Source organism: Eriocheir sinensis, chromosome 63 (assembly GCF_024679095.1).
Source record: "Eriocheir sinensis breed Jianghai 21 chromosome 63, ASM2467909v1, whole genome shotgun sequence".
NCBI classification, from domain to species: Eukaryota; Metazoa; Arthropoda; class Malacostraca; order Decapoda; family Varunidae; genus Eriocheir; species Eriocheir sinensis.
In genome coordinates, this window is record NC_066571.1 from 486,578 (window position 1) to 630,756 (window position 144,179).

General features: G+C 42.5%; 1 protein-coding gene and 1 long non-coding RNA gene across 3 annotated transcripts; one reads left to right on the forward strand and one right to left on the reverse strand.

Annotated features, from left to right (window-relative positions):
- Positions 1-2,755: 2,755 nt before the first annotated feature.
- LOC126986805 (glutamate receptor ionotropic, delta-1-like) lies at positions 2,756-95,255 on the forward strand. Of its 2 annotated transcripts, none has more exons than XM_050843169.1 (8): positions 2,756-4,066; positions 15,143-15,313; positions 15,760-15,892; positions 16,350-16,507; positions 17,088-17,230; positions 26,141-26,368; positions 87,163-87,321; positions 95,131-95,255. In XM_050843169.1, exons 1-7 carry the CDS (start codon positions 4,016-4,018, stop codon positions 87,317-87,319), a joined length of 1,041 nt encoding a protein of 346 aa, XP_050699126.1. In that variant the 5' UTR covers positions 2,756-4,015; the 3' UTR covers positions 87,320-87,321; positions 95,131-95,255. The 2 variants fall into 2 exon arrangements, with proteins under 2 accessions (XP_050699126.1, XP_050699127.1); XM_050843170.1 differs by having other exon boundaries at positions 95,111-95,238.
- A 23,307-nt stretch (positions 95,256-118,562) lies between these two features.
- LOC126986763 (uncharacterized) lies at positions 118,563-122,559 on the reverse strand. Its single transcript, XR_007739934.1, has 4 exons — positions 122,333-122,559; positions 120,912-121,093; positions 119,793-119,852; positions 118,563-118,778 (listed from the first exon to the last, which is right to left on the reverse strand). It is a non-coding gene; the product is annotated as an uncharacterized LOC126986763 (long non-coding RNA).
- Between the last annotated feature and the right edge of the window lie 21,620 nt (positions 122,560-144,179).

Here is a 144,179-nt window from a genome sequence, read left to right on the forward strand (position 1 = left end):
AAAAATCCGGATAGGCTACTCTTTAGCTCACTACCGTCGCTCAAGGCACAAAAACAGTCCCTCCACTAAGTCTGTACCCCACATTTGGTGATTATTATAATAATAATAGGTGCGCCTATTAACTGAAAAATAAAGGCCGGCATTTTTAAACAGTCTCTTAATGAAAGCTATAATATGAAAAACAAACTAATATGATTTCATTAGAATACAATAAACCTTTTGACTCTGTAGACAGAGCAAGCTTGAGTAAGGCGGATGGCAAAGAATGTAAACCCAGAAATAATAAATATTATTGCAAAGTTATACGCCGATAACTAGACATACATTTGTAATCGGAGACAAAGTCATCTACTGGCATTACAAATGGACCAACAAGGATGAAATGGCTCAACAATTTCATTTCTATAGTTATGATATCATAAAAAAGATTTCAGATTGATAATTATGGCTTTAAAGGTGATAAATTTCTTTACCCATCTTATATTAACCAGACGATGGCTTGCTCCTGGCACATGCAGAGACAGAAGTCAAGAGAGCCACAGGGAGATACAAAGGGTGTCAAGGGACTATGGTTTAGTTATTAGAAAAATAATAATCATGTTTACTGAAAAGAATCAAACATAAACTATTAAAAGTATGCAAGCAAGTAATAATTATGGATATTTAGGAGTAAACAATAACCAACGAAAATAATTATTATAGCCAATAGATTATAAAAAATTAAAAGCATAAGTAAGGCAATATAAGCGGTGGCTGTGGATAGCGTGACAGCGCCGCGTTCAGGACGATACTGGTTCGCGCCCCGCCCGGACACACAAGCCAGGATCTTTCAGTCACCGCCGAGTGGCCTAAGACTACCCACATGCTATCCAGAAGACCATCTATCAACCCGGATACTAGGCTAGCTCTCTGAGAGAGGGTCAACGATAAGCTCCAGGAGGGCAGCATGAACCAAAGAAAACGGTGCCACTATAAATACTTGCTTGCGCCACAACGTGCTGGGGCCGACCATCGAGCTCCTTCAAGAAAGCCTATCGGTGCCATAGGCGGTAACGTAAAATAAAAATAGGAGCGTTACAGCGAGATGTTGCAACAGGCTAATAATTGGGAAAAGTCACTGAAAAGGATTGGGATTAGCAACAACGCTCTACGCTGCAGACATTTTGGAATTGTATTACGAGTAAGTTACCAAGAATTGAAAACACGGTATATCAACAATTTTATTAGCAGACACATACACAGCAAGCAATCTTCAAGGGGAGTAGTTGGAACCACATTAAGCAAAGCCAGAGATATTGAAATCAGAACATTATTTGGAAAATTTTAGTTGTAATAATAATACAAACATTTAATTATTTTTCAAGTAATAGTTATAGGGGACCGAGTTCAGACATGCTATTCCCGAACGAGAATAAAACATTTTTTTGTGTGTTGTCGCGAGCACGTTCGTTACGCTTACATTTGTACATTTATACTACTACGGAATAGTCGACGCAAATGGATGGAGTTTAGGCAGTAAACCGCTGATTCAATTGTTCATCCCGCAACGAGAAGCCAGCGAAGATGGGATAAGAGAGGACAGGACTTGGCACAACAAAGCGTGCGTACAACATTAATCATGTAGGTGGAAGGAATGTACTTGGTAAAGAAATATTAAAATATAAAATAAAAAGAATATTAAAAGAAAAAAAAAAGGAAATGTATAAAAAAATAAGTAAACATATGACAGAGCTCAGCATAAACATTACATACAAAGGTCATGGAAAATAATATCATTGATCGATAAAAATCGAAGGGACACTTTGAATTGGGCAACATAATCACAGTAAAAGAACAAACACACTGACTTTAAATTGAAGAAATAGATATCAAGGGAAAAATTACGAGTGCCCATGTTGTGGATTTGAGGCCGATATGTTAGCATTAGAAATGTGCTGATATTAACAGTGAAGATAAACATATCGGTATCGGCAGAATCGGACTTAATTTGTAGGATTGGTATTGGTAAGGTGAAATATGGCTGATACCCCGATACTTTTCTGGGTTATTTTTTTATGCGTGATTGAAGACAAAGCTATTTCCATATTCTTACCGATATGGAACCATAATAGAAAAGTATCGGTATCGGAAAAATATTGGCCCTTCGTTAGTACTGGAGTATCGGTATAGGCTGAGAAGTGAGTATCGGTATCGGTATCGGTCAACATCGCAGCATCGGCACATCGCTAGTTAGAACCCTTTCTGTTAGGCACGTACCTACACATAGCTATACATGAAGATTCGTAAGTAATGAATCAGTCTTATTAAGAAATAGTGTTACGAATCGTAATAAATTCTGAATTCAGTTTCGCCACTCACTTATTCACTCGTCAATTCACTCATTGAAAATTCTCGTAACAGTTTTCAAAAAGTCTCATTAACCTATTAGATTTTTATTTATTTATCTGGTCCAGGTAAAGCAAAAATGCCACACTCGGTAACTAAATAAATAATCTTAGGTAACGGAGCTTTGTCTGACAGTTTAGCAAGTGCGTAAAAATATTCAAATACTCTCTCTCTCTCTCTCTCTCTCTCTCTCTCTCTCTCTCTCTCTCTCTCTCTCTCTCTCATGATAACTTTTCTAAAAACTCATAATGACCTTTTTGTAAATTCTCTCTCTCTCTCTCTCTCTCTCTCTCTCTCTCTCTCTCTCTCTCTCTCTCTCTCTCTCTCTCTCTCTCTCTCTCTCTCTCTCTCTCTCTCTCTCTCTCTCTCTCTCTCTCTCTCATAAAACAACCAACCGTAGACTATGCTCACAGTCAGATAACTTACATTCCACTGCGCGCACATACACATAAACACACTGACAGACGCCACACCATCCCATTCTCTTTATAAACCTTTTCATGTAACACGTATAGTCTAGAGTCCAGAATGGCACCAGAAAGGCCCAGCAAGAACTCTTACCTTTTTCTAATAATTTTCCTGACCTGGTTAACCCATCATCCCCTGTCTAAGTCTGCTACTGATGCTGAAGCTATATGGGAAGAGGTTCATAGGGGAAGATTTTTTCGCATCCAGTCAATGATGAATACTGAGGGGGATGGCCTGGAAAGGTTCCTGCGGTCTGTCCTGGCTGGAGAGCTGAGTGAATGTTCTCTTGGTGTGATATGGTGTGAAAAAGAGGAAGGAAAGGCTGAGGATGGGGTGCAAGAAGGAAAAAAAAAGGAGAGAGGGATAAGAGAGGAGGGAAAGAAAGAAGAGGAGAAGGAGGTGAGGGAAGAGAGGAAAGGAAACGAGATAAGAGTACAGAAAAACGAAGAAAAGAAGGAAGAGGAGGAAAAAGAGCTAATAGAAGATGAGGAAATGGACGAAAAGATAAAAAATGAAAAGGAGGAAGGAAATGAAAGAAAGTCGAGAGAAGAGAAAAAAAAGGAGAATGGTGGATATGATTTGCCAGTTTTTAACGTTATTCTCGCTTCTCCTAATCCTCGGCAAGTAAGTTGAAAGTTCTTAAGAAATGTTGTTTATTGTTAATGTGTTTGGGACTGTTATAGAGTGACAAAGATGTTTTTTTTGTGTGTGTAATTTAGTTTTGTTCTCTTCATTTACTATTTTTATCACATATTTTCTTTCATGATTTTTTTTTTCTGTATTAGTATCATTATTATTTTCTTGTTTCTTTTTTATCTTTGTTTTCTTATATTATATTTTATTATCGTCATTTTTTTTCCTGTCTCTTTTTTACTTCTTCCCAACTTCTACATCTCCCATACTTTTTCTCCTTCTTCTTCCACCTTATCAGCCTCCTTAAACTCTTCCGTCACAGATATGGACCGTAAGGAAGCCACAAGATTACCAAAGGGTGGACTGGGGATTAGGTGGAAGTGTGAACTGCCGCGCACACTTTCTTCTCCACCCCAACAACCACACACACACGCACCTACTGGCTTATCTATCTCGCCCACGGCCACCCTGGGACACCCGTGGAAGGTACCTGGTGGTTGGGCTTACGGTAGGAGAAGTGAGGACATTGATGCGAAGTACGGCGGCCAAGAAGACGGTACACCTGGTGGGGATTGCTAAGGTAAGGTGGTGGTGGTGGTGGTGGGGATGGTGGTGTTCGTGGGGGTGGTGGTGGTGGCGATGGTGGTGTTCGTGGGGGTGGTGGTAGTGTTTATTCCCCTCCCAGATGTTATCCGTATACAAGGGCCTTGTCAGCCCCCTCTTTTTTGTACGTTCACCCTATAGCGCCAGCAGACTTTCTTGATGGGGACTGATGGTCGTTATTGGCGCAGGCAAGTGTTTTATAGTGGAGCCATCTTGCTTGGTTCATGCTATTCCCTGCATCCCCACCTGATCCTCTTTGAAGGGTTTCGCTAGAGTCCGGGTTGATAGGTAGTCATCAGGACAGCATATGGGTAGTCTTATGCCACTCGGCGACTGAAAATTGTCAGCATGTAACAGCGGGAGGGACTTGAACCCTGATCCGGCACGACACCACGCCCGCATGTTGACCACTTAGCCACCGCCTCTCATACGTGGGGGGACTACACATACACAGCCCTTTTGGACAGAGTTTACTCAAAAGCTCTTCGCATCAACTCCCTTAGTCATTTTACTCAGTTTTCTACCTCTTAAGTACTAGTTTAGTGTTTGCTCTTTCTATCGATATTTTCTTTCAACCTGCTCTTGTGAACTTACTAACTGCATGCCTCCACCCATTCTGCAGGCATCACTGCACTCGAATTTCTACTCCAGCTTTTCCTTATTTTATCCAAACCCATTATACAAGAATTAATCAGCATCTTCATTCTTTCATCCCTTTCGCTGGTAAACTCTTGAACAATCTTCCTCTCTCTGCATTTCTCCTGCCTTTGACTTGCATTTTTTCAAGGGGGAGTTTCAAGGCACTCTTATCCGAAACTGACCTCTCTTTTGGCCACTCTTTCTCTTTTCTTTTGCGGGAGCAGCGCTTAACGGGCCTTTTTCGTTTGTATGTTTGTTTTTGCCCTTGAGGTGATTCCTTTGATGTGAAAGAACACTAGCTCACTCTTATTCGGCGGGTATTAGCTACGTCTTGGAGGGTCAGCCCACACCAGGACTACTGCTTCGTGTTGTGATATATTGCTGCCTTAGAAAAGCACACTAGTTGTTTTCATCTTAGTGCCATGACGGTAAAATATATAAAAGTGGTATCCCGCGGTAAAAGTAAAGCTTAACAGAGCACTGGCAGCCACGTTGCGATAGGCGGAAGGCGGGTAGGCGCGACCAGACCTGACCACACCGAGCCCTTCCCTGCCTTTCCGCGCGGTTGTCAGTCGGCTAAAGGCCTAGTCACACTGACTTTACGACCTACTGACGACCTCCCGCGGCTTGCAGGTCGCGGTAGGTCTCACATGGACGTGCGTGCGATCGTCATGTGTCTCCGTCCGCCATGCGATCGAAAAGGTCGGCTGGAATTTTTGGGTGCTGCACCAAAACCTCCAACCGACTTCTCAGGTCGCTGCGCGGTCGTATAAAAGTTACCGTTCGGTGGCCGAATGGACTGTATCTGGACGGGAAGCGGACTGCCACCGGTGGCCGACAGGTGACGGTTAACTGGTGAACGGCGACCGGATGGCGAGAGGAAGCCGTCTGGTTGCCGTTTAGTAGTAGGGGTCGCTGATATTCGCCGTCCTTTTTGCATCCGTCATTGGCCGTGGTCGACATCCGGCTTTCTATCACACGGCGAGTTGTGAGGCGACCGGTGGTAGGTCAAACCACCCTTGACCGGGAATGAGGTACATTCCTGAGCAGTGACGTCCCACGCCCCGTCAGTCCGTCCAAACTCCGTCCCGACTCAACCTGCTCCACAGGTCAAGCACACGGCCAAATGTGTGTGGATCACCTCTGTCTAACGAAAATAAAGTACTGCAGGACATTATGCATACAGCAAAAAACATTAGAGTCTGTGGAGCTAATGATTTTTATCCATTTCAAAGAGGATTTAAATTTCATTTTCTGCTCTGCCCAGGTTGATGGAAATGCTTTAGAACGAATATAATGGAACATACATACTAACATGCAGGTTAAACCAAGATTGCTTAGAGCATTTTTTGCATGTCTGCGGCACATGGGGGGGTGGGGAGGGGGGGGTCACAACCATCCGTCTTTTCATGCAGTGAAGCACAGAATACTTTCATTACCTCTCTAAATAATTATTTTTTCACAAATAATTTACAGAAATAAGAAAGAGAAATGTGCAATAAAACTGGATGGTAATATTACTGTAACAACTGATAATAACGTATGAACGGCAATTTTCCCCAGTGTATGACAGTGCAGAGCACGTCAGCAGCAGGTCGTTAAGGGAGGTCGCCGTCCTCATTGCGACAGGACGCGTACTGGTCCTTGCCTGTCGGTCACCGGTCGGCGTATGGGGGGCGTCTTGGCCTGACTCCAGGTGTGAGGTCGTGTGGATCTTACCATGGTCGCCGTCCGGCCATCCACTGGACGAACACTGGACGGACACTAAACGACCACCGGTATCCGTTCGGTCGCACGACTACTCTGCCACCTATGCGGTTAGTCCAGGCAAATTAGACGAAAAAAGGCCATTTTGGAGAAAAAAATCATAAGTTTTTTATATTTGGCAGGAAGACTCTTCAAGGGTCATAGAACAAAGATCTAAAGAGTTCCCCTCCATCAAGTGTGTGCTTCCCCCTTTTTTTGGGGGAAAACCCCCCTTTGGAGGGTACTTCTCATATTTACTCTTTTTTCTCAAAAACGGTGCATCGGACGGGTAAAAGGTATATGGAGCAAAAAAATAGAAAATTAAATTCTCCACAACTTCATTTCTATGTCTTTTTGCCCTAATTATTACGGTTTTTGCGGAAATGAGGTCGAAAGTAGTAGACTCATTTTTGCCGATATTAAAAAAAATGCATTCGGTCCTTACACTTTGCTTAATAACTTTGAAATTCATAATTTATCCTCAAAATACCATATAGATGACATTGTAGAGTAGAGATTCAGGTTTCATTTGGTATCCTTGTTTTGGTCTAAATATTAGAAGAAGGGGAAAGAGAATAACAAATATAAAACTGTAAATCCTGAGATGTCCACGGCTATGTTGCTTTTACATCAAAAGCTTTTTTTGTAAATTGATACTGAACAAGCTTGAAAATAACATTATACCATGCCCATTTCTCTCTTCATTTGTGGTAAACAGGTTTGTGATTTCTTTCTTTTCAGAATAGAATGAAATTATTTTCAGAAATAATGGTAATGATATATTATAGACTTAAGTGAACACAACAAAATATTTACCATGGCTTCAAGTAATGAGATGTGTTTTTGTTGCCAAAAGACATTAAGTGAAGGTGAAACAGTGAAAGTGAAAGATGGTATACATAATTTGAGACGTGTCAGTAAAATTAGAAATGACGGAAATTTTAAAATGCTAAAGGAAGTGAACACTATTCAAGTGCATAAAATATGTAGGCGTGAGTACATAAAAGAGAAAAATATTGCCAGAGATGAAAAAAAGAAAAGAGAAAGGTTGCAAGAAACAAAGCAAACCATGAGATCAGAAGAAAAATTTGATTTCAAAAACAAGTGCTTATTCTGTAGTGATATATGTGATACTGCAATTGAAAAGAAAAAGAATGTGAGCAGACGCAGAAAAATTTGGGAAGTTAGAGTTCTGCATCTGAAAAAGAAAATTTCAGACTTTGCTAAAGAAAGAAAAGATGAACTAGGTGACAAAGTATTCAAACGAGTTAACAGTGTCCTGTGTCTTGTTGCTGAAGAAGCCCGTTATCATGAAGTTTGCTATTCAAACTTTTTTACCAACACATCATCATCTTTAAAAAGATTACGTCCAAAAGATGAGCATATTGACTGTGCTTTTGAAAAACTATGTAGGTACATTGAGGAATCAGAAGAATGCCAATTCACTTTACATGACTTAATGAAAAATCTTGAAGAAAATATGCCAGAAAGTTCATCCGTAACTGAGAAAACATTGAAAAATAAGTTAATGGACACATATGAAGATAGAGTAATGTTCTTTCAAATGAAGAAAAGATCAACATTAGTTTGTTTCCGTGGCTCTGGACTAAAACTGACCAATACCTGGTACACAGAGAGAGAGAAAAGTGAGAAAGATGAAAGATTAAGAATCGTAAAAGCTGCAGCAACTATAATTCGTGAGGATATCAGAACAAATCCTTACAATACCACAGATTATCCAGATATCACTGAATTTATGAAAAATGCAGATGATGTTGTGCCTGAAACATTACATGCCTTCTTAGAACTAGTTGTTCAAAAAGACAAAAAGAGTGATAAGGGAAAATTAGAAAAGAAGTGTACACTGTACAGCAATTGCACATGCAATAATTTCTGCAACACGTCCCCGATCATTTTTGTCCTGCCTATTGCTTGGTTTGGCAGGATATTTATTTCGGAAAACTGGCTCTAGAACCATTGTTAACACAGTATCAAACTTTGGATTTTGTTCTGCCTATAATGATGTCTCACTGTTTGAGTCATCGGCTGCAATTTCTTGGAAACCAGATGTGGAAGGAGATTCATTTTGTCAGTATGTTTTTGATAACGCAGACTTCAACATTCAAACCTTGTCTGGCAAAGGAACATTTCATTCAATGGGTGGAATAAAGTGCATAACTCCATCAAGAACTGTAAGAACTCAGGAAATAAATAAATTGAGAAGTATCCCATCCTCAAATGAGATTGCTGCAGCTGGAAACATTAAAATAAGAAAGTTTGAGGGCAAACAAAAACAAGGTTTGAATGCCTTAGAACTGAAAAATGTGTGTAACAGGGAAGATGTACATTATGTTTCAACCCCAGCACCAAAGGATGTTTTGTGGATGTATGGAAAATTTCTCCAAACCCCTTCCTTCCCATCATGGCAAGGTTTCATGGAGGGTATAACCTATGCTCATTCTTATGAGCAGTCAAAAATTCTTGCACTGCCTTTCATAAGCCTACCACCAACTGAGTACAATACGGTGCTAAGTGCTTTAAACTATGCTGCTGAGGAAACAAAAAAATCAAAGCAAGTGATATGCTTTGTAACTTTTGACCAGCCACTCTACATCAAAGCCAAGGATATAGTTTCCTCCAATCCAAATGGTGAACTTAGCAATATAATTGTAAGGCTGGGAGGATTTCATCTCCTTATGTCGTATCTTGGGTCCATTGGATACATCATGGATGGCAGTGGGATTTCAGAACTATGGTCCACTGTTTATGGTTCTTCATCAGTACCACACATGCTGTACTCAGTTGGTGGTAGGCTTATGAAAGGCAGTGCAAGAATTTTTGACTGCTCATAAGAATGAGCATAGGTTATACCCTCCATGAAACCTTGCCATGATGGGAAGGAAGGGGTTTGGAGAAATGATGTGTTGGTAAAAAAGTTTGAATAGCAAACTTCATGATAACGGGCTTCTTCAGCAACAAGACACAGGACACTGTTAACTCGTTTGAATACTTTGTCACCTAGTTCATCTTTTCTTTCTTTAGCAAAGTCTGAAATTTTCTTTTTCAGATGCAGAACTCTAACTTCCCAAATTTTTCTGCGTCTGCTCACATTCTTTTTCTTTTCAATTGCAGTATCACATATATCACTACAGAATAAGCACTTGTTTTTGAAATCAAATTTTTCTTCTGATCTCATGGTTTGCTTTGTTTCTTGCAACCTTTCTCTTTTCTTTTTTTCATCTCTGGCAATATTTTTCTCTTTTATGTACTCACGCCTACATATTTTATGCACTTGAATAGTGTTCACTTCCTTTAGCATTTTAAAATTTCCGTCATTTCTAATTTTACTGACACGTCTCAAATTATGTATACCATCTTTCACTTTCACTGTTTCACCTTCACTTAATGTCTTTTGGCAACAAAAACACATCTCATTACTTGAAGCCATGGTAAATATTTTGTTGTGTTCACTTAAGTCTATAATATATCATTACCATTATTTCTGAAAATAATTTCATTCTATTCTGAAAAGAAAGAAATCACAAACCTGTTTACCACAAATGAAGAGAGAAATGGGCATGGTATAATGTTATTTTCAAGCTTGTTCAGTATCAATTTACAAAAAAAGCTTTTGATGTAAAAGCAACATAGCCGTGGACATCTCAGGATTTACAGTTTTATATTTGTTATTCTCTTTCCCCTTCTTCTAATATTTAGACCAAAACAAGGATACCAAATGAAACCTGAATCTCTACTCTACAATGTCATCTATATGGTATTTTGAGGATAAATTATGAATTTCAAAGTTATTAAGCAAAGTGTAAGGACCGAATGCATTTTTTTTAATATCGGCAAAAATGAGTCTACTACTTTCGACCTCATTTCCGCAAAAACCGTAATAATTAGGGCAAAAAGACATAGAAATGAAGTTGTGGAGAATTTAATTTTCTATTTTTTTGCTCCATATACCTTTTACCCGTCCGATGCACCGTTTTTGAGAAAAAAGAGTAAATATGAGGAGAAGTACCCTCCAAAGGGGGGTTTTCCCCCAAAAAAAGGGGGAAGCACACACTTGATGGAGGGGAACTCTTTAGATCTTTGTTCTATGACCCTTGAAGAGTCTTCCTGCCAAATATAAAAAACTTATGATTTTTTTCCCCTAAAACTGCTAATTTGCCTGGACTAGGTCGGAAAGCGGTGGGTGTGAATCGCAGCATTTTGGGGTCACGGGTGGTCGCTAGCAGGTCGTAAAGTCAGTGTGACTCTAGCTAAAGTTAACTGCCTAAAGGTGGATATTCTTTTCTGTGTGAACAAAAATTCTAATCCCGTAATGTGAACATTTTTACACACAAAATACCAGCCTTACGTAGCATACGATAAACACTATATTTGGTAACTGGTAACAGTCGTAGAAACAAATAATGCTGCTGAATAGTATATAAATTTAGTATATAGACGTTACTGAGCCATTGAGGATAACGAGCATGTGTATGTTCCCAATAATTTCCACCTGTCAAAACGTTACAACAACAGTGCTGCATATTGGAGGGTTTGTTGTTTTTAAGAAAGACAAAAAATTACACTGCCAGGCCTGAATTGATACTTTGACCTTGACACATGCCAAAGTTCGTCCCTCTCTCATCAAACTAAAAGCAAATGGAAATCTAGCATATTCATCAGATTATGTCAAATGAATTACAAATGTCGCACAACAAAATTATAACTCCAACTTCCTTCCTCCATTTGCTCTTCCTCCTCCTCCTCCTCTTTCATCTCCTCTTCCATCTTCCTCCTCCTCCTCCTCCTACTACTACTACTACTACTACTACCTTTACTACTAGTACTCCATCAATTATTTAGTCAGATCTGACAACAATACAGTAACAACAGCAACAACAAAACTATTAAACCACAGACAACAACAATAACAACAACAACATAAGTAGTGTATAGCGGTGTTCTGTCCCTGGAGAACAGTTCCTCTTCCTGCGGGGTGTCAAAATTCACCAATGTTCTTGTCTATAGTTCCATTTACAAATGAGACAGCTAGAAATGAAGGTGATAGTACATTATGCCCATCGTAAATAGATCCTCTTAAATGCCGACCATTGCCGACATCCGACGATCGTAGCTTATTGCCGACGGGTGACAGATGTCTGGAGTGGTTTAAAAAACAGTGGTTTAAACCAACTAATAATACCATTTTTTTATTATTTTGTGTGTATCTTTGTTAGTTTCATCAGTATTGTGGTTTTAACTATATGTAAGATTTTAATTATGTACAACAGGGTTGGCAGTTTAAACCAGGGGTGTCAAACTCAAAATCCTTCGAGGGCCAATTCATACTCTGAAGTGCCGTCATGGGGGCCAACAAGGGTAGAAAATACATTGACAAGATTGAAGTTACCGTGATACCGCGGGCCATTTATGACTATCCCGCGGGCCATGAGTTTGACACCCCTGGTTTAAACCAAAAACCCATCAATAAAACCAGTGTTTTTTGTGGATATGTTAGTTTCATCAGGTATTGTGGTTTTAATTATATGTGGTTTTATTATTTTTTTTATTATGCACAGTCATTTTACTAACACCAGGATGAAAACGTCAGTTGGTAAACTCAAATCTCTATTCAAATGCTGTAACCTCAAAGTAACTGAAAACATAATTTTGGCACATTATATATATATATATATATATATATATATATATATATATATATATATATATATATATATATATATATATATATATATATATATATATATATATATATATATATATATATATATATATATATATATATATATATATATATATATATATATATATATATATATATATATATATATATATATATATATATATTTGCCACTTCACTAAACAGCAGATAAATTGTTTTAAAAAAAATCCTTTCCAACCATGCATACAGAAAAATACTGGTAGCTAAATTATGTGTGCTGTTTATCTCTCACCTAACTCTACTAACTATGTAAAACTCTTTGACTATTTGAACTCTAAAGTGGAGCACATCTTGACCCACTCTCCCTTCGCTGAAATCTCCATCTTGGGAGATTTCAATGTTCACCACCAGTTTTGGCTTTCATCCTCTTTCACTGACCAGCCTGGTGAACAAGCCTACAACTTTGCTCTTCTCAACGACCTAGAGCAGTTGGTTCAGCACCCTACTCGTATTCCCGACCGTCTTGGAGACAGGCCCAACATTCTAGACCTCTTCCTTACCTCTAATCCTTCTGCTTACTCTGTCAAACTGTTCTCTCCGTTGGGCTCCTCCGATCATAAACTTATTTCTGTATCCTGTCCTATCGCTTCTGTACATCCTCTGGACCCACCGAAGAGGCGATGCTTCTGGCATTTTGCTTCATCTCGGTGGGACGACCTGAGGATGTACTTTCCCGATTTCCCGTGGAATGATTACTGCTTCCAGGAGGGAGACCCCTCTGTGTGTGCTCAGCGCATCACAGAGGTGATTGTCTCTGGAATGGAGGCATACATTCCACGTACTTTCTCTACTCCTCATGCTAAAAAGCCTTGGTTTAATCATGCTTGTTCTCGTGCTATTAAAGATAGAGAGGCAGCTCATAAAAGGTTCCAGAGCCTTCGAACTCCCACTAACTTTGATCTATACATTTCAGCCCGGAATCGTGCCAAATCTATTCTCCGACTTACCAAAACCTATTTTATAAATAGAAAATGTCAACACCTTGCTTCTTCTAATTCTTCCCGTGACTTCTGGCATCTAGCCAAAAATATCTCCTCCAATTTCACTTCTTCCTCTTTCCTTCCTCTCCTTAACCCTGACGGCAGCACCGCCGTCTCATCTGTCTCTAAGGCTGAACACTTCGCTCAAACTTTCTGTAAGAACTCCACCTTGGACGATTCTGGGCATATTCCTCCTACTCATCCTCCCTCTGACTCCTTTATGCCTGTTATTAAGATTCTTCCTAATGATGTTTTCTATGCCCTCTCTGGCCTCAACTCTCAGAAGGCTTTTGGACCTGATGGATTGCCTCCTATTGTCCTTAAAAACTGTGCTTCTGTGCTGACACCCTGCCTGGTCAAACTCTTTCGTCTCTGCCTATCAACATCTATCTTTCCTTCCTGCTGGAAGTATGCTATTGTACAGCCTGTGCCTAAGAAGGGTGACCGTTCCAATCCCTCAAACTACCGCCCTATAGCTTTACTTTCCTGTCTATCTAAAGCTTTTGAATCAATCCTTAACCGGAAGATTCAAAAGCACCTTTCCACTTCTAACCTTCTATCTGATCGCCAGTATGGATTCCGCAAGGGGCGTTCTACTGGCAATCTTCTTGCCCTCTTAACTGACTTTTGGTCATCCTCTTTTAGCCGTTTCGGTGAAACTTTCTCTGTTGCGCTAGACATATCGAAAGCCTTCGATATGCGAGGTGAAAGCGTGGATGCGGATTGTAATGCGGATAATATTTTCACTGCGGAGGCTCCTCGAGGCGGAGGCGGAGGCGGATATCCGCTACATCACTACGCCACATGATTAAGGACTGACACCTATCCGTTTTCTATCATGATATAGTGCTATAATAATTCTCCTAGATAGCCTACATATCCTGATAAATGAGGCTATGACTTATATGGACAAAAAAATCAGTCTAGTTCATTAATATTTATAATAATGTCTAATATGGATCAGTGAATTAGTCCAGCTCTATAATAAGTCAAAAATTTGTCTAGATCTTTTAACGAATCAACTAGACTAACTTTTTAGGGTGTCAGACTACGTAATTTTAACTTCTCTTTGACGAACACGCAGTTACTCACTTTCCAAGATTAGTCTAGCCTGTTGAAAGTTAGTCGGCAATTAGTCCACGGGGCAAGACAAACTGAAATTAGTCACTCAGACTGATATTTAAGGCGGCTTGATTGATTTTCTTTCCCGACACCGTCACTGTGCCACGAGCTAGCGGTATTCTGGCAACCAGTGGAAACACAAACAGTCACTACTAGGGTCACAGCATGTTCTTAGTTTTGCTATAAATAGGGCACTGGCTGGAAATCCCCTTTTAGCTACGACTGATGCTGGTGGTGCAGAGCGGAGGGCCTGAAATATTTTATCGAAATTATGCGTTGTCTCTCCTCTTGCCTCAAACACATTGAACTCTTTTGTAAAATGTTGACATCCATACACCTTTGTACTTTTACTTAGAACCTTCTCTTTTGTTGCCTGGGATTTGTCTATGAAAGTGTGTTCATCTACAGATTCTTCCACATTGTCATTAGTAGGTGGCTGCCGATCTGGTCATTTCTCCTCATCCCCTACTTGAAACATTCTCGACATCTGTTTAAGCAGCTGCCTCCACGAGGGAAGACTTTGCTGCCATGCCCACAGTTCTCCCTCACAATAATGATATTGCTTCCCGCATTGAAGATATTTCATAAGAACTAAGAACTTTACTCCTCCTTTCATTTATTCTTCTGTAAAGGGATTTTTTTCAGCTTCACCGAAAATGGAAAATTTTATTCCCTCAGTTCATATATTATAAATAAAAATATTAATAAATGAGATTTTTTATAATAATTGTAATAAGAAAATATTAAAATAACATTGATAAAATAATAATAATAATAATAATAATAATAATAATAATAATAATAATGGTGATGACGATGGTAACAGGTCAAGGGTGGTTGGGAAGTGTACACGAACCAACTATTTCGAGAACCTCCCATGAGGAGGATAACCAGCTGGAGACATAACGGTGGAGGAGGAGGCGGGGGAGAAAAGAGGTGGAAGGCAACAAGACTCTTCTCCCCCAAGATTACGAACCTGCAGGGAGCGAAGTTGAAGGTTTGTGTGACTGGAAATCTTTCAAGCAATTTTGATCCTGCTAACACGAGCCGAAATACCTGAGTCCTTTCTTACATTTCTTATCCCATGGCTCTCTTCCCTCCTCTCAATTCCTCTCTTCCATCACATACTGTAAATCTCTTATCGTCCTATTCCTCACTTCACATTTGTCTTACTTCCTCTATCCCCTCACTTCCTTCCATATTTTTTTTCCTTTTTGACTTTCTTATCATCTATTTCTCCCTCACTACTGCGTTCTTTTTTCTCCATCACTGCACTACGAGTATTTTTGTAAATGGCACTTTCTCCACAGACTAATGTACATTTCTTACCCCTTTCATTTTCCTCTTTCCCTTTATTTCTTGTTTCACTTTCCCGTACATCCCACCGTCCCTAAACCCCTATCACAAAATCTTCCTGCCTCTCTTATCCTCTCTTCCGCGCAGGTGGGTTGGTTCCAATTCTCACCGCACTCCATGATAGACAGGCGCGGGCAAAAGTATGGAAGGGATTATCACGTCGCTATGGCCTTGTCCACCGCCCTCAACTTTACCCCAGTCTTCAAGCAGCCCGTGGACGGTGAGAGAAAGCGGAGGTGACGGATTGGTAAAGTGACTGACTGATTCCGTATCTTGTTTTCTTGCTCCCGTTTTCGTCCTTCTTGCTCTTGCTTTTTTTTTTTTTTTTCCTTTCTTGTTCGTGTTTTCGTTTGTCTATTCTTCCTCTCCTCTATCGACTTCTACCTATGCTACTTGTTCTATTTTGATATCCTCTAGGTCAGTGGTTCTCAACCGGGGGGGGGGGGGGGGGGGCAGGCCCACGCTCAGACGGCAGGGGAAAAAAAAAATCACGGAAAATCACGGACTCAATAGCTATTAGTACAAAGGAGATACAGCTACCACTACTACTACTACTACTATTACTACTACTACTCTCTCACCATCTACCATATATGTTTTTCTGCTAACACTCCATATCATTGCATCTTCTTTCTTCCTCCACCGCATCACGACCACTCTATGTTTGCTTCCTAAAGGTAAACTGTGGGGGTCGCTGTTGGAGAATGGATCGTTTTCTGGTTTGGTTGGGGATGTTGGGCGCGGGGATGTTGACTTCGCTCTGGCTAACATCTTCATAACAGACGCTGACACAAGATGCAGAGTGATGGACTTTTCTAACTTCTATGATTCAGATGTAAGTAGTGACCTCTGCGTGTGTGTGTGTGTGTGTGTGTGTGTGTGTGTGTGTGATCCTGATATGCGTGGTTCTGTGTTTATGGGTGTGTGGATGTGATTTTTCATTTTTTTGTGAGTTTTGATGTTTTTTTCATTCCAAGATTATGATGTTAGTAGATTGTGTGTTTGTGAGCGTTCGTGTAAATGTGATTATCTGTTAATTTGTGTGTCTGTGAGTGTCTGCTTACTCGTGGTTTCTTTTTAGGGACTAGTGCGGGAAGTGGTTAGAACGTATTCCACAAACTTTTCCTTTACCTTTTGTTGATAATTATACGCTTGTTGCAATTTGATAGTCTTTCTAGTCTTTCCTTTTGCCGCTGTGTTTGTGTCTGTCCAATATTTTGTCTGTCTGTCTGTCTGCCTGTCTGTTTACTTATTTGGCTATCAATCAGCCAATCTATTCATCGATCTGTCTTATTTTATTTATCTATCCATCTAACTGTGGTTGTCTATCAACCTATAATAATTCTCTCTCTCTCTCTCTCTCTCTCTCTCTCTCTCTCTCTCTCTCTCTCTCTCTCTCTCTCTCTCTGCCCCAGGTGGCTTGCTTCATGGGTCCTGCGGTCGGTCCTCTCCCACGCTGGCAAAGTCTGGCTCTGCCCTTCACCGTGCACACATGGCTGGCCATCTTGGCTGCCCTCGTCTTCGGCTGTGTCTCTCTCTATGCTTTGGCGTCTGTGAGGTTAGTCTCTCTCTCTCTCTCTCTCTCTCTCTCTCTCTCTCTCTCTCTCTCTCTCTCTCTCGCTTGGGAGGCATTGTGAATGTTACAAGCAAAATAAATGGAAATACAAGGGGGAAATGGGCGCGAAAGCTCAGCGCACCATCACTCCCGACTGTTCTCCGGTCACTGAGAATAGTCTGAATACCGTGACGACGGTGACGTCCACTCTTAAGGCCGCGTCCACACAGGGAGCGAGAAAGCGAGCGAGGGCGAGAAACTTTAATACATATTAACCAATGGAGGTGGCCACACTGGCAGCAAACAGGTAATGGCGAGAAAGCTAGTTGATAAGAGAAAAAGAGAGGAGAGTTGACGATTAACTTTTCTCGCGCGAGATAGCTCAGTCAGAAGGTGTGACATTACAGACATGCTTCTATATTATTTGCCGTAACTCAACTCATACATTATATAGGACATTTTGCTTAACACCGTTAGACGCACCAGTGATTGGAGAACTCGAATATGTTTGTGAAAACTCAATAAAACAGGAACTAAATAAATAGTCATCATCATCATCATTTCATCGACGCCTGCTCCTAGGAGCTCCCACCAGGGGATGGCCACGGCAGAAAAGCTTCCATCTTTCTCTAGCCAGACACTCCCTCCTTGCCTGCTCAAAGTTTCTCAAAGATCTTTCCCCCCTTTCCCCAACGTACTCTTGCACCATATCCCTCCATTTCACTGGAGGTCGTCCTCTAGCATTCCCTTGTAGCGGCAGCCTAGGCCGCTACAGCGAAAACCAAACATTTCTGTTTGTATGTTTTCGAGGCAGCAAACGTTGTAGCTGGTACAACGCCGTTTGGATCCGCTAAGGCCGCCTTGTAGGTTAAAAGACACAACTAATAACCAGTGGTGACTCCATTGAGGAAGACATTTATTTTGAGGCTATACATGTATTTGAATATTATGAATGAATATTTATAATGGTTGATATACAGTAGCGTTTATAATATTAGCTCTTTGGTGATGTTAGTTGCACATAATGTCGCTTATAATAATAAGAATGATTATATACATTTATAATATGTAGTGACTCGTAAGAAAAGAAATTAATGTGTGATGAATATGTGTAATAGATGAAATGGAATAGTGTGTGTTGAAAGTGAGAGAAAAGAAAGAGAGCGTGATGAGTTAAGGGTAGACTGAAGAAATGGAAGATGGAGAGAACGGGATGAGCAATAGAAAATGGAGAGACTTAGAGGGTCACTACACCCTCCCTCTATCTCACTCACATACACCCTTCTGGTCATCTTACTCTCCTCCATTCGCTTCATGTGGCCAAACCACTTTAAGGTCTGTCGCTTCACTTTTTCCACCACTCCACACTTCTTCCCTTCACCCCTGTGACACATTCCAAAATGCTTGTACACACTTTCATTACTCATTTCATCCATTCTACTCACACCACAAGCACTCTTCAAGTAACTCATTTCCACTGCCTGCACTCTAGACCTCTGACTTTCATTCCAGGCCCGCGTTTCACTTGCATATGTGAGGGTTGGTACAATTATTGTATTTCTCAAATCCCTCTTTACCTCCATGCTCACACTTCTGCCATTCACGATTCGTCCCAAAGACCCTACCACCCTTTTCCTTGCAATGCCCTTTCTCTTATCTCTCCCTCCATACCACCATGCTTACACATAATTGATCCAAGGTACTTAAACTCATTGCCCTCCTCCATTTCTTCACCATTCAAAATTATTTTGCATTCTTTTTCACATTCAATTCCCACTCTATATGGGCATACAAAATCTACAACCTCACTTCTACTTCGCTCACAAATCATCACTTTACTTTTGTTGACATTTACTTTCAGCTTTCTCCTATTACAAACACTATCAAAAACACTGACCAAATTTTGTAGGTCACTTTCATTTTCTGCAATGAGCACCGTGTCATCAGCAAACAGTATCGAATTCAGTACCCACTTCCTTCCCTCATCGAACAGTCTTACTCCAACTTCTCCAACTTTGCCCTTCATTTCTCTAATGACATCATCCATATAAATATTGAATAACCATGGTGACATGACGCACCCTTGTCTTAAGCCCACTTTTATCTCAAAATGTTCACTTGTTTCTCCAGTAATTTTGACACATGCAGATGCATCCTCATAAAAAAGACTTTATTGCACTAAGCAGTTTTCCTCCCACACCATAAATCCTTAAAACATCTCACAATGCAATCCAATCGACTTTGTCATAAGCTTTTTTTCCAAATCCATGAAGGCAGCGTATAGTTTCTTTCCTTTTGCTAATATTTTTTCTACTACCATCCTGAAGGCAAATATCTGATCCACACATCCCCTTCCCTTCCTGAAGCCTCCTTGTTCTTCACTGATTTTCTCTTCTGTAAGTCTTTGCACCCTCTCTATTATGACTTTTCCATATACCTTTCCGGGTATACTCAGGAGACTTATACCTCTATAGCTCCCACATTCCCCTCTCCTGCCCTTACCCTTGTAAACTGGGACAATGATGGCTTCCGTCCAGTCTGATGGCATCCCCCCCCCCCCCCCTTCCCATGCTACTTTACATATCTTGACCATCCATTTCACGATTTCATCTCCTCCACACTTCAACATTTCTGCTGTGATTCCATCAATTCCTGCTACCTTTCCATTTTTTTAATATTTTTATTGCCTGATTTACTTCTTCATATGTTAAACTTCTTTCTTTATATACTCCTCCTCTACCTCTACTCAAAACTGCTGCTGTTACAGCTGCTGGACGTCCACCCTCAAAATTCATTAAGTTTTTGAAATATTCTCTCCATCTCTCTTTCATAGCTTCCCTGTCTTTCAACATCTTTCCATTCTCATCCATAATTTCATTTATTTTACTTGAGGAGATATTTTCTGCATTTCTTTCGTTTTTTACTTCTTTCCAATATGATTTCCTGTTCCCTTTATATTTTTCACTTAGTCTTTTTCCAAAGTCTTCATCAACTCTCTTCTTAATTCCTTTTATGGCTTGTTTTAATTAAATTTTGCATTCTCTATATTTCTTTTTCCTTTCCCTTTTTACTTCTTCGGACACATTTCTTTCTTGAGTTTTCTTAAAAAGTTCCCTTTTCTCTTTTACTATCCTCCTTATCTCTTCTGTCCACCATGAATTTCCTTTTCTTTTTCCATCTCTCACCACTTTCATCCCTAACACTTCTTTTGTTGCAGTTACCATTATTTCTTTAAATGTTCCAAGAGCTTTTTCAATATTTGTATTATCTTTTACACTTTCCCATTTTTCACTTAAGGCCTCTGCCATTTCACGGTTATACTCATCTTTTATTTCTTTTTCCTGTAACTTTTCTATCTTCAGTATTTCCTTTTTTACTTCACCTTTCTTTTCAAACACCCAATTTTCTTTCATCTTTAACTCTGCCAGCACTGCAAGATGGTCAGATCCATCGAACATTCCTCTTACTACCTTTGCGTCACAAATTTCTTTTCTAAGCCTTTCATCTACTGCTACATAATCAATCAATCCTTTTTGCTCATTTCCTTCTCCCCTCCTCCATGTGTATCGGTGGATATTCTTGTGCAGAGGAACATTCCCCTCTCAGGACAGACATCCACCAGGCACTCTCCATTTTCATTCTTCCCAGGTATCCCCCATTTTCCCACCACATCCATCACACATTCATCACCCACTTTAGTATTCATATCTCCCATCATAATAAGTTTCCTTTCTTTCTCAAAACTCTTCAAACATGCATTCACTTCATCCCAAAATGCTTCCCTTTCTCTCAGTCCTTTTTTTTTACTTTTTCACATTTACTGGTGGATAAATACACACCCATGCATAATTTTCTAAACCTACTTTTCCTTTCACCCACACAATTCTTGATCCCTTCCAACCAGTCACACCACTCCACACTCTTTCAGACATCATAATAGCACATCCTTCCTTACTTTTGCCTCTATACTTCTCATCTATCCCCGTCCATATAACCCCCCCAGGCACACCCTCCCACGTACCCTCTCTACCATCACTCACACCAGTTCCTCGAATATGTGTTTCACTCACTCCCAACACATCCACTTTACCATTTACAAAATTATCAATCATCACTCTCCTCTTTTCCTCACCACCTAAACCATTCACATTAATAGACACCAGTCTCATACATTCCTTTCTCTTCTGCCGCCCTCTGGCCATCGCTCCTGCCTCTAAGAACTCGATAAAAATATTAGAGGCCACCAATGGGTGGCCAGTCCAATGTTGTGTTATGGAGACTTGCTCCTTGTCAAGGCTAAAAGGATTAAAACAAAGCAGCTGATGGCCACTGCCCCCTTCCCCGTTGGTTCTACCCCGCAGGGTATACTAACGAGTTGAAGTTAAATAATCACTCTGTAATGTTTATAACATTTTACATAAAGCTACCATTTGCAGGGGCTATGAAATGAGTACTAAAATGAACAAATCCATCTTATAGAGAAAATCCCCCTGAACACAATGGTGTATACAGATTTTTCATAAAACGGAAAATAAGTGAAGCACGGAACTATTTATAAAAAAAAAAAAAAACATTTCACCTCATCCTTTGTTTGCGCCGACGCGCCGACGGGGATGGGTGAGACACTGGGTGAGAAGCTATACTATAGTCTGTTCAGAGCATGAAGTCGGTTCAAGGTGTGGCAGATTCCTGAATTCCCATGAGTGCGGTGCTGCCAGTTCGACCGCCAATTATCAGATTAGCACCTACCTACCTACCCACCCACAACCCACCTGTTTATCTCTCTCTCTCTCTCTCTCTCCCTCTCAACCCGGGGAAGGGATCTAAGGGGACACGCCGACCACCACCACCACCACCACTACCACCACCACCACCACCACCAAAACGCGGCAACATGGGGAAAAAATCGCTGCCACATGTCATAGAATTTATACAAATCGTTGTTATAATCCTAAACATCGACACTCATTGTACTATGTAACTTCCTTTACTATATACAGAATATAAAAAAAAATATCGCTTTCAAATAGCACATGGATGGGAAATAAGAGAGAGACGCATGTACGAAGGTTGATTTGGCAGCATAGCTAGAGGTAAACGACGATATCAGCTCCACCCTGAACCGACTTCATGCTCTGAACAGACTATAGTTTGCGGCAGTTTGAGGACCTCGTTCCCATGACAACCCTCGCCCCGCCTTGATTTTCGTGTGGCCATGGAAACTCGCCTTGTCGCTCTCGCTAGCTTTCTCACTCCCTGTGTGGCCGCGGCCTTATTACAATGCCCAGCGCGGCCTGAAGAAAGTATCGTAAAGCAAAAAAAAAAAAAAAAAAAAAAAATCGGTCAAATAAAGCAATTCATAGCAGAGATATGAAGGTAAACAGTAGATTATTCAAACCTCAGCTGACTGAGCGTTTGACGGCGTGGTATTTAACTGCGTAAGACCACCATTTAAATGCCTCACATGTCTGGCAGGCGCGCAAGGCCTTGAGGTTGGACGAAGTGATGCGTGACCTTACATAAAATGCAGTCTTGCATTTTTCGATATTTTGACCACTACCCTCCCACCCCCCCTTACTACCCTTAAAGAAACAAGGAGCGAAATACTCTCCTCCCTCACAACCGTATTCGATACGTCGTTCCGACAAGGCGTCCCTTTGGATTGGAAAAAGGGTAACATGACACCGAATTTTTAAAGAAAGGAGACAAAAAATGCCAGGTAATTTGAGGCCCATTAATCTACCTTCATTTGTAGGTAAGCTACTCGACAGAATTATTAGGGACAAAATTGTGAGTTACCTTGAAAGCCACTCATTAATTAGAGGATTTCTGGCCCCCCAAAATTGCCAGTGATCGCTAGCTACTTTAACTAAAACTGAGTCAACTCCTGTTGAAGCTATGAGGACTCGCACACTTTAAAATCTCTCACGTGATAAATCATGATGCACTGTGCCTATAGTCTACAAGACATTGATCCAAAGTGTTTATGCTAACATTTTTCAGGTGAAGTGGTGAGAAACACTCTACCATTCAGTTGTTACAAACTAAATACTCACATCTAAGCTTACATCATTCTCGCATTTTTTTTCTAATCTCCAGCAGCATGTGTAGCTTGAACCATTTTTCTAATAGATTCCACGAAGACTAATGCTTAATCCGGAAAGTATATATATATATATATATATATATATATATATATATATATATATATATATATATATATATATATATATATATATATATATATATATATTTCAGTAAAGCGTTCGACAAAGTTCCTCATCACCGGCTATTACTAAAATTACAAGCTCACGGCGTAGATGGGAAAGTTTTGAACTGGATCAGGGCGTGGCTTAATGGTAGGAAGCAGAGAGTGCAAATCAATGGTAAAAAAGCGGAATGGGGCAGTGTTACGAGTGGAGTCCCACAAGGGTCGATGCTGGGTCCTCTGCTTTTTATTATTTACATCAATGACTTGGACACAGGAATTAGTAGTGATGTCAGTAAGTTCGCAGATGATACCAAGATCGGTAGAGTAATCCAATCAGACAGGGACGCTAGCGTTCTCCAGGATGAGCTTGACAGACTATATGATTAGGCGGGGAAGTGGCAGATGGAATTCAATGTCGGGAAGTGTAGCATTCTGAGTGTAGGTAGGGATAATCCCTCACACAATTACTTCTTAAATGACACTAACTGTAAGCAGGTCTGGGCGTGAGAGAGACTTAGGAGTACTAGTGAGCGCTGACCTCCGTCCTAGTGCTCAATGCATTCAGATGCATTCAGGCTATAAATCGGACAAATATATATATATATATATATATATATATATATATATATATATATATATATATATATATATATATATATATATATATATATATATATATATATATATATATATGTGTGTGTGTTTGTGTGTGTGTGTGTGTGTGTGTGTGTGTGTGTGTGTGTCTAGTTAAACGTGAGTCAGTTCATTGTAGACCATTTTCTTAAGAAAGTTCTTTCTCTCGGATAATAGTCCTATTCTCTTTTGTCAATTTGGTGATGACTTCACCGTAGGTGCTCATCTTTGTTGCCAGATCGCGATTTCGGGTTTCTTAACCCTTCTTCAGTGGCTTGTGGTGTTCAGTGGAGGAGTTGTTTCCTGCTCGCTGGTGCAGAGAGAATGTACGCCGGGTGCCCGGTATTTAAGGCGTGTCGTCTCCCTCTCCGTGCTGCGCACTGGTTGCTGATTGGTCTGGTTGGTGCGCAGCACTCCTACGCATACTTGGGAGAGCCTGTAGATCTAGGGCCTGCTCGTTTAAGTTGGGCTCCATTTCTTTTATGTTGAGGGCTTCTAGAATAGGGAGGCGTCGTTCGTCGGGGCATCTTGCGATTATGTCTGTGTTTTCTTCTAAAATTTCCTTGTTAGCACTGTATTGTGTTTCCGTAGTAGGTGTTGGCGCGGGGCTCCGGATGTCAGGTGGTAGCTCATTCGCCTGCTCAGCTTCATCGTTGTCATGCCGAAAGCATACTCGAAGCCTATTTTCCTTATCCCTTGAACAAAAATACTTGTCAATGAACCTGACTTGAGAGTCCCCAACCAAGTCTTCTCTTAAAAACTGTGTCAGTAGACGGAAGGGAAGCCGCTACAGGTGGAGATGGAGCGGCGGCAACAGGGGGGTAGGAGGAGGAGGAGGAGGAGGAGGAGGAGGAGGGGAAGAAGGAAACATCGAAACATGGAAATGCAGGCAACAGAAAGCCTATGCAGGCAACAGAAAGCCTAGAAGGCAACAGAAAGCCTAAAAGGAGGAGGAGGAGGAGGAGGGGAAGAAGGGGGAGGAGTAGGAGGAGGAGGAGGAGGACCTTGAAGGGAAAGATGGAGAGAAGGAGGTGGCGGAGGTGGCGGGGGAGGAGGAGGAGGAGGAGGAGGAGGAGGAGGAGGAGGAGGGGAAGAAGGAGGGGGAGGAGGATGTCGTTGTCGCTGAAGGGGAAGGTGGAGAGAAAGAGGTGGCTGAGGTGGTGGCGGAGGTGGAGGAGGAGGTGGTGGAGGAGGAGGTGTGGGAGGAAGAAGAGGAGGGGAGGAGGAGGGGACTGGGGGGGAGGCGGGGGTGGTAGCGGCTGTGGGGGGGCGGGGAGGAGAGGCGAGGGTGGAGGAGAGAGGAGAGGGAGAGCAGGGTGAGACGGATGAGGGGGAAGAAAAGGAGGGAAGGGGGGAGGAACGGGTGGGAGAGGGCGGCAGGGGCGAGGAGGAACTCCCGCGAGTGGAACACTTGCTACACTTTGTCGTCAGGAGACCTTCCCTCAAAATTCCAATGTCCCGTGTCAGCGCATGAATGGCTTCCTCGAGTCGTCTGATGTTCCGTTCATCCTTCTTCGCCTTCATGCAAAACCGACATGAATCGATCGCCCCTTTGCTCGTTTTAAAATACTGGGGTGCTTGCCGGCATCCGCAGTCGACACAGCGTTTTAAGGAGGGCATTGTGCCTTTGTCTTTTCCCTGAGATTAGTGACAAAACAAAGGGTCTCTAGGGAATTTCGCCCACCGCGAGGCTGGGTAGACGCTGCGTTAGGAATTTCCGGACCGTAACAAAAAAGAAAATCAGCCTGAGAACAAGGACCTCCTAGTACACTTCCTGGAAAATAATATGTAAATTATGTGTAGTTAAGTTAAGAAGGAGTACAGTTAGGAAGTTCTATGTGCACTACAGTGTTGTGAAGAGGTGTAGGGGAGGTGTAGGGTGTGGGCAGAGGGGAAGAGCAAGTGTGTAAGGGAGAATGTGTTTAAGTGAATATAACACATAGCGTCTGTGTGATCTGAATATCCATGTAAATTTCTCTCTCTCTCTCTCTCTCTCTCTCTCTCTCTCTCTCTCTCTCTCTCTCTCTCTCTCTCTCTCTCTCTCTCTCTCTCTCTCTCTCTCTCTTCAGCCAGAGGAGCTACGCCCACTATGCACACATCCGCCTCTCATCTGTCATTCTCTATACATGGGGAATACACACGCGCGTTCCCCAGATGGGTGAGGTGAAGATCGCGAGCGTTAGAGTGGCTGTTCTGGCTCTCTGGCTGTACGCAGTGGTCCTAACAGTCGCCTACAGCACTAACTTGACAGCCTCCCTCACCGTGGCCAAGACGGCGCCGGCAATTAACACTTTCAGGTGAGTTTGTGTTTTTATATGTATAGCGGGACTTGGTCGTCGTATTGTTATAGTGCTTAGGATGCTTATTATGATGCTCAGTGATTTAACAGAAGTTTAATTGTTTCTGGTGCTTTTGATGATGATAGCGATAATAATAATGATAATAATAATAATAATAATAATAATAATAATAATAATAATAATAATTATGATGCGACTACTAATAATATAGTAAAACCATTTTAATGAGTCTTTTTTCGTGTTGGCCAGTGCGTGTCAACGGCGACCCGCCGCTCTGCCACACACTCCCAACACCTTTCACTTCCTCTAATGTGTCAGCAATTTACTACTTCTAAGTGAATATAATTAATGATTTGATAATCCAATAAGGCTATAGGGTGTAGAGATCGTTTCGTTTTTTAGGATAATAACAATGATTTTGTACAAATAACACACCATTTGGCACCGCTATTTCCCGGCGCTGTCAGTGTGCTGAGTGACTGATCCAGGGGTGGCCGGAGATAGGGAGGCATGGCCATGGTCGAAGGGAAGGAAAAAAGACTAACTTGACTTCCTGGCTCTTTTCTGTAAGGGCTGCCTCCGACACAAAATTGGGGGGTACAGGGTTTGACGATACTCAAAGGACCATCCAGGAAGGCAATAGGTGCACCCTCACCTAAAGCCGCAAGTACATATACAGCCAGATTTGAAGGGACTCACCATGACTCACCTCTCTCTCATCGTTAACTATAACATAAGTATTTTTCATTATTATAATTGTTATCTATGACTTTTTTGGTATCATTAATATTTTGTTCATATTTTAGAGATGAATATATATATATATATATATATATATATATATATATCTATATATATATATATATATATATATATATATATATATATATATTTTTCTTACAGCTACGGAGACAGTTCAAGGGCGTAAAAAAAAAAAAAAAAAAAAAAAAAAAGGACCGCTACTTACTGCTCCCGAACAGGTTAAAGGAGTGTTCAAAATCAGAGGTCAATTTCGGGAGGAGAGGTGTCCTGATACCCTCCTCTTGAAAGATTTCAAGTCATAGGCAGGAGGAAATACCGATGAAGGAAGATTGTTCCAGAGTTTACCAGCGTGAGGGATGAAAGAGTGAAGATGCTGGTTAACTCTTGCATAAGGGGTTTGGACAGTATAGGGATGGGCATGAGTAGAAAGTCTTGTGCAGCGGGGCCGCGGGAGGAGGGGAGGCATGCAGTTAACAAGTTCAGAAGAGCAGTGAGCATGAAAATATCGATAGAAGATAGAAAGAGAGGCAACATGGCGGCGGAATTCGAGAGGTAGAACACTATCAGTGTGAGGAGGAGAGCTGATGAGACGAAGAGCATTTGATTCCACTCTGTCAAGGAGAGCTGTGTGAGTGGACCCCCCCCCCCCCCACACACACACACACACACATGAGAAGCATACTCCATACGAGGGCGGACAAGGCCCCTGTAAATGGACAGCAACTGTGCAGGGAAGAAGAACTGGCCAGTCTCGAGGAAGCTGATTTAGTAAGAGATGAGATATGAAGTTTCCAGTTGAGATTTTGAGTTAGGATAGACCGAGGATGTTTAGTGTTGAGGAAGGTGATAGCTGGGTCTTGTCAAAGAATAGGGGATAGTTATTTGGAAGATTGTGTCGAGTGGATAAGTGGAGAAACTGTGTTTTTGAGGCGTTGAAGGACACCAGGTTCCTCTTGCCCCAATCGGAAATAATAGTAAGGCCTGAGGCTAAGCGTTCTGCAGCCTCCAGCCCTGAGTCGTTAAGTTCCTGTAGGGTGGGTCTTCTATTAAAGGAAGTTGAGTAATGCAGTGGTATGCCTATGTGAATGAGCTATGTAGGAAATAATGACGGAAAGTGTACATTACTTTATAGGTAGCCTACTATCATCGCCTTCAGTGCTCGTTTTGCAGGGCCCGTTCTCCCTTGAAAACTTGCAGTATTATGATTGTACTTTGTTTCTTAGGTGATGTCATTGATTGTTTAAGTAGAGTGTCGTTATTCAATTAAGTTTCGAATATTTTTTAATCATTAAAGAAGCTAGATTATCTCAATCATATATATTTGGTACGTGTCTTTGACACAATCTATGATGTCATCAACAGCCAATCAGGTGGAAAGGGGCGGAGCTTAGCCAGAATGGGGGAGTGGCTTCTCGGTACAAATTTGCCGTTAATTTGGACCGACTATAGTTTCTTGCATCCTACACTTCAAATATTGTGTTATAAGTTATTAGGGGATAATGAAACAATTCTGCAAAAAAATATTTATTTGAAAACGTAAAAAAAAAATAAGTCGTCTGTAATAACTTGTTTTGCGCAGATGCTGCGTCAAAATAGTGAACCATAAGACCTCAACAGGGTTAATTAATATTAAGTTGAAAGAAGTGTCGGTCGAGCTTGTTTTTAAAGGAGTCAATCGTGTTACGTTGGTGAAGAAAATTTTGGAGTAGTCTGAATTTACTTGTTTACATTTAAGTTTTGTGCCATTATTCCTCGTTCGCAAAGGATCATCGATCATAAACAATTTTGATTTGTCCACGTTCATAAATCCATTAAGTATTTTAAAACATTCGATCAGTTTTCCTCGGAGGCAACGTTTCTCAGGAGAGAACATGTTAAGGGTGGAAAGTCTCTCTTCGTAGGGTTTGTTGCGCAAGGAAGGGATCATTTTTGATGGCCGACGTTGAACACCTAATTTAGCAATGTCCTTTGCATGGTGGGGAGACCAAAACTGTATCGCATATTCCAAGTGAGGCCTGACTCCTATTGTCAAGCGGAAATACTACTTCTTTATTCTTGAATTATTAATGAATTATTAATGAAGCTCAACATTCTGTTTGGTTTATTTGATGCATCGATGCATTGCTGTGTGAATTTGAGGTTTGACGAAATTTTGACACCTAGGTCCTTGACGCATTAAACGCTTTTGAGTTTGACGCCAAGCATTGCGTATTGGAACCTCTTATTTCTTGTTCCAACTTGAAGGACTTGGCACTTGTCTACATTAAAAGGCATCTCATATCTATCAGACCAAGCCTAAATTCTAAGCAAATCTTCTTGGGGACAGTCTGTCTTCGTCTGTGAGAACCGAGTCACCAATCTTTGTGTCGACTGCAAATTTACTTATGAGATTATTGATTCCAACGTCCATGTCGTTGATGTAAATAATGAAGAGCACTGGGCCAAGATCCGAGCCCTGAGGGACGCCACTAGTGACAGGCGCCCATTCTGAGTTAAACCCGTCGATCACCACTCTTTGTTGTCTGTTGCTCAACCAATTCGCGATCTGTTTGTTTACTTGACCGTCAATACCTAGTGTTTTAATTGAGGAAGTAATTTATGGTGTGGAAATTTATCAAACGCTTTCTGGAGATCAAGATAGACAAAGTCCTGATTTGGTTACGTCATAAACTGAGAAGAGGTCGTTATAAAAGGCCAATAGGTTTGTTAGGCAGAATCTTTTCTTGCGGAAGCCATGTTGTGAATATTTAATTAATGAGTGGCTTTCAAGGTAACTCACAATTGTGTCTCTAATTATGCTCTCGAGGAGCTTACCTACAACTGAAGTTAGACTAATGGGCCTGTAATTACCCGGTATTTTTTTATCTCCTTTCGTAAAGATCGGTGTTACGTTAGCCTTTTTTCCAATCAGAAGGGACGATGCCTTATAAAGGACATATTGAATACGGTTGCGAGAGAGGAGAGTATTTCGCTCTTTGTTTCTTTAAGGGGAGGTTTCCACTTGGGCGTTTCCCATGTTAAATGGCTTGTCTTCTTTTCAATTCTCCTCCCTTATTTCTTAACCGATGTGCTCCATTCAAAAAGCATTTTATTTAGGAAGGATGAGGGAAGAAGGTAGAGTCCTTTATTATTGATAAAAAAAAAAAGGAAAAAAAAATGTTCGATGAAAAAAAAAAATCTAAAAATCAAAATGAACTTCAAAGAAAATCTAGCAGACTCTCAGTTGTTCCTTTTGTATTGTTTCATAATCCTGAAGCATTGAAACTAGTATAACAGTAAAGGCCTAGAGGAGATATTTTTTAGCAGACTCTCAGTTGTTCCTTTTGTATTGTTTCATAACCCTGAAGCATTGAAACTAGTATAACAGTAAAGGCCTAGAGGAGATATTTTTTAAAGTGCAAAATCATGATTTTGAGATATCAAATGATGAAGTTTAAATATTTGTTTTATTTTACCTATTCCACCTAGGGACCTGAAATCCACAGGATATATACATCAGGATATGAAGAAAAAGCAGACGTGGTTTCCTTTACTTAAATTCATTGATTGTGTAAACAGGCTGCTTTGTTTACTCAAAGTTACGTCTTTTTTACGGGGTCATAAATCCATGTACTCGAAGTTTACCATATTTCGCCGTATTTCAAAGTAAAAACCAGTGTCCTACTGTGTAATATCAATAAGATATAATTAAAAAAGGCATTTGAAGCGGATACATAGAGTATTTATTAGATTTATGAAAAAAATATTATATAAATCTATTTGTCAGATAAATATGAAAAATATTAGCGACTGCTAATATTTCCCATTTTCTTAGCCAGTGATGAGAGAACCTAAGAGTTTCATGACAGACCAAGAAAAAAGATTCCTAAAATTAAAAAGTGAAAACATGGAATGCAGCACGTAGCGCCGCGCGGAAGCTCATTCCAGCACGTTGCGATGCATGTTGCATACCTCTATATTACTTTTTCATCAGATTTATTCATATATCAAAAGAATGATAAAAACTCACAGAATATTATGGGCCAAAAAATTAAAAATAAAAGGATTTTATTTTTTTTCAGGAGCCCAAGTGGAAACCTCTCCTTAAGTAGTATAGGATATAGTTTGTCAGGTTCAGGACTTTTATTTGTTTTAAGGGATTGGAGAGAAAATTTAGGACTTCATCGGTACTTATTACAAAGTTTGGCATTGCATTAGCGGGACTTATGTTAGTACTGTTGTCGTCGCTGGTGTTGGTGGTATTGGTGGGAAGACTGCTATTATTAAATACCGAGGAAAAATAGTTGTTGAGGTTCGCTACGTGTTGGCTGTCAGTCACTAATTCCCTGTCACTGTTAGTTAGAATTCCAAGTTCACTTCTGATCGCCTTCCTGTTGTTTATATAACTGAAGAAGGATTTCGGATTATTTTTACAGTTGGCTGCAATGTTTTCTTCATATCTACGCTTTGCCTGACATACTAATCTTTTTACTCGCCGCCTGGCTTCATGATAACGTCTAATGTTTTCGGGCGTGTTTTGCTCTTTCTTTAGCCTGTAAGATAATTTTCTCGAATGCTTGATTTCGCTATTAACCAAGGTAGACTTTTATTAGTGTTCCTTCGCTTTTTGCAAAATGGGACAAATATGTTCTGGTGAATGAGTAAATGATTTTTAAAGTTAAGCCAGGCTTTCTCTACGTTGCAATCATCTGATAGTTTTATTTCTGTTAGTTTTTGTCGAATTTCTACGAAATTTGCTCTTTTGAAATTGGGCACCTTTACTTTATTTTCAGTCACTGTTGTTTGAGTTCTAATGTCGACGCGCATTAATTTATGATCGCAAGAACCGAGGTGTTCTCCTACCATTACATTAATGACTAGGTTGTCTTGGATCGCTATAACAAGGTCTAATATGTTATTTTGTCGAGTTGGTTCAGCAACCATTTGGCTTAGATAATTTTCTTCTAAGAATTCGATCATTCTATGTGACTCGCCTTCTGTACCTGACAGTGCCGCCCACTCGATATGGGGGAGGTTAAAGTCTCTTAATATCAGTGAGTCGCTGTTTTTATGTAACTGCCTTAAAACATTGTACATCAACATTATCTTTGAGTGATTGCCCCGGAGACGGATGTATTTAGCTTATTTTTACAATATTTACTTGCACGCACAAGAATTCAACGTTACTGTCTCGTGGTATTCTGTCATTGGGTTGAAAATAGCTTTTGAAGTAAAGGGCGATGCCACCATCTCTACGGTTAACACAATTTTTGTTAACGAGTCTGTAGCCATCAATGTTGTATTCTGAACTTAAATCAATATTTGTGGTATCGGTTATAGGAATTACGTCAAAATTTTCTATTGCAACATGACAATTCATCAACCTTGTTTCTTTGGCAACGCGCATTGAAACTTTGGATTTTTATGTTATCATGAGGTTTAGTACTGGAGGTGGTGTTACTTGCGGGTTCATGGTTTGGCGTTTGTTGTGCTGCATGCCATCTATTTACACGGGCGCGGTGAAGAGGCGCGGCCGAGAGCATTTTTTTGTCCGGGTGTCACGCACTGCATCGTTAAGGAGCCTTCCGAATCTGGCTGCTCCGACGGGGGACAGGTGGAGTCCGTCCCTTTGGAAGAGCTCACCCTGGTCGGAGAAATTACCCCAGTCTTTAATTAAAGAAATCGACGTCAAGCTCCCTGCAAAGAGTCTGTAAGTGGTTGTTAAGGCTGAAAAGAGAGAGAGAGAGAGAGAGAGAGAGAGAATGTTGCGACTCTACTACTTTTTGTGTTTCTTACATTTTTTTTTTCATGATTCCCTTCTTGCTTTCAGTTATTCTTTTCCTGTTTTTATCTCACACTGTTTTGTTTCATTTGTTGTATCTGTTTTTTTATTTATCTCTCCATCTTCACCTTCTCCCTACTTTTTCTTTTAATCTCTCTCTCTCTCTCTCTCTCTCTCTCTCTCTCTCTCTCTCTCTCTCTCTCTCTCTCTCTCTCTCTCCTTTTTTATACTATTTTGAATATTTATAGGTAGCGACTTTGCATACAGCTTATTTATTCTTAGTTGGGTTCTGATTCTTTTGCAATCCAATGTTTTCGCTCCACAATACTACTCGTGAAAACTTGTTGTTAATCACCTTCTGCCTTTTCTGTTTTTAAAACTGTTTAACATTACAGTTAAGCCTCCAACCGTATTTCTATCAACTGAGCAACTCTTAAATTCATCTCATTCATCCGGGTGAGGTGAGGAAGGTTAGGGAGGAAGGGTGAGGTGTGTATTTATTTTAAATGCATTTTTGTTTTTCGGTATAAAAATAACTATATTAAAACATAATATGACTGACAAATTAATCAACATCTATTTCTACTAGAAAGTAGATATACGGTCTCTGAAAGTGAAGATCAACACCAAGATTGCCCAGTGCCCATTAAATGTACCATCCCCGTGTGATTAGTGCATGTCATGTTCCCTCAGCAAAAAGTTGGAAAGTTTCGTTTAGTCGGCGCAACATGTGGTCATATGCCGGAGAGAGACAGAAAGGGAAGGAATTATAGAAGGGAACAGATCCCAGGAGACGGGACACAACCCCCGATTAATACCTGATACCCACTCACTGCTGGGTGGACAGGGGCGTAGGGTATCGGAAAAGCCGCCCAAATTTTTCCACTCCGCCCGGGAATCGAACCCGGGCTCTCTCGGTTGTGAGCCGAGTGTCTTCCCTCAGCAGCTCAGCAGAAGTTACCGCTCAAAGGTCTGGGTCTCGAGCAAAATCGTTCCCGTGATATACCGGCTTTACACTCGTATATTTACGCTCCCCAATCACGGCAGCGGCGGGCAGCCACCAACCTAAATCGTCGGCAATATTAATATACCTGGGCGCCCAAGGTTAGCAAGCGTGAGCATGAAAACCAAAACAAAGTCACGTGATTTCTCGGCGTGTACATGAACTGCAGCGGCAACAGCTGTTTTCTCTCGAGATAGATCATATTTTCAGGATTACCTTGTCTCCAGGTATAGTTGTTGCCATACCTCAAAGGTGCGTGTGGCCTCTGGGTTTGTCCGCCTCACTTGACCTCGAGTCTGTGGTGGGTAATAATAATAATGACGGCCAGTGTGACATTTCTGCTACCCACAGTTTAACTTGTAATTTTGGAGAATCACTCCTCCCCGCCATAATACGATATTACGCCTCCATATTATGGTTAAGGGACTAAATACATGCCCTTCAATCATAATATGGAGGCGCAAGTACTTAAAAGTAAAGAAAAAGGCCGAATTAAGCCCCTTCCCCCAACGATCTTGGGGGACCCGCGGAAGTCGTTTTTTGGGGGGGTAGGGGAGCATATTTAAACTACTCCAACCGAACTTTACGGCCTGCTAACGGGGGGAGGGCTTTGCCCCCCCGACCTCCCTGCTAACCAAGGGGGGCTGTGCCCCCCTGGACCCCCCCTTACCTATACTAGACGGAATATATGTCTGCAGCGTGGATAAGGAAATGGTGGAAGCGGTCGCCAACATCCGGGAACGTTCTCCTGAACACTGACTCGGCTAGATAGTTGGCGAAATGGTGAGTTCGCCTTCCGAACCTTGGAATGCTGCTCCTCACTTCCCTCCACTCCCACTCTATGTTTTGGGTGTGGGCACCACTCTGCGGATCCACAAAGTTCAAAGAGTGGTTGACTGTGGAGTGGGTGCAGCCTTCGCCACTTAAGTTATTAAAGCTGCGCCAGCAGTCTGTAACTATGTGAGTGCCCGGGAGAATGTTGTCTTTCATAACTCGCACGAGTGTCCTTGTGCCAGGTCACGACAAGCACTAGCTACCCACGTGCCTTCTATGACACGTCCACGATTGTATTTCCTCTTGACAAACTTGGCTCCATCCACCTCCACAGTCTTGCCTTGGCCACCAAGTTTGACTGAGTTGTTGACGCATTAGTCCACAGCCACTTCCCGGCAAAAGGAAAACAAGTCAATGACTATCTTGGCGTCAATACGCACTTCCCGCGCACAGTTTAACACTTTTTGTTGCTAGTTCCACAAATCGGTTCCATAGATTATCTGGCTAATACTCAAGTTTGACCCGCCGAACCACGAATTCTTATGTGCCGACAGGAAGAAGCGACAGCGCTGAACCGCACCTTTTTTTTTTTGTTCTTTTCAATACGACGCTGCCGATCGCACCTGAACACAAAATTTTCCTTAATTTCTAGTTCACTGTCACATTTTGGGCATTTACAGTACAACGTGTCAAATTGTGCTCTCGCAAGAACTCCAAAGTTTTCTCCTTGTTCTCAAACAGCCTACCCATCTCCACTAAGTTCCAGTCACATTCAGAACATCTGTCCTCCATTTCTTCAGTAAAACAGGTGGGGCCCAGGTGAGCCAAGCAGGTGCAAGCCAAGAAACACCTTACCTCGAACCTTCGATAGACTCGACCATAGACTCCGTATCCTTGACGCTGTCGGCGGAACCGCCTATATATTAGGCGGGCAAACTCTCAAAATAAAAACAAAGGCGATCTGACTTTATTGTTTTACCTAGCCTTACCAAATTTTGCATGTAGCCCCCCACTAGTAATACGCATGGACCCATGAAGTCACATTTTCATTTCAGTTCGTTTTAGTATCAATAACATATACAAAAATATCTTAAGCACCAATAAAACACAACACTAACATCTCTTCTGCCTTCTCAGTTTCTGCTTTTTAAAGCCACTCAGGTATAGGCTACATAAAAAAGTGACATACGACTCGGCAAGTGTCTAAACATAAGGAATTTTGACGTGTTGCATGTAAATAACTTGGGTAGCTTAATATTCGAAATAGCCTAGCATCGCATTCAACAGTTACACTCTTTCATGTTATGTTATTAATCATTATTTTTACATGCAGTAAATCATTAAGATACCCTTTATATGCGCTTGCAGAGCCAGGTGTCTTTTAATGTACATGAAATGAGCTATCAATCAAAGAATTTGAAAAACCACAGATCGTTCGAGCATGATGTGACTATGTTATTTGATACAATCTTGTCTTTTCGCGTGCTTGTGTGTTAGATTATCGATGCAAACGACTGAGTTGTTTTATGTATACATAGATATTCAAATATGTTGAAAAATAAGCTTGAATGGTTATCACAACAGTTGATTTTCATGCATACACGAACTAGAAATGCCCAGGTGACACATCCATCAAAATTTCCGCTTTGTTGGTGGACAGACGGATTGAAACAGACTATAGACAGAACTACTGTATAATATAAGTAACAGGGAGCCTGAAATGAGATAGGAGGTAAGAATAATAAGTAAATAATAAAAATCATATATATAAATGCCCTCACCGCAAAAGAAATCGATGTCCGGAGATGCATTAGGCTAGTATTTTATTTTAGTCTCTCTCTCTCTCTCTCTCTCTCTCTCTCTCTCTCTCTCTCTCTCTCTCTCTCTCTCTCCACTTCAGGAATTCCACCTGCAACACTTGTTTCCTCACAATTTTAGAAAAATACCACCATCTCTTTTATCAATTCTTCGTGGACTTATGAGTGAATAATGTATTACAGATAGCTATTCAAAATTGGTGTCTAATATAAGTAACAGGGAGCATGAAATGGGATAAGAGGTAAGGATAATAAGTGAATAATAAAAAGTATATATATATATATATATATATATATATATATATATATATATATATATATATATATATATATATATATATATATATATGCAATCACCGCAAAAGACAGTGGAACGCCAGCACTCGTCGAGCGAGCAACTCTCCAGGCCTCTAGGCAACTCTCCAGGCCTCTGGGCCACCTATAGACTGTTGAGTTGCTCGCTCTTCGTCTCATCAGCTCTCCTCCTCATACAGATAGTCTTTTATCTCTTAAATTCCGTCGCGATGTTGCCTCTCTTTCTATCTTCTATCGCTATTTTCACGCTGACTTCCCTTCTGAGCTTGCTAACTGGATGCCTCCCCCACTCCCGCGACCCCGCTGCACACGACTTCCTACTCATGCTCATCCCAATACTGTCCAAACCCCTTATGCAAGAGTTAACCAGCATCTTCACTCTTTCATCCCTCACGCTGGTAAACTCTGGAACAATCTTCCTTCATCTGTATTTCCTCCTGCCTACGACTTGAACTCTTTCAAGAGGAGGGTATCAGGACACCTCTCCTCCAGAAATTGACCTCTCTTTCGGCCACCTCTTGATTCTTTTTTAGGAGCAGCGAGTAGAGGGCTTCTCTTTTATTACTGTTTCCTTTTTTTGTGTGCCCTTGAGCTGTCCATTGTTGTAAAAAAAAAAAAAAAAAAAAATAGACTCCGGATACTTGACGGGTGTTGGGAAGGCTTTTCCGCAACAGCTGGAAAGATAGGCAACATTTCGCGCTCTCTCTACCCTCCACCCCCCCACACACCACATATTATATATATATATATTTATATATTTATATATATATATATATTTATATATATATATATATATATATATATATATATATATATATATATATATATATATATATATATATATATATATATATATATATATATATATATATATATATATATATATATATATATATATATATATATATATATATATATATATATATATATATATATATATATATATATATATATATATATATATAATATATATATATATATATATATATATATATATATATATATACACAACACACACTCACACACACACACACACACACACACACACACACACACTAACCAGAAATCAATTTTGGCACCCTGCATATCCCGACGCTCTAAAGCTAAGGTTATTATTTCGGCTGATCAACCTTACATTATGATTTTCAATATGGTAAAATAATCCCCATCTGGCAACGGCAGTTCCTTGTGTGAGATTAATTTGTCGGACGTCAGTAACGGCAAAGTATAATCATAACAAGTATGTTCACGCGCAGGAGAGGCGTGGCAAAGAGGTGGCGTCATATATTCTCGGTGAGTCCGAGGCATGGTGGAGTCGGCACTGCCCGCTAATCCCCTTCATTGAGGTGAAGCAGCCGAACTGTCATTTTTAGGGCCGCAAGATGAGGGATTCCCGGGTGAGAGCTCACGTCTACTACCTTAGTTGTTAACTCCAGACGCCATATCATTCATTATGATGGTGGTGTTTTTGAGAACTGTACATTTATTGTTGCGGTAGATCTATTTCGTAAATACTTAACCTGACAACACCAGGCAGCCTGGCCGAGCCCATTAAGGGGCGGCCTGACCTGACAACACCTGACATCTGGCAGGTGGCCAAAACCTTGCGGCCCTAAAAAGTGACAGTTCGGCGGAGTAAGGCCCCTGCATATGGATAGCAACTGTGCGGGGGAGAAAAACTGGCGGAGACGATACAAAACGCCCAACCTCTAGGAAGCTGATTTAGCGAGAGAGGAGATATGAAGTTTCCAGTTGAGATTTTGAGTTAAGGAAAGACCGAGGATATCTAGTGTTGAAGAAGGTGACAGCTGAGTGTTGTCGAAGAATAGGGGATAGGTGTTTGAAAGATTGTGTCAAGTTGATAGGTGGAGAAATTGAGTTTTTGAGTGACAAACAGTATTTAATTTTGAACAATAACTGAAGTCAGAATGATTGAATCACTGGTTCTGATGACTGATACCGATTGACTGATTGAGTCTGATTCACTAAAAAAAAAAAAAAGACTTTTCTGTGAGCATGCCGCGCTGCAAATATGTTCGATAATTTTCTAAGTACCGCAAAAAGTACTGCTGGATATTTTAGTGCGGTCCGCGGTAGTGCGGTATTTTCAGAAAATTTGCGGACGTGCGGTAGTGCGGTACTTTTTTAGTGATGCGGTACTACCCCACTACAGCACTACCGCACTAAGTACCGCACTTGCCCACCTCAGGCTTTTACCCCACAATTTCCCTGGTCTTCATAGCCCTCCCTACTACCAGGTGTTTTAATTTTGTTGAAGGGGAGAAAAATATTGACTGATATTTCTTATCATTAGTTTTAGACGCAGTACATATTTGAGGCGCCGGTAAAATTAGAGTAATACAACAGTATGTGATAACTTTGAAAGGCTAGTAATGCCGTGGGAGCAATATTGGAGGCGCGTTGTGATCCTCCATATTTACCGTTTATCTTCCCAAAGTTTTCTTGGTACCCATTAGTTAGTCAGCCCAAAAGGGTGAATGAACAGTTGGGTGAGCTGCGTGTCGACTGATCAAGCTGAGATTCATACACGGATACACGGATTTTCTGCTGAACATGCTAACCAATGCACTAATGTTTCTTTTTAATCGTCTCCTGGGCATTTTTGACGTGCAGCCCTCCCAGCTGTTCATTCTCCTTTTCAGTGTGCTAAAAAAGGGGAAGTAAAGGATAAAACACCCCAAGGACAAATATTTACAAAGTCTTAGGTAAATAGTTTAGCTCTGCCACCTCAAAATATCATGTATGTATTCTTCCAAGCTATGGGTAAAGGGCAAAAATACATGTTGTTTTTAATATGAAGGTGTACATTGGAAGTAACTAACCTAAGCAGACGTAACGTAACCAAACCTAACCACTGCAGGTACCGTCCCACCTGGCCACTGCACTGACAGTGGTGGCAGGGTAATGTTAGGTTTTCTTAGATTAGTTACTCTTCTTTATCACTTCTATTGAATTACTTATTTGTATATTTTCATCAAATTATAATGGTACTGAGTATTATTAATATGAAAACAGTAAGAAATAAAGCAGGGGGAATTGTTTCTTGACTCAAAGAAATGGATTTGCTTACAGCAAATGGTCTTTTATGATATCTGTAACTTGACTGCTCTCTGATACTATAAATGGACACATTCACCACAATACAGCCCCATGGCTTTGTCCTGGAGCAGAAATAGTGGATAATCCTGTGTCCATTCTCCATCCGTTCCATTTGGCCTGTACAGTACTCTTTTCTTCTCTTCTATAGCACACGTTCCATTGTTTTGGACTGTTAAGCCCTAGTATTTGAACTTATCTACCTTTGCCAGCTCCACTCCCTGAAACCTCATTGTACCATCTCCATAGGGCTCACTCACATGTACTCAGTCTTGTTCCTAATGATTTTCATACCTCTTCTCTAGAGCATACCTGCACCTCTCTAGTTCAGTTTCAGTTTCTTCCATGCTTTCACTACATATCACAATGTCATCCACAAATATCATGGTCCAGTTCTGCCTGACCTCATCCGCCAGCCTGTACATAACTACTAAGAATGAGCGGGCTGATCCTTGGTGTAGTCCAACCTCGACCCTGAAACTCTCCGTAACTCCTGCCATACCAGCAACATCATAAACCTCTTCGGACACATGCTGTGCTTCCTCTGATAAGAGGAAATTATACGTAGGAAGGGCACCAGATATATCAGTTGACAACTTCTCCAATAGCCCTGCTATCTGATGACTAAAATTTATATGCAGTCAGCTATGGTGAAGAGGAAATTGCTTGTGGCCAGGTATTTCACTGTGACAAGCATCTGAAGATTCAGAAGAGTTCCACATCCTGTGGGAGAGACATGCAAAAAGTATTAGTATAAAAAAAAACTGCTGTCATGTTGAAATTAGGATAAAATAAATAAAAGATGGGTGTGCTGAAAACAAGTGACCTGAGAAAGAGACAAGCTGGAAAATTTAAACAGAAGTACAATATAACAGTGACTGAGGGACAGAGTAATGAATGGAAGAACATAATTTAATGCTAATGCAGCTATAGCGTATGCCCTCAACTTTAACTTTTTTTAACTGAAAGATAAGAAAGGGGCCGAGCTGAACCTAACCTGCACAATCCTACATGACCTACCAGAAGATTGTGGCCTGACCTGAGTGGTATATTTCAGAGACACTGACTTAATTTTTTGGTAAACTATGATGCTTTATCGTATGGAAATAATTGTCGTACCAGAAAACAACGACCAGAACAGTGGAGTTAAATATTTACAGAACAACAACACAGCTATTTCAAGAAAATATAAAAGAAAATCTCCTTAGCTGCCATTCTCATAAATTACTCAGAAATGAATACTGTAGTCAGTGTTTTAAATAAGTGAGAAAATCATTTTATTGCTGTGGAAACTTGTGGTGTGAAGTAGCTGTCAGGGCAAATGACACTATCTTAGAGCTGCAGCCCAACATTAGGACAGTAACGTATCACTGCTAAGCATAATAACCTATTGCTGCTAAAATAAACTATGGCGACTTAATAGATTGAGAACTATATATTAATCCACGGAACTAAGCAAACCTAATAATTAGCAACCTAATGCCCTTTAACTAATAAATCTATTAGAGATGAAATAGTTAGCTTTCACTGTAAGACAGTAGCCTATCACCTCTTATCTAGTTATTCATAACACAAACAGTCGTACTGATTAGTACATAAAAAATATACCAGAACTAAAATGGTGGCCACCCGTGATGGGTGTAATTCTATCGTTTTCGTTTTCTCTCCCCCTCCCCTTCTGCCTGGGACCAGTTATTATGAATAGTTCCATTATACCTTGAATGCTTTTTGGGTGGCTGTCTTACATATTCATATTTCATAATAGATTTCATGTTGATTGAGTGCCACAAAATCCACAGGTATATGCAATGGTTTAACTCTGTCAGCATACCCATATGAGCCACGAAGACAACTACATACAATTTTTCAAAAATAAATGTCAATAGATATAAAACACTAAATATACTTACCAAAAATATCCATTACGTTGCCAGAGACGACAGACTCTGTTGTGCTGGCGGTGTACGATACGCTGCCCGATAAAACGCTTGTACAACAAATATAAAGGTGTTTTGAATAATTATTTCAATTATATACACTTTCTGCATGCTAGGTATGTCATATCATTGCAGATTTACCCATTTAATTTGGATTTATTGGTTACAAATTTCGTTTTCGTCACTTCAACCGCTCCCAAAAATCACCTTACCAAAACGCCGATTTTTCGTTAGCGAGCGACCGAAAAGCAGCGGTCAGGAGCGACCGTAAGGCGCGGTTCCCACTATTCCGTTTTCACGTTTCCGTCGACATTGATGACATCAAAATGACGTCATCAAAACAGGGGCCACTCGGCACGGATGGCCCACTCAGCCACTGTTTCGCTGACGTCATTAACGTCGACGGATCCGTCAAAACGGAATAGTGGGAACCCCGCCTAAGTTCCCACTATCCTGTTTTGACGGTCCCGTCGACGTTAATAACGTCAAAATGGCGTCACAAAAATGGTGGGCGCTTGGTGCTGAGGAGATGGGATCCGTCACGCCGCTTGCTGATAAACAAAGCATGGACCACATGGACGACAGCGACTTCTTGATTGCTGCCTTTGTATACTTGCTACTGGGTCAGAAGGCAGACCAGCAAGGAGGAGGCGAAGGTTCTGACCACGCCAACAATTATTTCAAGCCTTGAAATTATTATTAAATGCTACAGATCATTACATGTGGAATGGCAGGACAACCACACTCGCAGACAACTCAACATCCACTCTATAAGGGAGCTGTGGTAAAACCCAGTTCAAGGCAGGCTCTGAGGTCTGCTGATGAACAAGTAAAACAACAACAGACTGAATTCTCAACCATCTGTCTGATCTGTCGCTCCCTGTTCACAATATCATTTTGGTATGAGAGGAGCTGAAATAGTTCGCAAATGACCCCCGGGTGTTCTCTGCAGCAGAAGAATACATATATTTGCCACCAATCTCCCCGCCACACCTGTGGGTTTATTAACACATGGGTGGTGCGGCGGTGTGCGTTGTAGCCACACTTCCAGTTTTCAACAAAATATATTTATTGCCAAACGAAATAGATGTACATAATGCAAATGTATCAATATTATTATTTTATTGAAATGTATGTGTATGTTATTTTGTATTTAAGTACTTCCATTTCATATTTTCATATGTAGAATATTCACCATCACTGGACGGGCCACCACCGCCGCTGACCTGGACCCAAAAGTTAACTTAGACTCTGGACGGGCCGACGGGGCTCCGCGCGCGGAACCCGGTTCCCATTATCGTTGCCGTCGATGACGTCATTGACGGTCGACGGGACCGTCAAAACGGGATAGTGGGAACCCGGCCTTAGATCCGATCGTGCGCAGAAGGGTTTCGTTCGCTGGCTAGCCAACGAAAACGAGTGACTGTAAAACCGGCCCTGAGAACGGGTACACTTCCCTTTCTAAGCTTGAGTTCTTACAACTACTTTGACATGAGAAATATGAAGAGTATAGAAAGCAATTCCCTGATTACTTACTAGTGAAATTAAAAGACTTCTATGGCTCCCTCTGTGACTACATTCGATGAAAAAAGAGCTTGTTGTACTATATGGATGTCCAGAGTTTACAGACAAGAATGTGCATGAATTAGTGGAGTTCGTGGTAGAAAACAGTCTCACATCAGGTTTTAAGGAAGTTTTTAGATTAGGGGAATTAATCGTGACCATTCTAAGCAACCCAGATTCAGCAGAGCGCTCATTTTTTGCCCGGAAGCGAATCAGTACGTACTTCCGTGGGGCACAAAGTCAGGAAAGGCTAAGTGACCTCAGTCTTCTATCTATTGAGAAACATCTGCTAATACAAATGAGACGAAGGGCATCCTTTTATGATGAGATCATAGGTAAATTTACATCTCAAAAAAGAAGAGAGCTAATTTACAAGTATATAAATTTTAATCTGACGTTTACAAGGTAAGCAAATCTATCATAATATATATTCTTTATTTTTGTACATATGCATAACTAACAATTAGGTTTTATATAAAATAGTATGTATTATTGCTTTATAAGTATATGAATATACAATTTTATTTTATTTTTATGCTTTATATATTTATTTTTAGTAATAATTATGACCAAGCTCCTAAGGTGCAACACACCCAATCAAAAGAGCAACCGTGCGCCACTGTATAATATATATATATATATATATATATATATATATATATATATATATATATATATATATATAGATATATATATATATATATATATATATATATATATATATATATACAGTGGAACCTCGGTTTACGAGTGACTTGGTTTACGAGTAAAAAAATCACAAAAAAATGCCTTGGTTTACGAGCGGTGACTTAGTGTACGAGCATCATGTTTGTACAAAGAAGTTTTTTTTTTTTTAATTTTGCCTCCTCAAGGGTAGGGACACGGGCTATATGGAGGCCGTCAGGGTCAAGGGCTTACGCCCCTCCGAGGAGGAACCACAGACCCTTGCCGGGTGACGGCTCATGAAGGGGAGGGGAGGATGCCGACAGACCGACTCTATCGGCTGACGTCAGCCTAGCCGACCAAGTCGGTTTTTCGACGAGGAGTGGCGTGTCTCTTTGTACATGTGGAAGACGTGAGAGTGGATTCCCTTTGTTCGTCGCAAGACGAGAGTGCTCAAAGCGGAAATAATGGGAATAGAGTCTCAGTTAGGGTTGCCACCTTGAGATAAAAAAAAATAAGGAACGTAACATCCCATTTTCAAATACAGAACGAATCCATATTTTAATTTAGGACGGGTGTCAAACCTAAAATTTCTCTATTCTGCCGCTGCCCGCTCCTGGTTGAAGGCAGGAGGAAGGGGGGAAGGATGTTATGACCCGCACTTAACACGTATCTCAGGATGACCCTTGACAAACATTATTTTATGGACTGGTTTTGTGGTTCACCGAAATATGCGCTCACTACAGTTTTAAAATACTGAATTTTATCTGCTTAACCATTCAGACAGTCAAACACAGAACAAAGGGCGTTCTGTATTTTGAGGAGAGGGTGGCAACCATACTAGTCTCAGTCCGCGTTCCATCCGTGTAGAGAAAGCACCCACACGCTCGTTCCGATTCTTCCTGTGTTTTCAGCAATACAGTGTGTATTCTTTGTGATTTAACGATGTTTCGGAGAAAGATTGTTAAAGGGGACGATGCTGATAAGAAGAAAAAGGAGACGATTACTACTGAAACAAAAAAGGAAATTATACAGAAGCATGATCGCTGCGTACGCGTGGTCGACCTGGCTAGGATGTACAAGTCGACGTCGACCATTTGTACCATTTTGAAGAAGATGGAAGAATTTAAGAATTTAAATGTGGCAAAAGGGGTAACAAGGGTTACGAAGCAACGGCCACGAATCCTGGCTGACGTTGAGAAGTTGCTGCTGGTATGGATAAATGAGAAACAATTAGCTGGCGATACCGTGACCGAGGCTATCATATGCGAGATGGCAAAGGCCTATTACACAGATCTGTTAAAGAAAACTCCTGACACGTCATCTAAGTATGAGGAGGCATTCAAGGCGAGCCCGGGATGGTTTGAGAACTTTAAAAAGTGAATTGGAATCCACAGTGTTGTGAGGCACGGAGAGACTGCGAGTGCAGACGCAAAGGCGGCAGAGGCATTTGTTACAGATTTCAAAAGGCTTGTGGAGAGTGAAGGGTACCTGTCACTGTAGTTTGTGTGTATGACTTGAGGGATGACGGAAACACACAAGTCTTAAGTAGGTTATATTCTAGTGAAAACGAGTACAGGCAGTTACGGGTGCGTGTAGAGCATCTTGACAGAGTGGAGGGACGAGCCTAAGTGACTCAGTTGCCTCTGGGTACAGGGCTCCTAGACGACGCCTGCTAGCTGACTAAACTACCCGCTAGCTAACTAGATTACCCACTAGCTATCTAAACTACCTGATAGCTAACTAAGCTAACCCACACCTCCCTTCCCCCTCCACCCTCATAGCAATGTCTTGAGCGGCCTGCTTCAGCTCGATACATAAGAACATAAGAACATAAGAACATAAGAACGCAGGAGTCTGCAAGAGGCCGGTAGGCCTGTACGAGGCAGCTCCTTTGACCCTAAGCTCCCGTGTATCTAACCCCACCTAACATCGCTGTCCATGAATTTATCTAGTCTATTTTTGAATGTGACAATTGTATTGGCACTCACCACATGACTGCTAAGCCTATTCCACTCATCCACCACCCTGTTAGTAAACCAATTTTTGCCTATGTCCCTGTTGAATCTGAATTTATCCAGTTTAAACCCGTTACTTCGTGTCCTACCCGGTTCTCTTACCAACAAAACCTTATGAATGTCTCCCTTATTAAAGCCCTTCATCCATTTATAAACCTCGATCATGTCTCCACGCACCCTTCGCCTTTCTAGAGAATGCAAGTTTAACTGTTTGAGTCTTTCCTCGTATGGCAAGTTTCTCAACCCCTGAATCATCTTAGTCATCCTCCTCTGCACCGATTCTAACATTTTGATATCCATTCTATAGTAGGGTGACCAGAACTGAACCGCATAGTCAAGATGCGGTCTAACTAATGCTAAATATAGTTTGAGGAAGACTTCGGGGCTTCTGTTGCTTACGCTCCTTGAAATAAATCCCAGTACCCTATTAGCTCGATTTCTAGCTTGAGTGCATTGTGCCCTTGGACGGAGATCAGAGCTCACTAAGACCCCAAATCCTCTCGCACCCAGACCTACTTATGAGAGTGTCATTTAAGCAATAGTTATGTGAGGGGTTGTTCTACCTACACTCAGAATACTGCACTTCCCTACATTGAACTCCATCTGCCATTTATCCGCCCAGTCATATAATCTGTTGAGTTCACCTTGGAGAATACTAGCGTCCTGATCCGACTCAATTACTCTACCGATCTTGGTATCATCTGCAAATTTACTAACATCACTACTAATTCCTGTGTCTAAGTCATTGATATAAATAATAAACAAAAGTGGACCTAATACCGAACCTTGTGGGCCCCCACTCGTAACACATCCCCAGTCAGATCTTTTACCATTGATTTGCACTCTTTGCTTCCTATTGCTAAGCCACGCCTTGACCCAGTTCAAAACTTTACCCTCTACTCCGTGAGCCTGTAATTTAAGCAACAGTCGTTGGTGAGGAACTTTGTCAAACGCTTTACTAAAATCAAGATAGATTACATCATAATTTTCATCTCTGTCAACCGCCTCAAATACTTTATTGTAGAAGGACAAGAGATTGGTGAGGCATGACCTACCTTTTGTGAACCCATGCTGCGAGTCGTGAATTAAGCTATGCATAGACTTCACAACTAGTTGACGGGAAATCTCTTCAGTCTTGGCGCGCTGGCTTCGCGTAAGGGGCCGATTGTTATGGCGACTTTCACTGCGACAACTCAAACACACTCTGCGTTCTTACTCCGAATTTAAGTGGAAACAGGACGAAATCTTCAAGTTTTAGTGCATACAAGCAGGCAGGAGTGTCTCTAGAGTGATTTGGTCGAGGATTCAAGGTAACTTATATAAAATAGCACCATGCGTGCACTTTGAAAAAGTTGTGTAAAAAATGGCAAATTTGCGTAACTTTAGGTTGAAATCTTTACGTAAAATGAATGATAACTGTAGGATAGTGAAGTCCACAGTTTTACGTATTAGGAAACAAGAAATGTACGTTTAGTTAGTGCCTACATGGCAACTCAGCTCAGTTCCCGCGTCGCCTAACTCGCCTTAGGCACGCAGTCAGCTGGGCACTTCCCCTCTGTAAAGGATTATCGCTGTCCTGCCTCTGTTTACTCTTCAAGTAAAGGACCTACAGTTATTCATCGTCTCTGTACCCTTCCCCACAACTGCAAGGATCCAGAGGACGATACAAGAAGACACAGAAGGCAGTGGATCGAGTGGAAGTGACGGAGGAGACACAAGATATGAGGACGCCGCGACCCCGTGGAGTAAACTGTGGAGGAGCCGTACTACGCCATCAGTGCAGTGACTCAGTGGTGTGTTCAGTGCAGTGTGGTAGTGAGGGGGCTGTTCACTACGTCCTACGGGGTCGAGTATGTGTGCATGGGGAAGGCCAACTCTGACCCGACTGAGCACTCTTTCGGCAAGCGCCGCACCATGTGCGGCGCCAACTACTGGACGAGCGTGCAGAACTTCATGGTGAGCAACAGGTTGGCCCAGCGCCTGCATTTGCTGAAGCTCGTCGGGTTCTTCCCCGGGGACGTGCAGGCCGACCTGGACCGGGCCAAGGCAGAGGAGAAGGAGGACGACGAGGTGATCTTGGCCCAGCTTGCCAGGGAGCTGGCCGACGACCAGCCGGACCCGCCGACGGACGAGTTGCTCCTCGCCGCGGTCGGCAACTACGCCGGCTACCTGGCCAGGAAGGTCCAGGCCAACTCCTCTGTGGCCGAGTGCTGCAAGCAGGAGCTTGCCCAGCAGGAGGAGATGAAGATTACCGTGGAGCTCGAGAGGGGCGACCCGCCCTCTGTGATGTTCGACGCCCTGGTCGAGCTGGTCGACAGGGGAGAGCTGGAGACGGGCCGGGCGGTCCTGAAGCGGCCATCTCTCCCAATGGCCCACATGGCGTCCTTCGGGATGTCGCTGTGGGACTCCCTGATGTGCAGGGAGGACAAGAAGGAGCGCAGGTTGAGGTTCCTCTCCCTTGCCATGCGCCACAGGGACGGGTTCAGGCACCTCCTGGAGTTCCTGGCGGCCTCAGACCCGACCTTGCAGGGGTACAGGTGCCAGGAGGGGCACAACCTGGCCAACACCATCTTGCCGCACATCAGCAGGTCCCTCTTCAACTGTTTCGGTGCTAATTTCTCCAAGGACGTGACCTCAGAAGCGAGGAAGAACAAGGCCTTGAAGCAGCCGACCGGCAGGAAGAGGAGCAGTATCGAGGAGGGCAGGAAGGAGACGGCGGGGAACAGGGACGTGTACAAGTCCAGGAAACTGACCGGGGCCCACAAGTCATAGGCCAAAAGGCTAAAGTGATTGTTCAGGGACGAGGGCCAGATAGCCGGCAAGACGTGCTGCGGCAATAGTGACATCGGAATTCAACCAAAATAAGTTGTGATAGTATATAGAAAAATGAATATTTTGCTTTTGTTGAGTAAAATTAAGATGTTTCTGCATGCTTTCCTCAAGTATTAAGTTTCTAATGTGAAAATTAAGTGATTTATTAGATGTTAAAAACTTACGTAAAAAATTGCACTAAATAAAAAAATAATAAGTAGCTATTTCGGGCAAAAACTTATAAGATATGCTAAATATTGCTATTGATTCTGAAAATATAAGTGATTATCTCTGCATTTGGTGATGTTTGTGCATCTAGCGTAAAATCTGAGGATTTTATAGCCTTTTTAAGTTTTGTTATACTTATATAAAAAACAATTAATCGGGATTTTATTAGGGAACGACTTTGAATTTTTTGATACTGCTGCTCATGGAGACTCATATATGCCTAAGGGAGGTGCCTGTTTTAGTTTCAGGTCGCTAGCTGCTTTGGTTTTGAAAATATTTAAATTTTAAATTTTTGAAAATCGGCCCCCTGCGAATCGGCCCCGCGCCCCGTTTCCCGTCAAGAGATTGTGAAGTCTATGAGCTACGTTTCTCTAAATGCTCCCGAATGTTCCTGGCTATTATGGACTCCAGCATCTTCCCTATAACCGATGTTAAGCTAATTGGGCGATAGTTTGAAGCAACTGACCTGTCCCCGTTTTTAAAAATCGGCGTCACATTAGCTACTTTCCATAGGCTCGGCACATAGCCAGTATTTACCGACATCTTAAAGATGTCGGTTAGTGGGTCACTGATTATATCACCTAACTCCTTTAATACCCTCGGAAATATCCCGTCAGGACCTGGCGACTTGTTCTTCTTAAGCTTATCTATCTCATCCTGAACTACTTGCCTGGTAATGATTATATCCCTCAATTTATCGCCATCCCCGCCCTCGTACACCTGAACTCTTTCCGGTATAGTCGTTCGATCCTCCTGTGTGAATACTGAAAGGAAGTAGTCGTTCAACAATGTGCTCATATTTTCGTAATTTTCTACTACTATGGGTTTCACTGGCCGTGTTACACTGTTTTTCGCAAATAATTCCTAAACAAATTGTCGGATCAGTATGGTATTTCAACACCAAGCCTTTTACACCCCTACATAATTTATGGCCCACATATCATATTGCTATATGCGTTTACGAAGGAGTTTACTCTTGTATATTAAGCCGAAGCCAGGAGGTCACGTCTACACTTTCAGAGGACGCGTCCCCACCCCCCAAACACCCCCACCACCCTCCCATATTTCCCCCCTCCATCCTCCTTTCGTATCCCTCCCCGTCTCCTCCTTACCCTCCCCTCCCCTCATTGCTCAATTTCCTGCCTCTTCCATTATGTTATACCGTTTACTTTATGTACTGTACTTATAGCTACATATGTCATATAGGTATGCATCTAAGTAATGCAGTGTGTGCAGCTTTCAATATTACTTAACATGTAACGTGGGAGTACTGCAAGCTTTCATGGAGGCAAAACGTATATCACGTTGTTCATTACTGTATAACATCATGTTTACGCAAATGTAGTAGGAGGCAAATGTGCTGTACGTAGGTCCTATGGCCAGCCGAATGAACACGCTCTATTTGTATTACCTGTGGCCTTGACTTTCTTGTAATAACTTGTTCTTCTTTAGAACATAGTGTATTTATCACACAACATGGTCAAGTTGACATTATATTATTTTGTTGACTTGTGTCGTTCATAACCACAGGGTTCCATATAAATTGCACAATTGTTCTTCTCTGCATCACTGCATCTTTGTTTATTGATGCCTAATGGTAATAATGGCGTTGTAGCTTTATCAAGTACATTTGAGGCAATAAATATACAAAATATGCTGTGGGATATTATGAAGTTACTGTATGTTATACATTGTATTATTTTTATGAAATGAAAGTATTATGATCGATATACGAGTATGCATTGTAGGAATAAAAATAGGCAAACATGATAGTACACGATTTAATCGCAGTCACTGTCCAGGAACACATCATCATCCTCCTCGCTTTCATCATCGCTGACATCGTTGATGGTTGTTGTGCTTGTGCCTCGGTCCTCAATGCAGGACGTTAAGTCACTTCGTTCACGCCACCCCGGTCGTGGCGTGACATGACGTATCACTCACTGATTTCATGCTATCAGAGTAGGCGGAGCCCACTACTTTTTTAGTAGAGCATCTTAGTAACTACTATCACCGCCCCAGACGCCAAACAAGGTAGCAAAACCATTCTAATATTTACTCCGAATGTATTCCGTACCAATGTACGTGATGGTATGTAGTACCATACCTCCCTATCACGTACACGTGTGCGGGACGGTGATAAAGGGGTTAAGGGAGACGGGGAGGGGGTGGGTGAGGTATAAGGGTAGGGAGGGAATAGTCTGGGGGTTGGTAGGGGTGTAGGCGGGGCTAGACGAGTACCCCACATTCGTTCGAATGTGCATACGACCTTAGTGACCATGCCTGGCTTCGGCTTAATATACAGGAGTAAACTCCTTCGTAAACACATATAGCAATATGCTATGTGGGCCATAAATTATGTAGGGGTGTAAAAGGCTTGGTGTTGAAATACCATACTGATCCGACAATTTGTTTAGGAATTATTTGCGAAAAACAGTGTAACACGGCCAGTGAAACCCATAGTAGCTCCCCTGTGTTTGTTTTCAGCGGTCCAATTTTCTCCCGTGTTTTTGTTCTATACATCTGAAAGAAGCCCTTAGGATTACTTTTCGCCTCATTTGCTACTTTGATCTCATAGTTCTTTTTTGCTATCCTGGTGTTTTTCTTAACTAATGTAGATAGTTCGACGTACCGGCCCCTGAGATGTGTTTCCCCATTCTTTATTTTCTGATAAATTCCCTTCTTTAACCCAATCTCGTGTTTTAGTCCACGAGTCATCCACTTAGGATCATTGTTTTGTTTTCTAAGTGTTCGCTGTGGTATATGCTGTTCTTGCCCCTCTACTATTACTCTAACTAAATTATTGTAAGACATTTCTACCTGGTTCTCCTGGCTCTCCAATCCGCAGTTCTGGCCCTCATGAATCCCTAAATTATCCCAGTTTACCCCTTCAAGATGTCTTCGAAGCCCCTCGTAGTTTGCTCTTCTAAAATCTGGCACTAACACTGGGTTTGGTTCGGGTTACCGCCCAGTCTAAGCTAAAACGAACCGTTCTGTGATCACTATTTCCTAACTCTCCGCCCACCTCCAACTCACGTAGCAAGTTCCCATTATTGGTTAGGACTAAGTCTAATATGTTATCTCCTCTGGTAGGCTCAGTAACTACCTGCTTAAGGAAATTATCTTGTATAACTTCAAGAAAGTCCTCGGCTTCCAGGTCACCCACTAGATCTTCCCAGTCTATATTCCTATAATTAAAGTCCCCATTACGCAGACATTTCTACTCATACTGCCCTGCCAATCTCCTGTAGTAATATACTCGTGTCCTGCCTGTTAAGGTTGGGTGGCCTGTATATAACTCCTAGAGTTAGTTTTTCTTTCCCTTTGTAAACGTCCACCCAAACTGATTCTGAATCCATGTTAGTTTTGACTGAGTTGTTAACTAAACATTTAAGTGAGTCTTTAACATATAGCGCAACTCCACCTCCCTTTCTGCCCCTTCTGTCTTTGTGAAACATCTGATAACCCGTTATTTCAAATTCTGATCTAAAATTTCTATTAGCAGTGTCTATCCATGTCTCAGTGATCGCTATTATGTCAAAATTTTCTGAACAAGCTTCACCCCTTAGTAAGTCTATCTTGTTTCTGAGGCTCCTGCTGTTAGTATAGAAGATTCTTAGCCCGTCCTCTGTTACTCCTCTAGAATTACTTCTAAGCTGCCTGGTTATATTATGAGCTAGATGTCCCCTCCCATTACTCCTCCCATTGCTCCCATTACTCCTCCCCCCCTCGCCTATACTAAAAAATCCCTCAGGGTACCAAGTGCTCGCTCAAGGGAGTCTGAGAGAGCCTCAACACCCTTGAACGTCAAGTGTATCCCGTCACGGGCGTAGAGGGCGTCGTTGCCAAAGAAGAGGTCCCAATTGTCGACGAACAGCCACCCATTGCGCTCGCAGTGCTCAGCAAGTCTGCTGTTCACTGCTATCGCCCTGGACAGCCATCCATCGCCAACGCCCCTCCTTGGCAGGACGCCACACACTACTGGCGACCCACCAGCGTCACGTATCCTGCCTAACAATTCTCTAAAACGCCTGAGAAGGTCCTCGCTTGGCACACGAGAAACGTCGTTTCCGCCACAGCTGAGAAAGACAATGGGGTTCGATCCCTCGTTCTGAGCGGCCTCCTCATTCGGACTCGTTAGGGCTGGCTGTGTGCGGGAACTGCACAGGATAGAGGAAACGTCGGTTACGCCACCAGACGCGGCCGCTCGGTAGCCGGATATGGTAGGCTGCCGACTTCCCCAGTCCCATGATGGTGCCGACTTTGTCCCAACGCAGAAATGTTGGATCTTGAATCCGAACTTGGTCGTTGATCTTCAGTTTAGGAAGGGGATGGGCACTGACTTGACCGCAGCCTCGGCGTGACCGTTGGATTTTGGGTAGTTCGGCGAGTCTGACTTTCCAGCGGTCAAGAAAGGCTGCGAAGTGTCGGCTCGTAAACTGGGGTCCTCCGTCGGTCCGAAGACGCACTGGGACGTCCATGTCCCTGAAGTAGTGCCGAAACTTACAGATGGTGGCGGCGGACGTTGTGTCATTACCTCATGGTATCACGATGGGCCAACCTGAGAGGCGGTCAGTGATGACGATGAACGATTTCCCAGCTACAGCGAAGAAATCCGCCGAAACAGATTCAAACGGTCTGGATTACATCCCCGCCTATGGCGCCGGTTGGCTTTTCTTCAGGGCCAGATGGTCGGCGGCCCAAGCCTGTCATGGCGCAGGCAATTTTTTTTTTATAGTGGCGCCAATTTCGATTGGCTCATGGTGCCCCCCGGAACTCATTCTTGATTCACTGGACGATTTCTTCTAGAGTCCGGGTTGATGGGTGGTTTTCAGGACAGCATGTGAGTAGTCTTAGGCCACTCGGCATTGTCCATGGTGTGGTGAATGTGAGCCCAGCAAGCTAACTACTCAGCCACCGCAGAGCAATGGTTTCTGCGGCTGGCTGGGCTGCATGGCTTGACAGGGCTCGCATGCTCGGACGGAGTTGACGATATCAGAGTTGATACCCTGACAGCCTGCCTTGCACGTCTCTTGGTGGCCTCTGCTCCTCGGTGGCTGCCTTGAAGGCGAGCTAAGACGTTGCGGCGTAGGGCTGCAGGCTTGACAACACGTGGTACATAGAGAACAAGGTCGCCATCACAATAAAGGTCCTCACGTAGCTTCCAATATGGGAGGAGTGTCGAGTGAAGGTCATAGCGGTTTCGAGGAAAACCGTTCTTCCCGTGGTACAGAAGCCTGGCGTATGAGGGGTCGCTTCGAGCTACAGCTTGTAGGTCCTCTAGTGCCATATCGTCGGGGTACGAATTCTCCGAACATTGTGGGATGGCAAGGGATTGGATGGCCTGCACGGTGGAGAGCGGTTGAGATGCTGTGGTGGATGAGGTGGCGGGAGAGTCGATCTCTGAAGAGTTACCGGGAGGGTGTTGATTCCTTTCGCTGCTCGAGCTGCGTAACCTTTTGGTATGCTCCATTTCGAGGATGGGGTTCGGGAATGCCTCCGGGATAGTTCCTTCAACTGTTCAATGGAAAGCAGAGGTGTCGGAACTCCGTCGTGCACATCACTCCACGTTGAACATGACTTGTTGCCGAAAGTGATGACGGCCTCGAAGGAACCAACTGCAGGGGCCATCTCGGAACCATCGGCTGTGAGCCGCTTAGCCTTATGGAGCGGTTCGAGGTCGTGCTCTGCCAGTCCTAGGGGTCGTAGGTGTTGCGGGCCTATAAATGTGACGTCAGCACCAGTGTCAGGAATCATCTGCAAGCATGCTGACACATTCTTGTGGGTGACGGTGACGTTGATAGGCTGCAGGCACTTCGCACTGGGGCGAGGGGTCGATCCCATACGTCGGACGTGGCTCGAACACTGTCCCTGGTCTCGTGGTTGACTGCCAGGTGAGGGAGGACGCGATGTGTTGTTGCTGATGCGTGGAGTACGTCGCTGGTATTGAGCCTTGGGTTTCGACTGGTTTCAGCACTTGTCGTAGTGGCCGAGACGACCGCATAAACGGCACTGAGCGTTCCTGGCGGGGCATCGTAGTGTGTGTGACCAATGTCCCTTAAGGCCACAACATCTGCAAATGGCCTCAGCGGCTGGACACGTACGCTGAGTGTGCTGCTTCCCACAGCAATTGCACTGTGCACTTGACAGGGGTGCCTCAGTCTGAGAAACAGCTTTCCCCTTTAGAGCCTTCTTTTTCGCCTTCTGGTACTGTGACGTGGTCCTTACAGCAACAGTGGGGCGCGCAGAGCAGACGTTGTCTGGCGGGCAGCTTCGAAGGCCCGACATTCCATCACTACGTCTTGAAGAATAAAAGAAGCGTCAAGAGAGATAAGGCGTCGCACGAGTTCTTCGTCTCTGGCACCCATTAAGAACATTTGCTTGATTTGAGTCTCTTTGAATTCTCTATGGCGGCCTTTATACAGACGTCGACTTCCTCAGATGCTCTCATCAAGCGTACGTAGAAGTCACCGAACTGTTCGCCTTCCATCTGTTTAATGATAAAGATCTCCCGTCGACGTAATACCACGCTCCTTCGGCTCTTGCTGTGTTCCTGAAGGACATTCAGAACAGCTTGCACGGGAGAAACGGCATTTGGAGGAACTTCTAGAGTGTGCTCTAATACACGCTGCGTCTCGAGAGATAAGCCCATCCTCAGTTGGATGAGCTGTTTCTCTTGAGAAAGGCTTACGAGATCCACTATCGTAGCATAGTCTGTCCATTTCCTCCTCCATTCCTTGAAGTTTTGGAAGATAACATCGGCATGGAGTGCGGGTGGATTTTGAGTGGCTGCTTTGGGTGGACTTAGCGTGGAAGCGTTACTTTGATGGGTCCCAGATGGTGCTACTAGCGGCTGTGGTGTGGGGGACGTCGTAACGGGTTGAATGTGCGGCACCAAATTCGCGATGAGAGCTTCATATCGCGCTGTGTCTTCCTCACGTCACTGTCTCTCCTCCTCACGTCGCTGCCGCTCATCTTCACGTCGTTGAGTTTTCATTCACTGCAGTAGGGCCGTGAGGTCCATGGTGGGGGTGGCTGGTGTGCTGACGTGAGACGAGGCGAGGGAAGGTGGGGCGGTAGTAGCCTCGAGGGGTAGCGCGGCGGCGTCCTAAAGGGCAGGGGAACTTGGTAGGGAAGCGATTTGTGACTTCTTCAGTTTCTTGTCCGTCATAGCGCTGCTGGATAAGTTGTGCACTGAAATCTCTACGTACAATTCCAACGCCTCAACAGCTCGAATTGGATGTAAAAAAGAAAAGCAGTGATAGAGGGTTCACTTCTGTCCTGTACTGTCCACTAGGTACTTCACTGCGCCATGTAGGTTGTGTGTATGACTTGAGGGATGACGGAAGCCCACACGTCTCTCAAGTAGATTCTATTTTAGTGAAAACGAGTACCAGCAGTTACGGGTGCGTGTACAACACCTTGACAGAGTGGAGAAACGCGCCTAACTGACTCAGTTGCCTCTTGGTACAGGGCTCCCAGACGTCGCCCGCTAGCTAACTAAACTACCCGCTAGCTATCTAAACTACCTGATAGCTAACTAAGCCTACCCACAAGAAGTGTTTAATTGTGATGAGACGGGCCTTTTTGGAAGAAGATGCCCAAGAGAATCTACATTACTTCAGAGGAGAAGGCATTGCCTGGCCACAAGCCAATGAAAGATAGGCTTACCCTCTTTCTTTGTGGTAATGCGAGTGGGGATTTCAAGATGAAGCCCTTGCTCGTATACCAATCCGATAATCAACGAGCTTTTAAGCAATGTAAAGTCCAAAAGAACCAGCTGAATGTGATGTAGAGGGCAAACATGAGGGGATGGGTCACACGAATATTTTTCGTAGAGTGGATCAACGAAGTCTTCGGCCCTTCCGTGAAGAAATATCTTCTGGAAAGAACTCTGCCCCTCAAGGTTTCGCTCGTCCTGGATAATGCCCCTGCCCATCCTTCTGGGCTTGAAGACGATTTGCTGGAGGAATTCAAGTTCATCAAGGTTAAGTTCCTTCCTTCCAACTCCACTCCACTCCTTCTGCCCATGGACCAGCAGGTCATCTCTAATTTCAAGAAAATTTACACTAAGGCACTGTTCCAGAGATGGTTCGAGTTGACCGAAGGAACAAACCTGACACTTAGAGAATTTTGGAGGGACCATTTTCACATCGTAAACTGACTCAAAATTATTGATAAGTCCTGGAAAGGAGTCACAATGAGAGCCCTCAACACAGCTTGAAGAAAACTGAGGCCTGATTCTTTCTCTGAGCGTGATTTTGAGTGTCTTGTTCCGGCGCAGGAGGAGACTGTAGTGGATGACATTGTGTCTCTGGGCAAGGCCTTGGGTCTGGAGGTGGAGGCCGATGGTGTTCAGGAGTTAGTGGAGGAGCATGACTAGGAACTTACGACCGACGAACTCCTTGAGCTACAGACGGAGCAACAGAAAGTTGTCGAAGAGATACCCTCTGGGGAGGAGGAACAAAAGGAGAAATCCCTCACTTCCAGTGAGATAAAGGAGATTTGTAAAAAGTAGGAAACTGTGCAAAGTTTTGTGGATAAACATCACCCCAATAAACCAATGACTGAGCGGCACATGAATCTTTTTAATGATAACATTATGCCCGCCGTGCAAACATTGTTGCCATATCATACTATGCAGCGGGATGACGTCATAAGCACAGAAACGAAGGAAACAGATCTGGCAACAAACAGTGCTACCAGATGTTGCTGTGTGCCACAGTCTCTACTCCATTCACAGGGCAAAGACTGGCGGGCAAACTTGTGTCCACACTAGGGGTAGTTGCCCGCCGGGCACTGCCCGTTGATCGTATATTCCTCGCTTGTTTAGCAGGGTTACCAGGTCGAACAGTTGGTGGAGGGTTTTTGCCACTACCAGGCGCACATAACAGACCGGGCACTCCAGGGCAGGCAGCTGCCGATAGCACAACCGGATTGAGAGTAGCACAACATGGGCTACAGCAAGGATGTTGTCTATATAGGTCAATTAATTGCACGGTGGCTTCCCTTGACCACACCTCTGTTCTTTGCCACATGGGGCAGACATGTTCTCCCGTCAAGTGTATAGTGGAAATCTGAAACCGACTGCAAGGGAGTTCCGCAAGTTAACTTCGTGTGTCTGGCAACATGCTCTCATTTATACCAGCCATCAAACCAGCAGGCATTCCCTCGCCCACGGGCAGGGGCACTTGATGATTTGCCCGTAGTTTTCCCGCTTCTGACGTCATCATTTCTTCGCTCCCACCATCAAAACAGTTGAAGCAGTAGGATATTTGGTAACAGTGTTTGCACGGCGGGCAACTGCCCTTCGTCTGGACGGGGCCTTAGAGAAATCCTGAAACGTAGGCAGAAGGAAGTGACGTTAGATAGGTTCTTTGAGAAACTTACACCCAAGAAATCGAGTGAGTCAAAGTTAAGTGTTCCGGCTCACGTGAGGGCAAACGGCCTAGAAGAAAGGCAAAGCCCGAGATTCAGTTGCCCGTTATTCTCAAGGAAGGGGTTTCTCCTTCCAAGCAGTAAAGCCCCATTTACACTGTGCCGACTCTGGGCCAAGACAACCCAGCGACTACTGCATTTGACAAGTCGGCTCCCACGCTCCAAGAATTTTTTTGGCGTCTTGGTGTCGGCTACCATGATTGCCGACTGTCTGGGACATTCGGCCAACTAGTTGGCAGAATGTCTGCGGCATGCTGCCAACTAGTCTCAAGACGAGTCTCAACGGTCAATTTTTGAAATGGTGCCATGTCTATGACAACCACGAATCTGCCGACCGATTGGCCGACAGTCTTGACGGTCTTGACGACAGTCTTCCAGATTGTCTGTCAACTGGTTGGCCGACTAGCTGGCCGACAGTTGCCAAGGATTTGGCCGACGGTCTTCCTGACGGTCTTCGCGACTGTCTTGGCGGCAGCCTTGCCGTTCTTTAAAATACGGAATCGCTCTGTATTCGAGAATGAAATGTGTCGTTCCGTTTTGAAGCAATATGGAACGGCATTTGTTCCGTACGGTATTTTGTTATCTGAATGGTCAAGCAGATAAAATGCAGTATCTTAATATTGTAGTGAGCGCATTTTTCGGTTAATCACAAAACCAGCCTGTAAAATTTGTCAATGGTTCGTTCTAAAATACGTGTAAAATACGCGACGTAACGTCCCTCCCCCCTCCCTCTTGCCTCCACCAGCAGCTTGGTGCGGCTGTCACTCATTGCATGCTCGAGAAATTTTAGGGTTGCCACCTGTTCGTTTAAATATGGATCCATTCCGTATTGGAGAGTGAGATGTTGCATTCCACATTTTTCTGACCTTAGGGTGGCAACCCAAGTTCTGTCATTCAACACAAGAGAGATCGAGGCAAAAGTAGTGCGTGAATGCGTACTGTGCGGCTCCCAAGTTTGTGCCGGCTAAACGTAACCATGCCCAATTGTTATTGTGCTTGTGATTGCAAAATAAATATATAAATTTCTTAATGGCGGCAGTGTTAGCCAATATTTCTGAGCCGACAGTCGTCACGAACGTCCTTCATTAGGCGAAGACCGTCGTCACGACAGTCCCTCATCATTCTTAAGTAGTCGGCACAGACGACTGTGCCGACAGGAAACTGTAAAAATTTGAAAAATGTCAGTCGTCACGACTGTCTCAAGACAAGCCAAGACTGTTGACGACAGTCGTCACGACTGCCCCAGACCTCCCTCAGACCTCAACCGGAAGTGATGGTTGGTCCAGACTATTGCCGACTCTTGTGAAAATTTAGCATTGAATAATTTAGCCCCGTTCACACTGTGCCGACTCTGGGCCAAGACAACCACCGACTCTAGGGTACACGAGGTCTTGAGTGTTGATGTGAAAGGGTCGGGTATGTCTTGAAAGAGGTCTTGAGACTGTTGCCGAATGCTGTGCCAATGTCGTGATGGGAGTCTGGAGTCGTGAGTGTTAGCACGACATGCTGGCAACTAGTTGGCCGAATGTCATAGACAGTCGGCAAGACACCAAGACCCCAAGACTCCAGACTCCCATCACGACGTCGGCACAGCAGTCTTAAGACCTCTTTCAAAACATGCCCGACCCTTTCACATCAACACCCCAAGACCTCGTGTACCCTAGAGTCGTGGGTTGTCTTGGCCCAGAGTCGGCACAATGTGAACGGGGCTTAACCCTCCTCCTCCACATCGTCTCCCAGCCATGACTTCTCAAAGATAAAGTGCAGGATAATTTATCTTCATTGTTTAGTTTATTTCAATGTGTTGTGTTCTTGGCCGAGAGAAACAAGCAGGATCACTCCTTGACATTTTATTGGCATGACAGTAACACCCTGGAACTATGTACAGAGTAGTCAGTATGTACAAAGGTATTCAACGGGAGACTGTGCTCGCAACAGGAACAGCGGAGTGCGAGCCTCGGCGGCGTGTATGCCCTCCTCGACGTGACTGACTCCCGTTCACCCTTCATCTCTGACGATACGTCGGGTTAGCTTCACGTTGGTGGTCGAACGTAATTCCGGTACCTCGAGAAGAGGGAAAATGCGACTGCTAAACTCCGGTGCGAAGCCTACACCTCGAGTGTAGTTTGCGGTTGCTATTTGTTAGTAAAATTAATTTTATTCTGTACAAAATAACGTGTAAAATGATTTTTATATTAATATTTTGGGGGGATATGGAACGCATTAATGGGATTCTCATTGATTACAATGGATGAACTCGAGGTTGAATATATATATATATATATATATATATATATATATATATATATATATATATATATATATATATATATATATATATATATGTATATATATATATATATATATATATATATATATATATATATATATATATATATATATATATATATATATATATATATATATATATATATATATATATATATATGCAGTAGCTTCACTTCACTACGAAGACATAATGTGTAGACTTATCACTGGTGAAAGAAAAGATAAATATAGTGAGTACTTTCGTAAATTACCTCTTCAGACAAGTGATACAATTGACAGAGTGAGTCTTTATATACAAGGACAACGGAAAAGGCGAGGTCGGACAAACCCTCGGCAGAGAGGAATGGGTAATAATTAATTATAATTAGTGGGAGAGAGTTTTGACCTTTCTTCACTCACCAGTGTTTGGTTTGGGGTGAGTCAAGAAATTTCCCTTCAGGTATTCATGAGGAATTCCGGAAATGATTGAGATGACGCTCCCCTTAGTATGTACATGTGTGTGTGTGTGTGTGTGTGTGTGTGTGTGTGTGTGTGTGCAATACACCACGCCCTGATCAAGAGTTGGACTTGCAATCGCCAGCAAGTACCCTTCTGACATGAACAAGCTCATGCTCATTATAGTTGATCTATCTTCCCCATATGACTGGATGAACCAACACTATATCTCTTTTTTTTTTACTCATCAAGGACAACACGCGTTAATTTAGTCACAATTACGAGATTTTCAGTTCATTAGGAACATTTCCCTAGCTGCTTAGCGTCACTGCATGCGACGGAATTTCTTAAAACGTCCTTTTTCTTTACAAATTTTGACAAATAGCATCCTTTCAGTTTCTGGTTTCTAATGATGACGATGATGTTTTCATATCGGAAAGTTCTTACTTATTCTATGGCGATGACCATTTCCTGAGCTTCGTATGGGTAACCCTGCCAGGTGGGAGTGGATATAGAGTTTACGAGGTTACTGTTGTGCGTGTTACTGCTGCACCACAGCCAATTGTAAAGCATCATTGTAGGATGAGTAAGAACTTCCCTGTATGAAAGTATTATCGACATCATTAGCAACAAGAAAATGAAACGATGCCATTTGTCAACATTTTGTAGAGAAAAAAGATGTTTTAAGAATCTCCGTCTCGTCTGAATCTGGATCTGGACAATAATGCGCAGGGTACCAAAGAAGGTGCATAACACGCATATTTGTTGGCTGTTGGGGTGACGGCGGAGCCGAGTGTGCAGGGGAGGGAAGTGAATCAAGCGTAATTGTTAGTGTTAGTGTGTTGTGGTAACAAGTGGGTATGTATTTGTTTTTTGAATGAGTCTATTGTACCGCAGTCTAAAATCTGTTGAGGGAGGCTGTTCCAGTCACGTATGGTGCTTGGAAAGTATGAGTGCTTGTATGCGTCAGTGTTAGTGTGATGTGTTTGGTATTTATGGATGTGTGTGTTACGAGTAAGTTGACTGTTTGCCTTGTGTAGGTATGTTTGTGGGTCAATGTCAATTTGAGTGTTTGTGATCTTGTACATAAGTGTAAGTCTGTGTGCTTGTCTGCGTATGTGAAGAGGGTCCATGTTTATCTGTTGTTTGATCCGTGTTGTGATTCCAGGCGTTCGAGTGTAATTGTTTGTAATGAACCTTGCCGCCTTGGTGTTGATTTGTTCTAACTTATCAATGTTTCTGTGTGTGTGAGGATCCCACACCGTGGTGCAATATTCCAGTGTTGGTCTCACAAGTGTGTCATAAGCTATGTGTTTAATGTCAGGTGTGCAGTTATGTAAATTCCTCCTCAGGAACCCCAGTGTTCTATTGGCCGTGGCACTGATATGGTCTATGTGAGTGTTGAATTTCAAGTTAGTTGAGAGATGGATACCAAGGTACTTGTGTGTGTGATCTGATTCTAAATTTGAATTGTGGAGAGTGTAAGTGTGATGGATGGGGTTGTGCGCTTTGGTGAATCTTAAAAGTTTGCATATGTCTGGTCGGAAGTGCATCTGCCAGGTGCGCTCCCACCGTTCGAGGACGTTGAAGTCGTTCTGTAGTAGTCTGCAGTCGTCAGTAGTATTTACTGCTCTAAACAGTAAACTATCGTCGGCAAATAGTCTGGTGGAAGAGTTAGGCGTTGACAGTGGAAGATCGTTAATGTACAGAAGGAAAAGAAGGGGGCCTAGAACGGTGCCTTGTGGGACACCTGAAGAAACAGGGACAGTGTCAGATGAAGATCCGTCAAGAAGAACACGTTGAGTCTTGTCAGTAAGAAAGGCAGTGATTCAGTGAAGAATAGGTCCTGAAATACCGTAGTATTTCAATTTTAATGTCAGTTTTTGTGCGGGACTTTGTCGAAGGCTTTGGCAAAATCTAAAACAATAGTGTCAACTTGTTTAATGTCACGTCGGTCAAGTAGCCTCGTAATGTCGTGATATGTAGTAATGAGTTGCGATTCACATGAGCGTTTGGGTCGAAAGCCGTGTTGTGAGTCAGTAAGGATGTTGTTTGCGTCAAGGTGATTCATTACGTGTTTGCGTATCATGTGTTCGAAAATTTTACATGGAATCGATGTTAGTGAGATGGGGCGATAATTGGCTGGATCAGTCCGGTCACCTGTCTTGAATAAAGGATTATGATTTGCCAAAAGTCAGTCAGAGGGTAATGAGGTGGATGACAGTGACTGGGTGAATATGGCCTGAAGGATGGGGGCAAGGATGGGGGCAAAGGATTTAAGGATGAAGTCGGGAATGTTGTCGGAGCCAGTGGGGGCAGTGACGCTAAGCAGCCAGGGAAATGCTCCTAATGAACTGTAGGTCTCGTAACTGTGACTAAATTAACGCGTGTTGTTCTTGATGGGTGAAAAAACGAGAAACAGTGTTGGCTCATCCAGTCATATGGACAAAAACGAGATCTCTGGCGGATCACGGGAGGAAGGTGAATGTGGGTTATTCAAGAACGCTAGATATCGCCAGATGACGCCTTAAGGGTACTGTCATAACCCCATACACCACACACTCCATCCCCCTTTCTCAAGGGGGTATAGTAACCCCTCCTAGTTAACGGAAAAATCCGGCCTGAGCGGGGATCCAACCGCCGCTTGTCAGGCCGTGAAGCCTTGCAGCGCAGCGCTCTAACCAATGGAGCTACCGGAGCGGTTTATGTGTATTTACCACGGCCTGATCATGAGTTGGACTCGTAATCGCCATGAGAAAGTGCTCCTTTATAGTCGATCTATGGGTACTGCCAGGACCTCACACACCACACACCCCATCCCCGTTGCTAAAGGGGGGCCAGTAACCACTCCTAGTCAACGGAAAGAATCCTGCCTGAGCGGGCTCGAACCGCCGCCCTGTCAGGCTGTGAATCCTGGCAGCGCAGCGCTCTAACCAGTTAGTTACGCCACGGGGGGGGGGGGGGGGGGTAACTAACCAGGGAAGTATTTTTTAACAATCTGATCACTTATAAATTTACCACATTCAAAGTGGCCGTAGCTTATATTCATATTTGCGGGGTACGTCCCTGCAATAATGCAGAGAGAGAGAGAGAGAGAGAGAGAGAGAGAGAGAGAGAGAGAGAGAGAGAGAGAGAGAGAGAGGGGAGGGGGGGGGGGTTACAGTGAATAAATGGGAGAGGAACAGGGAAATCAAGGTAAAATGATGTTTATAAGCCTTGAAACAAACAAATTGGAGTCTGAAGGGGCTTTCACACATACACGATCTTGAACGCGACAGCTGCCAGACTGCCATTCGTGCAGCATTCGAGTCCATAATCGTAGCACATCGTCTAGTCAACGTTGAGGAAATCTGTGCAGAACGATTGCTGGTCGATGAGTCGGCTATGTGCACGAAAAATAAGCGATGCGCTCATTTTTCGTGCAACCCTCGGCGTTGCCGGCGAGCTGTCAAAATTACGGCTGAAGTGCTGCAGGGATGGTGCAGCAATCTCAGTGATCGTCCAGCTATAGTGCAGCATTCGTGCAGCTTTCGTTTAAGGTCGGGCAGCACTCGTGCAGTGGTCGGGTACCAAATTCAAAATTTTGCCGCTACAACAGCTGCCCGGCGAAGCGTTCACCTAATTGAATGCTGGACGATGGCTAAACGAGTGCTGCAACATACCCTGTCAGGAGTCGCTCTCTATTCGTCTAGCAATTGAGCAGCATTCGTTTAGCAATCGGGCAGTATTCTTTATTGTCGTTTTGTCGCCAGGCACTGGTCGGGCAGGAATCGTTTATGAAAAAAAACGTCAAATAAAAATCACAAGATTGATCATCGTTGATCGTTCGCATACCGGTTAGATGTTGGGCAGGCATCGTTATGATTGTGCAGCTTCCGTCCAGGTCAATACTTCTGCAAGCGTCGTGCCAAAATTTTCCACATCAATGGGACGGGCCAAAGTGAACCACTTTCTAACGATGACAGAACGAACCAGGACCGTCACGCTTTCGTCCCAAGATCGCCTATGTGTGAATAGGGTGTAAGCCCTGAAACAAACAAATTGGAGTCTATAGGGGCTTTCACACATACACGATCTTGAACGCGACAGCTGCCAGACAACCACTCGTGCAGCATTCAGGTTCATATTAGTAACACATCGTCTAGCCATCGGTGGGGAAATTCGTGCACAACGACTGCTGGACGATGAGTCGGCATGGAGCACGAAAAATAAGCGCTGCGCTTATTTTCCGGGCAGTCGTTGGCGTGGCCGGCGACATTGTCAAATATCAGGCAGAAGTGCTGCAGGCATCGTGCAGCACTTGCAGTGATCGTCCAGCTATGGTGCAGCATTCGTACAGCTGTCGTGATCGGTCGAGCAGCACTCATGCGGTGATCGGACACGAAATTCAAATTTTGACCGTTAAAACAGCTGCCCGACAGCTGCGCAGCAGCTGCACGATAACTGCCCGGCGAATTGTTTACTTGAGCGAATGCTGAACGATAGCTAAACGAGTGCTGCCCGACATGGCATCAGCGCGCGAGTGGTTTGGCAACTTAGCACCCCGTCGGCTACAAAAACCGCCACCGCGCTCGCTTCCCCTCTGTGACTGAGACTTTTACGCAAAACGTCGTTGTGTCCATGAGCAAGCCTTTCTGCAGTGTATGCAAAGGCATCACCTAACACATGCGTCGCCCAACTCTTCTTCTTTTCCTGGTGTTACAGATTGTGAACCTTGTGTCCATCTCGCTTGCTCCACACGTACGTCCATAAAATAACCCAGGTAGGCTGCCTTGTCTGCTGATGATTGGCCTGAAATTCTGTCCAACACCACCTCCATGTTGAGTTGCAATACGAATGAACACTAGGCCTGACGTAGGAACTGTGTTGCGCCTCCTGCGTTCAGTAATAGAGCAGCATTCGTTTAGCAATCGGGCAGTGTTCTTTATTGTCGTTTTGTTGCCGGGCACTAGTCAAGCAGGAATTGTCGCCTGAAAAAAGTGTTAAATTTATATCTCAAGATTGATCATCGTCGATCGTTCGGAAACCGGGCAGCTGTCGGGCAGGAATCGTTATGGTTGTGCAGCCTCCGTCCAGCACTCGGGCAATACTCGTGCAAGCGTCGTGACAAAATGATCCACACCAATGGGACGGGCCAAAGCGCACCAATTTCCAACGACATCAGAACGAACCAGGATCGGGGCGCTTTCGCCCCGAGATCGCCTATGTGTGAATAGGGTTTAAGGAAGTATAGGCTTGGCTGCGGGGGAGAAATGGGATGGGATGTGAACCCTTATGAGGCGGGAGGGAGGGAAAAGGAGAAGGGAGGAGAGAGAGAGGAGGTCGGCAAGAAAGGATGTAGGGAGTAAAAAGAACTGGAGAAATAGATGAAATTTCTGAAAATATAACGATGAGCAATAATAGCTTTCATATTAATCGAAGGACTCTCTAGTCTCTTCTCAATTCTTTATCTTATCCTTCTCCGTCTTCTTCATCTTTTTTCTTTTCAAAAAAACGCACACACACAAAAAAAGTGTGTGTGTGTGTGTGTGTGTGTGCGACAAAGATAGGAAATGGAAAAGAGAGAGAGAGAGAGAGAGAGAGAGAGAGAGAGAGAGAGAGAGAGAGAGAGAGAGAGAGAGAGAGAGAGAGAAGTCACCTGTACTCAGGGGATGACCTCACTCTCTAATCAGAAGAGAGGCTGAGGCTGTTAAGACGGGGACGAGGTATAGCAGTCTGGTTCCATTCCTCCTGAATGTAAGAGGGGTCTGGGCTTCCCTTTTTAGAAAAAAGGGGACCGCCGGGATTGCAACAACCACCGTGACATTACACTGCCTAGTGTATCAGGTACCGAGGACTCTTATTGGACTGACAGTGTTGTGGAGTGTGTGTGTGTGTGTGTGTGTGTGTGGGGGGGGGGGGGAGGTGTTAGGGGCATGTCCGGCTTCTTTCCCATGAAAACGAGAATGCTGTGTCCTTGCTTCATCACTTTTCAACACTTGCAGGGACTGGTTGTTATTCAAAGTTGTTGATTTAGGTCACTGTGGAACATCTTTTGGCAAGGTCACCGACTTTGTTTTTTTGTCGATAACGCAGTAATCATTGTAGAGGCGCTGAAGGTTCTAGTGATAACTGTCGAGGCACTGCACGAGGATGTGAGGTCTTTAGGACTTCATGTCAGTAGTAACAAATGTACGGAAGTGGGGTAATTGGAGTGGGGGGGCACGGAAGTGGGGGCGGGGGGATCAGCGGGGGGGGTGACGGAAGAGGGGGTAGCTGGAGGCCCCCCTACCCCACCATCTTTTACTTTTTTCACATATCCTACCATAACCCCCCCCCCCCCACACACACACACACACCCCTCTCGGGCTAGCGTACGGAAGCGGGGGGGTGACGGGAGTGAGGGTAGGACGGTCAGCGGGATGATGACGGAAGAGAGTGGTCAGCAGGGGAGATGACAGGAGTGGGGTAGGACGGCCAGCGGGCGGTCAGCGGGGGGGTGACGGAAGTGGGGGCATACACAAGGTGAGGGTAATAGCTGTTGTTGTTGTTGTAGTTCTTATTGTGTACACACACACACACACACACACACACACACGCACATATTCTGTGCTATATAAGCATCATACTTTAATAAGTACCATCATTAATAGAGTTTCTGCTATGGCTGAGACATATTCAGAGAACCTTCTCGATATTTTCCAATACCCTGCGCGCATAATAGTTGTAGAATATAGCAACTCCGGAAAATAGGAACTTGTACAGCAGCTTATACTGAAGTATCATGAAAAGTTCAAAAAAATTGTCATATGTGGCTTAACGTCTCATCCTCTTCAAAGAAATAAAGAAATAGGACCTAAAGTTATAGTGTCGTCTGAAATAATTGATCCAATTGCCAAGAGGATACGTTTGATCAGAGAGGGACATTGTATGTACTTGATATTTTCATTGATGCTGTAAGGAACAAAATTGTGGTTGATGTTTTTACTCGCGGACGGCACAACAATATTTCACGCATATTTATCACTCAAAATCTATATATGGGTGGAAAGCATGCAAGGAACATTAGCCTGAACTGTTCTCATTTCCTCTTGTTAAGACAGTGCGATTTATCTCATATTCACAATCTGGGCAGACAAATATTCGGGAAAGAGAAGGCAAACCAGTTTGTAGATATATATAAATATGCTGTATATTCACGTCCTTATGGATGTCTTCTTGTTGATTTGGGTATAAATACTCCTGAATCCCTACAGTTTCGCTTAAACATTGTTGGAGAACCCCCAGGTGAACGCGTATTCCAATGGTGAACTCCAGGAAGAAGGAACTCTTACACGCTGTATACTCCCAACATAACGAACCCTATGGTTTAAGGCGGCCAGTGATTCCCAACCGGTGTGCCGCGGCACCAAGGGGTGCCGTGAGATCTTTTGAGGGTGCCGCCAAAATTCAGGGGAAAAAATTGCATTAACTTCACTCTCTCTGCTTCTGCTGCACAAATTTTCATATCTATGTATAAGGTGTTGTTACATCGATGCAAAATGTCGAAATGAAAAAAATATATATAATAAAAAAAACAACGGAGATTTTAAATATGTATTTCCTTATAAGGGTACCGGGAAGTTTTGAAAGGCTTGCCAAGGGTGCCGCAAACTAGAAAAGGTTGGGAACCACTGGAAGCTCTCAGGTGAAATTGTGGGAGAAAGCAAAAAGTATAAATCCGGCAATAACACGTGATGACGTATTCAACTTTTTGAGAAGCAATAAAACATATACCTTGCATAAGCTACAGACTAAAAAAATTCCCCGGCAAAAGATAATAGCCTCAAAACCCAAAGTAATCATGGCTGCCGATTTAGCAGACGTGAGACATATAAGAAAGGAAAATAATAACATAGGCTACTTGTTAGTATGCATAGATGTGTTTTCTAGATATATGCAAGTTGTCCCGTGTCGGAATAAAGACGCAAATACGATGCTCGGGACCATTACACAAGTGTTGGAAAATAAAGATTCTGAAGGCTTACGAAGATTAAACACCGACTTGGGCACAGAATTCTGGAATCGAAAAGTAAGAAACTATTTGTGTTCCCGGGGCATTAAGCTGTACAGTGTGTACTCAAGTGAGATCAAAGCAGCCTTGACAGAGCGGGCCATTCGTACACTGAAAGCACGCATCTACAAGTTCATCACGTCTCAAAATTCTTCGAGATATATTGATCAGCTGCAAAACATGGTCAATGCCTACAACCGCTCGCCCCATTCTGGACTGAAGAACAAAATTCTTCAAGATATATTGATCAGCTGCAAAACATGGTCAATGCCTACAACCGCTCGCCCCATTCTGGACTGAAGAACACACAAACTCCCATTGATATTCATACCTTGAAAGACCCATCTGCAATCAAACGCCAATTCCACGCGATGTATAAAAACCCGAAGCAACCAGCGTCTTCCATCAGTCCTCGACTGGCAGTTGGGGAAATAGTTCGCCTTGTTGGAAGTGCTCGTTCCTCTGTATTCCATAAAGGATACACGCACCAAAATACTCACGAGCTCCTTCGCATAAAATTAATTAAACACAAGAATCGCCCAAGAACTTACCTCTTAGAAAATTTGTCTGGAGAACCAATACAGGGGATATTCTACGCGCCAGAGCTCGTCTTAAGCGCTCTGCCCGAGTCATACGATATTAAAATACTGCGTTCACGAAAAATTAAAGGAAAAAAGCAGTATTTTGTATCGTGGTTGGGATACCCTACTTCATTCAACAGCTGGATTGACGCTAATGATATTGTAGAAAATGAGTAAAAAGACACCACTCCTCAGTGCACACAAAAACTTTTTCTTACTTTGAAGAAATTAAAGTAAAAGATAGAAACCGTGCTCTTAAGCAAGCAGCTCGAGAACAATTGAACTGTATATCTGAAATATTTTCCAATTTGTTAAAGAAGCACCTTATTCTCAATAACAAAGTTATCAAGAAATTACGTAACTATCGGGAAGACATACGCGCCGTAGCTAGAAAGAAAACTCCTCTCCATAAGAAAAGACTTATATTGACATCGAGACGGGGTGGTAATATATTAGCTGCTATATTGCCTATTGCCGCTTCCTTGATCGGAAAATTATTTGGATAATGCGCACGTGGTATCTTGTTCCCGAGTCTACCGCTGAGCGTGTTTTAACAGGTATTAACCCGGCAACGTCGGCGGACCCATTTTTGGGCTCCCGCGAGTCGGTCCGCTGAAACGGTGGACCCCGTATGGGCCTCGGCTCAAAACGCCTAATTCGAGCTAATTATAGGCGGTGGCGGCATAGAGCAACCCTGGGTCATTGAGATGGGTAATTGATCTTGAGGTGGGCTCATTTGTCATAGGTGGTGCTGTAAGGTCATGGCAGACTGAATTAGCTATCCATATAGTAATCACTTGTCAAATTCTCTAAACTAGACAACAAGCGACTCTCGGCTAGATGCCACGTGTCAAGAGACTGTTTATTTTGTAACAAACACCACCCAAAAAGAATGGAGTTTGAGTATAAATAAATATTTTTAACGGGTTTATGGTTATGAGAGGAGTACGCTGATGTACGTTCCATGCTCTTTTCTTAGTCTAAAAATGCTGTGTAATGTTGCCGTTTCTCGGTAACTTCTCGGCTTTCCCATAGCCGAAGCCCACGGGTTAAGCCTAAATGCGCGAACTCCACGAGTCCGGGGGTCAACGGCCAATCGTGTTACAACCCGCAGTCGGCCCATACCGATCACATGCCGGTCTCTGAACATGTACCAGCAAGCAGCAGTAGTCCTGTCGTGTCGTCCCATGGTGCAACACCAAGCGCTCCTACAAGATTGAACCCGTCATCTCGCTCTGAAAGAAAGAGAACTTACAAAAAAAAAAAAAAAAAAATATCGCGATCTGGTGTATACAAAACCACAAAACTACCACCCGTGCAACTTAGAGCCACAGGGATTAGGGAGAACAAGATTTCCTCCAATCCTGAAATAAGTAATTTAATACCTCTGTATGTTAAAAGTATCGATGTGCCATACGTCAATATGATGCTTCAACGAATAAAAGACAATCCCATCGTAAAGTGGGACAGCAGAGGTAACCTATTGTCTTCTGTTCGATCCTCCAATATCCTGTTCATGTTGAATTTACTCTCTAATACAAGTCAAAAACCAACGATTGCTGACATTGCTGATATAAAACACACCATTGACGCCACGGGTGTATTACCTAGCGAAATAAAAAAATACACGCGTGCGGCAAAAGATTCAGGGATCTGGTTTCACCAAACAACCATCGTTGGCAACTTACAGATGGGTTCCATATTAAATCCGCTTTTCCAATGTGCTAGTGCAGTCCTACATTGTGATTCTAGAAAGAAACAGAATCATGGACGTGGTAGATACTGACCCGCGTTGGATGCGAGGCTTATACAGAGGGAGCGGCGACGTCATGGAGAGATAAATGCTGGAGGCGATGATGAACATGCTCGGACACGGTGGTATACCGAGCGCGCTTATAAGAGAGAGCAGATGGGACGATGGTTCGCTACTCGTCCCTCGCCATCAGCTGAAGCGGTACTATTCATCGCTCACCAGTATACCAGAGGACACCATGTCGGACGTCTACGTGTTCAACTACAAAGACGGTACTCCTGGCGATGACATCTACCGCAACAACAAGACCACCATCGTTTCTTCCCTCAACTGCAGTTCCTGCTACGAAAAGAGGGGGTTTACTGGACGCCTACATGAATTATACCCGCACAGTAATCTCTACCACGAAAGAGGCCCGATCTATCAAATGAACAGGTGTCGCTGGGAAGATCGTGGTATTCCCGGTAGTCTGCATATTCGCTATCCTCCGAGTGAAAATCTTCCTTATGTAGCGTGTATCCTAACCCAATATGCTCCTGGCCGCGAACCCTATAAACCAAGGATATCTTCAGACGTCAAGAGATCAAAATTTCATTCGTGGGGTAAAGGAAGACAGTTATGACAACCGTCTCGGCTGGTTTAAAGAGTCTATCACAAAACTGGTAGAATGGGTGATTAAAAGCAACATTACAAGTGTCGTCTTCCCCTACAATATTGCAAGCGCTTGAATTCTTTACGTGTTGTGGAAAGCTGACTACCAACCACATCTCCAAGAGGCTGCGGCTGAACTCCAACTGCATAATATATCGTGCGTCATCCTGGACAGGTGGTGGACCTGCGATGAGCCTGAAACAAAATTAAATCTATCTGTGTCTCCCGAGCGAAACAGGGAGAAAAAACTGGTGGATACAGAGAACGACGCTGTGGCTGACGAATGAAAAAGAAAACGGGACGGTGCTGTAGTCGACGTGGATCCTAAATAACTATAGCTCCAGACAATTTGCCAATAATTATGTACATCACTAAATGTAAAATGTCAATAAATAACAATGTAATGATGTTTAGTATGATTTACCTTCAATATGTAATTGGCACCTCGTCGTGTCTACCTCTATATAATGAAATAATTATAATATTTTTGCTAGTGTCTTGCTTGCTCTAAATGGAGTCACATCATATATATGTTACCAGCATTGCGGATGGGGAAATTTACCCCAATTCCAGCACTAGCTTTACTAATAATACACAAACTCTAACATTAGACAAGGAGGTGGAATATGAAGTCGGTCTACTGAACGTGTTGCTTCCCCGTCGGTATTACATTGTTAAACCGGGTGAACCCGAGTGTAGTATACGTCTTGAATGTGGTGTAAGACGAACGCCAGATTCAGAAGCTATTGAAAGACGCACACTGTCGGAGGCTATTAATGCTAATATCTTATGTAATGACACTGGGTATTTGCTGATGTGTGTTAACGGTATAATAACGACATTAATACAACTACCATTTACTAGCGTATTCTAGAGAGGTTCTTGCATTTAGCTCAACAAATGATCATTTAACTTTGTTCTGCTACAATGGTTATCATCCACTAGTTGTATTTTTTGAGGTTTCCTTTGATACGCGACTGGCCCAGGTTCTCGGTTTTGTCCCCAACTTAGGTTATGCTGTGTTTTCTTCCTTGGGTACACATGAAGAACAAAAAAACCCTGTTCCTGTTCTGTTACATGGTCATGCCCCTCTGATGAGAAATGGTGACTTACAGTATGTTCTCATTTACAGTGACCTTGTCAATCCCTCTAGGTATGCAGGGAAACATGTAACTATTCTTGATGCCTTTTCACTCTCCGGAGGTCTAACAAAAGGCGTGCATCCAACTATATATAAGTCCCTTAAATCCAAAGTAATTGATTCGATTTCTATTAAACTCACAGATCAAAAAGGTCGTCCTATGCATTTCGAAGAAGGATTCCCTGTTACATGTTTACTTCATATCCGATCGCGTTGAATCTTTGAGTACATTATGCTGTATTAATAGGAATGTTGTCCATTTGAAAAGACAGTCTCCTCGCCCCCACCATGCGGGTTACATTCATCCCTCCTTCCGTAGCAGAATATCATACCCTGTTTTCGAACGGCAAACAGATATCATCCCGAGGGAGTGGTATTGATGATATAGTCACACTTTCTTATGAACCAAGCTATCACAGAGGCGGGGGTTTATTCTCGGTTTTAGCAGGACTCGCTAAAAAAGCTTTCCCTTTCCTAGTGAAAAATGTCATTGTGCCTTCAGCTCGAACATTTGGAAACAATGTTCTAGATGATATTTCACAGGGAAGCAACTCGAAAAGCTCTATAAAAAAGCATGGAATTAATTCCTTAAAGCAAGCTGCACTGAAATTGACTAGAGGAAGCGGGAAAAAGAAAGTCAAGCGAGTCGGGAGGAAAAGGTGTTATGAAAAGGACATCTTTACCGAGTTGTAATTATTGTTGAACTAAGAGAGGCAGCTCACAAAGGTTTCCAAAGCCTTCGAACTCCCGCTAACTTTGATCTTTACATTTCAGCCCGGAATCGTGCCAAATCTATTCTCCGACTTACCAAAACTTCTTACATTAATATAAAATGTCAACACCTTGCTTCTTCTAATTCTTCCCGTGACTTCTGGCATCTAGCCAAAAAACATCTCCTCCAATTTCACTTCTTCCTCTTTCCCTCCTCTCCTTAACCCTGACGACAGCACTGCCGTCTCATCTGTCTCTAGAGCTGAACTCTTCCCTCAGACTTTCTGTAAGAACTCCACCCTGGACCATTCTGGGCATATTCCTCCTCTCAAAAGGCTTATGGACCTGATGGAGCGCCTCCTATTGTCCTTTAAAACTGTGCTTCTGTGCTGACACCCTGCCTGGTCAAACTCTTTCGTCTTTTCGTCTTTTCGTCTTTGGAACGCCCTTAGCTGAACTCGACCGGTCACCGTTTGACAAGAGGATGGAGTAGCACTTTGTTTTTACACCTTCAAATTCTAAGATGGTTCTTTCTCCCACTTCAGACTTGAGAAATCCGAGCTTTCCTTTGTTGTCTGTGCTGTACAAGGAATGTGAGGGTATAAAGTTACTTGTGTCTATATAGCTTTTGAAGGGTTCCTGCGAGTACTCTGTTAATAGGTCAGGAGTTTCAATTTCTGTTATTAAGGAATCAGTGCCACAATACACTAGTTTCGCCCGATCTCCGTAATGAGCCTTCAACACATTGTAGTAGAAATCATATAGTCGCAGCTTGGACAGCTCTAGGATGTAGTAGCCAATGTAGTTTGGATGATTCACCCGTGAATATTTCCTATGACGAGTTACAACTACATGGCCATCATTGAGAGGTACAACGCGCTTAAAGTTAAAGCCATCTTCAAAAACTTTTCGCGGGTGGTGACAATATCTATGTGTTCACTATATTTGGCCACGTTCATCAGGAATCGACCAAAAATGCTGTTTGAAATACACTTTATTGCATTTTTCTTGATAGGGCAAGTGGCACTTTTGCGGGCTTCTATGTTATCCTGAATGAAGTCCGCAAGAAAGTGCTTTTGCTTAAACGTATAAATCGCATGCACTTTTTTAACAACCAGGCCTAGTTGAATAAGTAGTTTAAGGATGGGCAGAGCAAACAGCATTTTATCCTGAGCAGCATGTGTTCCAAACAGTTTTATGTTCTTACACAGTACTGGATGGTTTTCTTCTTCATATCATTCGCGTGTGACTGACGATATATCTCTGTTGGTGATATTGTGTCTTCTGATGATCAGTGGGAGGTCATCCGTTTTCTCAACGACTTCACGTGAGACAGCCTCAGTATCGCACAGAATGAGGTATCCAAAATCGCCATCTGTTGCTTGATTGACCAAGCCCCCGCTCAAAAAAGATTGCCTTTCTGTTTCATCTAGTTTTCTCATATCCCCACATGGCAAGTTCTCTTGCATTACAGTGGGATAAAGACTGTTGAAGTCAAGATATGAAAGGAAAGTGCCTCTATTATATTTTAGATTAAACTGAGGGTTCGTGTATATGTTATTGGCGCGTACAAAACGACACACAACACTTGTGTAGCCCCACGGACATTTGTTTGGATGCAATGATATATGTCTGGGCGACTAAGCACCTCTAATTCCTGCTGTGTTTTTAGCAGAAAAGAGTCATAGGCAAATGCTGGCAGGCTAACATAATTTACAATATCCAACCTCCAATGGGTTTTCAAAATACCTCGCCACTCTAGGAGGACATCACATAGAAGGCCAAGATCCACTTTTACATAAAGCAACAAATAGTCCATCAGGCTCTGACACCCAGTCTCCGTTTCTGTTCACTATAATGTAAGCATACGCTATGGCAAAGTGATGCATCTTTACACATCCAGACACATTCGAAGAAGGCTCTACGAAAACACTCTCAAAGTCATAGAATGCTAAATAAGATGGCTCATATGCTTTAGCATGATTACTAAATTTCGCAGTAGAGCCCGCGGGTGGGAATCTTAGTCTTGTGATCATCGTTGGGCAAATTAGCTTATGTTCAGTAAGCGTTGTCTTGTTCTCACAGGCACACAGGCAGATATCGCAAAACATTTTTTTCCCCGCGACGTTGGCAGGTAAACAGGTTCATGTATGCGGCAAAGTCTTGGATAAGAGCTAGGTGTCTATTCCCCAACAACAGACAATGAACAACTTCTTGATATTTGAGCCCCTTTCAGACTAGAGTTAGTTCGCCTTTTTTGTCTTCAACGTTGTCTAGACAGTAAACGCGAATACTTATGTTGTTTAATCTTTCAAGCCGACGGAGGTCTTCCCAGGATACCGGGGTTGGAATGTTACCTGTATTAATAGAGGCCAAGCAAGCATTCTCCCATTGTCTGCCTGACGGAACTACATTTCTTGACTTTAGATAGCGATAAGCTGTTAGAACTTGGAAAACACAGATCGTGGGTCCTGAAGGGTTGAGAACTTGTGTTTCCCTGGAACACCCTTAGGATAGGGCACATACTCTCCAATACTATTGTGCAGCATTATAAGAGAGAAGGAAAATTTTACGCTAACTATTTCATCTAACGTAAATCCACTTCCCTCTTCGTCTGACATGTCATGTTCAAACCGATTAACAAAATATTCGGATAGTTCACGTACATATGAATCTATGTCATCATAGCTAATTTACCTGCATATGACTTCTCATATACATATCTCTATATTGAACTCCGTCGTCTGGGTTTTCTCTGACTAAACGCAGATGCATGTCAACGTACATTTTAAAAGAAGGAGGTCTAACCTGCTGGCAGCCTTGGAATACAGACTCTGCTGCCTCGTGAAGACGGTCAGTGTTGTTGTTGAAATACGATGCAATGTCTCCGTTTTCTGCTGGTGGGATAGCCACGTCCATCGTTGTTAACGCCCCGTTGAAATGTTGGCTTATTTCACTGGGTGTTGGTGAGGGTGTTGTTGCTGGCAGACCCGGGTTAAAACCGCTGGGCCCTGGTTGTGGATAACTGTTTGTTTGAGAGTATCCCTCACGACGGCCTTGCTTTTTCCTGCAGGTGTCTGAAGAAAGGTAAAATAATATTAGAGGGACCAGTGAAATTACATTTTTGTTCCTTAGAACAGAGGTGATCTTCATATAATTATCTACTTACAACATGGTCCGATATATATATATATATATATATATATATATATATATATATATATATATATATATATATATATATATATATATATATATATATATATATATGTGCTCAATAGAAAAAACGTAGAAACTTACCGTTTGTTCCTGTATTCGCTCGTTTTCGTTTTCGTCCACTACCGATCGCTGAGGAGGAGGGACAATGGCTGAGCCTACCAGACCCGCCTTCTTCGGATATAGCCCTTAGCCCGGCAGCGTCGGCGGACCCATTTTTGGGCTCCTGCGAGTCGGTCCGCTGAAATGGTGGACCCCGTATGGGGCTCGGCTCAAAACGCCTAATTCGAGCTTATTGTAGGCGGTGGCGTCATAGAGCACCTCACCATGCATGCGCTGGGTCATTGTGGTGGGTGATTGATCTTAAGGTGGGCTTGTTTGTCATAGGTGGTGCTGTAAGGTCATGGCAGACTGAATTAGCTATCCATACAGTAATCACTTGTCAAATTCTCTTAAGAAGAAAACAAGCGACTCTCGGCTAGATGCCACGTGTCACGAGACTGTTTATTTTGTAACAAACACCACCCAAAATTAATGGAGTTTGAGTATAAATAAATATTTTTAACGGCTTTATGGTTATGAGACGAGTACTCTGATGTACGTTCCATGCTAAAATGCTATATGCTAAAATGCAGTGTAATGGTGCCGTTTCTCGGCTTTCCCATAGCCGAAGGCCACGGGTTAAGGAATATGAAACACATAAATGAAATTTTATGAACCTCTCTACCCCGCACATATTTTACTGTGACACTTAAAATACAATATGGGAATGTGTCTCTTGTAAAACACATTTTAACAATATTGCATTCCAGAAGATATTAGGTTTTGGCCTACCTTTGGTTTTGACTGGGGCCTGGTTGAGAGAAACCGACATCTGATCGATCAGAGCTAGACGACGGTGTCTCTTCTGAAAAAGATAGAAAGACTAAAGTCGATATTGAACATGTTGCCCAACTCTCTACCCCCCTCTCGTCATCCACATCTGCTACTGTTTTTTTATGACAATCATATAAAGTAACGCAAGCATTTAAGTACTTACCATTGTTTCTAGATTTATCTTTCGATCCAGTCCAAGGCCCTCTGGAAGACAGGTCGCCCTGTGATCTGTGAGCGTGGACAGCGGAAAGTAATTATTACACCATGAACATTTGATACAGGTGTGTACAGGGGTCCTCATGTTTGCGAGAAACAAGAACAGGACTTCTTGTCCTGACACCTCCTTCAGAAGCTCTGAAGGAATCGTTGGTTTCGCGGCCATAAATACCCCCGGCGTTGTGTGTTCGTTTGTACGTGTGTGTGTGTGTGTGTGTGTGTGTGTGTGTGTGTGTGTGTGTGTGTGTGTGTGTGTGTGCTCCTCAGGTCAGTCCTTAATGACCTGAGATTTATTGTAATGACAGGACTCATTAAGGAACGGGCTAGTGAAGGCGTGGTCTCAGATTAATTTTCAGATAGCCATATGTCGTTTCGGAGATGTCAATCAGCAGGTCGTTACCCAAATATCTTAACCCATTAATATTGACCGCGCTGTGTGTGTGTGTGGGGGGGGGGGGGGGGGGGGGGGGAAGAAAAGAGCTTAAGGAAAGATGGAGGAAACGATAAAAGGGAACGGATTTCCTAGATTTCAATCTGCTACCTATGTGTGTGTGTCTCTGTGTGTGTGTGTGTGTGTGTGTGTGTGTGTGTGTGTGTGAAAGAGGAGGAGAGAAAGAGATGGAAGAATACAAGGAAAGAAAGGAAGGAAGGGAGGAAAGTAAGTATGGAGGAAGGGAGGGAAGGAAGGAAGGAAGGATGGAAGGGAGGTAATGCCTTTACCCTTTTCCGTGATTATAATCTTGCGGATATTCGAGCCCTTTTTTCTGCGATCTTATCTTAATCCTTCAACTACCCCCTCTTCCGTCACCTCCCCGCTGGGCACCCCCACTCCTGTACGCTTGCCCGAGAGGGGGGGGGGGGTGAGGTAGGGTATGTGAAAAAAGTAAAAAGGAGGGATGGGGGTAGGGGGGGACCTCCAGCTACCCCCTCTTCCGTCATACCCCCCCGCTGACCCCCCCGCCTCCCACTTCCGTGCCCCCCCCACTTCCAATTACCCCCACTTCCGTACATTTGTTACTACTCACGTCTCCTTGGCCAAGAATAGGTGTTTAAAGGATTTTTTTTATAGATGAAATAGTCCGTTCATGCGGTAAACACTTGCCGAAACAGGCATAAGCCGCTCCCGGTGTCGTGTTCCTGGCTGTCCCCCTGTTCCTAGCTACCCTACCGCGATCTGCACATGCGCACAAGTGAATGTAAACAAAGACGTGTTGATAAACAGAGCTCTTCTCACGCTTCTCCCAACAGCATGGCTATGCTCACCTCGCTCGCCCTCCCACCCCCTCATGAACCTATGATGCCCTCTAGCCCCCCCCACCCCCTCCCCTCAAAAAAAAGCCAAAATTACGGGCCTGCATATACACATCAAGACAGTTTTGTTTTGTAAATAACAGGATGCTATTTCCCGTGAATTTACCCTTGAATCGCTGCATGAATGATATTTATTGGCTCCACACTTCACTTATTACAAAACAGAGCGCTGTACTGGATTCCAGAATGTTTTTCTCATGAAAGAATAAAGCAATATGAGCTCCCGTGCTGGAAAATACTGGGGGGATAGCCATGTACACGGGGCCAGCTGCGTACACGGATCCGTGTTCATAGCGATCCGCCTTTTGTTTGTAAACAAACGGGGGACAGCTAGGAACAGGGGGAGCCAGGAACACGACACCGGTGAAGCATATATGGGAGGCGAGTGTGTGCTGCAAGCCTATCAAAGACCCTCCCTTGTCTTCACTTTCCGTTTTCTTATTATCTTTTGAACAATAGCGAGTATTTCAGCATGCTCTCTAAAAACAGATTAACTCACTTTTTCTACCAACTAAACTATATGACACACACCATTTCTTCAAAATTTATCATGAAGATTTTTATACTACTCGCCTTGAAATCCCCGTCTAGGGAAGGGACCAGAGATGTGCTCAGATCTGGCAACGACCCAAAGACTTATCTTGATAGCTTTTCCAGCTTTCTCTTAATCAACTTGTAGCATTCACGGTTTTCGCTTTAATTTCCACTTTGTGGAACACTTGTCCTTTAAGCCTCACCTTCCCTTCTTAACTGTAACACAGGTTTCTGAGGCTATTGACAGTAATCTTTATTGTTTCCTCATAACTATTTATCCTAAATTTTAATCCAGAGCTGGATGCTTCCCTCCTACCACTGCAGGATCCAAATGCAGCACAATAGTTTCCTCTTGCTGTTCTTGGTTTCTCCATGATGAGTTTTACTGAAGTGTCCTCTCTAGGTAGGATGAAGCAAGGGACCACGACGTCAACATACCGCATATGTGCCACTAATTTAGCCTCTAAAGGGACTTCATCCACCTATATCCATCAGTATGACACATTTCTGTACCCCTCTCACAACAGAGACTATCTAATGTACATATTGTTCATCAACATCCTCATTGGTAGTATCAACAGGGTAATAATAATCTCAAGAAGGTGGGAGTTACCGTGCTCACCAAGGGAGGAAAGGGATAATCTTCATCCCAGCCGTTTGGCGGCGCCACCATCGACCGATTTCAATGGGAAGCCCCGGAGTAGTGCATCTTACCATTTATATGATTTTTGCTACTACTACTACTACAACTATTACTACTACAACTACTATTACTACTATTACAACTACTACAACTACTATTACTATTATTACAACAGCAACTACTACTACTACTACTACTACAACTACTACTACTACTACAACTACTACTACTACTACTACACTTATTTTTACAGGGAGCTGAGACAGACAGGCCAGCCGGTATTTGCTATGAGTTCATTCTTCAAACTAAGCATGTCCGCAACAGAAAACAGAGATCTACGGGTAAGCATAAATAGATTGAAAAAAAGAAACATTTATTCACTCTAACGTGGCAAATGTGCTCCGCCTACTGCAGCCCAGCAACCGCCAATAAAATTCCACTTTTCCCAACATCCGCCATCACAGGCAGTCTGGGTTGAAGCAAGGTCTCCTCTATGGCTGGCTCTACGGTACGGTACGGTACGAATACGGTACGGTACGGTTGAAATTTTGATATAAAGTACGGTACGGAATTACGGTACGATATTTTTCCTAATGTACGGTACGGTATGATATAGGTACGGAAAATTTAGCAAATTTCCGAACCGTACCTTACCACAGGCTTAAAAAAAAGTGACCCTAAGACTTTATTTTTTTTTACTTTCTTGCCCATTAGCGCCTGGTAGTCTATATATAGTTACTTTGTAAATGTGCCTTTTCAAATTTATTGCCCTACCTTAATAATTTTTTCACAAATATTAATTTTTTTTGTATGTATATAAATTTTCCTGATGGTACGATAATGGTACGGAATAACGGTACGGTATTTTTACCGTACTGTACGGTACGGAAGAATAGCTGGGGGTACGGTTCGAAATTACGGGACGGTATTTTTTTCAGGTACGGAGTACGGTTAAAAATTCCGTACTGCACCGTACTGCCATCCTTGGCTACAGGCCAGCGCCGGAGATTGATGACGTCATGCACGGCGGCAGCTATCCTCCCTATATTTACTTTCTTTTTCCGAACAAAATCGAAGCCACATACGAAAGGATGATTGACATCCTCCTCTCCGTCACGCTTGGTCTACAACCTGAAAAACTTATCACAGAGTTTGAAAATGCGGCCATCAATGCATTTTCAAAAAAGTTCCCCTCTGCCTCCACTTCCGGTTGTTTGTTCTATCTCAGTAAGTGCGAAAAAATCGCTAAATGTCGGCCTGAAGGCTAGGTATGAAAGTGACAGGGAGTTTTCGGTGTTCATGAAGGGTCTGCCGGCTTTGGGATTTGTTCCTGAAAATGACCTCATACCATTTTTTGAGGATCTTGTCGTTGCTTTCCCTCAGGAGCAGGAAGTGAAAGTGGTGGCGTATTTCAAATCCACTTATATTCGAGGTATGCAGATTGATATATGTCGCAGTGATCCCCGTTTCCCTATTAACCTTTGAAACCTCTTCCAGGACGCAGAAGAAAGTATTCCAAAAATCACGAATTGCTGCGAAGGACTCCACAATGCCCTGAAGTCAGGGTACTTGTGTGCGCATCCAACCATGTGGAAGCTTCTGAAGGGCATCGTTCGGGACATCGCTCTCCAGTGTCTAGAGAACCAAAATGTTTTGGTACATCGGTGCGATGCACCTGTCAACAAGAACACCAAACTCGCGTAGCGACTTGCCGCTAAAGTTAGGAGGTATCAAGCTGAACTAGATAAACTTATTTATCTGCGAGCAATAGCTGACATGCAGATCACTTAAAAAAGGAACACTCTAGTGTGCTGGATGTAGCTACATGTTATTTTACCAGAGGAATGTATTTCTCAATAATTTTTTAACCCTTATCAACTAGTTTAATTGTCACTGTTTTAGTTGTCACTGGTTCAATTATCCACTGGTCAGGTTGTCCACTAGTTCAGCTGTCTCTGGTTCAGCTGTACTGGCTCAGTTGTCAACTGCTTCAGTTGAGAACTGGTTCAGCTGACAACTGGCACAGTTGTCAACCAGTGGCGGATCTATAAATTATTTTTTTTGGAGGGGGGCACTAAACAGGCATTTGGCTCGGTTGAATAGAGATTTTGGGTTGTATTCCCGGGCAGAGTGAGAGTTCAAATGGGCTTTCTCTCTTTACAACCCAACCTCTGCGCCTCCGTAGGTGAGTGATTTCTGTGACCACCTACCACTCCTCGGGGCACCGGTTCGAGTCCGATCAGGTGCCTTCGGCACACAGCCCACCCACCTATTGCTCCTGTTCTTTCTTCCTTTCGGGTTGGCCGATAAACAAGTACCTGTGGAAACTTAGTGAGGTAAATTGTGGGAATCCTGACAACATAAGGCCATGTGTCACCGGGCTAGTGGATACGAGTCCACCACAGGCTCAAAAGGTCAAGGTGGAAAAGGGCACCGATGCGACGTGCAGCAGTATCGCATGCTCCCCACTTTCCCTACGAGTATTACTTAATTAGGCAGACATTGTAGGCTGGTCTCTGGGTTAATAATTTTCCCCATCCGAGCCTGCCTTCCATATTGTAATTCTAAAATATGTTAGGTTACAAGAGGAGCTTCATTAACTTTATTTGTGAGATGAATGTGGAAGAGAGGCTGGAGTATGAGAAAATATTTGCTCCTGAGTTTACTTACACTTGATGTAAGTTGTATTGGCAGTGCTTTGGTAAATAAAAGCACAGAAGACAGGCTTACTTTGTAAGTGCTTCAAAACATTTGCTTGTGACTCACTGTAATAAAAAAAAAAAAAAATTATGCATTCATTTTGCTCTACTTTGAGTATTGTACTCCTGTTTGGATGTCAGCTGTACATTGCCATTTAAAGTTACTTGACAGAGCCATCAATTCAATTAAATTTGTTTCTCCGGCACTTAATTAATCTTGATCATCGGCATCAAGTTGGTGCCCTTAGCATTTCATTTAAAGTTTTTTTTTTTTTAAATAATCGGCATCCCTTACACAGTGCTTTGCCTGATCCTTTTACTCCTGCCCGGATCACGAGGTTTGCTCTTAGTCAAAACGATCCTGCTTTTAATCATGTGAATTTTTGTACGACACAATTCTCAAGGATGTTTTCTTCCGTCGTTGACAAGTTTATGGAATCAGTTACCCAATGAGATTGTCCTTTCTGCAGACATTTCTACATTTAAGTCTCGTGTGAATGTCTTTTTGAAATTAATTGAAAGTAATTTAATTTTTCCTCCTTTTGGCTTTAACTGGCCAGTTTCTTAACTATTCGTTGCCTTTGCTTCTCTCCAGTACCTTTTGGTATTTTGTGTGGTTAAACTTGTTGTATTTGCACCCTGAAGGGAAGCTTTGGTAGCATAGCATAATAATAATAATAATAATAATAATAATAATAATAATAATAATAATAATAATAATAATAATAATAGTGATAATAATAATAATAATAATAATAATAATGATAATAATAATAATAATAATAATAATAATAATAATAATAATAATAATAATAATAAACAAATTAAAAGTTATTTGTTAAGTGTTGCGCTACAATGATGTATTAGATAACATTAAACAATTTTTTTTTTTTTTTAGGAGGAACTCATTGGTACATTAAAATTAATTTAATTCACTGTAGCAAAAGGGACACAAATTTTATGACAAAAAAATGACTTTATATATATATATATATATATATATATATATATATATATATATATATATATATATATATATATATATATATATATATATATATATATATCAAGGAACTGTCTTTAACCAACAGAAAAACATCTCAACAAACCACTTGTGCCAGGAATCGAACCCGTGCTTATATATATATATATATATATATATATATATATATATATATATATATATATATATATATATATATATATATATATATATATGTGTGTGTGTGTGTGTGGGTGTGTGTGTGTGTGTCGCAGTGTGTGTGTGTGTCGCAGTGTGTGTGTGTGTGTGTGTGCGTGTGTGTGTGTGTGTCGCAGTGTGTGTGTGTCACAGTGTAATTCTCCACGGCCAGCAGGTACCCTCACGACGTGAGCAAGCCCTCATTATTGTTGATCTCAGGGTACTGCCAGGACCTCACACACCACACACCCCGTCCCCCTTGCCTAAGGGGGGACAGTTACGACTCCTAGTCAACGAAAAGAATCCAACCCGAGCGGGGCTCGAACCGCCGCCTGTTTCGCCGTGAAGCCTTGCTGCGCGGCGCTTTAACCGAATGAGCTACCGGAGTGTGTGTGTGTGTGTGTGTGTGTGTGTGTGTGTGTGTGTGTCCAAATTACAGGACAAAATTTCCTCTTTTTTTTTTTTTTGTTTGTTTTTTTGAAAACATATCAATGACAGCCGTAACAAAATTTTTAATCAGATTACCGTTGGCCAGTTCATGGTGAATGCATAATTTTGCAAGCCCACCCAATCTCTCCTCATTCATAGTTGTCCGTCTGTATGATTTCATATGTTTAAGTGTAGGAAAACTTCGCTCACCTGTAGCAGATGAAATAGGCGAAGTGGCGTAAATAATTAATAATTTCTTTGTAACATGATAGTTTTGTGAGCACTGATCATATGTATAATATACAGTATTTGACAAGGAGCTTTTACGTACAGAAGACTACCTGATCTCCACTTTCTGAATTCAGTGACATAATCATGTAAATCATCCAGGCCCAGAACTGGATCATTTAAGAGGTACTCTTTGAACATCAATAGCGACTAGCCGCAGCTCTCGAGCCTCTCTCTCCTCCTTGTCCAGTACCCGCCCAATACGTGTACTGGACAAGTCAGCGAGGCGAAACTCGCAGAGCGTGAATAAACTGTATTATAGATAACTTGTTCTAGTGGAGTATTTCACTTTTTTTTTCTTTTTAGTTTTAAAAGGCGGTTTTAAAGGCCGTTGGCTGAACTGGTAGCATACTGGGCCCACATTCACCGCGTGATGGACGACGCGGGTTCGAATCCCCACGCTACCATCTCGGATTTTTCAGTCACCGCCGAGTGGCTTAAAACTACCCACATGCTGTCCTGAAGACCACCCATCAACCCGGACTCTAGAGGAAGCCGCCCAAGCGAATCAAGAACGAGTTCCGTGGGGCAGCATGAGCCAATGCAAGATGGCGCCACTATAAACACTCGCCTGCGCCAAAACGGGCTGGGCCGACCATCAGGCCCCACCTGGAAGAAGCCTTGGGCCGACCATCAGGCCCCACCGGGAAGATGCCTACCGGCGCAATAGGCAGCAACGTAAAAAAAAAAAATAAATAAATAAAAAAATATGTTAACGCGAACTAGTGGATAAACATTCATTTATGAACTTTAATAATCATGATGATGATGATGATGATGATGATGATAATAATTAAATAATAATAATAATAATAATAATAATAATAATTATTATTATTATTATTATTATTATTATTATTATTATTATTATTATTATTATCAATTCCGTTAATAAAAATTATATTTATTTTTTGGGGGGCACGTGACCAAGTGCCCCACCCCCCCTGGATCCGCTACAGTTGTCAACTGGTACAGTTGTCAACAGGTTCAGTTGTCAATCGGTTCAGTTGTCAACCGGTTCAGTTGTCAACTGGTTCAGATGTCAACTGGCTCAGTTGTCAACCGCTTCAGTTGTCAACCGGCTCAGTTGCCAATCGGCTCACTTTTCAACTGGTTCAGTTGTCAACCGGCTCAGTTGTCAAACGGCTCACTTTTCAACTGGTTCAGTTGTCCACTGGTTGAATTGTCCACTGGTCCAGGTGACAGTGGTTCAGCTGTACTGGCTCAGTTGTCACTGATTCAGTTATCGGGTAAGCTTGGGATTAGATTAACCTCCGGTGCCTGGAGCATCCTTAACCTCTCGGAGGATCAGCGACTACCCAATCTGTCAGCTGAGCTCAAGAGGTTGGGAGAGAACACTGTGGGGCTCTCTCAAACGAGGAGACCTGGCAATCCAAATCATTATCGCTGATTTGTCAAAGTCATTCCAGCGATATTCCTCGGTTCTACGTAAGTACTCATTACCAAAGGCACCAATTCACCACTTCAAGTCACTATTTAGTGTCCATGTTTTACAGCCAAAGAGTAAGACATAGCACAAACGGCTTGAAAATGCGGATCTGTGTCCTTCTACTACTACTACTTCTACTACTATTACAGGTTCTGGCAGATCGGCTCGTGCCCAAGCCGGACCTGCCCTCTACCTTGGCTCTTGTGGAAGCAGGTCAGGGAGTCTTCATACATTCCAGAAAATACCTTGAATTCTTGGTCAGTGGCAGGTACTCACCCTACGGCACGCCCTCCATGCGGATACTGAAGGTGAGGCGCCATTCCACTGCATAACAGGATTCTACTGCACCCATAATAGACATTACATCACCGTAGAACACTATCACTGCAACCAGGTCTTCCTTAAAATACGGTATTACCTACTAAGAGACCTTGAGAATCAGCATTTTACCCTCAGAAGACGATATATTATCTTAAAACCCTTTAATCACAGTATATAGTTGTTCCCTACCATAGGATCCTCTAGGAGTCTAGGCCACCATTTCCCAACCTGGGTAAAATTTCCCCCTGGGGGGAAATTTCAGGATTCCAGAGGGGAAATTTAAACTGATGTAAATGTAAATTACTAACAATTAATCGACAGAAAAATAAATCTCGTAGAATGCGGCCATTGACCCCCAGTGAGTTGGGAGGATAGAGTTGAGGAATACATAAAAGAGAGGGGTGAAAGAGGGATCCGAGGACTTAGATGTGCGAGAAATGTATGACTGAAGATGGACCACTGGAGACTTCTGTCATGGCCACCCCGTTGGAGGGAGTTCCCGACGGAAACAGGGCGTCAGAGCTATTGATTGCTTTGTGTTATTAAGCAAGTAAATTTTGTTTGGCCACAATTTGTTTATTATGTTATTTCTACTTATTAAGCAAGTAAATTTCGTGGTTTGGCTACTTTTTTCATTGTCCACATGAAGGGGGGAAATCCGGATGGTTGTACTGGTTGAAGGGGGTAGCGGCAGAAGAAAAGGTTGGCACTACGAGACCCTAGATCAGTGGTGGGCACGGTTCCGCCAATCCGCTGAACGCTAAATAGCGAAGCTAACTTTTTCGTTAGCTGATTAGCGTTTTCGCAAACTTTTGAAACAGTAAGCGGACCAATTAGCTTCTTGTCCGTTGTGGGCAGACACAGCACTTTATTCCAACACATCTAAAGTGGCGCCTCTGACGTAGGTAGCTCTCTCTCTCTCTCTCTCTCTCTCTCTCTCTCTCTCTCTCTCTCTCTCTCTCTCTCTCTCTCTCTCTCTCTCTCTCTCTCTCGTACAAAAAAATTATGAATGATTCTCTATTTGTGAGTGAATACAAAGAAATTTATACAACACTTGCCACCGGTGCCTCCGCGGCGTTGTCAGCTCAGGTCAGGTCCTAACCCAACACACCACAGTTGCGCTGCCCTCCTTAATTATGGTAGAGGTAGCTCACAAAAGGTACCAGAGCCTTCAAACTAATGCTAATTATGAACTTTACATTTCTGCCCGAAATCGTGCCAAATCTATTCTCCGATTAACCAAAAATTCTTTCATTAATAGAAAATGTCAAAACCTTGCTTTCTCTAAATCTTCCCGTGACTTCTGGCATCTAGCCAAAAACATCTCCTCCAACTTCACTTCTTCATCTTTCCCTCCACTCCTCAGTCCTGACGGCAACACTGCCGTCTCATCTATCTCTAAGGCTGAACTCTTCTCTCAAACTTTTTCTAAAAACTCCACTCTGGACGATTCTGGGCATATTCCTCCTACTCATCCCCCCTCTGACTCCTTTATGCCTGTTATAAAGATTCTTCAAAATGATGTTTTCTATGCCCTCTCTGGCCTCAATCCTCAGAAGGCTTATGGACCTGATGGAGTGCCTCCTATTGTCCTTAAAAACTGTGCCTCCGTGCTGTCACCCTGCCTGGTTAAACTCTTTCGCCTCTGCCTGTCAACATCTACCTTTCCTTCTTGCTGGAAGTATGCCTTCATACAGCCTGTACCTAAGAAGGGTGACCGCTCCAATCCCTCAAACTACCGTCCTATTGCTTTACTTTCTTGTCTATCTAAAGCTTTTGAATCAATCCTTAACCGAAAGATTCAAAAGCACCTTTCCACTTCTGACCTTCTATCTGATCGCCAGTATGGGTTCCGCAAGGGGCGTTCTACTGGTGATCTCCTAGCCTTCTTAACTGACTCTTGGTCATCCTCTCTTAGCCGTTTCGGTGAAACTTTTGCTATTGCGCTGGACATATCAAAAGCTTTTGATAGGGTCTGGCACAAATCTTTGCTTTCTAAACTACCCTCCTACGGTTTCTATCCTTCTCTCTGTACCTTTATCTCCAGTTTCCTTTCTGACCGTTCTATTTCTGCCGTGGTAGACGGTCACTGTTCTTCCCCTAAATCTATTAACAGTGGTGTCCCACAGGGTTCTGTCCTATCTCCCACTCTTTTTCTGTTGTTCATTGATGATCTTCTTTCCAAAACGAACTGTCCTATCCATTCCTACGCCGATGATTCCACTCTGCATTATTCAACTTCTTTTAATAGAAGACCCACCCTTCAGGAACTTAACGACTCAAGGCTGGAGACTGCAGAACGCTTAGCCTCAGACCATACTATTATTTCCGATTGGGGCAAGAGGAACCTGGTGTCCTTCAACGCCTCAAAAACACAGTTTCTCCACTTATCCACTCGACACAATCTTCCAAACAACTATTCCCTATTCTTTGACAACACCCAGCTATCACCTTCCTCAACACTAAACATTCTCACACACACACACACACACACAGAGAGAGAGAGAGAGAGAGAGAGAGAGAGAGAGAGAGAGAGAGAGAGAGAGAGAGAGAGAAGTCACATGGAGCAATAATCCCGGGCTTCCACTTTTATGTAAATTACGCCTTAGAGCAGGGCAATTGGACAATTATTAGGGAAACCTTTTTTTTTTTTTTTGGAGGGGGGGGGATGCATCTTCCATTTCCAAGTCTTTGAACTCGGGATTTAATAACAATAATTCGATATTTTCCACCGGACAAGAAATGAACTCAAAATAATAAAAATAAAAGTGCCAATTATGGAAAAAAAGTAAAAAATGCGTAAATTTGCGGGAAATCTTGGATAAAATATACGGATTTAGGGAAAACTGGAGGCTTCTTTCTCTTCTCTTCTTGTCGTTTGTTGGGCTCTTTGTTCAGTTCAGCTGTGACGTTGTCACCGTGTAGTCGCGTTCATTATCATTACCGACGTCATGGAAGGTGACCAGAGTGAGGACGTTTTAGTTCCGCCTGAGGATGCTGACCTTGCTAAGAAGCCGGCAGCAGCTGTGGGTGAGGCAGCGGACACTCAAGCTGACGGTCAGAGTCGCAGAAGTTCCAGAACCCGTGGCCCCACTTGGAGAAGTAGGCTACTTTGTCCTTAAATCAAGAGATATGACGAACGCCAATGTCGTCGCGACTTCTGGTCGAGCTCGGGCAAAAACTATTGAAGCTAGGAAGGCGTGCTTGGTGGCAAACGAAAGCTCTAGTAATAAAGATTAATAATCAGAAAACAAAATTGGAAAGCGCTAAATAAATAAGAAAATTATAAGCAAGAAACTAGAACGTGTCCAAATCGCTGCAGAAGGGCCAAAAAACAGGCTATTTTGTGACGGCTCGACGACAAACTTGGAATCGAGCTATCAAAAAATCCTTCGAGCTGGTCAAACTAAATTGCTAAAAGGGGATGCATGCCAATTTACAGCCTTCTAGATGCAATAGCAGTGCCACACTAGAAAAAAACATCAAAGTGTCTGGAGTTCATCAAAATCGCTCTCAAAAGGGTTTACGTTTCGAGCTCTAGCGACTAAAATACTGGGAGTAGGGGTTTATTATGCATCATATTGGAACGCAAATTGGTAGGGCTAAAGTATTTGTTAAATAAGTCGTTTGAAATTCTCAAAAAAATGAGTGGGTTTCAAGGTTGGGAACTCGAAAATAGTTTTTTTTTCAATGTCGTTTTTTGCGAATTTATTCGATGTTTTACATTTTCGAGTCGGTTTTTGAGCCCTGTCGCTCATTAAAAAATATAGTCCTTTCATTTTGCCGTCGATTGATACCAAAAACATTTTTTTACCCCTAGAAGTAAGGGAGTTATGGCGATTCGCACCAAAGCGGTTGATTTTCCAAAATTCGCGGCTTAATGACAGGGCTGGGGCAAGTTTCCGGTCCATAGTGTACGGTTCACTGCTCAATGCCATAGAGTAAGACAAGGAGCACAATGGACTTTGTCCTTCTACACAGGTATCGACAACGCCATATACTCGTGCTGAGCGAGTCCATAACACCGTGGGCCAAGTCATTCCACCGTAAGACTTTCTGGTGAGACTCGCCGTTGTTCTGAATTACGTACGCTATACCAAGGTACGGGAAATTTTCTGAGATCTCAATGTCCTCTCCACACGCATGAACAGACTGTACTGTTTCATCTAGCAAGCCTCCAATCACTTCTACCTTGATCTTGGCCCAGGAGATTTGAAGTCCCATGGGCTTCGCCTCCTCGTACGATGCCTCGAGAGCCATCACCAAAACCTCCAGCGACTCCGCAAGAATTGCTGCATCATCAGCAGAAAAAAGATCATTGACCCTGATGTTGCCAATGGATGCTCCACAATGACTCAGGTCCACAACTCTTCCTACAGTCCATATAAGTGTTGAAAAGCGAGGGGGCAAGGACACAGCCCAACCTCACTCCCGGATACAAGGGGAAGAAGCTGGATAAGCCACCCCCCCTCCTCCACAAAGTTCACAACACTCTTAGTCCCAGAAGACAGGCCAGTCAGCAAATCATTAGTCCTTGCAGGAATCCCACGTAGTCGCAGGAGATTCCAGAGTGCCTTGCGATGCACTGAGTCAAACTCCTTCTTGAGATCGACATACACTGCAAGCATCCCCCCGTCGAAACTCACGTCGGCGCTCCACCAGTTCGGTAGCGCTAGGATACAGTCAGTGTTCGAGTTACCAGGCGTGAACCCAGACTCTTCAGGTCCCTGCAGAGAGGGTGGACTTTCGTCGATGGGTGGATCAGCATCCGCCACCTGCAACCCAGCAACTGGAAACTGACCACTTGGAGGGTCTGCCGTGTACAACTGCTCATAATACTTAGCCCAATGAACCCTCTGCCCATCCATGTCCGAAACGAGTCAGCCATCAGTTGTTGAGCTTCTTCAGGGCTCGGCAAGCAGGTCGGAGGTCATTCGCAATGGCTCTCAACTTCCTCAGCGAGACCCTTGACATAACTCTCCTTGTTTCTCCTCAGGAGTGCTCTATTCCTACGCGACAGAGCCATAGGCGGATAATGATACACTATAATTCAGAATATAGGCACCTTACATTTACCGGAGCAGCGCTTGGCGGACTTTTTTTTTTTGCGCTTGAGCTGTTTCCTATACCGTATATATATATATATATATATATATATATATATATATATATATATATATATATATATATATATATATATATATATATATATATATATATATATATATATATATATATATAGTTATGTTCTGAGGCAATTTCGATGTGTGTATTTTCGTTGGTATGGAACGTGTCCCATAGCAACGTAATCAGAAAAAGGTGTAGATTCAGGAGCCGTGCTTAAAACAAATGATATGATGAAATAACCCTGAGCACTGAGGAGTTGAAAGGAGGTAAGTTTTAGGAAAGGATTATACGCTAGTCGCTGTGGTTCCCAACTTTTTTTTCAGGCGACCCCAATCATTCACCTCTTGACATGACCGCGACCCCACCAGTTTAGTTGTATATCTGTTATTATAACAAAATAACACCATGTTTGATATTTTGAGGTCTTGGCAACCCCAGGAAAAGCGCTTGGCGACCCCACTTGGGGTCGCGACCCCAGGGTTGGGACAGGGGGCGCTAGTGTATTTAACACCTGTTTTCGTATATTCGTTTTAATTTTATTGTTGCAGATTTGTACAAATATCGTGATGTAGAATTTTCTCAGGAAGACGATGATGGTCTCAGTTTTTCTTGATATCAATTGGCGATGTCAGGGACCTGGGTGCGAGTGAGGTGTGTGAAGGCGACAGTTTTGGATGGAAATTCTGCATTAGTAACGTGGCCGCCGCCCCATTCCCGGCACGGTCACCTGTAGATCTTTTATTTCTCTTTTGTTTTAGGAAAGGGGATTGAAGAAGAAATCGCAGGGGGAGGATGAGGGGAGGGTGCGATCTTCGTCACGCACTGAAAATTCATATCTCTGTGACATTGATAATTAGTTACAGGAGGAAGACTTACGCCCGGCTTTTCAATCTATCTGTTCCCCCTTCCCACGAGGAAACAAGGCTACATGGACCAAACTGTATTCTCAGTGACGAGGAGCGTCTTTGATGCAGCGCGCGAAGCGGCGAGCGGGAAAAAAATGAACTAATTTCCTCTCTTGACGAAGAGGAGGTGAAGGCCAGCTCTTCGCTAATATCTTCGCACATTTAATGGTTTATTCCAACATTTTTCCATGTTGCTGTATTATTAATTGGATATAAGAACAATTGAAATTTTCTAGGCCTTATATAAAAAGTCATACAATGCGACAAACTTTATTTTTTCTGTTTATTCAAGACTTCACGGTTCCTATGATAACTTAACCCAACACTGGAACGCACCTCCCAGCCTTCAGTCCCAACTATTCACAACAGTTCTCTTTTTTGAGCGTTTGTAGGGCTGGCACTTCAAACCATGAAGATTGCTGGGACGAATTTAAAAGTGACGGACTGACAGCTAGGCTTCGGCCTCCGGGCGCATGTTTCACAAGTCTGTATGAATATGTGGTTTTATGTGATACTCTGCCCTGGGCTTCCCACAGCCAGTCTCGAAACTCGTGACGTCACTTGTGGGTGGACCTTAAGCAAAGCTCAGCAATATAGATGATACCATTTTCCACCCACTGACAGGAGCTCTAAAGCTAGTGAAAAATCTATTTAGAAGGGAGAAAGAGATCTCATGGAACAGGAGGAGAAAAAAGAAAATAAAAGCAGTTTACTCTAACGAGGTCTCCTAAGCTCCGCCCACAGGTAACGGGACGAGAGATGAGCACGAAGCAAACATCGCCACGGGTACCAACCAATTAAACCCATCAATGTAAATTTTCTGCTATATATAGTGTATGCCATTGTATCAAGCACTGCTTACATAAGTATTTGCCACACAATATTTTCCATTATAGAAATGTACCTAAAATGCATTAATGTTTTGGTTTTCAACGTTTGTTTGATTTGCAGTAGTACCAACACTACACGGAAAGATAGCTTCGAAGGGGGAAGAGAAACTAGCGTTTGATAATATCTCTTAACGGAAACGCACTCTCTAAGCGAAGCTTCGACGAAGAGGGAAGAGCTTCACTGAAAATCCCGCCGAATATAATCATCACGAATCCATTTTCCTCCCTATTTATACAACAACAAAACAACATCAGCAAGAAGAAGAAGAGCAACAACAAAAACAACGATAATAATAATAATAATAATAATAATAATAATAATAATAATAATAATAGTAATAATAATTATAATATCACTAACCCATCTTCTCTCCCTCTCTTTCCTTCCCATTCCTTCCCTTCCTCGCCCCCCCCGGCCATTTTCTTCCATTCCTCCTCCTTTCCTCCTCTTCCTTCCATCCTCTTCTTCAAATATCCCTTCTCCTTCTCTTCCTCCCTCCTTTCATCCTTACATCTTTAATCCACGTTCCTTTCCTTCCTTTCCTCCTCTTCATTTATCCCATTTCCTTCTCTTCCTCCTTCCTTTCACCTCCATCTTTCCTTCCCTTCCCTCCTCTTCCTTCTATCCTCCTTCTTTATCTCTTCTCCTTCTCTTCCTCTCCCTACCATTCATTCCCTTCCTCCTCTTTCCCTTACCTTTCTTCCAATTTCATCTTTTCTCTCCTTCCCTTCCCCCGCCCCCTCTTTCCTCCTCCCTCCTTCCCCTTCATCCCTGTCTATCCTCTTCCCTTCTCTCCCTCCGTCCCCTCTTCCTTCCTCCTCCTCCCCTCCTCCTTCGTTAACTTCCCTTCCAGGAGTGTTTTTCCCCCTACAGCATCACCTCGTCGCTAGAGAAGAATTTCCCGCTCAGAGACTCCTTCGACGAGGTTCTGCGGAGGGTGTTCGAGGGCGGGCTAGTTCGATGGTGGTTCCTGGATGGCCTGAGGAGAGCCAGGATGGTGTGTGTGTGTGTGTGTGTGTGTGTGTGTGTGTGTGTGTGTGTGTGTGTTCTTCCACGCCCTCCTTCATCCTCCCTCCTTTCCGTAACTATCCTCTCTCCTCTTTCCTCATCTGTCTTCCATCTTCATCTTCTCTCTCCTCTTCTCTTTCTTTCCTCCTTCCCCGTTACTTTCCTCCTCCCTCCTTCTCTTCCTTTCCTCCTTCCCCTTCATCCCTCTCCATCCTCTTTCCTTTTCTTTCCCCCGTCATTTATTTCCTCCTCCCTTCTTTCCTCCTTCGTTACCTCCCCTCCTCTTCCTCCCACTTTCATCTTCGTTACCTTCCTTCTTCCTTCCATCTTCATTATCATTATCAAAGTAGGTCGTGTCAACTTGAGCCCGTTATCAAAGTGGGTCGTATCGACTTGTACCAATTCGTGTCCTAGGCCCATATTCTTAAACTTAAATGTCTCAGTGTCCCATTACGACTATTTCCCACGGTCACAGAGAATATTGACCGCGTTTTCATGGGTGTTTTTCCCGTTCAAGATGCATAAGCCGGGTAAAACTCACTGGGATCACATAACTGTCCAGAAAACCACAACTTCTACGAGAGGCTTTTCAAACAGGCATGCAGAAGCGCCAATACGTTTTGACAATACCGACTTTAGACGCGGCGAAACTAGGCTATATATAGAATTATCCACTGTACAATCTGACACAATGACTTGTAACTTGTTGTAAACATGAAATAAATGAACTTAAACTTGACGTCGAGGCTGTTGGGGTAACCTTTGGATCGGCGTAGTACAGTCGGCTAGGAACGATGATACGTATCTTGTGAATATGAAATTGTAGGCCTATGTACGCTTTTCAGCCAAGGAATCCTTATTTAGACCAGATGATTTATCATAATGCGGAAAAAAAACTTAGTAGTAGTTGGCTTTTCAGCCAAGGAATCCTTATTTAAACCAGATGATTTATCATAATGCGGAAAAAAAAACAAATAAAATCGGTTTAGTTTAATAATCTATACTTCTAGAGTTTTGCTTGGCTGCTCTTTCATACTCAGTCAGATCCTCTGCTAAAGTATCAGATTAAAAAATTACTTGAGTGCATCTATGCTTCAAACGACACTGAAGTAGAATTCTTTGAAAAAATCTAAGAATCTTTGTGCATACGGGCCCTGTTTTTAAACACAAGAATGTTTTTTGAGATACCAAATACCAACACTTATTCTAAATATATTTTTCCCACAAGACGAAGATGATATAGTTAATGCTTGCATGCTCTTAGTTAAATCAATAGAATGGTCAAATATCACTGGAAGTCTAATTTCACTTACTCTTGCATCGTTTGGATCAACAGAGAGGAAGCAGAAATTGGAACTACTAAGTTTTTCATACCGTCGCCTTGGCTTGCAAGAAAGTTCCCAGTCTGGTTCATTAGTAGGCTACCATAAACAGCAGGTCAGTTACTAACGCCACCTTCCTGATGCGTCACATAAGACTGCTTCTCGAAGTTCATCCCATACTGTACCGTACGATCCCTATCCGACAGCCCAAATCCCACGTTTATATAGACAGGTAGACAAGGCACCCTCAAGTATACGTAGGCCTAGATGGCTATAGCGACACCAGAATGGCGAGATCATTTCTGCTTTGGCTCCGGCGGATCCCTCCCTCCCCGCTGCTTTGCCACACTGTCCCAACACCTATCTCCTTCTTTCATATGTTAGCTACAGGTAACATATGACAGGAAGAGATAGGTGTTGGGACTGTGAGGCAGAGCAGCGTAGAGAGGGACCCGCGGGAGCCAACCCCAAAACGATCTCGCCAATCTGGTTCACTATAGCTAGACAGAGATAGATAAATAGACGTATAGACTGATAAATTAAAGTGTGGATACATAAGCGAGTCTTCAGATACCTAAATAAAAGCCTGGATGAGTAAAACAAACAATTAATCAAACATTCATCCTTCAATCCCTTGGTCCGTAATTTTTTTTCTCAAACATTTCCATTAGGGGTGGGCGAGAACCGCTTCTAGAATCGATTCTTTCGATTCCGATACTCAACAGAAAGAATCGATTATCAAGCCTGGGAATCAATTTCACTGTAGCGATTCTGCTCAGTAGAAGTAAACCTTTACTTTTCCTAAGAAAGCATATACTGAATAATAACATTGTTCAATGTTAATTAATTACTTGCGGCCCTTGTCTCTTAATAATGCACCAGGGATTACAGTTTGCGGTGCATCGCTTGGTAGCGTTGTGGGTGAGCAAGAATCGATTCCGGCGATTCCGATTACGCTGAGAATCGATTTCTTCGATTCTGAAAGAATATATTCTCGTCCACCCCTAATTTCGAGGCACACACACACACACACACACACACACACACACACACACACACACACACACACACACTTGACAAGGCTTTCGTAGGAGTTGTGGGCCTTTCCAGGGGTAGTTTTTTTTTACCTCTTCAGTACTAAGAACCTATAAAAACATTTATTATACCCCGTCTGACCTACTTTTGGCCTTTGGAAATAGTTGATATGCGGGGCGAAAGCGTCTAACAATACCAACCTCAATAATCTCTTCACCACCAGGAAAAGCAACGCCAAGAGGAGAATCAACACACGGACGACGGCGAGGAAGGAGATGAGGAGAAAGGAACCCCGGAAGAAAAGGAGAAGGATGTTGGAAGCGTCCCCTTGAGCATTGACCATCTCCAAGGCGTCTTCCTCATCCTGATACTCATCCTCCTGACCGCCTTTGGGATCTTCCTGGCAGAGCTGTGGTGCAGAAGTATGAGGAGGAACAAAGGAAAAGATGGAGGAGAAGGAGGAGGAAGAGAAGGAGGAGGAGGAGGATTAGGAGGAGGAAGATATCCATAAATGTGCATGAGATAAATAGGGAAAGAAGGAGGGGGAGGTGAAAAAAGGAGGGGGAGGAGGAGGAGGAACGAAGAAAAAGATGGAAGAGGAAAAGACGGATGAGAAGGAGTTCATCATTAATCCTTTCTTTAGAGAGAGATAATCTAAAGTCTGGGTTGACAGGTGGCCTTCAGGACAGCATGTGGGTCGTCTTAGGCCACTCGGCGGTGACTGAAAAAAAACAGCTTGTGGCGGCGGGCGGGATGCGAACTCGCGTCCTCCTGGACCCCGCGATCGCACCACTCAGCCACCGCCTCCCCATTGTTAATAAAGACTAAAACGACGTTTGAAAAATCAGGCGATAGTGTAGCACACGTCAATCATGGTTTTATTTATATTGTAAGATTAATCACCAGATTAAACAATTATTAGATATTACATTTGTCACATTATTCTCAAGTTTCTGGCACACTGACAAGGTTCAATTACTCATGGTCTTATAACTATACTGACTACGGGAATACTGTAATGCTGGAGGACGAGTCTCTCCATTCAGCCCAAGCAGCAGCACCAACCAACTCTTCCAGTCCTCTCAAAACACAGTTGAAAGGTAAAGTTTGGGGCATACGCTATAGCTGCGTGTGGCCGTCTCCGTCTCCGTCGCATTGGCCCTTGAGCCTGTGGTGGGAGGGAGCCCATTACACCGGGACACAGAGCCAGTGTGAAGTCCGGGTTACCATAGTTTACTTTCCCCAGGTTTCCCCAGGTATCCATTTATCGACCAGCCCGAAAGGGAGGATGAACAACTGGGCGAACTGCAGGCCGACTACCTGGGCCGGGATTCGAACCCGGGCCAGCGGTGTAGTAGCCAGGCACGCTGACCACAAGACCACTTAGGCGTTCCATTCCTCCTATAAACCTCATCTTCTCTTCCTCACCGAAACACAGGTTTCTGAGGCTACTAACAGCAACCTCTACTCTGTTCCCTCCTAGTATCTCTATCTTAAATTTCAATCCAAAGCTGGATGTTGCGCCTACGTGCGCAACGACATCACTTGCTCTCGTGCCCACGACCTTGACTCTTCTGAATTTTCCACCATCTGGCTAAGACTTCATTGTCATTCTATTACTAAATACATTTGTGCTCTTTATCTCTCACCTAACTCTACTAACTATGTAAAATTCTTTGACTATTTTAATTCTAAATTGGACCACATCTTGACTCACTCTCCCTTCGCTGAAATCTCCATCTTGGGAGATGTCAATGTTCACCACCAGCTTTGGCTTTCATCCTCTTTCACTGACCAGCCTGGTGAACAAGCCTACAACTTTGCTCTCCTCAACGACCTAGAACAGTTGGTTCAGCACCCTACACGTATTCCCGACCGTCTTGGAGACAGGCCCAACATTCTAGACCTCTTCCTTACCTCTAATCCTTCTGCTTACTCTGTCAAACTGTTCTCTCCGTTGGGCTCCTCCGATCATAACCTTATTTCTGTTTCCTGTCCTATCGCTCCTGTACATCCTCTGGACCCACCGAAGAGGCGATGCTTCTGGCATTTTGCTTCAGCTCGGTGGGACGACCTGAGGATGTACTTTTCCGATTTCCCTTGGAATAATTACTGCTTCCAGGAGAGAGACCCCTCTGTGTGTGCCCAGCGCATCTCAGAGGTGATTGTCTCTGGAATGGAGGCATACATTCCACGTTCTTTCTCTACTCCTCACGCTAAAAATCCTTTTTTTTTTTTTTTTTTACAGCTAAGGAGAGCTCAAGGGCGCAAAGAAAAATATTAAAAAAAAGCCCGTTACTCACTGCTCCTGAACAGAGGTCAAAGGAGTGTCCAAAAAGAGAGGTCAATTTCGGGAGGAGAGGTGTCCTGATACCCTCCTCTTGTTTATTTTACACAATTTTTACATGTTTTCTCGTTCTTAACTTATCATAGTTATGCCTGATTTTTTTTTTTTTTTACAACAAAGGAGGCAGCTCAAGGGCACACAAGAAAAGAAAACAATAATAAAAAAAAGCCCGCTACTCGCTGCTCCTAAAAAAGAAACAAAAGAGGTGGCCGAAAGGAAGATCAAATACGGGAGGAGAGGTGTCCTGATACCCTCCTCTTGAAAGAGTTCAAGTCGTAGGCAGGAGGAAATACAGATGAAGGAAGATTGTTCCAGAGTTTACCGGCGTGAGGGATGAAAGAGTGAAGATGCTGGTTAACTCTTGCATAAGGGGTTTGAACAGTATAGGGATAAGCATGAGTAGAAAGTCGTGTGCAGCGGGGCCGCGGGAGGGGGGGAGGCATGCAGTTAGCAAGTTCTGGAGAGCAGTCAGCATGAAAATATCGATAGAAGATAGAAAGAGAGGCAACATGGCGGCGGAATTTAAGAGGTAGAAGACTATCAGTATGAGGAGGAGAGCTGATGAGACGAAGAGCCTTTGACTCCACTCTGTCAAAGAGAGCTGTGTGAGTGGACCCCCCCACACATGAGATGCATACTCCATACGAGGGCGGACAAGGCTCCTGTAAATGGATAGCAACTGTGCGGGGGAGAAGAACTGGCGGAGTCGGAAAAAAACGCCCAGCCTAGAGGAAGCTGATTTAGTAAGAGATGAGATATGAAGTTTCCAGTTGAAATTTTGAGTTAAGGATAGACCGAGGATGTTTAGTGTTGAAGAAGGTGATAGCTGGGTGTTTTCAAAGAATAGGGGATAGTTGTTTGGAAGATTGTGTCGAGTGGATAGGTGGAGTAACTGTGTTTTTGAGGCGTTGAAGGACATCAGGTTCCTCTTGCCCCAATCGGAAATAATAGTAAGGTCTGAGGCTAAGCGTTCTGCAGCCTCCAGCCTTGAGTCGTTAAGTTCCTGAAGGGTGGGTCTTCTATTAAAAGAAGTAGAGTAATGCAGAGTGGAGTCATCGGCGTAAAAATGGATAGGACAGTTCGTTTTGGAAAGAAGATCATCAATGAACAACATAAAGAGAGTGGGAGATAGGACAGAACCCTATGGGACACCACTGTTAATAGGTTTAGGTGAAGAACAGTGACCGTCCACCACAGGAGAAATAGAACGCTCAGAAAGGAAACTGGAGATAAAGGTACAGAGAGAAGGATAGAAACCGTAGGAGGGTAGTTTGGAAAGCAAAGATTTCTGCCAGACCCTATCAAAAGTTTTTGATATGTCCAGCGCAATAGCAAAGGTTTCACCCTAAACGGCTAGGAGAGGATGACCAAGAGTCAGTTAGGAAGGCAAGGAGATCACCAATGGAACGCCCCATTGCGGAACCCATACTGGCGATCAGATAGAAGGTTAGAAGTGGAAAGGTGCTTTTGAATCTTCCGGTTAAGGATTGATTCAAAAGCTTTAGATAGACAGGAAAGTAAAGCTATAGGGCGGTAGTTCGAGGGATTGGAACGATCACCCTTCTTAGGCATAGGCTGTACAAAGGCATACTTCCAGCAGGAAGGAAAGGTAGTTGTTGATAGGCAGAGACGGAAGAGTTTGACCAGGCAGGGTGTCAGCACGGAAGCACAGTTTTTAAGGGCAATAGGAGGCAGCCCATCAGGTCCATAAGCCTTCTGAGAGTTGAGGCCAGAGAGGGCATAGAAAACATCATTTGGATGAATCTTAATAACAGGCATAAAGGAGTCAGAGGGGGGATGAGTAGGAGGAATATGCCCAGAATCGTCCAGGGTGGAGTTTTTACAGAAAGTTTGAGGGAAGAGTTCAGCCTTAGAGACAGATGAGACGGCAGTGCTGCCGCTCAAACATTGATGGAAAACTCCCAATGGTGAACTCCAGGAAGAAGGAACTCTTACACGCTCTATACTCCCAACATCACGAACCCTATGGTTTAAGCTCTCAGGTGAAATTGTGGGAGAAATCAAAAAGTATAAATCCGGCAATAACACGTGATGACGTATTCAACTTTTTGAGAAGCAATAAAACATATACATTGCATAAGCTACAGACTAAAAAAATTCCCCGGCAAAAGATAATAGCCTCAAAACCCAAAGTAATCATGGCTGCCGATTTAGCAGACGTGAGACATATAAGAAAGGAAAATAATAACATAGGCTACTTGTTAGTATGCATAGACGTGTTTTCTAGATATATGCAAGTTGTCCCGTGTCGGAATAAAGACGCAAATACGATGCTCGGGGCCATTACACAAGTGTTGGAAAATAAAGATTCTGAAGGCTTACGAAGATTAAACACCGACTTGGGCACAGAATTCTGGAATCTAAAAGTAAGAAACTATTTGTGTTCCCGGGGCATTAAGCTGTACAGTGTGTATTCAAGTGAGATTAAACCAGCCTTGGCAGAGCGGGCCATTCGTACACTTAAAGCACGCATCTACAAGTTCATCACGTCTCAAAATTCTTCAAGATATATTGATCAGCTGCAAAACATGGTCAATGCCAACAACCGCTCGCCCCATTCTGGACTGAAGAACAAACAAACTCCCATTGATATTCATAACTTGAAAGACCCATCTGCAATCAAACGCCAATTCCACGCGATATATAAAAACCCGAAGCAACCAGCGTCTTCCATCAGTCCTCGACTGGCAGTTGGGGAAATAGTTCGCCTTGTTGGAAGTGCTCGTTCCTCTGTATTCCATAAAGGATACACGCACCAAAATACTCACGAGCTTTTTCGCATAAAATTAATTAAACACAAGAATCGCCCAAGAACTTACCTTTTAGAAGATTTGTCTGGAGAACCAATACAGGGGATATTCTACGCGCCAGAGCTCGTCTTAAACGCTCTGCCCGAGTCATACGATATTAAAATACTGTGTTCACGAAAATTTAAAGGAAAAAAGCAGTATTTTGTATCGTGGTTGGGATGCCCTACTTCATTCAACAGCTGGATTGACGCTAATGATATTGTAGAAAATGCGTTAAAAGACACCACTCCTCAGTGCACACAAAAACTTTGTCTTACTTTTGAAGAAATTATAAGTAAAAGATAGAAACCGTTCTATTAAGCAAGCAGCTCGAGAACAATTGAACTGTATATCTGAAATATTTCTCAATTTGTTAAAGAAGCACCTTATTCTCAATAACAAGGTTATCAGGAAATTACGTAACTATCGGGAAGACATACGCGCCGTAGCTAGAAAGAAAACTCCTCTCCATAAGAAAAGACATATTGACATCGAGACGGGGTGGTAATATATTAGCTGCTATATTGCCTATTTCCGCTTCCTTGATCGGAAAATTATTTGGATAATGCGCACGTATTATCTCGTTCCCGAGTCTACCGCTGAGCTTGTTTTAACAGGTATTAAGCCTAAATGCGCCAACTCCACGAGTCCGGGGGTCAACGGCCAATCGTGTTACAACCCGCAGTCGGCCCATACCGATCACATGCTGGTCTCGGAACATGTACCAGCAAGCAGCAGTAGTCCTGCCGTGTCGTCCCATGGTGCAACACCAAGCGCTCCTACAAGATTCAACCCGTCATCTCGCTCTGTAAGAAAGAAAACTTACAAAAAAAAGGAAATATCGCGATCTGGTATATACAAAACCACAAAACTACCACCCGTGCAACTTAGAGCCACAGGGATTAGGGAGAACAAGATTTCCTCCAATCCTGAAACAAGTAATTTAATACCTCTGTATGTTAAAAGTATCGATGTGCCATGCGTCAATATGATGCTTGAACGAATAAAAGACAATCCCATCGTAAAATGGGACAGCAGAGGTAACCTATTGTCTTCTGTTCGATCCTCCAATATCCTGTTCATGTTGAATTTACTCTCTAATACAAGTCAAAAACCAACGATTGCTGACATTGCTGATATAAAACACACCATTGACGCCACGGGTGTATTACCTAGCGAAATAAAAAATACACGCGTGCGGCAAAAGATTCAGGGATCTGGTTTCACCAAACAACCATCGTTGGCAACTTACAGATGGGTTCCATATTAAATCCGCTTTTCCAATGTGCTAGTGCAGTCCTTCATTGTGATTCAAGAAAGAAACAGAATCATGGACGTGGTAGAAACTGACCCACGTTGAATGCGAGGCTTATACAGAGGGAGCGGCGACGTCATGGAGAGAAAAATGCCGGAGGCGAGGATGAACATGCTCGGACACGGTGGTATACCGAGCGGGCTTATAAGAGAGAGCAAATGGGACGATGGTTCGCTGTCGGGAACCAGAAAACGAACAAACAAGAGGAATAGCCATAACAGTACAGAGTAAACATCTGACAGGACAAACACTAACAAGTAGGGTGACAGATATACAACTGTGTAAACATCTCATAGGACAAACACTAACAAGGAGGGAAACAACGAAGATAAAGGAAAACAGATACCCAGAGAGGAATGAGAGATATACAACTGTGTAAACATCTGACAGGACAAACACTAACAAGAAGGGTGACATATATAACAGTGTAAACATCTCAAGTACAAAAGAGGGAAAACAACGAGGGTAAAGGAAAACAGATACCCAGACTCAGATACAGAAAACAGATACCCAGTAGGCGTGGTCAGAAAGTGTGAACAACCATTGAAAAAGACTCTGATCCGTGACGTCAGTCGTGGCGACATGTTATGAGCCAATAATTTAACAGAAAAATCACTGTGGGAGTGTCTTAAGACTGACTCACGAATAGCAGGAGAAGTAAAACAATACAACATAATGAGCGAGTAAACGGGTGTGACAGGAAGTATTGGCCACTGGTTATGTGGAAAATTAGGGGCGTGTCAAGGATGTAAGTCCGCCTCAAGCAAAGAAAAATGTGGCCTTGAAATCAGTGGTATGGGTAGACCGAGCTTGGTTCTCGCCTCAAGCAGACTTGCTACTCACTCAGCCGACAATGGCTGTTGTGATCTTAATCGTGAGTAGAAATTCGAGAATCTAAGGGAAACCGACTGTATTGTCCTGGAGATTATAATGTAGGAGATGTGAAGTAGGATTGTGAGTGGGACAGGATTGTGATTATTTGTTTGCGATGTAAAGCAAAGGTAAAACCACTGGGTGTGGTATAATTTGGTGTTTCCATGACTAGTAGTAGATTATACTATAGGAATGTGTTATTAGGATTTTGTGAAGAGAGTACATAATGATTGTGATGTAAGCAGAGAGATACAAACCACTGCTTGTGGAACGACGAGTGTTATTATTATTGGCAACAACTGAGCACATATTGTAGTATTATGTTTAAGACATGTCGTTTGTCATATGTTGCATCCATTGCTGAGTATGCCAGTGTTATGATCGTCTGAGCATAGAATATTGCGTAAGGCAATTACTTTCATTTAAATTTTAAATAAATGTATATTTTCTTTTCCCTTGTTTATCCCCGAACTCCAGTCTCCAATAACAACTTAAGCCGGATCACGCTACCAGGGATACGAGACGGTAAGATCATTTATTGAGTAATTAATGAGTGATAAAATAGTTGATTTAATACAAGAAAAGAAGGGTCCAAAACTGGCGGCAGCGATATAGGGATAAATAGGGACATATGCTTACAGTGCTTTTGTTTAATTTACTCTGACGAGAAAACACCTCTTATTTTCATTAAGCTTTGCTCGTTTTAAGTGGCGGAAATAATAGTGACGATTTAATTATATAATTAATGGTTCTTCCGGAGGACATGGACTTTGACGACATGGTAATGGAAACTCTGGCCAACCACTGTTGTTCTGTAGTGCAATGGGTAGCACACGCGACTCAACCGAGAATTCATGAGTTCCTTCCCCGGCGGAGTGGAGAGGGATGGGCAGTCTCTCTCCACCCGCGCCGTGATCCACTCATCAGTGAGAGGGTGTCAGGTGACAGGCAGCGGCAGCGTCCCGCCTACCAGGATTGTTTGTTTTAGGATTGTTACCCCAGGATGGAGGGGAACACGGGGCTCTACGCCTCACAGGTGGTGGTGTGCCGCGACGGGCATGCAGCCATAGAGTGACTTTATAAAGGCCTAACCCGCGTCCCCCAGGTGTGAGGTATGGATAAAAAGTCAAGAATGAAAAAAAATGAAGCAAATGGACAATAGTGTGAAGTATTAAGATAAATATGTGAAGTAGGAGAATCAGAGGAGGCCAGTGTAGGTACCCCCCTCCGTTAACTACTACAAATAACATTAAATAAATAAATGAATAATAAATAAATAAATAAATAAATAAATATGCACACTTGCAGTGGAAAAAACGGAAAATGAGCGAAGAACAAAACAGGGAGTAACCTTTAATATAATAAGATGAAGGCTACAACGAAGAAGGGAGTAACCTTTAATATAATAAGATGAAAGCTATAACGAACAAGGGAGTAACAGCCTCACATTAATATGAGGGAAAGAAGGCTATAACGAACAAGGGAGTGACCTTAAAAATAATGAAAAGAAGGCTATAATCAACATAACTCAAGTGTAACTTTGTTAGGCAGATCGCACTACTCATGATAATACATATGCAAAAGTGGCAGCACTCCTAGAAACAGGAGCGTGTGTGAGTTTAAAAGGATGAATTTATTAAAGAATTAGGGCTCGCAGTAAATGAATGTGAATATTGTCTCTGTGCAAAGATACCATTGGTGTTTCCATGACTAGTAGTAGATTATACTATAGGAATGTGTTATTAGGATTTTGTGAAGAGAGTACATAATGATTGTGATGTAAGCAGAGAGATACAAACCACTGCTTTGCTTTGCTTTGCTTTGCTCGTTTTAAGTGGCGGAAATAATAGTGACGATTTAATTATATAATTAATGGTTCTTCCGGAGGACATGGACTTTGACGACATGGTAATGGAAACTCTGGCCAACCACTGTTGTTCTGTAGTGCAATGGGTAGCACACGCGACTCAACCGAGAATTCATGAGTTCCTTCCCCGGCGGAGTGGAGAGGGATGGGCAGTCTCTCTCCACCCGCGCCGTGATCCACTCATCAGTGAGAGGGTGTCAGGTGACAGGCAGCGGCAGCGTCCCGCCTACCAGGATTGTTTGTTTTAGGATTGTTACCCCAGGATGGAGGGGAACACGGGGCTCTACGCCTCACAGGTGGTGGTGTGCCGCGACGGGCATGCAGCCATAGAGTGACTTTATAAAGGCCTAACCCGCGTCCCCCAGGTAGGAAGTGTAGAGTATGATCTAGAAAAAAATGTGAAATACTAAGAAAAGTGTGAGGTATGGATAAAAAGTCAAGAATGAAAAAAAATGAAGCAAATGGACAATAGTGTGAAGTATTAAGATAAATATGTGAAGTAGGAGAATCAGAGGAGGCCAGTGTAGGTACCCCCCTCCGTTAACTACTACAAATAACATTAAATAAATAAATGAATAATAAATAAATAAATAAATAAATAAATATGCACACTTGCAGTGGAAAAAACGGAAAATGAGCGAAGAACAAAACAGGGAGTAACCTTTAATATAATAAGATGAAGGCTACAACGAAGAAGGGAGTAACCTTTAATATAATAAGATGAAAGCTATAACGAACAAGGGAGTAACAGCCTCACATTAATATGAGGGAAAGAAGGCTATAACGAACAAGGGAGTGACCTTAAAAATAATGAAAAGAAGGCTATAATCAACATAACTCAAGTGTAACTTTGTTAGGCAGATCGCACTACTCATGATAATACATATGCAAAAGTGGCAGCACTCCTAGAAACAGGAGCGTGTGTGAGTTTAAAAGGATGAATTTATTAAAGAATTAGGGCTCGCAGTAAATGAATGTGAATATTGTCTCTGTGCAAAGATACCATTTTGAAAATGACGGTAAAAGACAAGTTAATATGGAAGGAAAAAGTAGTTTCCAAGACTTATTGATAACACGCGATGTAGATTTGCCGACTCCTATTGTGTTGAGTATTGATTTGTCGTGTAACACGAGATTATTTTGAAAATATTGGAACTAAATGAGGAACAAAAGAACGAAGCTTAAAACTGATAATAGCAGGGGAAACCATACAATTATGCCAGGAAAAAATATGTCTTATATCTAGAGGTGAAGGATCTTAGCTAGATGTAGATGGAAATGAAGAAAGTCTCACTGAAAATAAGGCCGTACGTTGCCAAGCAGCGGAACCTTTGCAACTGCATGCATCTGTTGCAGGTTACATAACGCTAGTGACGCAACTACAGGCAAGTGAAGCTTTATTTGAGCCTTGTGTTAGTACTCCTCAGGCTAGAGTCTTGTGCTCAGGGATAGTTAAGTTAATCCCCTCACCTGACAATCAAAGATCTTATGTCACTGTGCCGTATTTGAATATTGAAAGTGAGTGTAAAGATAGATGATAATACAACGTTACGATTTGTGAAGCCTGTCACTCATGAGCTATACGATGATCTGACACAAATATCTAGTGTACAGACCGCTAACACAGTTAAGACAGACTTGAAGCCCGCAGAGCTTGAAGTAAGGAAGAAAAGCCACTATCAAATTGTTGACGCTAAATTCCCAAGTGAAGAGAGAGAATCAGGTTTTAAAGTCCTTAATAGATAAATATATAACAGTATTTTCCACAGAACAAGAACCATTAACAATAACGCCCTATTTTTTTAAGAACCATCAAGCAAAACACTGATAAAGTAGTGTACAGGCGTCCATATAACATTCCTATCAGTTATCATGACAGAGTAAATGAACAACTTATATCGCTCCAGCAACAGGGTGTGATTCGCCCTTCGCGATCACCCTATAATGCCCCACTTATCCCACTACCAAAAAATGATGGAGTACTACGACTTTGTCTGGACTTTCGGGCACTTAATAAGACATAATAATAGGAGGCGGTGGCATAGGTGGTAGCGTACTGGGCTCACATTCACCGCGTGATGGACGTCGCGGGTTCGAATCCCCACGCTACCACTCGGATTTTTCAGTCACCGCCGAGTGGCTTAAAACTACCCACATGCTGTCCTGAAGACCACCCATCAACCCGGACTCTAGAGGAAGCCGTCCAAGCGAATCAAGAACGAGTTCCGGGGGGCAGCATGAGCCAATGCAAGATGGCGCCACTATAAACACTCGCCTGCGCCATAACGGGCTGGGCCGACCATCAGGCCCCACCTGGAAGAAGCCTTGGGCCGACCATCAGGCCCCACCGGGAAGATGCCTACCGGCGCAATAGGCAACAACGTAAAAAAAAAAAAAAAAAAAACTACGGGACGACCGGTACCCACTCCCTAATATAACTACCATACGCAATTAATTGGGAGATAGTAAGCTTTTTTCATGCCTAGACTTGAAACAGGGTTACTATCAAATCTCCCAAGATGAAATCAGCAGAGAGAAGACGGCATTTTCTTCTCCAGCAGGACACTGGGAATTTACTTCCCTCCCCTTTGGCCTTAAAACAGCCCCGTCCTGCTTCAAGAAAATAATAAACACTGTCCTTACAGGACTATTAGGTAACAAGGTTCAGGTGTACCTTGATGACATAATTATCCTGGGCGATATATTTTCTAATCACGCAGATAACTTAGAACAAATTCTGGATCGCGTAAAGGAAGCCAAACTGACTCTTAAGATGGAGAAGTGTAACTTTTTTTAAGGACAAAGTAGATTACCTGGGCCATGCCATCAACTCAGAGGGAATAAGTCCTCAATCTAGCAAGCTGGAGGCCATACAAAACGTCCCGGCCCCCCAAACTGTTCATGATTTACAGTCATTTCTTGGATTGACTAATTATTATCGCAAATTTATTGCAAATTATTCACAAATTGTTAAATTGTTGCTCCTTTTCTAAAGATTTACAAAGGAAAGAAAGGTACACTCAAGAAACAAAAATTGCGTTATCAACCCTTAAGGATAGAATGCTTGGTACAGTCACTCTACGCGTCCTACTACAATACTGGTGGAGTATTGCAATAACAGGATAATGATGATAAACTAAGACCTGTATCTTTTTTTGTGAGAAATTGAATACGGCAGAACAGCGGAACAGTATAGTTGAACGAGAGGCTTTAACTGCAATTTATGGGTTACACGTAAACCGCCCATTAATACTGGGTTACCCTGTTGAGATCCACACGGGTCACAGACCTTCAGTATGGTTGTTACAGGTAGCTAGTCCCAACGGCAGGATAGCTAGATGGCAGACTCTCATGAGTGAGTATGGTTTCACAATCAATCATTTGCCTGGCAAGGAAAATATAGTAGCAGATTTTTTTTTTTTATCAAGGATGAAGGCTCACAAGACACTGAGATTGAATTAGAAGGACACGCGCGATAATGTTTGTGGATGGGGAACAACAAAAACCGTGGAACACGTGGATAATGAGGGGCAAGGTATTGCACTAGTGTAGAAAAAGAAACAGGCGCCGAAAGATGAGAAAATAAAATATATGATATGTATGGACCTGAATAGTGAGTGTATTGGCCACACACTTGACTGGAGTATTCAGGAGATTAGTGAGCTGCATGATGAGCAGCCAGCATATATTTTATTAAGTATGCTAAAAGAAGGAAGCCCCATGAATGAAAAGTGAGCAAAGACTCAGAAAAAAAAGGCATAATGTGAGATGCCGCCCCTGTTAGAGGAACAGGTGGAAAATGTGTTATATTATGTTGAAGATGGGCATAATGTGAGATGCCGCCCCTGTCAGAGTTACAGGTGGAAAATGTGTTATATTGTGTTGAAGACGCCCCTGTTAGAGGTACAGGTGGAAAATGTGTTATATTGTGTTGAAGATGGGCATAATGTGAGATGCCGCCCCTGTCAGAGTTACAGGTGGAAATAAATGATGTGTTTTAGTGAATCCGTACGGAGAAGCGACCTAGGTGGTGATTCTACCCCCCCCAAGTATTTCCAAGGCGATAACTCTGGCTCATTCGTCGCCACTGCAGGGCACGGAGGAACCAAAGTTACGTTAAGTCGGTGTAGAAAGTTCGCTTTCTGGCCTGGAATGAAACGGGATGTAGAAAATTATGTAAGGAAGTGCGTCATGGTAGTCGTTTTAAAAGTGAGTTGGGAATTTGCACCCTGCTCCTTGGCGGCAATATCCAGACGTCACCGCTCCTTTTGGAAGAATACACATGGACCTTGTGGGTCCCATGGGTGTATCGGACAATGGGGTTCGATACGTAATGCCCATAGTTGATGTTTTTAAAAGGTATTTGATTACAGTACCCTTACGGAGTAAGGAAGCCCGCGAAATGGCAAGGGCGTTGTACGTGGATGTTGTTTGTGTACACGGTGTTCCTCAGACAGTTGTTACAGGTCAAGGTTCAGAGTTCGTTAATTCCGTGATGCAGGAGATAAATTAGAAGCTACCTGTGCGACACGCGAAAATAACGGCTTACCATACAAGTGGAAATGGAATAATAAAGCGCGCAAATTATACCGTTGTTAACATTTTGAGGACAATGGTTCTAGGAAGTGTGTCCGTTTGGGAGATAATGTTACTTAGTTGCAGTCACCCTGGCCTATAATGCTGCGTATTATCGCACCATAAAGGAGTCCCCATTTTATCGAGAGAGACAGAGAGAGGATTTTTAGAGATCCTCCTGTACCCTACACTATGTTAGAAAAAAATTCAGCAGCCCTGGTATGATATTGACTCCTATAAAGAGGAAATGGCTGTAACTGCAAGGAAAATTTATGATATTTACTCCTATAAAGAGGAAATGGTTGTAATTGCAAGGAAAGTTTATGATATTTACTCCTATAAAGAGGAAATGGTTGTAATTGCAAGGAAAGTTTATGATATTTACTCCTATAAAGAGGAAATGGCTGTAACTGCAAGGAAAGTTTATGATATTTACTCCTATAAAGAGGAAATGGTTGTAATTGCAAGGAAAGTTTATGATATTTACTCCTATGAAGAGAAAATGGATGTAATGCAAGGAAAGTTTATGATATTGACTCCTATGAAGAGGAAATGGCTGCAATTGCAAAGAAAGTTTATGATAGATGCCAGGTTTACATTGAAAAAGGTAGAGAAGAAATAGAAAAGTAATACAAAGCTACAAAATCAAAACTATCAACGTTGGAGACAGTGTTCCTCAAACGAGACCACAAAGAAAAGTAAATAAAAAGTTGCAACCTATTTTTGATGGACCTTACAGGGTAATAGAGAAGATCAGTGATATAATGGTAAAAATTAGGAACCTCAGGACTAGTAAGGTTTCAACGGTCCACACAGATAGAGTAAAAGTCCTTCATGAAGATTGCATCGATGTGCAGCAATGTCCAACAATTAGGCGAGCATACCCTTTAAATCCAGAGACACACTGATCTATTCTTTGCATTGCTCAACCCTGAAATCGCTGAGAAAAATTCTACCGAAAATGATAACTCGTAGCGGAGAGGTGACTGCTACTCATGACACATTAAATAATGTTCGTTCTACAACAGCAATAAACAGCTGATGCACATGCCCTACCTTCTCAGGTTACTCCCAAACTTTCAGAGCCACCTCGGCATAGATAAAGCCTTCGCTCTTCGACGGTACAAGAGTTGCCTAATGTAATGTCAAAACTAATACGACATAAAACAGGAATAATGTATAAGGATGAAGATGCAATAATTGAGCGGAATTATGACGAAATAAACCACAGATTGATTTGACTCTTTCGGTGTACGACTCATTGACACAACAGGAGTCCCCAACATGTGCTAGCCAAAGTTTCACACCAACATACTATCTATATTATAGTCCTCACAGACAGAGACTATAGTACCGTTTAGCCTCACAGAAGATGTTTTAGCTGCATTATATAAATCACGGAATTTAACTGCTTCGTTACTTGAAATGTTACTCAAATGTCACCTAAGTGTCCAGCTGTAAAAGCAATAAAATGCACACTCTTTAATTTTGAAAATGAATTCAGTTCATTGTTGCATTATCTAAGAAAAGTTTTAGGCTATGTGATGACTACTATTCAAAACAAGCTGCATGCTTCTATGAATTATAGAAAAAAGAAGAAAAAAAACAGGAAATAACTTTTTTTTTTTTTTAAGATCCTTGTCTAATAACCTATTTGGTACCGCGACCCAGGCTCAAGTTGATGCTATTCATAGAAAAATAGAGTACTAGAGTCATTAACTGAGAAAATTTTGTATAGTTAAATGTTTATTATGGGAAACTCAACATCATTAAGTAATATGCATGCCATGCAATCTGCCTTTAATAGGCTATATTCAGCTGTAGATGTATTGAACCAAGTTGTGCGCCATTTTACTATAGACTATGGCATTAGGAAGAGAAAAAAGCTCCTACAAGCATTGTTATATTTTGACTTAGCATTGAGACACATAAGACCAGGTATACAAGATTTAAATTTGAGTCTGCAGGCTCCCCTGCAAACATACATAACTCCAACCATTATGTGAGACAAGCAGTTGTTCAGCACATTAAAGGAAGCCTAGGTTCGGCCTCCAGATCTTTTGTGCCTTGCAGTTCTTGATTTTTTAGCTTTTATATAGGGATGTAATAACTGTCCTCCAGGACAACGGCTTTGCACGATTCTCGTAATTTCTATTTCACCAAACCTTTGCGAGGAGATCCGATTGACACCTTTGATGTCTTTCGAATCGACTCCCTTTCATTTTCTGTGCAGAATAGCACTTACTTTCTTATGTATAGTGTTAATTCAAGATGTATTGCCTTCAGTGAGAACAGGAAAATATATTTTCTGCTTTCTAGTATAAAACACTGTAACAAGAATAACCATATGTTAGTTTGTCCTCCCACAGGCCCCGTCTATGAGGCTAGTAACGCAGCCTCTTGTGAATCGGCTGCTTTCTTGAAACATGAGTTAGTGATCAATCTCTGCCACACAATAGTCTTGAAAATATTTCCCCCTATGTTTATAAAAGGTCCTGGCTACTGGACTTGTTCACTTGCCTCCCCCATCACTCTGACACTCACATGCCATACCAATCCTGTTAACAGACATACTGTCAGCTAAACGGGTTGTGGTATATTGACGCTTCGGCAAGGTTCTCTTCGCAGTGCTGAGTCCATCCCCCTACAGGAGCTAACAGCTGGCTTGCAGCCCCTAAATTATGTGGTCGAGCCGGATCAGCCCTTTCAACCCGCAATCCATTGGTGGATTGTCTTCGCCATTGTCGTGATCCTGGTTCTTCTACTGGTGACGTCTGCCGTGGGGTATTCCTATGTCCTGCACTACGCACGACGCTGCCTACTTCAGACTCGAGCCAACTGCAGACATTGCAAGGCGTATCTTCTCCACCAACACCTGTGAGATCTCAGGGGCGAGATCTTCCGGAAGGGGAAGTATGTCGGGAACCAGAAAACGAACAAACAAGAGGAATAGCCATAACAGTACAGAGTAAACATCTGACAGGACAAACACTAACGAGTAGGGTGACAGATATACAACTGTGTAAACATCTCATAGGACAAACACTAACAAGGAGGGAAACAACGAGGATAAAGGAAAACAGATACCCAGAGAGGAATGAGAGATATACAACTGTGTAAACATCTGACAGGACAAACACTAACAAGAAGGGTGACATATATAACAGTGTAAACATCTCAGGTACAAAAGAGGGAAAACAACGAGGGTAAAGGAAAACAGATACCCAGACTCAGATACAGAAAACAGATACCCAGTAGGCGTGGTCAGAAAATGTGAACAACCATTGAAAAAGACTCTGACCCGTGACGTCAGTCGTGGCGACATGTTATGAGCCAATAATTTAACAGAAAAATCGCTGTGGGAGTGTCTTAAGACTGACTCACGAATAGCAGAAGTAAAACAATACAACCTAATGAGCGAGTAAACGGGTGTGACAGGAAGTATTGGCCATTGGTTATGTGGAAAATTTAGGGCGTGTCAAGGATGTAAGTCCGCCTCAAGCAAAGAAAAATGTGGCCTTGAAATCAGTGGTATGGGTAGACCGAGCTTGGTTCTCGCCTCAAGCAGACCTGCTACTCACTCAGCCGACAATGGCTGTTATGATCTTAATCGTGAGTAGAAATTCGAGAATCTAAGGGAAACCGACTGTATTGTCCTGGAGATTATAATGTAGGAGATGTGAAGTAGGATTGTGAGTGGGACAGGATTGTGATTATTTGTTTGCGATGTAAAGCAAAGGTAAAACCACTGGGTGTGGTATAATTTGGTGTTTCCATGACTTGTAGTAGATTATACTATAGGAATGTGTTATTAGGATTCTGTGAAGAGAGTACATAATGATTGTGATGTAAGCAGAGAGATACAAACCACTGCTTGTGGAACGACGAGTGTTATTATTATTGGCAACAACTGAGCACATATTGTAGTATTATGTTTAAGACATATCGTTTGTCATATGTTGCATCCATTGCTGAGTATGCCAGTGTTATGATCGTCTGAGCATAGAATATTGCGTAAGGCAATTACTTTCATTTAAATTTTAAATAAATGTATATTTTCTTTTCCCTTGTTTATCCCCGAACTCCAGTCTCCAATAACAACTTAAGCCGGATCACGCTACCAGGGATACGAGACGGTGAGATCATTTATTGAGTAATTAATGAGTGATAAAAGAGTTGATTTAATACAAGAAAAGAAGGGTCCAAAATCGCTACTTGTCCCTCGCCATCAGCTGAAGCAGTACTATTCATCGCTCACCAGTATACCAGAGGACACCATGTCGGACGCCTACGTGTTCAATTACAAAGACGGTACTCCTGGCGATGACATCTACCGCAACAACAAGACCATCATCGTTTCTTCCCTCAACTGCAGTTCCTGCTACGAAAAGAGGGGGTTTAATGGACTCCTACATGAATTATACCCGCACAGTAATCTCTACCACGAAAGAGGCCCGATCTATCAAATGAACAGGTGTCGCTGGGAAGATCGTGGTATTCCCGGTAGTCTGCATATTCGCTATCCTCCGAGTGAAAATCTTCCTTATGTGACGTGTATCCTAACCCAATATGCTCCTGGCCGCGAACCCTATAAACTAAGGATATCTTCAGACGTCAAGAGATCAAAATTTCATTCGTGGGGTGAAGGAAGACAGTTATGACAACCGTCTCCGCTAGTTTAAAGAGTCCATCACAAAACTGGTAGAATGGGTGATTAAAAGCAACATTACAAGTGTCGTCTTCCCCTACAATATTGCAAGCGCTGGAATTCTTTACGTGTTGTGGAAAGCTGACTACCAACCACATCTTCAAGAGGCTGCGGCTGAACTCCAACTGCATAATATATCGTGCGTCATCCTGGACAGATGGTGGACCTGCGATGAGCCTGAAACAAAATTAACTCTATCTGTGTCTCCCGAGCGAAACAGGAAGAGAAAACTGGTGGATACAGAGAACGACGCTGTGGCTGACGAATGAAAAAGAAAACGGGACGGTGCTGTAGTCGACGTGGATCAAAGAGACTGCATACGAAGAGATAGTGGTATGTAGTAATTCCTCGGGCGTGCGGAAGTAGCGCCATCTATTGCAGCCCACCAAAAACGTCACTTTTCTGGGGTAGCTTTACTATTTTTGAAGTACCTGCCACAGCACCCTATCCAGCCTTTACTTATTTTTTTCATTATTGTAAAATGATTTATTAATGGGATAAAGAAAAATATATTTGTTCTTATGTTTTATTAGGTATTATCTACACTATATCAATTTGTTATTTTATGAAAAATATGGTGCAGAATGCATTTGCTAATATATATATATATATATATATATATATATATATATATATATATATATATATATATATATATATATATATATATATATATATATATATATATATATATGTGTGTGTGTGTGTGTGTGTAGCAAACATATCCAGTGCTTTAAATACAAGCAAAGCATACATCATTCTATGCATGCTAGATTACTATAATACCTTTGCAACTGTGGTAACCCGGATGTCACACTGGTCCTGTGTCCCAGGGTAATGGATTCCCTAACACCACAGGCTCAAGGGCCAATGTTACAGATATGAGCACTGAGGCCACGCGCTGCTACAGCGTATGCCCCCAACCGTACCTTTACCTTTTGCAACATGCTCTTAGCTGAGCAAAAATATCATATTAACTGTACAAGTGCCAGATAATGGCAAGCATTGCATACTGCTTGACAGGGCAGAGAACAAAAGCTTCTAATCATTACAACTGAAATAAACAATGGGAGACACTCAAAGCTTGTTAACTGAACATGACCCGATTCATAACAGGCAAAACCAACAATGGTGCGTTATATACAATGAAAACTATATAAAAATGTTGCAAGGCACATCAATATAAGAGCAAAGCACCATAAAACATTCTGAAATACATGATGGAGGACATCAAGAAGGTAACACATGAGTTGTCTTAAATGGAATGCAATAACTTGGTGGTCCTGGACTGAAGGTGAATATGAGATGTAGGACATGATATGATCTCACAAGCTCTGACCTTGGTGTCAGGGTCATAAAGATATTAAGTAATTAAAGTTGGATGTAATAAAATCATTTGATATAAAACTCCTTGAAATGGCCAACCAAACAAACCACTCTCTGCCCCCCGTCCCCCCTTTCCCCTTCAAAAAAGCATTATTTTTCACAAGGTTTATGAGGCATTAGTCAAGAATATCAACTGCCATTACATTTTGTCAAAAAAAAAAAAATCATACCTATGTGATTATGTATATCATATAAAGCAGAAAAAACATTGCATGCTGTAATACAAACAAGATTACTCCTGGAAGCCACATTAATGATGCCAGACACGTGATGATAGACACTTAGTGTGATGAAATTACAAGCTGTATTTCACATTATGAAACCAAGCCAAGTGTCACTGCAGCACATTATTAGGTAAGGCAGACACCAAAAGCTTGTTACCTGAACAAGATTAAATATAACAGGCAAAATCCACAATAAAGCATTGCATACTGATGGTTAGGGAAGAGAACAAATGCTTCCAAGCATTACACCTGAAATAAACAATGGCAGATATTCAAAGCTTGTGAGCTGAACAAGACCTGATTTATAACAGGCAAAACCAACAATGGTGCATTACATGCGATATCTGGCAAGGGATTCCTTGCATTACAATTGGAAAGTGGCAGACACCTAGAGCTTGTTAACTGAACAAGATCTGATTTATAACAGGCAAAACCAACAATGGTGTATTACATGTGATATCTGGCAAGGAAGATAAATGATTCCTTGCATTACAACTGGAAAGTGGCAGACACCCAAAGGTTGTTAATTGAACAAGATCTGATTTATAAGCCCAACAATGGTGCATTACTTGCAATATTTGGCAAAGTATATAGAAAAAAATTCTTGGCGTAACAAGAGTAATACTAAATAATGGCAAATCCCACGGAGTTTCTCTTCTTTTGACAAAGCCTGTGCTCTTTGCTGCAGGGCTGTCAGAGTCTGTTTGCTCCAGCCAACATGTACTGAAATAACCCTAAGTCATGAGTGAAGTGTTGAAACTGAAGGCAAGTGAAATACTGTGCTTAGAAATCTATTAGCATTTGGACTTTGATAGTATAAGGCCAGAGCAAACCTCCTCTCTTGTAACCCATATCTTCTACTAGGCTTAGATCTTAGCATCTTGCAGCATGTTGAACCTGACCTCAGAAAAAATCCATCCCTATTGGATCTAAAAAATTGCTGGCTCTGAGCAAAAACTGCCCAGGAGTTGTAACAGCCTGGGCTTTGAGCTGCCTTGCCTCCCGGTGCAGACGACAGACTGTTTTGTGCAGCAATTTTCACTTTTCATGTCTGAAAATACATGTAAAAATATTTAATCACAATTAATCACAATTCTAAATAATAAAATATGTGCATGTAATTGCATTATTGTCAGTGCTATAAGGACAGTGAATCTAAGCATTGACATTATGTCTGCACGCCAGCTTCGATGGAAGGCTTCACTTAGATTGCCTGACAAGAGTAATATTTTCAGGAGAGATGGGGGAGAGGATACAACTGGAGACTCTTGACAGATATAATGTCAAGATCTACAAGCACCCATTTACCATATATATCTTTGATGTTCAGTCCATACTAAAACATTTGTCAATGTGTTGCCACACTAAAAATCAAAAAATTCCCTGTTTCTTCAATGTTAGTCATACCTAAGCCCTGCTAAACCATCCAAGTGAATCAAGAATGAGTTTTGGGCGGCAGCATGAGCCAATACTAAATGGCACCACTATAAAAAAAAAAAAATTGCCTGCATCATGATGGGCCTGGGCCGACCGCCAGGCGCCTGAAGAAAACTTACCGGCGCTATAGGCAGGTGGAAAAAAAAAAAAAAAAGGATCACATCAGAAGAATGGACAAAGGTTTGTTAGTGGCACATCAAGGTTATGCTACCTCTTCAAAGATTGGCCAGTCATGGTTTAAAGTGGAACAGGATAAATAAGAAACAGGTAGATATCTGTGGACACTACTGTTACTATCAATTGCCAGCCTATGGCAAAATTTGAACCTATGCTATCAAAAACATAAGACCCATATGCTGATCACTCGACTAATCGTAACGGTACTACACCCACAGAAACATAAAAAAAGAGTTTAAATATATCATTCAAAATTTCAACCTTTTTACATAAGTTTTTTTAAGATATGAAGCCTATTGGTGTAACAGTTAAATATTGAACTCAATTTGTATGCAGAGATGTGAAGTATGTTATTAAGCTGTAATGTTTCCAACACATTAGTTGTGATTAAAGCAACATGGAATAGTAACTAAAGAGGATAAATTATCACTGAGAACAAGAGGTTCCTTACTATATTGTGGTGAGCTTGATGGCCGAGTCGAGTTTCCTCCAACCCCATCAAGTTCACACCCTGTTGAGAGGCAATTTTTCAATCAAAGTGAAAAATGGATGCAAATAGTCACTAAAACTAGTTATTATACTTGGTGTCGCAAATTTGGGCAAAGAATTTAGGGAAGGACTCCCGGACTTGGCGTCACTGATGAGGTAAATGATCTCGTGCACTCATTAGGCTATAATATATACATTGTTATAATGTGTATTATTGTCTTGTTACTATATATTACCTACTGATAATGGAAATACATGTCAGGATTAATCATCAAATACAAGGAAAAAAGAATCATGTATGGAAATTGTGAACTTTTAAGTTAATGTAACAAACAAGGTTTATTATACACAAAAAGGTTGGATACTTCAGATGTAAAAGATTTTTGGATATAACATCACCCCCTTCCTCCATATTGGTTCTTTAAAGCAAGGGTTGACTACAGCTGATTATTATTTGCGGCAGGTTACTCGACACTTTTTTTAGTGCACACCATCCGGAAATCAATGATCATTATAAGGAATACTTCTCATGAGTAGCTACTAAAACTTGACAACCTAGAAGGATGCACCATCAGACTGCAAAGGATAGATATATTATAAGACATAGCTACATTGGTGGATCCAAAGGGGGACCCAGGCCCCCTCAATGTTCCTGAGTGATACAGGAAAACAAGCTCAAAAGCGCGCTGCGGCTAAAACAATGCTTTGGCACAAAGTCCAGGCCGTTATACCCATTGATTTAGGTCACTTCACCAGTTTTTCAAGACCAGGACTGCCGAGAATGGATAATCGGTAATGCTAATGCTCCTTCCACCCGCAAAAAGTCTGACGTCCTCCCAAAAACTCATTTCCTGGATCTGCACCCAAAGACATACCGTAACATGGTTCAAAAAAAAATGTTAAGACAATCAATATCCAATCATTTCAGGATACATAAATCAGCATCCATATGAAGGAATTCTACAACTTAAAAGTGATGTTGAGCAGGGCATCTGTTAAGTGACTTGCACAGTCTATTTTGTGAAGTCATAATTAGATTAATAACACAACAATTAACAAACACTAGATGAAGTATTCATACCAAAATCAGTACATGGAGCTGGTGCACTGCAATGGGGAGCACATTCCTGCAGCTCACCAAGAGGGTTGAATGCTGCCATGTACTTCAGGGGGGGTGGCTAAATGTCTTCACCCTTGGCCTCTTTCTTGGACTCTCCCCTTCAGCTGCCACATTCTCTTGGATGATATCGGACGTGTTCGGATCTGTTGGGATGTGGTTGTGTTAGATGTGGAATAACATACGACAGTGGAACATGGAAGGAAAGAGTAAGTCCACGCGGTAAAATACAGAAAAAATTCTTTGGATACTGAAAGGATGTACGGGGACAACTGGGTGATAAGGGAGAGAGATGCAGATTTTTATGTTAGAGAGCTAGTTACACCAATGAAGACTTAAGGCATACACATTCAGAAAGACCACAATTTTGGCTGCTAGACGGAAAGGCACTAGATGTCAAAGTGCCAGGACATTGAAGGAAGTAATAATAAGAAAAGCAATAATAATTAATGAGTGTAAATATATTTCTGATATTTTTGTTTATCTTAATACTAGTATTGGAATTTTCAAACACTAAGAATATAATAAATAAATATTGATAAATTAATGAAAATAAATACATTAATTGTACTAATACTACCACTAACAATATTAACAGCACTGCACTTAATAGACTGAGCAATAAACTGAGTCTGATATGTAACCATAATTAAACTGTCTCTGTCTGAGTGTTATGTAAAGCTTGCTCCATGCACCATGATAGGAATGGCATAGATGCATGCAGGTTGCTGAGATACTTACAGTCACCAGCCACTTGTAGATATGGCACCAAAATGTGTTGGAAGCATTGGCGGCCAACTTCCATTTATTTAATTATTATTTTCTTTAAACAAAGGATACAACTCAAGGGCAACAAAGCGTACTAGAAAAAAAGCCCCACTACCCACCGCTCCCAAACAGACAAAAGTAGAGTCTTGATACACTCTTCTTGAAGGTCAAATTATAGCCAGGAGGAAATGCAGACAATGGAAGGCTGTTCCAGAGTTTATCAGTGTAAGGGATGAAAGAGTGAAGATGCTGGTTAACTTTTGCATAAGATGTTTGGCAAGATAGATCATGCAGTAATTGACTTAAATTAGAAAAGTATAGATTTAGGAGGGCAATGGGCAGGCATTGACTTAGTAATAGGGTGGTGGGGGAATGGAATAGATTCAGCAATCACATAGTGAGTGCAGGGACGATAGCTTGTTTTAAGAGTAGACTGGATAGCTACATGGACGAGGCTGACAGGTGGTAGTGGGGAGGAATCTGGAGCTGCCGTGTGTAGGCCATTCGGCCCCGTGCCTTGGGAGGAGGGGAGGCATGCAGTTAGCAAGTTCAGAACAGTTGTCAGCGTGAAAATGATTAGAATTTCCACATTATCATTATTTATATATATCACTTACCCCGGCTGGCATCCTTCCGTAATAAATGTAGCTTCACACCAGGCTGTGTCCTCTTTATCACCACAAAGGGACATGATTTGAGGCTCCGGCTGGTAAACGTGGCGGCCGTGTAGGTGTTATGATTTTTGAACGAGGCAGCGTTGCAATCGGAGCAGAGAAAGATATTGCTGCGAATAGCGGTATAATAAACAGTATAAGTTAGACCAAGATAATTATATTCACCCACTCTTTCCCCCTACAAACCAATGACTCAATGTCTATATATCATCATTACTGATGGAAGTCAGCGTGTGTGCTAAAACAATGAGTTTGGAAGAAAAACATGATTACATAGTTTTAAAGAACGGCAGTTGGGCTACAATTCCTTGGTTCATTCCAGTATATATACAGAAAGGTTAAACACATAAAACACATCTAACCACACATGCAGAGAAAGTAATATAATTGCGGTATAATAATATAACAGTAATAGCATTACTCATGACATGCAGGCAGGCTATTATCTACCTAGTAAATATATACAGTATATATAGTTCCTACTGTTCATTTTAATATTTATCTACCTTTTTTATTTTATTTAAAATGGGAAATAACCAGACTGAAGAAAAAAAGTAGCAACATTTGCTGCTTGATCCCATGTTGCAACACTGCTGATGGGTTCTGGGGGTTGGGGGTGGGTGTCTGGAGGGGGGGAAGCGCCTGGATGTAAACAAAGCTGCTCCTGCGCCATCTGTTGCAACCGACATACACCAACACCCGCCCACGGTCTCCCATAGAGGCCCCCTCTCCTCTTCTATAGTCTCCTTGACGTGGATCCTAAATAACTATAGCTCCAGACAATTTGCCAATAATTATGTACATCACTAAATGTAAAATATGTCAAAAAATAACAATGTAATGATGTTTAGTATGATTTACCTTCAATATGTAATTGGCACCTCGTCGTGTCTACCTCTATATAATGAAATAATTATAATATTTTTGCTAGTGTCTTGCTTGCTCTAAATGGAGTCACATCATATATATGTTACCAGCATTGCGGATGGGGAAATTTACCCCATTTCCAGCACTAGCTTTACTAATAATATACAAACTCTAACATTAGACAAGGACGTGGAATATGGAGTCGGTCTACTGAACGTGTTGGTTTCCTTTCGGTATTACATTGTTAAACCGGGTGAACCAGAGTGTAGTATACATCCTGAATGTGGTATAAGACCAACGCCAGATTCAGAAGCTATTGAAAGACGCACACTGTCAGAGGCTATTAATGCTAATATCTTGTATAATGACACTGGGTATTTGCTGATGTGTGTTAACGGTATAATAACGACATTGTTAAAGGAGATGATCGATGGATACAACTACCATTTACTAGCGTATTCTAGAGAGGTTCTTGCATTTAGCTCAACAAATGATCATTTAACTTTGTTCTGCTACAATGGTTATCTTCCACTAGTATTTATTAAGGTTTCCTTTGATACGCGACTGGCCCAGGTTCTCGGTTTTGTCCCCAACTTAGGTTATGCTGTGTTTTCTTCCTTGGGTACACATGACGAACAACAACAAAAAAAAAAAAAACGCTCTTGTTCCGCTACATGGTCATGCCCATCTGTTGAGAAATGGTGACGTACAGTGTGTTCTCATTTACACTAACCTTGTCAATCCCTCTAGGTATGCAGGGAAAAATGTAAATATTCTTGATACCTTTTCGCTCTCAGGAGGTCTAACAAAAGGCGTGCATCCAACTATATGTAAGTCCCATAAATCCAAAGTAATTGATTCGATTTCTATTAAACTCACAGATCAAAAAGGTCGTCCTATGCATTTCGAAGAAGGATACCCTGTTACATGTTTACTTCATATCCGGTCGCGTTGAATCTTTGAGTACATTATACTGCATTAATAGGATGTTGTCCATTTGAAAAGACAGTATCCTCGCCGCCACCATGCGGGTTTTTTTTTTTTTTTTTTTTTTTTTTTACAGCAAAGGAGACAGTTCAAGGGCACACAAAAAGCAAACATTAATAAAAATAAAAAAGCCCGCTACTCACTGCTCCTAAAAAGAATCGAAAGAGGTGGCCGAAAGATAGGTCAGTTTCGGGAGGAGAGGTGTCCTGATACATTCATCCCTCCTTCCGTAGCAGAATATCATACCCTGTTTTCGAACGGCAAACAGATATCATCCCGAGGGAGTGGTATTGATGATATAGTCACACTTTCTTATGAACCAAGCTATCACAGAGGCAGAGGTTTATTCTCGGTTTTAGCAGGACTCGCTAAAAGAGCTTTCCCTTTCCTAGTGAAAAATGTCATTGTGCCTTCAGCTCGGACATTTGGAAACAATGTTCTAGATGATATTTCACAGGGAAGCAACTTGAAAAGCTCTATAAAATAGCATGGAATTAATTCCTTAAAGCAAGCTGCACTGAAATTGACTAGAGGAAGCGGGAAAAAGAAAGTCAAGCGAGTCGGGAGGAAAAGGTGTTATGAAAAGGACATCTTTACCGAGTTGTAATCATTGTTGAACTAAGAGAGGCAGCTCACAAAGGTTTCCAAAGCCTTTGAACTCCCGCTAACTTTGATCTTTACATTTCAGCCCGGAATCGTGCCAAATCTATTCTCCGACTTACCAAAACTTCTTACATTAATATAAAATGTCAACACCTTGCTTCTTCTAATTCTTCCCGTGACTTCTGGCATCTAGCCAAAAAACATCTCCTCCAATTTCACTTCTTCCTCTTTCCCTCCTCTCCTTAACCCTGACGACAGCACTGCCGTCTCATCTGTCTCTAGAGCTGAACTCTTCGCTCAAACATTCTGTAAGAACTCCACCCTGGACCATTCTGGGCATATTCCTCCTACCCATCGCCCCTCTGACTCCTTTATGCCTGTTATTAAGATTCTTCCAAATGATGTTTTCTATGCCCTCTCTGGCCTTAACTCTCAAAAGGCTTATGGACCTGATGGAGCGCCTCCTATTGTCCTTTAAAACTGTGCTTCTGTGCTGACACCCTGCCTGGTCAAACTCTTTCGTCTTTTCGTCTTTGGAACGCCCTTAGCTGAACTCAACCGGTCACCGTTTGACAAGAGGATGGAGTAGCACTTTGGTTTTACACCTTCAAATTCTAAGATGGTTCTTTCTCCCACTTCAGACTTGAGAAATCCGAGCTTTCCTTTGTTGTCTGTGCTGTACAAGGAATGTGAGGGTCTAAAGTTAATTGTGTCTATATAGCTTTTGAAGGGTTCCTGCGAATACTCTGTTAATTGGTCAGGAGTTTCAATTTCTGTTATTAAGGAATCAGTGCCACAATACACTAGTTTCGCCCGATCTCCGTAATGAGCCTTCAACACATTGTAGTAGAAATCATATAATCGCAGCTTGGACAGCTCTAGGATGTAGTAGGCAATGTAGTTTGCATGATTCACCCGTGAATATTTCTTATGACGAGTTACAACTACATGGCCATCATTGAGAGGTACAACGCGTTTAAAGTTAAACTTTTCGCGGGTGGTGACAATATCTATGTCTTCACTATATTTGGCCACGTTCATCAGGAATCGACCAAAAATGCTGTTTGAAATACACTTGATTGCATTTTTCTTGATAGGGCAAGTGGCACTTTTGCGGGCTTCTATGTTATCCTGAATGAAGTCCGCAAGAAAGTGCTTTTGCTTAAACGTATAGATAGCATGCACTTTTTTAACAACCAGGCCTAGTTGAATAAGTAGTTTAAGGATGGACAGAGCAAACAGCATTTTATCCTGAGCAGCATGTGTTCCAATCAGTTTTATGTTCTTACACAGTACTGGATGGTTTTCTTCTTCATACCATTCGCGTGTGACTGACGATATATCTCTGTTGGTGATATTGTGTCTTCTGATGATCAGTGGGAGGTCATCCGTTTTCTCAACGACTTCACGGGAGACAGCCTCAGTATCGCACAGAATGAGGTATCCAAAATCGCCATCTGTTGCTTGATTGACCAAGCCCCCGCTCAAAAAAGATTGCCTTTCTGTTTCATCTAGTTTTCTCTTATCCCCACATGGCAAGTTCTCTTGCATTACAGTGGGATAAAGACTGTTGAAGTCAAGATATGAAAGGAAAGTGCCTCTATCATATTTTAGATTAAACTGAGGGTTCGTGTAGATGTTATTGGCGCGTACAAAACGACACATAACACTTGTGTAGCCCCCACGCACATTTGTTTGGATGCAATGATATATGTCTGGGCGACCAAGCTCCTCTAATTCCTGCTGTGTTTTTAGCAGAAAAGAGTCATAGGTAAGTCCTGGCAGGCTAACATAATTTACAATATCCAACCTCCACTGGGTTTTCAAAATACCTCGCCACTCTAGGAGGACATCGCATAGAAGGCCAACATCCACTTTTACATAAAGCAACAAATAGTCCTTCAGGCTCTGACACCCAGCTACTGTCCAAACATTCTGAGCATGTTCATAATCACTTTCGGAAAGTTCTGCTTCGTGAAGCAAATTGAAAAAATCTTCGCGGGATGGAAGACGTGTCTCAGAAAATCGTTCCATCGAATCCATATAGTCATAACAAAACACCTGCTTTCCCTTGATCAATAATGGCAACGCAGGTGTTGGCACATCTTTCAACATCTGTTGTGTGCATATGGGTTCGTTCCCATTACTGATGAATTGGTTCGCTAAGGCCGCGAGTGAACCAGACATATAGGCACACGAGTCACTAAATCTCAAGTCATTTATGATGACTTCATGGTATTTGTGAACTGAACGTTATGGTCTTAGTTTGATTTTCAAGTCAGGTATCGTTAATTCACGCAGGATTAACGACATGTCGTAATTAGCATTATGTGCAATGAGAGTGAGCTGCAATTTGTGATTTTTCATTTGAAGGTTGCATCTATTACAATAAGCTCTAATGTAATTGTTTCCCGATTTTTCATGGTCATGATGTTTTACTCCTTTACCTTTTAAAAACCCTGTTTGCAGAGAAGACAGTGAGTTTGCTCATTGTGACGTGTCGTATCTTCATCGGTCATATTGATTTTATTGTAGCCTTTAGAAAATTTTAACTTCTTCCAGGCACGCTGCATTGTATGAATAAAATGGTTTACAGCATTACTTCCACAATAGGATCCGCCTTGTACTGTTTCTCCGTTTCTGTTCACTATAATGTAAGCATACGCTATGGCAAAGTGATGTATCTGTACACATCCAGACACATTCGAAGAAGGCTCTACAAAAATATTCTCAAAGTCATAGAATGCTAAATAAGATGGCTCATATGCTTTAGCATGATTACTAAATTTCACAGTAGAGCCCGCGGGTGTGAATCTGAGTCTTGTGATCATCGTTGGGCAAATTAGCTTATGTTCAGCAAGCGTTGTCTTGTTCTCACAGGCGCACAGGCAGATATCGCAAAACATTTTTTTCCCGCGACGTTGGCAGGTAAACAGGTTCATGTATGCGGCAAAGTTTTGGATAAGAGCTAGGTGTCTGTTCCCCAACAACAGACAATGAACAACTTCTTGATATTTGAGCCCCTTTCTGACTAGAGTTAGTTCGCCTTTTTTGTCTTCAACGTTGTCTAGACAGTAAACGCGAATACTTATGTTGTTTAATCTTTCAAGCCGACGGAGGTCTTCCCAGGATACCGGGGTTGGAATGTTACCTGTATTAATAGAGGCCAAGCAAGCATTCTCCCATTGTCTGCCTGACGGAACTACATTTCTTGACTTTAGATAGCGATAAGCTGTTAGCACTTGGAAAACACAGTCCGTGGGTCCTGAAGGGTTGAGAACTTGTGTTTTCCCTGGAACACCCTTAGGATAGGGCACATACTCTCCAATACTATTGTGCAGCATTATAAGAGAGAAGGAAAATTTTACGCTAACTATTTCATCTAACGTAAATCCACTGCCCTCTTCGTCTGACATGTCATGTTCAAACCGATTAACAAAATATTCGGATAGTTCACGTACATATGAATCTATGTCATCATAGCTAATTACCTGCATATGACTTCTCATATACATATCTCTATATTGAACTCCGTCGTCTGGGTTTTCTCTGACTAAACGCAGATGCATGTCAACGTACATTTTAAAAGAAGGAGGTCTAACCTGCTGGCAGCCTTGGAATACAGACTCTGCTGCCTCGCGAAGACGGTCAGTGTTGTTGTTGAAATACGATGCAATGTCTCCGTTGTCTGCTGGTGGTATAGCCACGTCCATCGTTGTTAACGCCCCGTTGAAATGTTGGCTTATTTCACCGGGTGTTGGTGAGGGTGTTGTTGCTGGCAGACCCGGGTTATAACCGCTGGGCCCTGGCTGTGGATAACTGTTTGTTTGAGAGTATCCCTCACGACGGCCTTGCTTTTTCCTGCAGGTGTCTGAAGAAAGGTAAAATAATATTAGAGGGACCAGTGAAATTACATTTTTGTTCCTTAGAACAGAGGTGATCTTCATATAATTATCTACTTACAACATGGTCTGATATATATATATATATATATATATATATATATATATATATATATATATATATATATATATATATATATATATATATATATATATATATATATATACATATATATGTGTGTGTGTGTGTGCGCAATAGAAAAAACGTAGAAACTTACCGTTATTTCCTATATTGGCTCGTTTTCGTTTTCGTCCACTACCGATCGCTGAAGAGGAGGGACAATGGCTGAGCCTACCAGACCCGCCTTTTTCGGAGATAGCCCTTAACCCGGCAGCGTCAGCGGACCCATTTTTGGGCTCCTGCGAGTCGGTCCGCCGAAATGGTGGACCCCGTATGGGGCTCGGCTCAAAACGCCTATTTCGAGCTAATTGTAGGCGGTGGCGGCATAGAGCACCTCAACATGCATGCGCTGGGTCATTGTGGTGGGTGATTGATCTTAAGGTGGCTTATTTGTCATAGGTGGTGCTTTAAGGTCATGGCAGACTGAATTTGCTATCCATACAGTAATCACTTGTCAAATTCTCTATAGTAGAAAACAAGCGACTCTCGGCTAGATGCCACGTGTCACGAGACTGTTTATTTTATAACAAACACCACCCAAAAATAATGGAGTTTGAGTATAAATAAATATTTTTAACGGCTTTATGGTTATGAGACGAGTACTCTGATGTACGTTCCATGCTAAAATGCTATATGCTAAAATGCAGTGTAATGGTGCCGTTTCTCGGCTTTCCCATATTTATGAACCTCTCTACCCCGCACATATTTTACTGTGACACTTAAAATACAATATGGGAATGTGTCTCTTGTAAAACACATTTTAACAATATTGCATTCCAGAAGATATTAGGTTTTGGCCTACCTTTGGTTTTGACTGGCTTCATCGCTGAGACCCGTCCGTGGAGAACAACTTCCAATATCGCTGGGGCCTGGTTGAGAGAAACCGACATTTGATCGATCAGAGCTAGACGACTGTGTCTCTTCTGAAAAAGATAGAAAGACTAAAGTCGAAATTGAACATGTTGCCCAACTCTCTACCCCCCTCTCGTCATCCACATCTGCTACTGTTTTTTTATGACAATCATATAGAGTAACGCAAGCATTTAAGTACTTACCATTGTTTTTAGATATATCATTCGATCTAGTCCAAGGCCCTCTGGAAGACAGGTCGCCCTGTGATCTGCGAGCGTGGACAGCGGAAAGTAATTAATACACGAACATTTGATACAGGTGTGTACAGGGGTCCTCATGTTTGCGAGAAACAAGAACAGGACTTCTTGTCCTGACACCTCCTTCAGAAGCTGTGAAGGAATCGTTGGTTTGGTGGCCATACATGCCCCTAGCGTTGTGTGTTCGTTTGTACGTGTGTGTGTGTGTGTGTGTGTGTGTGTGTGTGTGTGTGTGTGTGTGTGTGTTCCCCAGGTCAGTCCTTAATGACCTGAGATTTATTGTAATGACATAAATCATTAAGGAACGGGCTAGTGAAGGCGTGGTCTCAGATTCATTTTCAGATAGCCATATGTCGTTTCGGAGATGTCAATCAGCAGGTCGTTACCCAAATGTCTTAACCCATTAATATTGACCGCGCTGTGTGTGTGTGTGTGTGTGTGTGTGTGTGTGTGTGTGTGTGTGTGTGTGTGTGTGTGTGTGTGTGTGTGTGTGTGTGTGTGTGTGTGTGTGTGTGTGTGTGTGTGTGTGTGTGTGTGTGTGTGTGTGTGTGTGTGTGTGTGTGTGTGTGTGTGTGTGTGTGTGTGTGTGTGTGTGTGTGTGTGTGTGTGTGTGTGTGTGTGTGTGTGTGTGTGTGTGTGTGTGTGTGTGTGAGAGAGAGGGAAGAAAAGAGATTAAGGAAAGATGGAGGAAACGATAAAAGGGAAGGGATTTCCTAGATTTCAATCTGCTACCTATGTGTGTGTGTCTGAGTGTGTGTGTGTGTGTGTGTGTGTGTGTGTGTGTGTGTGTGTGTGTGTGTGAAAGAGGAGGAGAGAAAGAAATGGAAGAATATAAGGAGAGAAAGGAAGGAAGGGAGGAAAGTAAGTATGGAGGAAGGGAAGGAAGGAAGGAAGGCAGGAAGGGAGGTAATGCCTTTACCTTTTTCCGTGATTATAATTTTGCGGTCATTCGAGCCCTTTTTTCCGCGATCTTATCTTAACCCTTCAACTACCCCCTCTTCAGTCATCCCCCCCGCTGGGCACCCCCACTCCTGTCACCCTCCCTCTTCCATACGCTAGCCCGAGAGGGGGGGGGGGGTAGGGTAGGGTATGTGAAAAAACTAAAAGATGGGGGGTAGGGAGGGACGGCGGGGTAGGGGGGATTGGGTGGGGGCCTCCAGCCAGCTACCCCCTCTTCCGTCACCCCCCCCGCTGACCCCTCCTCCTCACACTTCCGTGCCCCCCCCACTTCCAATTACCCCCACTTCTGTACATTTGTAACTACTCACGTCTCCTAGGCCAAGAATAGGTGTTTGAAGGATTTTTTTTATAGATGAAATAGTCCGTTCATGCGGTAAACACTTGCCGAAATAGGCATAAGCCGCTCCCGGTGTCGTGTTCCTGGCTGTCCCCCTGTTCCTAGCTACCCTACCGCGATCTGCGCATGCGCACAAGTGAATGTAAACAAAGACGTGTTGATAAACAGAGCTCTTCTCACGCTTCTCCAGACAGCATGGCTATGCTCACCTCGCTCGCCCTCCCACCCCCTCATGAACCTATGATGCCCTCTAGCCAGAACGTGCCAAATTTGGCATTTCTTGCCATAAATTTCATATTTCTCGAAAAAATGCCATTTCTTTTTGGCAGAAGAAATTTGATGCCATAAAATGCCAATTTTGTCTCAGAGTTGCCATAAACGGCCAAAAAAATTACCAATTTGAATAACACGTACTAGATGGACTAGTACTCTGGAGCCGAAGCGCGGCGCACTTCCGGGTGAGTCGTTCCGTCGCGGCGTCTCGTTCAGTGTTTTCTATTGTTGTAGTTTACCTTCAGTTGTAATTTACGACAATTGAGATGGACTTGTGAGGTCCTATTTGCGGACTCTTTTTTATTTTTTTTTTCTAATCTAATTCATCATCAAGTGTATTTATTTTCTCGATGTGCTTGTGTGAAAATCTTACCATTTTATTAGCTCATAAACATTATTTTAGTGTCTTATAAACATTGTGTTCCAGAGAGAGAGAGAGAGAGAGAGAGAGAGAGAGAGAGAGAATTCCTTTCTCCCTCTCCCCCCAAAAATGTAGTTTGCAACTATTAAAGGATTTGATTTTTTTCACATTTTATTTCGATCTTCCTTCAATAAATGCCATAGAACCTGCCATTTTTCGAAAATGTTTTGCCAAAAAATGCCAAAGATCATGAGTTGAGATGCCAATAAAATACTGCGGGACCGGACAACCCTGATCACAACCTGTACTGAATGGTAAAGCACTGTAAAGGTCCCCCAAAAAAGTTTAAAGTATCGTACGTATATTATTTACAGGAAATGCACGTGTATAGAGGTTACCAGCAGCCGGACAGCACACAGCAGACATTAAACAGCACAAGGTGATGTGCAGCGAAGGTGAAGACGTGGGCCAGGGAAAACTTAAACAGGGCAACACACGAACGGGGTAATGTAGATCTTGAGTGAAGGGGTGAGCGTGGGGACAGGCTGAGACGATGCGTTACAACTCTCAGATTGATGGTCAGGCTAACACTGACTCACTGAGCAGCGCCTGCGCGTTGTGTGGCTGGAATGAGACCAAGGCTAAGACCAAGGGCTTGCGAGAAAGATCTTGCTGGAATAAGTCGCTGTGTTATCCACTAACCATGCTCACAAGCGAATGCACAGCAAAAAAAACGTTTGTGACACGTATCGGAGCCGAAGCAGGGAAAGTAAACGACAGCGGTGAATGAAATATTGAAAATCGCAGCTAGTTAAACCTCGCTACGACGTATTTTACAGGTGGGAGAACGAGGAAAACACTGCGACGGACGCGGAAAACATGAGAAGTGGCAACTCGCAAGTGAATCATTGCCAGATATCCGCTGAGTAATAATGTTTATTTTCATTCGATAACATCAACATAGATTGTGTTATCGTCTTATTTAAAGTTATTTCATACTCAGAAAAATACCCCGAATAATAACTAAAGCAAGGTTCTTCCTCTAATTGCAATTTGGATCATAGTATTTTTCTTATTGGGAACATTATATACCCTTTATCTACCCTTCGCTCACATATACCCTTACTCAGAAAGCTAAGGTAGGAAAAGGGTATATGTATAACAGTATCACCTCGCATTGCAAATATACCCTTTATTTACCTGTCATTTCTGAGAGTGTACGTGATGGAGGACATCAAGAAGGTAATACATGAGTTGTCTTTAATGGAATGCAATAACCCGGTGGTCCTGGGAGGCAGTTGAGCATGGAAGTGAAAATGGGATGTAGGACACTGTATGGTCTATAAGCTCTGACCTTGGCGTCAGTGCCATGAATATGTTAAGCTCAGTAGGCACAACTATGCAGTGGAGGCATGAATTTGGATGAAAGTAAATGAGACAAAAAAGGCCACTCATGGTGTAAGAAAATAGCAGGAAAGTTATGCTGCAGTATGTGACACCAAATTACACGGCGGAGAGTGATTTGTTTTCATAGGCTACATCAGTAAACATGTAGCATTTCTTGCAGAAACAAAATAACAATATATGTTTTTAGCACACATTAAAGTTGGATGTTATAAAATTATTTGATATGAAACTCCTTGAACTTACCAATTAAACACACCACTCTGCACCCCCCCCCCCCCCACCAAATAAAAAAAAATCACAAGGTTTACGAGCCATTACGGTCAAGAAAATCAACTGCCATTACATTTAAAAAAAAAGGATACCTATTTGTTATTATATCATATAAAGCAGAAAAAAAATCATAACATGCTGTAATACAAACAGATTATTCCTTGACGCCACATCAATGATGCCAGACACGTGGTTATAGACACTTGGTGTGATGAAATTACATGCTGTATTTCACATCATGAAACTCAGCCTGTAATATATATATATATATATATATATATATATATATATATATATATATATATATATATATATATATATATATATATATATATATATCGTCATGTGTATATGAATGTTTGACTGTATGTGTTGCGACACCGGGTCAGTGTCGCAGCACAGGATGTTTAACAACACGTCGTGCTTTTGGCCGTGGGAACTGTGATGAATTGACGCTAGATAAGCAAGGATCAGCAAATGATGACTTTCATCAACCGGAAGCCACACCCTTCCGGAGGAATCAACATCCAATAAAAAGGGCGAGCAACGCAGAAGAGAGAGAAAGAATACGGGTGACGGGCAGGCGAGCGGTGCTCAGCTGCTCCGCGCACAGCGGTGTGGCTTGCTCTTGTCTTCGTGCGACTTGCTCACGGAAACTGTAAACTTTAGTGTAAAACTGTTCATATAGTTAAAATATAACACCTTTTAATGTCCCTGTGAGAGAGAGAACTAAAGTGAACTAAAGTGAACTTATAACGGCTACCGCTCGGCCACACATCACTTAACTTGAAGGGCTATTGTGTTATCTCACCTACTACAATCAACGTGTGAAGCAGGCCACGGTAACACCGGCCCTGTGACGAGTGAGATAACAGTTCGCGCCTTAAACATAACACTTAATAAAAACCACGTTAAAAGTAACACTAAAAGTTACTAACAAGCCAAGTGTCATCGTAGTATATGATAGGTAAGGCAGACACCAATAGCTTGTTACCTGTACAATAAAGCACTGCATATTGCTTGGCAGGGCAGAGAACAAAAGCTTTCAAGCATTACAAATGAAATAAACAATGGCAGACATCCGAAGCTTGTTAGCTGAACATGATCCGATTTATAACAGACAAAACCAACAATGGTGCATTACTTGCGATATTTGGCAGGGTAGCTATATGATTCCTTGCATTACAACTGGAAAGAAAGTGACAGACATCCAAACTTTGTTAACGGAACAAGATCTGATTTATAACAGGCAACATCAACAATGGTGCATTACTTGCAATATATAGCAAAGTATATGGAACAAAATTCTTGGCATAACAAGAGTAATAATTGAAAACATGCAAAGAGTGGTGGCATTGTGATAATTTCTTACGAGAAAATACCATCAAAATCAACCAATTAATTTATTATACTAATCAATACCAAAACATTTGTTCAACATGCTGCATGAAATTAGAGAGCAGACCTCTCATGCAGGATAGATTTTTAGCCTCAGGAATAGGCAAGGCAGGAAAAAAAATATTATTATGTTGCAACAGACAATGAGAAAGCACTGATGCATTAGGTTAGAAAAAAAAATCTATTGAAGAAAAGTTCAGGCAAAAAAAAAAAAAAAAAAAAAAAAACATCCCCAGCTGGGGTACATTCTGTTACAATCAGGCTTAGACACTTGCAGGCTATCGATCCTGAAGACTGAAATATTATGCTGTAAAAGAAACTTATAAATGTCATGACTAAATTGATACCCCTCAATGTTATTGATATTAGTGCTTAATAATAATTAATTTCCTTTTTTTTTTTTTTTCATTTTGGAACGGGTCTGCTCTCTATTCCTCCATTTTAGTTTGTAATGTATCCTTAATTTTATGTAGATGAGGTGAATGGTTTCAGTTAGCTGGGTGGAACACAAGTGCAGATGACTTATAAAATCATGATTATTTAATTTAGACAAAAGCATTTGGAAGTCTCTATTGCCCAACATTGCCTTCTCCAGTGATGACTGGAAAACGGCTTCAACTTCTTGAAAGTGTCTGAAAACACTATCATTGGATACAGAGAGTTCCCCAAATGGAATCTCCGGATATTTAGAAAAGGCTTCAAAAACAAAATGAATTTATGCTCTCAAGTTGTTGTGAAACATTCAACAGATGCTCCCTGCAAAATTGACAATTATTATTTTTTTTTAATATTTTACTACTCAGCTTCCTCTCCTCGTACTGACAGTCTACTTCTTAAGTTCCGCCGCAATGTTGCATCTCTTTCTATCTTCTATCGATATTTTAATGCTGACTGCACTTCTGAACTTGCTAAATGCATGTCTCCCCCCCTCCCGCGGCCCCGCTGTACTCGACGTTCTACTCTAGCTCATCCCTATACTGTCCAAACCCTTTATGCATCACCATTATTTCATACCTTTCACTGGTAAACTCCGGAACAGCCTTCCTTCATCTGTATTTCGTCCTGCCTATGACTTGACCTCTTTCGAAAGGAGTGTATCAGGACCCCTCTCCATCCGAAATTCACCTATATTTTGGCCACTCTTTACTTTTTGCTTTTTAGATCAACGATTATCGGGCTTTTTTTTACACTTTCTTTTTGTTGCCCTAGGGTTGTTTCCTATGCTGTAAAAGAAAAAAGAAAAAAAAGAAAGCAGGTGACATGTTTTCTTCTGACTCCTCATTGAAGGGGGAAGTCTGCATCACAGTTTGAGGTTACGTCTAGGAAGTATGACTCATCCGCTTCACAGTTAATTGTCTGGGGAACTTGTGAATAAAATTTGTCATTACTGACTTGAGGCCCTTCATAAAGTTATAGGCAATGGGATGGTCACAGTTCCCAAATCTAACCCTCAGTCTGGCAAACAGATTATCAAAACAGTCTTGATTCAATCGCCGAGTGAGGATGTACTTTACTTGATAACTCTGCAGATCTTGCCACAGATCATCAAGTGCCGTCAAGTTGATGAGCTCGCCATTTACACAGTGAATGCGTACATGAAGTGGAGCACAGACCTTTAATGACAGCAAGTAATTTTTAGTCCCTTTTATGATTTTCGTTGACATGAATTTAAACTAATGGCAGCAAGGGTTTCTTTATAATTATACATACATGAACTATTGAAACAATCAAACATGATTTCCACCTCATCTATGAATTCTGCAGCACGGATGGCTTTCTGTAGAAGCAACTGCTGATTTTGAATGAAGGAAAAAACCTGCTGCCACAGTATGACTTCACTTTGGCAGCAAGACTGACACACATTTTTGAGTAGCCTTCACCACACATATGCTTGCTACTCAATTTTATGTGATCCCATGGAATTTTGTTTTCCCCAATTTTAATATCATAATATCATATTCCGGAAGTGTATTCTTCAGGCTTTGTAAAAGATGTGGAGAATGAAAAAAAGTTAACATCTTCACCATCGACTACACAGGAAGGATTTTCAGTTGTCATGCCAAGAGTCTGGAACAAGGAACGATGCACTCCTTCTTGATCACAAACTGTAAACATAACTCTGTGCCCCGTGTCCTTGACTTTTTTGATTGCTGTTTCATACAATTTCCTCATTTTATAAGTTGTAATCCCTCCCAAATACAAGAAACATCCTAAAACAAGTTTCCGTTGTTTCAATAAGCCCTTGACCATGAGCACGAGTGCATAATTTGCTGGCTTCAAACCCTTTCCATGCTCTTCGAAATCCTCCCTTCCTTTGATAGATTAAGAGGCTTTGTCAAAATGCAATGATTCTCTAATACTCATGGCATCAAATGAAATCCCACAAAGTGTCTCTTCTTTTGACAAAGCCTGTGTTCTTTTCTTCCGGGCTGTCAGAGTCTGTTTGCTCCAGTCAATATTTATAAACTGAAATACCCGTGTTGAAACTTAGGGTAAATGAAATACTGTGCTTATAAATCTATAAGCTTTTGGACTTTCATAGTATAAAGCCAGAGCAAATCTCCTCTCTTGTACCTCATATCTCCTACCAGGCTTAGACCTTTCAGCATGTTTGTGGTGATTCTATAGTTTAAGTTGTCTGTATTTGTTGGGGTTTTAGTGCCTGTTCGTTTTAGTGATTCATATGTATCGTTCGGGAAAGGTGATTCGTATGTAATATGAATCTTATTATATGGTTTCGAAACTAACGTATCTAGTTTCTTCGTCGATGAAGCCAGTACACTCGGGCTGCAGGTACTGTACGCACCTAGGGTTTTCTTGGCGAGTAAAGCCTAGAGAAAATGGCATTAGAGGTGGTTTACTTATTCCCTCACGACAATTTATTCGGCAAGAATCCATGAAGCAAGCTGGAGATGGAGAAGCTACTGAAACCTGAACGCTCCGAGGGTGCACAAGACACAACGCCTGCTCAGTGGAATCACTGGCTCTGCACCTTCAATAACTTCATTCAGTCTATATCTCCTGCACCTGACAAGTTGAAGCTGCTCGTCAACTACATCTCTCCAGAAGCATACACCCACATCACCGACTGCCCATCATACGAGGAGGCCATCAAAGCTTTAAAAACTGTGTACGTGAAGCCCAAGAATATCATTTTCGCCCGGCATCAATTGGCTACTCGCAGGCAGCAACTGGCCGAGTCCATCGACACCTTCCTTTTGTCTCTGAAGCAGCTGTCTAAAGACTGTGACTACAAAGACGTGACTGCTGACACCTACACTCAGGAAGCCATCAGAGATGCCTTCATCACTGGTCTCGCCTCTCCTACCATCCGTCAACGTCTATTGGAGAGAGAAACTTTGTCCCTGAATGAGGCCGTACAACTTGCTCGAAGCCTCGACACTGTTCAACGCAACGCTGAAGGATCATCTTCACCTGTCACTCCAGGGAACGTGTCGGCTGCTCCTGCTCTTACCTCGGAGGCCTCTGTTAACACCACGGACACCGTAGCTGCCGCCTCCCAGTCTCAAGCCTGTTTCTTCTGCGGGGGAAAGCGGCATCCTCGGTCTCGCTGCCCTGCTCGTGCTTCAGTGTGCCGTAAGTGTGGGAAGACGGGCCATTACGCCAGCGTCTGCAGGTTTGGCGACCCTGGACGATCGAGAAGACCTTACACCGCAGCCGGTGCTACCCTGGAACCTCCTAACTCAACCTCCCCGGCCCCTCCCTGTGGACACTGCGCCCTGCCACCAATTACTGCCGCCACTCCAGTATTAGCGTCTGTTGCTACGCCGCGGAGATCTACAATTCCTGTGAGTGTCAATGAACTGCAAGTGAACTCCCTTATTGACAGTGGAAGTACTATTAGTTTCATCCATCCACAAATTGTGAAAAACTTAAATATTCCTGTGTACCCTTCAAAGACTGATGTCACCCTTGCTTCTTCCCAAGTTTCTGCTACCGGAGGACATTGCTTGATCAACCTGAAAGTTAACGACAGTCTGTATCCTCAATTCAAGTTGTCAGTTCTTCCCCAGCTGTGTTATAAAGTAATCTTGGGCAGAGACTTCATGGAAAAACACCAGGCTGTGGAATTCACTTTGGATGGCTCTTTACCTAAACTAACTATATGTAACGTAGCATCAATGCCAATTGATCCTCCATCCCTCTTCCCTAACCTGTCCCCTAATACAAAGCCAGTCTCTACGTGTTCTCGTAAGTTCTCGAGGTCGGATGAAGAGTTTATTCATGAGGAAGTACAGTCTTTGTTACAAGAAGGTGTTGTAGAGAAGAGTCAGTCCCCTTGGAGAGCTCAAGTGCTAGTAACAAGCGATGAGAGACACAAGCGGCGCATGGTTGTTGATTACTCTCGTACCATAAACCGTTTTACGTCATTGGACGCTTACCCAATGACTCGTATTCATGATTTAATTCACAAGATGGCTAAGTACAAAATATTCAGCAAACTTGATCTGAAAAACGCTTACTATCAAGTTCCCTTACGAGAAACGGAGAAACAGTACACTGCTTTTGAGGCTGACAGATAGTTACTTCAATTTACCAGAGTTCCTTTCGGTTTGACAAACTCCGTTGCTGTTTTTCAGAGAATCATGGACTCTATTATAGCTGACAACAAATTGCAAGCCACCTATGCTTACATCGATGAGGTTATTGTATGCGGCGTAAATAAGGAGGACCATGACCGGAACCTTCAGCGTTTCAAGGAGGTAGCTTCAAAGTACAACCTGACTTTGAACTTGAAGAAGTGTCACTACGGCTTAAAAGAAATTACTTATCTCGGGTATTGCATCTCCGATAATTCTCTGCGCCCTGATCCAGATCGTATCAGACCCCTGATAGAAATGCCAGTTCCTATTGATTAACCCTCTCTAAAATGAGCGCTTGGCCTCTTCTCATACTGTTCCATCTGGATACTTAACTATTCTAAGCGCATACAGCCTCTTCTGCTATGCCAGAGTTTTCTATTAAATGTCTCAAATCGCTAAAGAGAGACATTGGTAAGGCTTCAGTAGCTGCCTATGATGAAACCTTGCCACTCCAGATCGAGACTGACGCATCCTCTGTCTCCATAGCAGCCACTCTTTCCCAGCTTGGTCGACCAGTAACTTTCTTCTCCAGAACCCTGACCGGCTCTGAAAGACTTCAGCCTGCTGTGGAGAGAGAAGCCACTGCTATCATTGAAGCTGTACGTAAGTGGAGACTTTTTATTTTGGGCAGCAAATTCACTATTGTCACTGACCAACAAACTGTATCCTTCATGTTTGACTCACGGCATTCCTCCAAAATTAAGAATGACAAAATATTAAGATGGCGTCTTGAACTCTCTAAATACTTGTGTCCAGAAGACCACCTATCATCCCGGATTCTAGAAGAACCCGTACAAGCGAATCAAAAATGAGTTCCAGGGGGCAGCATGAGCCAAGCATAACTAGCGCCACTATAAAAATTGTCTGCGCCATGACGGGCTTGGGCCGACCACCAGGCCCGTGAAGAAAGCCTACCGGCGCTATAGGCTGAGATGTAAACAAAAAAAAAAGTTACCTCATTTATCACATTTACCGACTTACAAGGGGTGTAGAGTACCTCATTTATCACATTTACAGACATACAAGGGGTGTTGGGTACCTCATTTATCACATTTACCGACATTCAATGGGTGTAGGGTATCTCATTAATCACATTTACCGAGATACAAGGGGTGCAGGTTATCTCATTTATCGCATTTACCGACTCATAAAGGGTGTAGGTTATCTCATTTCTCACATTTACCGACATACAAGGGATGTAGGTTATCTCATTTCTCACATTTACCGACATACAAGGGGTTCAGGTTATCTCATTTATCACATTTACCGACATACAAGGGGTGTAGGTTATCTCATTTCTCACATTTACCGACATACAAGGGATTCAGGTTATCTCATTTATCACATTTACCGACATACAAGGGGTTCAGGTTATCTCATTTATCACATTTACCGACATACAAGGGGCTTAGGTTATCTCATTTATCACATAATACCGACATAGAAGTGGTGCAGGTTATCTCATTTATCACATTTACTGACATACAAGGAATGTAGCTTATCTCATTTATCACAAATACCGACATACAAGGGGTGCAGGTTATCTCATTTATCACATTTACCGACATACAAGGGGAGCAGGTTATCCTAATTATCACATTTACCGACATACCTCGTTTACCTCATTTACTGACCTTCAAAGGGTGCAGGTCATATTTCAAGCAATTTTCAAATTCAAAACATACGTCAACATTTACTTTTTAAAAGATAAAAAAACAAACTCAGGTGGGACATATCGCGATAGGCAGTCGACAAAGACACGGTACCGTGTCGCATTTCATCCACCCTTTGCTTGTAAACAAATCTCACGCATGCACAAATTGGATGGGATGTCTTGGATACGTGGATGGCAGATGACAACACACCGGGTAGGACACGTAGCAATGGGTTTAAGCTGGATAAGTTCAGGTTCAACAAAGACATAGGCAAGAACTGGTTTACCAACAGTGGTGGATGAGTGGAGCAGACGTAGAAGTCATGTGGCGAGCGCCAAAACGATAGATACATTCAAGAAGAGGTTAGATAAGTTCTTGGATGGGAGGGGTATGGGGCGTTAGGTTGGTGCCGTGGTCTGGGCGGCATGTTGCTCTGTCTCGCGAGACCTCCTTCCTCCTCATCCTCTTGTTGCGGGGGGAGCCCGACGGGTGGGTGGGGCGGGTCGAGGGAAGGCAAAGCCCTCCCCCCGGTTAAGAAGATGGGGGGTTCGAGGCGGGGTGAAGCCCCCCCTTTTAGCTTAGGTCTTGTTGGTTTCTCGAAAAGGAACTGACGCTGCCGCCATTAGAGGGTGGTAACACTGCAGCAGAAAATGCATAACTGACAACTGGGGCAGGCCACTCGGTTACTGGAATGAGCGGAAGCCCACTACTGCAGCCCACACCACACTGTTATGGCGTCGTGTAACAAGTCCCGCCAAGCAAATAAACCGACTTTGCGCCTGCTCGTCTCGTTCACAATACCCTACCAGGATTAAATAAATTAACGATCAATAATTATCGCTTAATTTTATATATAGAGACGCTTATTGAAGTAGCTATTTAGCAGCGTGTATAAAAATAATTGTAAGAAGTCCGCAGTCACTTGTTGCCATGACAACGTTGACCACTTTCTTTTCTGTGATCGGTGATCGGAAGTTAGTTTGTGAAGTTCCGATCTCGACAGTCCGAATACCTTTTACAAAGATGATCCAATCTTTGCATTCCGATCGCCAATTGCTGCTCCGATCAGATCAGAAGATCGGACGATCGGACTGATGATCGGAAGTGCCCAGCTCTGATATATATATATATATATATATATATATATATATATATATATATATATATATATATATATATATATATATATATATATATATATATATATATATATATATGTAGCACGGAGTAGAACCTCTTTTTATTCTTGCAACGTTTCGGAGAGACTTACTCCATCACCAGGCATAACTCTGATAAGTTAAGAACGAGAAAACATGTAAAAAATTGTGTAAAATATGTTGGTAAAATATAAAACTGATAAAAGACTAAAAAGTGTACATAAAATAAATTAAACACCTAATAAAACACAAAAAAAAAGTAAAATACTAAAAAACACTAAAAATTACATAAAACAACTATATAGAGTGGTGTACCTTAAAAACGTCGGAGCTGGCACGGCGAATCCGTTTTTGTTAGGGATGGTCTCTCTTGGGATGTTAACAGAGACTCAATTATAAGGAGGTCCATTTCATAGTCTTTTATTAGTTTTATGTTTTACCAACATATTTTACACAATTTTTACATATTTTCTCGTTCTTAACTTATCATAGTTATGCCTGATTTTTTTTTTTTTACAACAAAGGAGGCAGCTCAAGGGCACACAAAAAAAAGAAAACAATAATAAAAAAAAAGCCCGCTACTCGCTGCTCCTAAAAAAGAAACAAAAGAGGTGGCCGAAAGGAAGATCAAATACGGGAGGAGAGGTGTCCTGATACCCTCCTCTTGAAAGAGTTCAAGTCGTAGGCAGGAGGAAATACAGATGAAGGAAGATTGTTCTAGAGTTTACCAGCGTGAGGGATGAAAGAGTGAAGATGCTGGTTAACTCTTGCATAAGGGGTTTGGACAGTATAAGGATGAGCATGAGTAGAAAGTCGAGTGCAGCGGGGCCGCGGGAGGGGGGGAGGCATGCAATTAGCAAGTTCAGAAGAGCAGTCAGCGTGGAAATATCGATAGAAGATAGAAAGAGAGGCAACATTGCGGCGGAATTTAAAAGGTAGAAGACTATCAGTATGAGGAGGAGAGCTGATGAGACGAAGAGCCTTAGCCTCCACTCTGTCCAGAAGAGCTGTGTGAGTGGAGCCCCCCCACACATGAGATGCATACTCCATACGAGGGCGGACAAGGCCCCTGTATATGGACAGCAACTGTGCAGGGGAGAAGAACTGGCGGAGACGGTACAGAACGCCCAGCCTCGAGGAAGCTGATTTAGTAAGAGATGAGATATAAAGTTTCCAGTTGAGATTTTGAGTTAAGGATAGACCGAGGATGTTTAGTGTTGAGGAAGGTAATAGCTGGGTGTTGTCAAAGAATAGGGGATAGTTGTTTGGAAGATTGTGTCGAGTGGATAGGTGGAGAAACTGTGTTTTTGAGGCGTTGAAGGACACCAGGCTCTTCTTGCCCCAATCGGAAATAATAGTAAGGCCTAAGGCTAAGCGTTCTGCAGCCTCCAGCCTTGAGTCGTTAAGTTCCTGAAGGGTGGGTCTTCTATTAAAAGAAGTTGAGTAATGCAGAGTGATGGAGTGATGGAGTAAGTCTCTCCGAAACGGTGCAAGAATAAAAAGATGTTCTACTCCATGCTGGCGCTGTTATTTATTATAAGACTCCGCTCCCCGAAGGATGTATATGTGGCTGATATTATAAGACGACGATATGGAGCTCCAGTTCTTCATCTCTACAGGATATATGAGAAGCATCTCTATAAGTTGGAGAAATTGAAATGTGACGCGTCCTTCCTGGATACTTGCATTAAACATGGACTTACTCCAAACTTTCTTCGTTTCAAGGTGTATAACGATGGGCTTCGTCGCTCTCGACTATATTGTAACTGTCAATCAATG

Coding starts and splice junctions, on each gene's coding strand:
- LOC126986805 (XM_050843169.1), top strand. CDS start 4,016: ATGCGAAGTACGGCGGCCAAGAAGACGGTACACCTGGTGGGGATTGCT. Junction 4,067..15,142: donor ACCTGGTGGGGATTGCTAAG/GTAAGGTGGTGG, acceptor CGATGGTAACAG/GTCAAGGGTGGTTGGGAAGT. Junction 15,314..15,759: donor TGCAGGGAGCGAAGTTGAAG/GTTTGTGTGACT, acceptor TCTTCCGCGCAG/GTGGGTTGGTTCCAATTCTC.